General features: G+C 45.2%; 2 protein-coding genes and 1 pseudogene across 4 annotated transcripts; 1 reads left to right on the plus strand and 2 right to left on the minus strand.

The window, feature by feature from the left end:
* The first annotated feature begins 38,485 nt into the window (after window positions 1-38,485).
* COG2 (component of oligomeric golgi complex 2) lies at window positions 38,486-88,710 on the plus strand. Of its 3 annotated transcripts, none has more exons than XM_035008435.1 (18): window positions 38,486-38,695; window positions 55,752-55,913; window positions 57,045-57,110; window positions 59,330-59,410; window positions 61,129-61,232; window positions 63,899-64,007; window positions 64,600-64,779; window positions 66,435-66,559; window positions 71,030-71,156; window positions 73,270-73,409; window positions 77,949-78,010; window positions 79,681-79,832; window positions 81,499-81,696; window positions 82,550-82,622; window positions 82,908-83,050; window positions 84,879-85,018; window positions 86,309-86,492; window positions 88,030-88,710. In XM_035008435.1, exons 1-18 carry the CDS (start codon window positions 38,624-38,626, stop codon window positions 88,129-88,131), a joined length of 2,220 nt encoding a protein of 739 aa, XP_034864326.1. In that variant the 5' UTR covers window positions 38,486-38,623; the 3' UTR covers window positions 88,132-88,710. The 3 variants fall into 3 exon arrangements, with proteins under 3 accessions (XP_034864326.1, XP_034864327.1, XP_034864328.1); XM_035008436.1 differs by having other exon boundaries at window positions 82,911-83,050; XM_035008437.1 differs by lacking the exons at window positions 38,486-38,695; window positions 55,752-55,913; window positions 57,045-57,110; window positions 59,330-59,410; window positions 61,129-61,232 and adding an exon at window positions 62,546-62,801 and having other exon boundaries at window positions 63,852-64,007.
* LOC118013022 lies at window positions 43,619-44,271 on the minus strand (annotated as a pseudogene).
* Window positions 88,711-97,442: 8,732 nt separating the features above from the next.
* AGT (angiotensinogen) lies at window positions 97,443-109,470 on the minus strand. Its single transcript, XM_035008439.1, has 5 exons — window positions 109,368-109,470; window positions 104,326-105,177; window positions 100,683-100,950; window positions 98,953-99,097; window positions 97,443-98,180 (listed from the first exon to the last, which is right to left on the minus strand). Exons 2-5 carry the CDS (start codon window positions 105,152-105,154, stop codon window positions 98,001-98,003), a joined length of 1,422 nt encoding a protein of 473 aa, XP_034864330.1. The 5' UTR covers window positions 105,155-105,177; window positions 109,368-109,470; the 3' UTR covers window positions 97,443-98,000.
* Window positions 109,471-127,772: the final 18,302 nt, after the last annotated feature.

Below are 127,772 nucleotides of genomic sequence, written 5' to 3' on the forward strand. Positions count from 1 at the left end.
TTATCAAAATATCTCTTGACTCATAATCTCACATTTGGAAGTTTACAGTAAGGAAATCATTTATATATTTGCAAAGATTTAGTTATTAGCATGTTGATCACAGGGTTGCTTTTGATAGTGGGAAGTCTGAACAAATTAAATGTCATTAAATTGTGATTAATTAATAAAGAAGGTACATTCCTGCAAGTGTAGCTGCTTTAATACAATGGGAAACATATAGTTAATTCTACAAAATGTTGTTCGGGATCTACTACTTAATGGGAAGAAAGAAGTTTATAGAATAGTATGTATAGTATAACCTAGCCTTTGTAAAAAGAGCTAAATTTATATAGCTGGATTTACATGTTAGTTGTGAAAGATAATGGATGGTAGGCAAGTAATTAGAATCGTACATAAGTAGGTAGGTAGAAAGCCAAAAGTGTGGCAGGAGACACGCCAAAACACTGATATATATATAACTGGATAATTTCCAGGGGCGCCTGGGTGGCTCAGTCGTTAAGCGTCTGCCTTCAGCTCAGGTCATGATTCCGGGGTCCTGGGATCAAGCCCCGCATCGGGCTCTCTGCTCCGTGAGAGGCCTGCCTCTCCTTCTCCCACTCCCCTGCTTGTGTTCCCTCTCTCACTGTGTCTCTCTCTGTCAGATAAATAAATAAAATCTTAAAAAAAAAAAAAGTATAACTGGATGATTTTCATTTTCTACTCTTATCTTATTTCCTAATTTCTTCTCTGATGTGTGTATTTTGTTTAACTGAAAGTGACTAACATGAGCAACGCCACCAACAAAAGAGTATAAATAGCTTCATGTCAGGTCAAGTATTGTTGCCAAATGAGCTTTTCAGAGCTTTGTGGATCTTGCAGTTTCTGCTAAAGGATCCCTGACTGTAACATATTTGCATTAGAACTTTATTACCAGTTTCCTCTACCTGATCAGGTGGCCGTAGAACACGCCCACTGGGATAATGCTTTTGTAATTTCTTTTCTCCAATCCTTACCCCTACGCTCCACCAAGATCCTACTTCCAGGTCTGGATTTCTAGACGTAGAAATCCACGTTGTTGTTCAATTGCTTCTGCCTACAACAAGCTCCCACATCCCTGGGTTCCATTTAAACAGTATCTTCCAAGTCTCTGTGATAGTCACATTTACCACTCGGTGTTATAACTCAATTCACTTTATTTACTCTGCATAGTCTATGTAATAATCATCTGAGGTCATAAGTCTTACCTCTAGCTCCTTTCCTTACTATTTTCTCATGTGAATCACCGGATACTCATTCCCTTGCCATAACTGCTGTTTTCCATAATAATTCTATCCATGTCAGTGTTTCTCCTCTCTTACTCATATTCAGTTTAAATCAATCTGATTAACTAGCCTTTAGGCAAATAATAATACAAGACCTATTAAAATGGATATCATATGTTTACATCACACCGTGTTTTTTATTTTTATTTTTATACTTAAATTTATTTTTAAAAACCTAACAATTTTTTAAAGTTTATTTATTTAAGTCATCTCTACACCTAACGTGGGGCTCAAACTCATGACCTGGAGATCAAGAGTTGCACGCTCCTCTGACTGAGCCAGTTAGGTACCCTGCACCAGGTGTTTTTTTTTTTTTTCTTTTTTTTTTTCTAAAATTTATTTATTTGACAGAGAGAGAGAGAGAGAGAGAGAGATAGCGAGAGCAGGAACACAAGCAGGGGGAGTGGGAGAGGGAGAAGCAGGCTTCCCGCCGAGCAGGAAGCCTGATGAGGGGCTCGATCCCAGGACCCTGGGATCATGACCTGAGCGGAAGGCAGCGGCTTAACCAACTGAGCCACCCAGACGCCCCACCGCACCATGTGTTTTTAATATAAGAACTCCTTAATTACTCTCAAGGACTATAATTATTAATACAATTGGAAACTAGGATCATTTGGTTTTAAAACATCTGTTTAAATATAGGGAGAATGTTATCACTATTCCCGAATGTTAACATTGGTGCAGGGATGATGGTATCCACATCAAGGCAACACGGGTGGGGTGCCGAAAAGGAGGCTGGCAGACTCAGACCCCAACAATGTGTTGCTGCATTAGAACCTTCCCCAGACACAGTTCTGCATCATGGTACTTTTTGTTACAAAGCCACCCACCTGTATCTTTTAAACCTTGTGCAAATGATACAATTTGCCTATGTAATCATGTTATTTATGGCATGCCTTTCACCGACGAATATGCAAGAGCTTTAAAAACCCCAGTTACACAGAATTACAGATGCTTCAGATTTGACCCTGAGATCATGAAGCCTGTAAATGAAAGGACGTGAGAGTACTTCATATCTTCATATGAACCATCACAAACTCTTTCTTGAGATCACACATCTGATTCTTTAAATACGGCTTAACCCACTTCTGATCTGGGTGATGCTGGCAGCTTTGGAAACAATGCCTGAATGGCATTTCCAGTGATTTTGTGTGAGGACATTTCTGTGAACAGAAGATGTGTAGGTTAGAGAGAAAGCTAAGAGAGATTTGGGCGCATTCCTAATATTTAGTTTTAACTCATAAATCTCTCGAAGAAATTAACAACTTTTAGGCATGTTTGGTAGCCCTTACTGCCTTCATATTTTCTCAAATGCAGCCTCATGATCTTCAAAAGACCTGTGTTTTGAAGATATTAGTTCTGCATGTTATGGTTTGGAGGAAGAAGATGGGTGGGGGTGAGGGACTGGAGTGGACAGAGCAGAAGTGCCTTGCCCAGGGTTACCCAGCTGGTCAGTGGCTCCCAGGGCTTCCAACATTACAATCCCATGTAGACTGTCCTGCCTTAGAATGCAGAGGGCCGAGAATGGGAGGTAAATGTACAAATAAGCAGCATAGCGAATACATCAATATTAAATATACTGAACTAAGGAGTTTTAAAGATAACATTTACAGGTCAAGTTAAGAATTCAAGAGAATGACCAAGAATTCTCCACCATAATCATCATGATCCTACTTTTCATCCTCTAATCCTTCCTGGTGGGCTTCAGTTTTCTAGTGCTTTCCAACACTCATTCCAGAGATTTGCAGGAAGTCAGAATCGAAAGGGGATGGAAGCCAGCTATGTTGTCCCTCCAAGCTTCCCCAGGCTGACCCTAACCTTATGCTACAGCCAGGCGTTCTGAGAAGGGATGCCCTTCCCCTCTTGGAACAACAGCTGACCATCTGGTGCCAATTAGCTCAATGTCTTGGCAATAAATTAGCCCAACTCAGGGTCTGCGTTTGGCCTCCATGTTGATGGGCCTATCACAGTTCTGCTCAAGTGGAAGCATCTAAGAATCCCACCATCTGTTCCTGGAGAGGCCTGTCCCAGGACTGGCAGAGAACCCAAAGCCTGGGGAAAATGACGCTGATGCAACATTGGGCCCTCGCTACATTAATGTTAGATACTAATGACTGGGTGTGTACCCTCCTTCCTGCTTTGAACCTGCAGACAAAGCTACAGTAGGCCCAGGTAGAAAGGTTTATTACTTCTTGCTCCTCTGAAGGAGATCACTGGAAAGAACCAGGCCCCCGGTCTCAACCTGCCCAGTCCCCTGCCTCTCAGCATGGTCTTGGACATGAGGCAGCTTGGACATACATCTCCCTTGCACTTGTCAGCTAATGATCTAACTCAACCGTACCTTAGTTCCCTCATCAGTGAAAGGAAATAGTATTAGGAACTCTCTCATACAGACATTCAGAAGATTGAACGAGATGATAGATGTGAAAGGGCAGTGTGTTCTCTCATTAACGTTGGCCATTATTATTGGCTGTGTGACCACGGGGCAAGGTCAGGGTACGTGCCTTCCTTGGTAGATAGACCAACAGAGAGACCTCCTTAGTGGGTGCACAGCCAATATTCAGTAGGATTTCCCTCTCTCTCGGCACCAGGATGATAGTACTGCTCAGTACTTGAGAACATAGGCACTGGAATCAAGATGGAATTCTGGCTTCTCTGCTTCGGGAAGTTGGGCAAAAGACTTGTCATTTTGGAGCCTTATTTTTCTTGCCTGTGAAATGAGGATAACAATACCTGTGCCTCATAGGTTTGGGCCCTAAGTTGGTGCATGGACAAATTGTATGTGTTCCCTAAACTGTAGCTATTCCTACCGTCATATTATTTTTCTAATTATCATTTTCTTTAGTTCTAGTATAGTAGGTCAGGAAGATAAATTAGGATTATGGAACAGACTTTTGTCAGGTGTGAATCCTTTCTGATAAAAAGAGGGAGAAAAATCTAGAGAAGATGCCCTAGGAAAAGAGGTAAACAGAAACAGGGAAATACAGTTTTTTGGTGTCTGGTCTGTCTCCCTTTCCTTCCTTCCTTCCTTTTTCTTTCTTTCTTTCTTTCTTTTTTTTTTTTAAAGATTTTATTTATTTATTTGAGAGAGAGAGAATGAGAGAGAGCACATGAGAGGGGGGAGGGTCAGAGGGAGAAGCAGACTCCCTGCCGAGCAGGGAGCCTGATGCGGGACTCGATCCCGGGACTCCAGGATCATGACCTGAGCCAAAGGCAGTCGCTCAACCAACTGAGCCACCCAGGCGCCCCTCTTTCTTTCTTTCTTAAATACATTAGGCTTTCAATGGAAACAATTTGAGTGAAGGAATTTAGTTGAACAGTATTACATTTCAAAGCATTTTGGTTTTTTGTTTCTTATAAAAAGAAATCTGTCAAATATTTGCAAGTCGTATGTCTGATAAGGGATTAATATCCAGCATATATAAGGAACTCCTTCAGCTCGGTAAGAACAGTAACACAAACAACCCAATTTAAAAATGGGCAAAGGACTTGAATAGACATTTTCCCAAAGATATAAAAATGGTCAATTATATATATATATATGCATATATTTTCCATACACTAATCATTTGTTGACCACATGTGTACCAGATATGTTCTCAAAGGTTGTCTATCTTTTTAGTCTGAGCCTTTGATCTGAAAACATTTTAGTTTTAAAACTGTAGTTGAATTTGTTAATCTTTAAGTTATGGTTCCTGCTTTTTCTTTAATAAACTCTTATTTTTCCTCAAGTCATAAAGATATTTTTCTATATTGTTTTTGAAACATTTCCTAGATTTTGCCTTTCACAGTTAGGACTTGAATCGTCTTGGAGCTATGGGGTGTTTCTTGGGTGTGAGTTTGGTCTTTTTTCTTATAGACACCAGTTTTTCTCATGCTCTGTTTTGAAATGCCAGTTCTGTTCCCAATGACCTAACATGTCAGTAGCATCATCTGTGAAGTACATCTATGTGTGGGTTTCTATCACATTCCAGTGGCCTATCTACATCTCTACACCTGAATCAATGCCATGCTATCCTAAGTATTAGAGCCTTATCATAAGCTCCTTCACCTTTTTAAAGAGTGTCTTGGCTGTTACCAACTCTTTGTACTTCTTTTTTTTTTTTTAAAGATTTTATTTCTTTATTTGAGAGAGAGAATGAGAGACAGAGAGCACGAGAGGGAAGAGGGTCAGAGGGAGAAGCAGACTCCCCACCGAGCAGGGAGCCCGATGCGGGACTCGATGCTGGGACTCCAGGATCATGACCTGAGCCGAAGGCAGTCGCTTAACCAACTGAGCCACCCAGGCGCCTGTACTTTTTTAAAAAAAGATTTTATTTATTTGTTTATTTAGAGAGAGCACATCACTAGCATTGGCGGGGAGGGCAGAGGGAGTGGGTGAGAGAGAATCTCAAGCAGACTCTGCTGAGCATGGAGCCCATGTGAGGTGTGGAGCCCTAAGTGGGGTGCAGAGTCGTACATAGTGCTCATCTCATGACCCCGAGATCACGACCTGCGCCGAAATCAAGAGTCAGCCACTTAAGCCACCTAGGTGCCCAGGCTCTTTGTACTTCTATTTATATTTTTGAATCAAAGCATCAAGAATCTCCACCCTAACAACCATGTCGTTAAATCATTTTTAACTTCCATCTGATGATATTTGTCTTTTATTTTAAGATTTATTTACTTAATTGAGAGAGAGAGTGCGAGTGCATGTGAGTGGGGGGAGGGGCAGTGGGAAAGGGAGAAAGAGAATCTCAAGCAGACTCCCCTCTGAGCATGGAGGCCAACATGGGGTTGGATCCCAGGACCCTGAAATCATGATCTGAGCCAAAATCAAGAGTGAGACGCTTAACCAACTGAGCCACCCTGGCGCCCCGATCTTTGTCTTCTAATTTATTGTGATTACTTTTATATTTGGACTTTGTCATTGCATTTACAGCCACTGTCTTATTCCATACTTCCCCCCTCCCCACCCAGTTTCACTCTTTTCTATTTCTTTTCTGTCCCTTTTTCTTTTTGGGGGGCTAACTTTTTAAAGATCTCATTTTTAAGTGATCTCTACACCCAACATGGGACTCAGACTCACAACCCCAAGATCAAGAGTCACACGCTCTACTGACTGAGGCAGCCAGGTTCCCCTTTGTTTTTCTAATATTTTTTTCTCTAAGTTTTCCTTTGACTGTAGAAGTAATATATTCTTTTTATTCTTTTGTTGTTTTATTAATGCTTATTTAATTTATCAAAGCCTAGAGTTAATAAATATTTTTATATCCTTCCAATCATTTGAAGGATTTAAGAATAAACTCCACTTGTCACAAACTGAATTTTATGCTGTTTTTATGTATTTTATTTCTATGTCATATTTAGACCTACAGAACATCACTGCTATTGTTTTATATAGCCATTTAAAAATACATTTTCCTGGGCGCCTGGGTGGCTCAGTTGGTTAAGGGTCTGCCTTTGGCTCAGGTCATGGTTCCAGGGTCCTGGGATCGAAACCCACATCAGGCTCCCTGCTCAGGAGGAAGCCTGCTTCTCCCTTTCCCTCTACCTGCCACTTCCCCCTGCTTCTGCTCTCTCTGTCTCTGTCAAATAAATAAATAAAATCTTACAAAAAAATAAAATAAATAAAATAGGAAAAATACATTTTCCCATATAATTACCACTTTCTTTGCTTTTTATTCCTTGCATTTAGTATCACCTTCCTTCTACTTAAAGAATATCCTTTAAAATTTCCCTGAACTCTCCAATGTCTGGGGCACCTGGGTGGTTCAGTTGGTTAAGTGTCTGACTTTTGGTTTCGGCTCAGGTCATGATCTCAGGGTGGTGGGATCAAGCTCCGTGTCGGGCTCCATGCTCAGTGTGGAGTCTGCTCGAGACTCTCTCCCTCTGCCCACCCCCACTCGCATGCTCTCTTTCTCTCTCTCAAATAAATAAATCTTAAAAAAACCAAAAACTCCCCAATGTCTGCTGGTTTTTAATAAAAAGCTGAGTTTTTATTAGCCTAAAAATGGCTTTTTTTAGCCTTTGCCTTTGAAATACACTTTGGCTGGAGGTGTGGGTCTGTACATGGCCACAGTTCTCTTCCCTCAGCACACTGAAAATATTCTGTTTTTGTCTGACTTCTACAGTTGCTATTGAGATTTATTGAGCTAATGGCTGCTTCTTTGAAGGTACCCTCTCTCTTCTCTCTGATTCTTTTTAAGATCTCCTCCCTGTCAGGTTTTCTGCAATTCCAGTATGTGAGCTATTTGTTGGACCTTTGTGTGTGGATTTGTGTCTTTTGAAAGTTCTTGAAAACTTGTAGCCATTACACCATTAAATATTGTTTCTGCCTCATCTCTTCTGTCTTATCTTTTTTATTTCCTTCTGAACATCTTGTTATACCCATGTTAGACTTTCTCTCTTTACATTTGTGGCTTCATAACTTCACTTTCAAATGCCCCATCTCTTCCTCTTTCTATGGGACATTTAGTAAGGTCTTAAGATCCATATTCTATTCTTAAGATCCAATTCTCTCTTTAGTCATGTCTAATGTGTTAAACTCATCCATTCAGATATTTATTTTACTTACTAAATTTCTTTCTAGACATTCTACTTCATTCTTTTTCAGATCTCCTTGGCCATTGAGGTTTCTTTCTTTTTTAACATAGAAAACATGGTTATTTTAATTCTGTGTCTGATAATTCCAGTATCTGAGCTCTTTGCAAGTCTATCTCTATCGCTTGTTGTTTGCAATGGTTCTCACTCATGCTACCTTGTTTCCTTAAATATTTATGCTATTTTTCTGTGAGCTGCTTGTTTTCCTTGGAAATGTATTTGAGAAAGTTCTTTGAGGCTAAAGAATTCCTAATTCTAGAGAGAGGGGTTAAGGTGGCAGAGCAGTAGGAGGACCCTGAACTTGTTTTGTCCCTGGAACACAGCTAGTTATCAAATTATTCTGAACACCCAAGAAGTCAGTCGGAGGTCTGAGAGAACAAAAACTGCAAGTCTACAAGTAGAAATGCAACCACCTTTTGGAAGGTAGGAGGTGTGGAAGTTCACTTGTGGGACACATAGCTGTGGATGCAGCAGTGGGGAGGGGGCCTGCTTACAGGGGCGCCCACAACATATTAGAGGCAGAGCACAAAATCTGAACTTTCCAGTTCGCTACTGTGGGGGTTGTGGCTGGATTAAAGGTGCTCAGGTGGCGAAGAGGGGCAGAATCCCAGGAGTGACGGGATGGTCTAAGCATCCTCTGGGTCACAGGAAGAATGGGTGGTGCCAAGGTGCTACACGGTTTCCAAGCATAGGAGCTGGGAAGCCAGCAGAGAGCAGTGGGTCTTGGTGCCGGCTTTCTGCTATAAACTGCGAGCTGCCACTTGGGCGTGGGACTGCTTTCCTGGGATGGGCCCCAAAGCGAGTCCAGACCCTCCCCTGGAGGAACAGTGCTGGATCACACCGTGGGTGTCCCGGAATTGGGGAGTTTTAAAACTCGGTTCCGCGCCTTAGATAAGAAGGCTCAGACGTGGGCAGGATGAATACAGGGTACAGACTGAAACCACGGAAACAAATAGGGTGATTGCTTTTCTACGAGGGCTCACTGAAGAGTAGGGGGTGCAAACTTTCAGCTAAAGGATACAGAGCAGGGCGCAGCCGTATTCATCCCGCCCATCAGTGCGCCTTCAGAGAGCAAAACAGCGCCGCCTAGTGGAGACATATATACCTAGCCCTGCCCCCCTGCGCCCTGGAGGCACATTACCACTGAAACAAGTCGGCCTGAGAGTCAGCACAGTAGGCCCCTCCCCCAGAAGACAAGCACGAACAACTCACTCACCCCAAGTTTACTGATCATAGAGCGCTGCAAAGCTTCAGATCTAGGGGAAAGAAGATGGAGCTTCCTTTTTACTTTTAATCTTTATTTCTTTTATTCTTATTTTTTCATTTATTTTCTTATATTTTCAATTCCTTTTTACATTTTTTATTATTAATTTTTAAAATTTATATATATACTTTTCATTTTTTAATTTTTTTTACTTTTATTTTATTTTTATTTCTTATTTTGGGATCTAGATTCTTTTAACAAGCAGACCAAAACACACCTAGGATCTAGTTGGTATTTTTTAAAGACTTTATTTATTTATTTGAGAGAGAGAGAGAGCACAAGCAGGGGGGAAGGGGGCAGAGGGAGAAGGACAAGCAGACTCCCTGCTGAGCAGGGAGCCCAACTCTGGGCTTGATCCCAGGACCCCAAGATCATGACCTGAGCTGAAGGCAGACAATTAACTGACTGACTGACCCAGGCGCCCCAGATCTAGTTTTTTGGGGGGTGTCTTGTTTTGTGTTTTTGTTTTTCTTATTGTTTTCTCTTTCTTTGTTTTTGTTTTTTGTTTGTTTTTGTTGTTCTTTTTTCTCTCTCTTCTTTTCTTTTCTGGACAAAATGACAAGATGGAGAAATGCACTCCAGAAGAAATACCATGAGGTAGAACTCACAGCTAGGAATTTAATCAATACAGATGTAAGATATATGAACTAGAATTTATAGTGATTATGAGGATACTAGCTGGGCTTGAAAAAAGCATAGAAGACCCTAGAGAATCCTTTACTACAGAGATAAAAAATAAAATCTAGTCATGCCAAATTAAAAATGCTATACCCGAGATGCAAACTCAAATGGATGCCATATCAATGAGGATGGATGAATCAGAGGAGAGAATCAGTGATGTAGAAGATAGAATTATGGAAAATATTGAAGCTGAAAAGAAGGGGGAAAGAAAGGTAATGGACCACAAAGGTAGATTTAGAGAACTTGGCAACTTAGTAAAACATAATGACATTCATATCATAGGGAGTCCCAGAAGATGAAGAGAGAAATAAAGGGGCAGAAGGCTTATTTGAACCAATTATAGCTGAAAAATCTCCCTAATCTGGAGAAGGACACAGACATCAAAATCCAAGAAGCACAGAGACTCTCATTAAATTCAACAAAAGCCAGCCATTGCCAAGGCCTGTCAGGGTCACATTCACAAAATACACAGGCAAGGAAAGAATCCTGAAAGCAGCAAGGGGAAAAAAAATCCTTAACCTACAAGGGAATACTGATCAAGTTCACAGCAGATCTGTCCACAGAGACCTGGCAGGCCAGAAAACAGTGGCAGGAAGTATTCAGTGTGCTGAATGGGAAAAATCTGCAGCCAATAATACTTTAGGCTGTCATTCAGGATGGAAGGAGAGATAAAGAGTTTCCCAAACAAAAAGGAAAGGAGTTCATGACCACTAAACCAGCCCTGCAAGAAATATTAAGGGGAAATCTTTGAGTGAAGAAAAAAAGAGACTAAAAGCAACAAAGACTAGAAAGGAACCGAGAACATCACCAGAAACACCACCTCTACAGGTAACACAATGGCACTAAATTCATATCTCTCAATAATCACTCTGAATGTAAATGGACTAAATGCTCCAATCAAAAGGCATAGTGTATCAGAATGGATTGAAAAAAAAAAAAAAACAAGATCCATCTATATGCTGCCTACAGGAGACTCATTTTACACCTAAAAACCTCTGCAGATTGAAAGTGAGGTGATGGAGAACCATCTGTTGTGCTTAATGGATGTCAAAATAAAACCAGGGTAGCTATACTTAGACAAATTAGATTTCAAACCAGAGACTGTAACAAGAGATGAAGAAGGGCATTTTATCATAATTAAGTGGTCTATCCATCAAGAAGATCTAACAATTAGGGGTGCCTGGGTGGTTCAGGTGCTTAAGTCTCTTCCTTCAGCTCAGGTCATGACCCCAGGACCCTGAGATCAAGCCCTGCTTTGGGCTCTCTGCTCAATGGGGAGTCTGATTCTCTCTCTCCCTCCCCCTCTGTCCCTCCCCCTGCCCCTCTTCCCACCCCTCCTCCTTCTTGTGCTCCTCTCTCTCTCTCTCTCAAGTAAATAAATAAAATCTTTAAAAAAAAAATAAAAGAAAAAAAGAGAAGATCTAACAATTGTAAATATATATGCCCCCAACTTGGGAGCACCCAATAATACAAATCAGTTAATAATAAACATACAGAAACTCACTGATAATAATACAATAATAGTAGGGGACTTTAACACCCCATTTACAGCAATGGACAGATCATCTAAGCAGAAAATCAACAAGGAAACAATGGCTTTGAATGACACACTGGACCAGATGGACTTAACAAATCTATTCAGAACATCATCCTAAAGCAGCAGAATACCCATTCTTCTCAAGTGCATGTGGGACATTCTCCAGAATAGATCACAAATCAGCCCTCAACAAGTACAAAAAGATCCAGATCATAACATGCATATTTTCAGACCACAACACTATGAAACTGGAAGGCAACCACAAGAAAAAATTTGGAAAGACCTCAAATACATAGAGGTTAAAGAACATCCTACTAAAGAATGAATGGGTTAACCAGGAAATTAAAGAAGAATTTTAGTTGAAAATAGGGCTACCCTATGACCCAGCAATTGCACTACTGGGTATTTACCCCAAAGATACAAATATAGCGATCCGAAGGGGCACGTGCACCCCAATGTTTATAGCAACAATGTCCACAATAGCCAAACTATGGAAAGAGCCAAGATGTCCATCAACAGATGAATGGATAAAGAAGATGTGGTATATATATACAATAGAATATTAAGCAGCCATCAAAAAAAATGAAATCTTGCCATTTGTAATGATGTGGATGGAACTAGAGGGTATTATGCTAAGCAAAATAAGTCAATCAGAGAAAGACAATTATCCTATGATCTCAGTGATATGAGGAATTTAAGAAACATGAAGGGGATCATAGGTGAAGGGAGGGAAAAATGAAACAAGACGAAACCAGAGAGGGAGGCAAACCATAAGAGACTCTTAATCTCAGGAAACAAACTGAGGGTTATTGGAGTGGAGGGGGGTAGGAGGGATGGGGTGGCTGGGTGATGGACACTAGGGAGGGTATGTGCTATGGTGAGCACTGTGAATTGTGTAAGACTGATGAATCACAGACCTGTACCCCTGAAACAAACAATACATTATATGTTAATAAAAAATAAAAAAAAATAAAGAAGAATTTAAAAAATACACGGAAGCAAATGAAAATGAAAGCACAACAGCCCAAAACCTTTGGGATGCAGCAAAGGCAATCCTAAAAGGGAAGTACACTGCAATACAGGCCTACCTCAAGAAGCCAGAAAGTTCTCAAATACACAATCTAACCTTACACCTGAAGAAGCTAGAAAAGGAACAGCAAATAAAGCCTAAAGCCAGCAGAAGAAGGGAAATAATAAAGATTAGAGCAGAAATAAATTATATAGAGACAAACAACAAGAAAACCAGTAGAACGGATTAACAAAACTAAGAGCTGGTTCTTCAAAAAAATTAATAAAATTGATAAATCTCTAGTCAGACTTATCAAAAAGAAAAGAGAAAGGACCCAAATAGGTAAAACCACACATAATAGAGGAGAGATCACAACAAATACCACAGAAATACAAACAATTATAAGAGAATACTATGAAAAAATATATGCCAACAAATTGGGCAACCTGGAAGAAATGGACAAATTCCTAGAAACTTACAAACTACCAAAACTAAAACAGGAAGAAATAGAAAATTTGAACAGACCTATAACTAGCAAAGAAATTGATTCAGAAATAAAAAATCTCCCAACAAACAAAAGTCCTGGACCAAATGACATCCCAGGGGAATTCTACCAGCTGTTTAAAGAAGAGTTAAAGCCTATTCTTCTCAAACTGATCCAAAAAATAGAAATGGAAGGAAATCTTCCAAACTCATTCTACAAAGCCAGCATTACCTTGATTCCAAAACCAGATAAAGACCCCACTAAAAAGGAGAATTACAGGCCAATATCCCTGATGAACATGGATGCAAAAAAATTCTCAACAAAATACTAGCAAATCGAATTCAATAGTACATTAAAAGAATTATTCACCATGATCAAGAGGGATTTATTCCTGGGCTGCAGGGGCACGTCAATATTCACAAATCAATCAACTTGATACACTATATTAATAAAATAAAGGATAAGAACCATATGATCCTGTCAATAGATGCAGAAAAATCATCTGACAAAATACAGCATCCTTTCCTGATAAAAATGCTCAACAGTGTAGGGATAGATGGAACATACCTCAACATCATGAAGGCCATATACGAAAGACCTGCAGCTAAATCGTTCTCAATGGGGAAAAACTGAGGGCCTTTCCCCTACAATCAGGAACAAGACAAGAATGTCCACTTTTACCATTACTATTTAACATAGTACTGGAAGTCTTAGCCTCAGCAATCAGACAACAAAAGAAATAAAAAGCATCCAAACTGGCAAGGAAGAAGTCAAACTTGCACTATTTGCAGATACCATGATACTCTATATAGAAAACCTGAAAGACTCCACCAAAAAATTCCTAGAACTCATACAAGAATTTAGCAAAGTTGCAGGATATAAAATCAATGTGCAGAAGTCTTGCATTTCTATACACCAATAATGAAGCAACAGAAAGAGAAATCAAGGAATGGATCCCATTTCCAATTGCACCAAAAACAATAGGATACCTAATCATAAATCTAACTAAAGAGGTAAAAGATCTATACTCTATTGAACACTTATGAAAGAAATTGAAGAAGGCACAAAGAGGTGGAAAAGCATTCTATGCTTATGGATTGGAAGAACAAACATTGTTAAAATGTCTGTAACTACCAAAAGCAATCTACACATTTATTAATGCATCTTAATACCACCAGTATTTTTCACAGAGCTAGAATAAATAATCCTAAAATTTGTATGGAACCACAAAAGACCCCGAATAGCCAAAGCAATTCTGAAAAAGAAAAACAAAATTGGAGGCATCACAATTCTGTATTTCAAACTATATTACAAAGTTGTAGTCATCAAGGCAATATGGTACTGGGTGCTTGGGTGACTCAGTAGGTTTAGTGTCTGACTCTTGATTTTGGCTCTGGTCATGATCTCAGAGTCTTGGGATTGAGCCCCATGTCAAGCTATCTGCTCAGTGGGGAGTCTGCTTGGACTCTCTCTCTCCCTCTGCCCTCTGCCAAATAAAGAAATAAATCTAAGACAGTATGGTACTAGCACAAAAACAGAAACATAGAGAAATGGAACAGAATAGAGAACCCAGAAATGGAACCACAACTATATGGTCAACGGATCTTCGACAAAGCAGGAAGAATATCTAATGGAAAAAAGACAGTCTCTTCAACCAATGGTGTTGGGAAAACTGGACAGCAGCATGCAGAAGAATGAAACTGGACCACTTTCTTACCATACACAAAAATAAATTCAAAATGGATGAAAAAACTTAATGTGAGACAAGAAATCATCAAAATCCTAGAGGAGAACAAAGGCAGAAACCTCTTTGACCTCAGCCATAGCAACTTCTTACTAGACAGGTCACCACAGGCAAGGGAAACAAAAGCAAAAATGAACTATTGGGATTTCATCAAGATAAAAAACTTCTGAATAGAAAAGAAAACAATCAATAAAACTAAAAGGCAGTCTGTAGAATTGAGAAGACATTTACAAATAACATATCTGATAAAGGGTTAGTACCCCAAGTCTACAAAGAACTTATCAAACTCAACATCCAAAAAACAAATAACCCAGTTAAGAAATGGGCAGAAGACATGAATAGACACTTTTCCAAAAAGACATCCAGATGGCCAACAGACACATGAAAAGATGCTCAACATCAGTCATCCTCAGGGAAATACAAATCAAAACCACAATGAGATACTATCTCACACTTGTCAGAATGACTAAAATCAACAACACAAGAAACAATAGGTATTGGCAAGGATGCGGAGAAAGGGGAACCCTCTTGCACTGTTGGTGGGAATGCAAACTGGAGAAGAGTATGGAGGTTCCTCAAAATGTTAACTGTAGAATCACCCTACTACTCAGCAATTGCACTACTAGGTATTTACACAAAGGATACAAAAATACAGATTTGAAGGGATACACACACCCCAATGTTTATAGCAGCATTATCAACAATAGCTAAACTATGGAGAGAGCCCAAAAGTCCATTGAATGATGAATGGATAAAGAAGATGTGGCATATATCTACAATGGACTATTACTCAGCCATCAAAAAGAATGAAGTCTTGCCATTTGCAATGATGCGGATGGAGCTGGAGTACATTATGCTAAGTGAAATAAGTCAGTCAGAGAAAGACAAATACCATATGATCTCACTCACAGGTGGAATTTAAGAAAGAAAACAGATGAACGAGTGTGAAGGGGAAAAAGAAGAAGCATAGAGGTACACGAGTCCTAAGAGATTCTTAATGATAAGAACAAACTGAGGCTTGATGGAGGGAAGTGGGTGGGGGATGGGCTAGATAGGGGATGGACATTAAGGAGGGCACTCGTTTTTTTTTTTTTTAAGATTTTATTTATTTATTTGTCAGAGAGAAAGAGCAGGAGAGCCCAAGCAGTGGGAACAGCAAGCAGAGGGAGAAGCAGGCTCCCCGCTGAGCAGACAGCCCGATGCGGGGCTCGATCTCAGGACCCCGGGATCATGACCTGAGCCGAAGGCAGACACTTAATTACTGAGCCACCCAGGTGCCCTAAGGAGGGCACTCATTGTGATGAGCACTGAGTGTTGTATGTAAGTGATAAATCACTGAATTCTATTTCAGAAACCAGTATCACATTCTATGTTAACCACCTAAAATTTAAATTTAAAAAAAAATCCTAATTCTTCTGGAATTAAAGCAGAGCTCCCTGTAGAGGAGTTGCAGTTATTTTACCAGATACCCTGGGAGACCATTAGCACAGTGTCCCTCCGAGCTACATTTCACCTTGAGTGTTGTTGTTTTACCCAGGCAGTGTGAGTCTGCGCTGCGAATGTGCGTGTATGACCTCCCATGGTTGTGGTTTGCCTCTGCTGTACACCAAGGAGCTGGGTGATTTTGCTTGTAGGGCTGTGGTGTGGTGAGGGGAGAGTTGGGTATAATTCCAGATCAAGCTGCCCCTGCAGGTGTGCACACGTTCTGTGGGGTCCCAGATTTGGGGGAAGAGGGTCTTCTAGGATGTGCCACTTTGGCCATCCCCTGCCGTGTCTCTGTCTCCCAGGCTCCACGAAGCAGTGAGAACTGGAGCTCAGGGTCACCGAGGTTGGCAAATGCCCCAGGCTGAGAGCTGACTTTGCTACTTTCCTCTGTTTCCATGTTCCCTTGGATTATGCCCTGTGTTATGTCTTGATTTCTTGCCAGCTCATCAGCGCTTTGAAGAAGGCTTTGATTTTCAACCTTTTTAGTTATTTTCAGCAAGAGGGATGATTTGGGTAATTAGGTTGCCATATTGCTAGAAAGAGAACCCTGCAGGGCTTGTTTGTCTGAAACATAAAGAGAAGAAAATGATGCCTAATAAAATGCACAGGTTGGTAAATAAAACTCTGCTATTAATTTTGTAGACATATTTCAATCCTATTGGGTGACTAACATACATCTGTCCTGGGCGGTATGAAGTGCTACAAGTCAACTGGGTAACTTTCTTAGGAAAAGATAAAAGACATGTGAAAAAGGAAAAAGGATGACAAAATCGAGTGATCGATTTAATCTTCCTAAAGACCGTTACTATCACCCTGCTCTCATGCCCCAAATTACTGAAGCTGCCTTCGGCTTGCACGATAATGTCAAAATACGTTAGCCTGGCTGTCAGGGTCCTCTAGGATCTATCACTGGCTTACAACATTCTGAAATTCTAAAATTCTAGCATCCTAGAAATGCCTGGATCCACACCCACCCTTGAGTTTCTTACCGTACACATATGGTATATGGCATTCATTGGTTCCGAGTGTAGAATCACTCCTCCATGGCTGTGTAATAAATTACCCCCAAACTTAGCAGCCCGAAGCAATACATATTCAAGCAGTTATGATCTCACACGGTTTCTGAGGGTCAGGCATCTGGAAGCAGCCTAGCTGGGTGTTTCTGCCTTGAGGTGTCTCACGAGGTTGCCATCAAACTCTCAGCAAGCTGCAGCTGTCTGAAGGACAAGTCCACTCACTTGGTGATTGGCAGACCTCAATTCGATGCGGGTGACAGACTGTGGAGGGCTTCATTTCCCTGCCACTTGGGTATCTACAGGGCTGCCTGAGGTCCGCAAGAGCTAATGGTGAAGCGGGGAGGAGGGAAAGAGAGAGAGAGAGAGAACAAAACAGAAGCCTCAGTGTTTTTTATAACCTAATTCTGGAATTGATTTACCCCCATTTCTGCTATATCCTGTTAGTCACACTGAATGTGGGGGTACAACACAGTGTGCAGATACCAGGATGTGGAAATCTTTGTGGTCCTCCCGGAGGCTGGCTACCATATTGACTTAAACGCTTTTACCCCCACGCATTCTAACATCTTTGAAGTTGGGATACATCTTACCATCAAAGGTGTAGCATGGTTTAAAAGGCAAAATTCCGTTTTAGCAGCATTTAAATCATCATATGCCTTATCACCGTGATTTGAGGATATGCTATCCTGGGAAATATGGTATATGGACATTCAGGCTTTAAGGAGGCTTCCTGGCTCCTGGCTGCTTGCCTTGACCACAGTCTCTCACGGCTCCACCGGACAGTCCAGTTGGCACCAGCCAGATGTGCTCGGCTCCTCTTCCACACCACCCCTTCTGACGTGCCCTCTTCATGACTAAATGATCACATCAGGTACTGAATCCTCCAGAAGCTTTCCCTGACCACCTGAAAGCATCACCGTCTTTTCTCTCCTCAATATTCCTATAGCTACTGTTGCCATCCATTCATCAGTGCTTATGCTTCTGTGCTTTGTAGACTTGCTGGGTTTTCAGGGTAGATATTTCAGTGTGCAATAAATTTTTCTGTGTGCATTTAGAGGCCTGTTTTTTTTTTTTTTTAATAGCAGAATTTCTGGGCTCTTCATAACACAACTACAACAAACCTCTGCTCCTCAGGTGAAACTATACAATCTGGTACACATCAATAATGGATAGCTGGGGCTCCTGGGTGGCTCAGTTGGTTAAGCGACTGCCTTCAGCTCAGGTCATGATCCTGGAGTCCCTGGATCGAGTCCCGCATCGGGCTCCCTGCTCGGCGGGGAGTCTGCTTCTCCCTCTGATCCTCTTCCCTCTCGTGCTCTCTGTCTCTCATTCTCTCTCTCTCAAATAAATAAATAAAATCTTTAAAAAAAAAATAATAGATAGCTGTCCAAGAATGCACAAGCCCACTGTTATAAACCAAAGCTGGAAAGATCCCCATTTCCAACAGCTCAGCAAACTGATGATTGTTCTGTTCCCTACAACATCTAAATTCTAAGATTTGCTTGGACAAGTCTTCGATGCACACCATTGCATAGGAAGGGAAAGGGGTGCCTGCTCTATTTCTACTCACAAAAATAGGGGTTTTGTCCAGCCATGGGGTTAAGAATAAAAAATTGGTACTTAATGACACTCTCATAAGTGGTTTAATTTGTCGTCTTGTCATTTATTTTCAGGTTTCCAGGTGAATCGATGTGATCTGCAGAAAGCAGGTTGAAAAGAGGGAGCGGATAAAACACGTGAACCGCAATTGAAACTGATTAGAAACCCAGTAAAGAAGACTGTTAAATTTGAGGATTTTCTTTCAGTTACTTGACTGCTCAGAAGGAAAGCTGTGCTGGACCATTGCCAGGAATACACTGGGAAAGACCCAGGCTCGTTCTTCTCGGGGATGGGCTGGAAAGCATTTCTATCATTGCATGTATGTATGGGAAAACAAATCATCACTCTTACTTCACACCATATCAAAAAATTAACTAGAAATAGATCATAGACTTAAACATAAAGGCTAAAACCATAAAACTTCCAAAAGAAAATGCAGGGCAAAATCTTCATATCCTTGGGGTAAGCAAGGGTGGATTGGGCCAGGTAGAATATTCCCTGGGCACTACTTTTCAATTCAGGGCGCAGGAAGTAAGGAGTCCTATTTTGGTCTTGAATCTAAGCCAGGTTGATTCATCTAGCCCTAAATACCTATTGCATTGGATTGAACTCAGTTTGTATCTATTGTCAGTCTAAGTTAGAATCCAGAAGGATGATTCATTGGCACCTTCCCTCATCTCTAAGAGCACATGGGTCTAATGTTCTTCAGTTTTCCCAGATGTGGGAATAGCTGTCTTGTGGAGGCATTGCAAAAAGGTGGATGAGAGGATGTCTATAAAACACTCAGATCTCTAGAAGAAAGGCACCTAAGATTCACAAAGGACTCCTAGCGTAACTATTCTTCCCAAGAATATGTTCTGACTTGTTGCCAAGGACCTGTCTTTGATCGGTCTTGGGATGTCTGTGTTTAAATGCACACATTTAATGACTGGGTTGGTGGTAGGGGTGAGGGGATGGTCATTGAACACAAGGTACCCCACCTATTCTCTGTCCTCTGTCCTCCCCCCTCTTCTCCAGCTCCCCTATATAGCATGTGACAAGCAGAATTAGCTCACATAAAGCTATCAAAGAAGTCTCTTGTTAACCTAGACCCCAGGTGTCAGAAGAAACAGCCTAAGTCCCTGAAACATTAAATGAAGATGTGTCCCCAGCTTAACGATGTAACTCCCCAGCCCTCACACCCTGCACACTGTGGGAAGCTCTAATTACATCCATTAGGGACCCAGTTGCAGAGCACATATCAAAGGAACAGGGCAGGAGGGAGGAAAGACAATTGTGTTTAACAAATGAATTAAAACAATTATACAACCACCCACTGAGTACAGAGCTTTGAGCTCTGCTTCAAATAGGATATGGAAAGAATCAACCGAGAAACTGTATTGCAATCAAAGCTGGCCATCTCTTTCAGAGAACTTTTTCTCAGGATCAGAATGCAGACATTATTGGTTAGAGAAACCTAAAAGGTGCTCTCTTATCAGATATCTTGTCAATCTACAGTAAATGATTCTCTGTAACCATCAAAAACCCAATAATAACGATTTCAAGACATTAAAACACCACTTCTGGTGGTCAGTGATATTTAGTCATGTTTGTCATAATGTGCAATTGCCAGCATCCTTTGGACTCTTTTCCTACCTTTGAGGAATTTCCCCATTTTACCTTTCTACCCCAAAAGAGAAGCCAGAAAAGTACTTCTCATTCTACCTTGCAAATGATACAAGGATGTGACCTAAGGCCTGCTGATCAGACGCACCCACATGAGGCTTTGATGGGAGAAGAAGCAGCAAGCACCAAGTAGGTAGGATCTGTTTCTAAGGACGGAGGCAAAGGACTGGAGTTCTCTGAACAGCCGTGGCCATGGTTCCATCCAGGGCTCCCTGTTGGGGCATCGCTGCAGTATCTCCCCTGGGCAGTCCTGTGGTAGTACAGCCCCTGAACCTGGCATTGGCCCTCCAGGGGTCCTTCAAGGCCTCTGATAATGTTCAATAAAGTCCTTTTCTTCTCAAACTAGTTAGATCGTTGACTGATACGCATTGCTTTGCAGAAGCTAAATAATAGGAAGAACTCATAAGTGCTTCAAAAACTGTAAAAGGCTCTACCAATCTGTGGTAGCAATTACAGTACTTGGCTTTTAAAGGCAAGAAGCATCAACCCAAGTTTGCAAATAAATAGACCACTCACCTGCTTGCTGAATGTTTGGCATTCTACAAAGTAAAACATGGGTCACGGGATGAATGTTCTAGATGTTCCTTTATAGCCACATGGCAGGGAGTCTTACCAGGATGACGAGTTGGGTTTTCAGAAGTTTCCAAAGCTACTCTTAGTGTAGGAACTAACTGAGGCTCTTCCTGCCCCCATGCTCTGACACTGGACACTTGTCCTTTGGGAGGGCAGACAGCAGGAAACCCCAAGCTGCTGGGGCCATGCAAGGTTTCAGTGTAGCCCTGGCTGAGGTCTCAGCATGAACCACTAGGCACGTCACCCCATGCTCTTTTCTTTGTAAGGCTGAATAATCTTCCATTGTATGGATTTACCACATTTTGTGTGTCTGTTCATCTGGTGATGGACACTTAGGCTGCTCTTTCTGACATGTACCTTTCCATTCATTTTGCACAGCCCTTCCCTGGGACACAGCCCGCCTGGATGGCAGAGCTGTTCTGCAATTGCCCCATGATCCAGAACCAAATCTGCTTCCTTATTTCCAAGGTGATTTTTTGCTCACAGCCTCATTGCCCTACTCTGGTTTGGGGACTTGATGATTAGAGTTATCATCATTACTCTGGCACATTTTTGTATTTGCCCCCACTTGGTGGAGGAACAGAGTGCATGCTACCTACCATCAATGGGAAAAAGAAAATATGGCTTCTTTATTGTCTTATCCATTATTGCTCATGGAGCTCTGCCCTGTAGGAAGAGTGAGTGGGGGAACTTCCAGTATCTCAGCATCTTCTCGGTTAAGTAGAGTGCATTTAAAATCCAGCTCCCTCACTAGGTGGGGTTAAACATTCAATTGCACCACGAAGTCTTTTTCAGGCAAAGACGCTCTCTCTCCATTCACCTTCCTCCCTACTATGGGTCTGGATGTAGGGTGAGTTGGGACTGGAGGCTGTGGGACACAAAGCCCTTGGATTTGTGCTGCATCCTGTGGCACTGGAGGTCTTTGTTGCAGGATGCTGGCTTGTGGATGGCCCTGGGCAGGTCTCATGGGCTCCTACTGCTGTGGGCTAGCTCCTATCATGAAGTCTCTGCATACTGTGGCCCACTCATCCCAGCCCCATTCCTCTTGGTCTTCTCTCTGCTCCCCAGCAGGAGTTGGGTGGGGGGAACTTTGTGTCATCTGCACACCACACAGACTGTGTGGAGCCAGAAGCTCGCCTCAGCCTCTTTTGTCTGCACCCCCATATCTTCCTCCACCCAAACACTAAGCTTCTTGACTCAACTTTAATGATGGGAAGAGTGTTCTTGACACACCAGGAAAGAAGCATTCCTGTGGAGTCCCTCAGGCCTGGCTCCTAGAAGGTTGAAAGGAAAAAGCTTTTTCTAGCTGGAGACTCAAAAAAAAACTCAACTTTGAGACTCAGATGATGAATGACCTCTTTGATTTCAGTGGTACCTGCAGTCCTTCCTGAGACTTCTGGAAGTCCACATGGGAATATAGTTTTGGACCCAACTGAGATTATATTGACTTCATTTTTGAAAAAGATAATCTTCATTACTTGATTTCAGTCTTAGAACAAGCAGAGTTGTTGTTCTCTTCCCTTTTGGAGACCCTGTTCTGCTTCTGCCAACTTCCCCACACAATCCCAGCAAACCTCAGTGATCACAGGGAAAGGTGGACATGGGTCCATTTGCCAAAGCAGGTGGGGTGGGGGCTCTACTTAGATGAAAAATCTGGTTATACTCTCACCGTCTAAGGATGGGTGGATATTTGCTTAACTTTTTGGTTCATTTTTAAGGAATTAAAATGGAAATTGATGTTTCCATCTTCAGAAACCAAAACTTGTCAGAATCTCCCAAACGGCTCATCCCAGATACGTACAACCAACTCCGCCTCCCCCACCTCTGCCACACTGACAATGTCTGCACCTCTGAGCCTGCACCCTGAATCACAGATGAAGTCCAACATCCTCTCACGCACCCCTGTAATTGACCCAGTTCATTCCCAGTCTCAGCTTTTTGAAAGTCCAGGAGGCACAGTAATATGCAGAACCAGAGCCCTTGAATGGACACAGAAATTCCTTCCAAACATCCACAAATATCCTCAGTGTCTCCCCTTTTTACCTGCTTCCTCTCAAGTACCCAATCTCCCAATAAATTTCTGTAAGTACCTGTCGTTCCATTTAATTTTATTTTGTGTATATACTAGAATTAATCTTTATATTTTTATTATTTTGAGTCAAATGTACAGTGTTTAAAATAAATGACAGATTAGGAATGTTTATAGGAGGGGCTTACAAGCAAGTCAGTTATTTTAACCTACCAATTCACAAAATAGCTTTCTTTAATATCATAGGAAAAAATATATAATGTCAGAAGGGCAGGGAGAACTTCCTCTTTGTTACTGCTTATCTCTTGTGTCTTGTAGAGTACCTGCCCATTTATTTATTTATTACATTTATTTATTGATATAATAATATAATATTATGATTATATTTCATACATTATATTTAATATATCATATTTTAGATTAATATGTATGTTATTTTATAATCCTGCATTATATCATATATTATACATATATTAATATTTTGTTATATAATAATTGGCATTCATATCGAATATTAAATATTTATTGAAGCAGACTCCAATAACTATTGGTTGAATAAGTAAACAGAAACAATATCTTTAGACTCACATATCAGTATGCCAATGTCAATTTTAAGTCAAGGAAATACTTTGTAAAAAGTTTTTATTAAAGTAATAGAAGTCCTAAGCCTGCTTGAGTCTCTGTCACCTTGAAATCTATTGAGCAGAATTCTCAATGGCTAAAGGATTGTGCAAAGGGAAAGCCATAGATTAATTTAGGGATGAATCCTGGCATTCATGATTGTGTCTCATCATCTTGTAAGAAAGAAGAGTAAAGAAAATGTTTAATAGAAGAGAATAGAAGAAAGAATCATCACATGGTATTTAGGGACACAAGTCCTAGCCCTGGTTTTACCATATTCTCTGTATGTCTTTTGTGAACACTTAACTTCTAATGAAACTTTATCAGTAAAATAATGAGATTTGCCTATACTTGGAAAAAACAAAACAGAACTTTTCAACTTTTAAATCAATGGCATCCCTTTTCTTTTTTTTTTTTTGAACAAAAATACCAGCTAATCAAGAGAATGGGAAGATAAGTCACAGACTGGGTGAAAGTATTTGCAAAACACATATCTGATAAAGAATTGGTATCTGAAATATACAAAGAACTCTTAAAACTCAACAATAAGAAAGCAAATAACCCGATTAGAAAATGAGCAAAAGACCTGAACAGACAGTTTATTACCTAAGATCTACAGATAGAAAATAGCAAATGAGAAGATGCTCAATATCATTTGTCATTAGGGAAGTGCAAATTAACAACAATGCCACTGCACTCCTATCAGAATGGCAAAACTTCAAAACACTGACAACCCCAAATTCTGGCGAGGATGTGGAGCAACAGGGACCCTCATTCATTGCTGGTGGGAATGCAAAATGGTACAGCCACTTAGCAAGGCGATTTTGCAATTTCTTACAAGACTAAACATATTCTTATCATAAGATCCAGCAATCATGCTTCTTAGTATTTGCCCAAATGAGCTGAAAACGTATGTCCACACAAGAACCTACACAAAAATATTTATTTTTTTAAAATATTTTATTTATTTGAGAGAGAGAGACACAAGCAGGGAGAGCGGGAGAGGGAGAAGCAGGCTCCCCACTGAGCAGGGAGCCCAATGCGGGGCTCAATCCCAGGACCCTGGGATCATGACCTGAGCCAAAGGCAGACGCTTAACCAACTGAGCCACCCAGGCGCCCCCACAAAAATATTGATAGCAGCTTTATTCATAATTGCTAAAACTTGGAAAATGCAAGATGTCTTTCAGTAGGTAAATGGATAAATGAACTATGGTACAACCATACAATGGAATATAATTCAGCACTAATGTTGGAGATCAGAGAAAGAGGAATTTAGCTCTCTCCTGTCTCTTCCCACAAGGGCACTAATCCCATTATTAGGGCCCCACCCTCATGACCTAATAACCTCCCAAAGGCCTATCTGTAAGTGTCATTACACTGGGGATCAGGGTTCTAACATATGAATTTGAGGGGGGACAAACAGTCTATAGCAGAACCTAAATAAATTCTTTTTTAAAAAATAGGGAAAAATTAACTAAAATCCATTAATGTAAAAAACAATGAAAGTATATTTTATTACTATAGATTTATTTTATAACTGCAAATGTATAGTATCTACTTAATATAGTCAATCACCTGGGGGGATAAAAAAATGTTTAATCAGCAGGTATGATTGACAATTTGAGTCAGCATCCAAACCATATCTGTGTTTTATTTTGTGTTTACTTATATTTCTTCAGAAAATTTTGATTATAAAGGTAAGCAATTGTAGATAAATGCTGACTCATGACAATTTGCCTTAAAATCTCAGGGCACTCCTTAATTTAACCCAAAGGTTTGAAGAAGAGATGATAAAAATCTTTGCTTCAAAGTTGAATCACTAAGAACATCAAATACGTGGGCGCCTGGGTGGCTCAGTTGGTTAAGCGACTGCCTTCGGCTCAGGTCATGATCCTGGAGTCCCGGGATTGAGTCCCATTTCGGGCTCCTTGCTCAGCAGGGGGTCTGCTTCTCCCTCTGACCCTCCCCCCTCTCATGTGCTCTCTCTTTCTCATTCTCTCTCTCTCAAATAAATAAATAAAATCTTAAAAAAAAAAAAAAAGAACATCAAATACGTGTTCACATTCCCAAACAGAAACATGAACATTTTATTAAAGCAGCTGAAATTTACACTGTGATGTGTTAGTCCCTCACTTGCTATTGTATAATGGCTATCATGTCCCATACATAGACAGCATGAATATCCCAGGGAAGAATAGGAATCGAAACACACCCATTGGAGCAACATAGCGCACATTTAGCATCTTTGCCTAAGGTTTTAAGGGTTATCAGAAAGAGACACTTTAGGCTAAAAACCTATGCTTTGCTCCCCAAGCAGTCTGCACAGCACAGAGCTGCATCCGCCCAAAGGAAGGAGCTTCTTTTCCTAATCCACATACAGGCATCATATAAAGATAATAAGGCACCATATAGCCAGCAGTGTGAGGGTTAATTAATTATATATTCACGCATATAGTTTCGATTTTATATGCACGGATATTCACAGGCCTGAATTTTTTAAAAGAGTGATTCAGAGTTTAAATTTTCCTAATTAATTGTGTATTTGGAAGGTCCAATATAGGCACAATAATGCAGAGGAAAAAATGTATTCAGTAGTCTGCATGAGGGTAAATGAATAATGGCTGCATAAGTAAATGTGGTGGTGGAAATTCAGAAGATAGCACACCTCGAGTGTTGTTGTCATCATTTTAATAAAAAATGTGAATAAAAATATTTTTAAGACACATGAGTGAAGACTAAATGTGTGGGCTTACAGACTATCCGCATAAAATGAGGTCCCATATCCATTACATCAAAATTAAAATGACTTAAAGTTCTCACCTCCTTCCCTAGAAGGAATTTGAAGGTCAAAGTTTGCTGGAGCTGTTTGGGATACCGTTGTTGGTGCTGTCCCCTTGCAATGACAGAAATATGCACAAATTATTATGGGATCATAGAGAAGAGACACAGAAACCTGATTTAGGGGAAGAGGGTGAAAAAAATATCAGGGAAGAATAACTGAACTCTGTATTAGAAACTATTAATATACTATATGTTAACTAATTGAATTTAAATAAAATAAGTTTAAAAAGAAAAAAAATATCAGGGAAGACAAGTAACCATGTCTTTTATTTTCTGTGTTCTGATGCTTTGACAATCAAGAGTTCTTGCTGATGCTGGAAGGACTGCCCCTCCCAGGGTTGGTCAATTCCTCCAGAGAGTTACCAACTCTCCTGGGAGTGTGCTTTTTAAATGCAAAGCAATGAATCCAGAGTCTGAATCCCTGACCATCTCCTCTGTGGAGCTCATACTCAGGGTCCTAATCACCCCAAGGCCAGGTATCAGACAACCAGGGACAGCCCCTATACCCCAGCTCCTGCTGAAAGTGTTCAAGTCAGCCAGTCCTAACCTGCTCTCCCTGCTTCCCCCATTCCTTCCTACAGAAACCACAATAAAGGCTCTTACCCTCAGTCCCATCCTGACAGACCCTGGTGCTTCCCTGTGTCCTCCCCCACCCCTCCCTGGTGGCTTGGCGTGCCCCCTCCTTCTGGGATCTGTGAGCAACCAACTATCTTTTCAATGGCAATGGTCTCCTGGTCTGTTGGCCTTACTATCCCTAAATAATAATAAAACCCAGAAGTCCAAACAAAGACTTCCAGGAGGAGGTGATGTACGAGGTGTACGATGTGTGAAGAACGTTTGGAAGTATTATCTTTGTATCACAAGCCAGCAAATAGTGTTTTAGGCACAGAGCACAGTAAGTGTGGCCAGCTGCAGGTAAGAGAAAGCCAAAGCCATCCAAGAATTTACAGTGGGTCACTGCGGCTCAAGCACAGAACAGGAGGAAGGAGCGGATAAAAGTGGAATTGAAGAGATCACGTAAATGGTGGAAACTATTGGCTATGTGTCGTCCCTGACCACTGTGCCTTCTCATCTTCCTCTTTCTGGGGACTGAATGCTGTTCCCTCTGGGTAATTTCTCCCATGCTTTATGTAGTCTGGGGGGAGGGGCACACATATAAACACACACAGTGATTGGTCCACCTGACAGCAATAGAACCAATCAGAGTCTCCCTGGTTGATATGTAAATGACGGGAAGGAGAGGTTCTCTTTTTAGCGTAGTTGCGGGCCTTGCTGGATGGGATTCAGGAGTGGACAATGCCATCTTCCCCGACACTTGAAGAAACTCTGATCAGAGAAGAAAGCAGCCACATGGAGACAAGTAAACATGAGACATGGACAGAGAGAAAAGTGTTTTTGCTGGTTTTCAGTCCCTAGTTCTTGATTCTGAAATTTTAGTTCTGCAGCTCTTCTTTTGATTTTATGAACTACCAGGGTATCCTTCCCTACATGAACCTGAACATTCCTTTGTTTTGTTTTGTTTGTTGGCTTTTCCCCTTTTGTTCAATCCAGTTTTCTTTAGATTGCTGTCACTTGCTACCAAAGGTTCTTGCAAAAATCCCACACCAAGGAAATTTGCACATCCTTAGGAGATACTAATTTTCTGTAGGAGAAGGACATAATGAGATGTGCATTTTATAGTGAACATCTTGGAATAAGTTTAGAGGATGACTTGGTGTGGGGAGGGGAGGTAGAGAGGCATATGGCTGGAGATGAGACAACAAATTGGAAGGCTATTATAGTAATTCCGGCAGAGTATGGTGAGTGCCTGAAACAGAAGAGAAAAAGGGGCAGTGGAAAGATTAAACATACACAAGGTGAGAAGATTATGAGATTTTGTGAAATCTGAATTTGTGAAACCCAAAATTAGTAGGCTTTTAATACACTTACTTTGGGATCTAATATTTAAAAATTTTAAAATGATCTCTGGTGGTGACGACACCATAATCTTTTCGGTGATTGAGAACTCTGAAATCTTAATCTGGCCTGGTCTGTAGATTGTCAACTGGGGCTTGAGCACAATGAAAAGCCATTGAAGGGTTTTACACTGGTAGGTGGAGGGTGGTCATGGGATTCCTTTTGCATTTTTAAAAGGTCACTTTGGCTGCTGTGTAGAGAATGGATAGAATGAAGGCAAAAATAGAAACAAATCATTCTTCAATATTTATGGAACACCTACTACTGTTCTAGACCCTAAAGATAAAATAGTTAACAAGAGACTAAATAAATTTGCTGCCCTCATGGAGCTTCCATTTTAGTTGTTGAGTGAGAAAATAAGCAAATAAATATACATATATATCAGGTGTTGACTCAGTAAAGCTGAGTAAGGGGACATAGAGGGTGGAGGTACAAGGGAGCAGGTTGGTATTTTCTATAGGATTGTGTCAGGGAAGTCCCCCTCATTTGAGCAAAGACCTGGAGGAAATTAAGGAATGAACAGTTGTGCTATTGGGAGAAGAGCATTCCAAACAAAGCCAACAGCAAGCTCAAGGTGGGAGCACATCTGGTGTGTTTAAGGAATGACATGGTGACCAATAATGCTGGACAAAAAATGAGCAAGAGGGCAAGTGGTAAGAGATAGGTAAGGAAGGTAGTGGGGTCAGATCACATAAGGCCTCAAAGGCCATTTTAAGCTTTGCCTTTAACTTAGTGCCAGAAGAGAAGCCCTTGGATGGTTTTGAAGAGGCTTGACTTGACTCAGATTAGAAAAGAATCACTCAGGCTACTGTGTGCAGAACAGACTTGTGGGATGGGGAGCAAGGGTGGAGGCAGGAGACAAGTTAGGAGGCTATTTACATTAATGTAGATTGAGATTTCATGACTTCTGTACCGTTGACATTTTGGGCCACATAAATTTTTGCCGTGGGGGACTGTCCTGTGCACTGCATGGTGTTTAGCAGGGCTCCTGGCCTCTGACCACTAGATAGCACCCTTTCCACCAGTGTGACAACCAAAAGCGTCTCCAGACCCTGTCAAAGTCCCCTGGGGGGCAGGTGCACAAAACTCTCCTGGTTGAGGACCACCAATCTGGGTGAGAGGGGGTATTGGCCCAGACCAGAGTGGTAGATGCAGGTGTGGGGAGAAGTGGTGAGATTCTGGGTGTATTGTGAAGGCAAAACACACAGGACTTGTAGATATATTAAGTGCAGAGCATGTGGAAAAGATGAGTTGGGATGGTTTTACGATTTGGGGGGCCCGAGGCACTGGAACAATGAAGTTGCCATTTGCTAAGATGGGAAAGACTACAGGAGAAGCCAGTTTGATGGGAAACAGGTGTTTGGTTTGGGAGATGTTACACTGGAGAGGGCGGTTGAATCCACATGGGGAGGCCAAGCAGGCAGTTGAATACATGAGTTCGGAGTGCAGGGATGAGGTCCAGGCTGGAGACATAAATATGAGCATCATTAGGATATAGGTGATATTTCCAGCCCTGAGAAGGGATGGACTGACCTACGCAGTGAGTATGGACAGAGGTGTGCTCGGCAGCATGCTCAGGCAGCTTCGTGAATATCTGTCCCCTGGTGTTTGTCTTGTGAGTGTGGACGGGAGTGTGGACAGGACCTAGGATTTGCTTTTAACCAGTAGAATTTGGCAAGGTAAGGGGATGTCACTATTATGATCGTATTATATTAAATCAGACCGTTTTTACTGACTGGAGTGAGAGGCTATCCTGCTGGCCTTTGAGAAGCAAAGAGCCATATTTTGAGCCACGTGTGGAGAGAGTCATATGGCAGGAAACAGCAGGTGGCCTCTGGGAGCTGAGGATAGTCTCTAGTTAACAGCCAGGAGAATCTCCCCCCAACTGCCCACTAAACCATGCAGGTGCAAGGAAATGAGTTCTGCCAACAACCTGAGTGAGTTTGGAAGCAGTCTTCCCCAGTGGAGCCTGCAGGTGAAAACATGGCCTGGTTGACACCTTCTCTTCGCCTTTGAGTGAGACCCCGAGCAGAGGACCCCAATTAAGCTGTGCCTGGCCTCCTGACAGACAGAAATGGTAAGATAATAAACTGAGTTGTTTAAAGCTACTAAACTTGCTATTATTTGTTATGCAGTAACTATTACAAACAAGACAACGGGCCCAAAATGGAGTTGTTTATGCTAAGGCCCACGTCACCCAACCAAGACTTAATTATGATTTCAGCTCTCCCAGAAATGGAATCTGAAACCAGTCAATCAGGCCCCACCTGATCCTCACTTGTTATGTCATCTGCCTGACAGACCCCGCCATCCCCTGAAGCAAAGTCACCTTGCCATTACCAACCTGCTTTTTTGCCTAATGTGACTTCCTTGCTCCTCCTCCCTTCTGCCTATAAAAGTCTTTCATTTTGTACAGCTCCTTGGAGGTCCTTTCAATCTGCTAGATCAGATACTCCCCATTTCATGAATCATTGAATAAAGCCAATAGGTTCTTTAAAATTTACTCAGTTGAATTTTGTTTTTTCACACAACAGAAAATTCAGACTGAAGGTCTGAGTCCCAGAGCACAGGACTGATGTTTAAAGGTCAGGAAGCTCAAGAGAACCCAGCAAAGAAAGGAGCCATCACTGACAATTGTGGAAGAAGAAGGGAGAGCCAAAATCTCGATGAATGAAATAGAATATTTCGAGAGAAGTGAAGGGACTTCTGTGTCATTTAGGACTGATGGGTTGAATCATTTGAGATCTGAGAATTAATCATTGGATTGGGCAATGTGGTGGTGATTAGCGTCTTGTAAAATGTCTGTGTAGGTGTAGTTGTGGGACCAAAGCCTGTTAGCAGTATTTGAAGTGCAAAAAAATTTCAGGGTTTGGATTCAAATGGGAGCGGTGGATATGAAGAGCAGTGATCAAGTCTGACTTCTGTTTTGGAGGTAAAATCAATTGGCTTTGCTGATGGATTAGATAGGAGATAAGGGAAAGAGGGAACTCACCCCAGGGGCTGAGGCTTTAGCCAGTAGGTAAGTGGGGATGCCATTTACTAAGTTGGGGAGGCTGGGAAAAGAGAAGGTTAGAAATCATGGTGAAAATAAGACTCCTGTTACATATTCATGGAGAAATGCTGCAGGCAGCTGGACACTGGGACTGGGAGGCAGGGGGTTTTGCTCCCAGGGTAGATTGAACAATATCCAGAGACATTTTTGGTGGTCACAACTGGGTTGGTGCTACCGGCATCTAGTGGCTAGAGACCAGAGATGCTGCTAACCATCAAGCAGTGCGCAGGACAGCCCCACAGCAGAGAATAATCCACCAAAGTGTCAAGAGTGCCAGGTTGTGAAACCCTGATCGAGCATGGCTACAGAAGACCCAGAATCAAGCTCTTCAAAGGTGCAGAGATGAGTTAGAGAAGCAGTTTGAGAATATAGGTCCAGGATGGTAGGAAGAGAAACCACGTGACTAAGAGGGCACTAAGGAAGCTGGAACCTAGAGACACAGAGTGTATGTCCATGTTTGCTAGAAGTAGGCGCATATGGTGCACAGACCCCCTACGAGAATTCATGCACCTTGCACATTTTTAAGTGGACATCTGAAATTTTTAGTCATAAACTTTTCATTGCGGTTTATGTATATTTTATTAACTAGGCATTGAAAATGTTAAGCATTTAAAAAAAATGAAGTAAGAAAGGATTGACTTCATTGGAATAACATTTTCCTGCTACAATTTGATATTTTTAAAAGCAGGACAACCTAGTTTTCTGTTATTTTATTTACCAAACTACACTGGAATGGAAAGAAACCATTAAAATGCTTACTTTTGTTTTTTCCTATTATGTCCCTAAAAATATATAGTTTAATGTAAATATAAAGGAATCAGTGTCACTAACCCAAGCTGATTGTTTTTCTGATTTCAGAGCACTTAAACATCTGCCCAAATACCCTCTTTCCAATGCTAACCTTCACCCTTATTAAGGAGAGGAAGCCCCAAAGGTGGAGCCCCAGGATTACCCACAGAAGGACGTTATTTGAAACAAAACTGGTATTTCAACTTTGGTATATCAGCCCATGATACCTATGCTGTAATAAGATTTGGGAGGATTGTGCTGTTCTTGCAGGAAGCGAGAGGAGTATCGTGATATCAGACCCATCCTTGGGCATATCAGCTATACTACAGAGCATACATGGAGTTTGGATTTGGAAATAGACTCCCTTAAAATGATCTTCACACAAGGATTCTTTAGAGATTTTTCAAGTATCCTTGGGGACATGGTATGCTAATAGGGTACCCACAGCTGTAGACAAATATTTTACAAGTTATGCTGGGAATGAGATGGGGAAAGAAATACAGAGGTTGTTGTAGGAAGATATAAGGTCAAAGGAAGTCTTTGGGTTTTTTTCTTTTTCTTTTATTTTTAAGACAAAGGTCATTTGTATGCTGACTGGAAGGATCCATTAGAAAAGACCTCGATGTTAACCCTGGGAGTGGAGTCCTGGTGAGGGCTGGAGGGAGTGAATCCTAAGCACAAGGAAGGGGACCCAGGTGGGTGGGTTAGAGCAGGGGCCCATATTCCCCTAGGATATTCTCTCCCTGCTCTTCTCAATAACCCTGCTCTATCTTCAGCTCTTTCTGTGTTTCTTGTACATTTCTCCAATTACCATGTAAATTCCATGACGCCAGGGACTTTTCTGTGTTGTTCACCACAGATTTACAAACACTCAGGGCAGTATGTAGTACATAGTAGGTACTTACTAAATATTTATTGAGTAAATGTTTAAAACCAAATAAAAATGGATACAAATGCAGGTATAGATTTGATTTGATGGCGGTAAGATAAGGGAATTCCTGCCCAAGTGGCTTTTATTTTCTTGAAGTGTGACCGTAGGACAGGAACTGAGAGTGAAGGGGCATTGTTCAGAAGAGGTGGGGGTGGAGGGTGTTGAGGCACGTCTTGAAGGTGTGAAATGGTCATCCATTAGAGGGAAAGCAAACCCACTGGAGAGACAAGGGAGTTTGAAGTCAGTGTTGAGTACCCACTGGAGGTTTGTGGTCAAGTGTTTTAAAGTACAGCAGGTTGGCTCAGTTGTATGATTGATTCCTGGGTTTCTAGTCCATGCCTCTGGCATTGGTGGAGCCATTTCCAAAGAAACAAAATGAAGGAGGATAAGCCAGTCTTTCAGAAAAGACAGTGAATCAAGTTTAGAACATGCTGAGTTTTGAGGCACGGGTGGAACATCACAGTGAAATAGCACAAGTAGGTGGTCGGTTACATGGGTCTGGTGGGGAGGAAAGAAACAGATGGTGGTGAATCGATGGGAGAAGTGTTGGCTAGGGAATGGGAGCTGAAACCAAGGGCCCAGTTGATATCACTGCAGGGGAGAGTAGCATGGAAGAGAAAGGTTAACTGAACCCCGAGAAACACCGATGGGAAAGTCGTATACATTTGTCAGGCATGCCAATGTCAACACAGATGGTTGTAACTGCTCAGGAGCAGATGCCAGGTCTTTGAGCTTCATGCATTCTCCCCCTCTGGCATAGCCTGGCCACACAGAAGGTAATTCTAAAATCCGCTCTGATTTGATTTCTCTGCACTTTGCATTTACCAGAATCCTACCACAATTTATTATTTGACATGCTGCTAATGTATCATTGTCTTGAAAAGATTAAATAATGACCTTTTACAAATATAAGATGAACACTTGTAGAGATTTTATTTAATTCATTAACAAGGGAACCACTAAGATGTTACCACCACTTCAAGAGAGAATCTGAAGAGCAGACACATATTCAATCAGTAATACTTAAATGAATTTGCTTTGACAGATGCAAATAGGTATGCAAATAGAATGCAAATGGATGCAAAATTGACTTCTACCAAAGGAAAGGGGGTCAACTGGACTTCCAGTGGACAAAATTCATTTGCATATTTCTAGACAAGATCATCTGCATCCATATCAATTATGTATGATCTATGGAGTTGCAAAATAGCTCAAAGACAAGAAAGGCACAGAATATCCCACAGAATCAGTTAGCCGAGAAGGGTACATGAGACAACACCTGTTTTCCCTTGGAAGACACTATAATCTTTTAGGTTCATTTCAAAGTCTTTCATGATTTTTCCCTATAATGCTTAAAAAAAAAAGTTATCCCGGGGCGCCTGGGTGGCTCAGTCGTTAAGCGTCTGCCTTTGGCTCAGGTCATGATCCCAGGGTCCTGGGATCGAGCCCCACATCGGGCTTCCCGCTCGGCGGGAAGACTGCTTCTCCCTCTCCCACTCCCCCTGCTTGTGTTCCTTCTCTCGCTGTATCTCTCTCTGTCAAATAAATAAATAAAGTCTTAAAAAAAAAAAGTTATCCCGATCATTCTTATTAGTTTGAAAAAAAAAAAACTAATAAAATGTTAGTCTGTTATAAAATAGACATGGAAGGATGTTTCAGCACCATCATACCCGATTTAGTGTACTAATTGATTAGGGAGTTGAGGCAGGATTGGGAGCCCCTAGGATGACTCTGTTTTCTAGTTGGAATGGGAAATATTTAAGAATCAAACCAAATGGGGGCGCCTGGGTGGCTCAGTTGGTTAAGCGACTGCCTTCGGCTCAGGTCATGATCCTGGAGTCCCGGGATCGAGTCCCACATCAGGCTCCCTGCTCAGCAGGGGGTCTGCTTCCCCCTCTGCCCTCTTCCCTCTGGTGCTCTCTGTCTCTCATTCTCTCTCTCAGATAAATAAATAAAATCTTTAAAACAAAACAAAACAAAACAAAACAAAAAAACCAAATGACCTCAAATCCACTCTGGAATGAAACCGGGTATAACGAAAATACAGAAGATGTTGAAATGGTCCTGTTGGCTCATTGTGAGCTTTCCTGGTCGAATGGAGGCCGCTACCATGATGCTTATCCTCTGTGTCTCTCCCGCCCCACACCTGCTATCCTGGCACCCAAGGACCACCAGACTATAGGCTCAGCCTGCAGGTCAAAATGGAAACCCTCCATTCCCACAGTAGTGAACAAGGATGACTCTGGTTGCTGCTAGAAGAGTTGGCTGTCCAACAGTTCAAGAGAGGATCAGAAGAACATAAGGATGATATTGGAGAAAATGCTCGTGTGAATTTCCGGAGCACAATATTTCTCTTTGCAATTTTTGAGTGTTCTGTAGCAAACCTGCCAAAAATGTGAAAACTATAAATAGAGAAGAGTGGGAAGGAGAAATGGGGATCTGTCATGATGCCAGCGAAAATAGGGAACTGAGAATTTTCCAGAGAGTCAAAGTCAAAGGGGGTTAATATTTACTTAGAAATGAAGTCGTGGGCACAAGCTTTAGGATGAAATGAAGGCAAGAGAGACAAGTTAGGGAATAGAGAGAGAGCCTTGAAGATAAAAAATGTCAACTTAAAGTGTCATTCCTCATTAAGGAAAGTATAGGTCAGAGAAGAGGGGAGAGATTAGGATATACTGACAGCTGATTATGTCTGGCACTGATGAAGAGCTTTTTATCTACTTTTTAATTTAATCTTCCAGCTCCTGTTTCCTATGAAACAGGTGTCATCACCAAAGATGAGAGTCAGACATTTAACAGTAGACAAATCTTTAACAGCACAGACAACTAACCAACCGAAAGCTGGCCAGAGGACCCCTGCCGAGCCACGTGTTAGCCTTCCAATGGCTGGATCCCAAGGCCAGGGTAGGGATCTTGGGAAGGGCTCAGGGCAGGGGACACACAGCAGGCTCTGGCCAGAGGCTAGTCGCCAAACTTTGCGTGGCTGAAATGGTGTGTACCAACTGAATATCAGCTCCGAGTGGAAGCTGAGGGCAAAGTCCTTCGGGCAGGTTTCAGCTTACTCTCCACCTTGCCTTTGTCCTCCCCAGAGTGTTCCATTAGCAACCGGGGTCTTTCCTGTTGCTCCTGGCTTTGGTGGGCCGCACCACTGCCACAGTCTGTGGCCCCAAGTGGCAGCCCACTGTTTGGGGTCTTGGCTGTTCCCTACTGACCCTTGGCTGTTCCCTACCGACTTCTGGGAGGAGAGCAGGCAGCAGAGATTTTCATTCTTTGTTAGTGCCTATTCCCTTCAGCATCCCCAGGATTAGCACTCCAGGCTGCACAAGTTCAGGCTCATGTCTTTACCAAAGGCCCGGCAATAATTTCAGAAGGGAATTACAGTTAAGGTAAGAAACAGTTCAACTACTAGCTCAGCTAGACTTTAGGGCAGGCAGGGGGTCCCAGACATCTTTGTTTGGTCTGCCCCGCATCCTCGCCCCCTCTCTTGGTGCCTTGGTGAGGAGTGTGGGCGTTGCAGTTTGCGCTGCCTGAGTTTGCACTTGTCACTTATTAACGGTGTGGCCCTGGGCTAAAAGTCATGCCTCTCAGAGTCGATCGGAATAGCTTATTAGACCTGTTGATTTTGGCATTGTGGGCCTGTACAGAAATCTTTTCTTCTTCATCCCTCCTCCTTCTCCTTCCCCTCCTCCTCTTCCTCCTTCTTCTTCTTTGATGTGTAAACCAAGGTATTTGGGGAGCAGGGAATGATGTGATGTTTGGGATTTACTTTAAAATATATTCCAGACCTCCTCCCTCCAAAAAAAAAAAAAAAAACAAAAATAACAAAACACGGTGGCCCTGCAGGGGCAGTGGTAGGAGGAGGGCATATGAAACAGAGGATTGGGGAAGCCGAGTGATAAGTACATGGAAGGGCCGGGATCCTTGTGCTCTCCACACTTTTGTGTATGTTTGAAAATTTTCATAATAAGTGTAAACAAAGACCAAATAATGAGGCTTTCATTCCCTATATCCAAACGAACATAACAGGGCATAGAGTGTACTTTTCATAATTGTTCCTCTGGCAATTTATTCTGCTTCTCCAGATAAGATTCCAGCTCTCATCCTCTCTTTCGTATTTCTGGGTGTTGGCTGGGAGTATTTTCTTCAACAAGGCTTGCCAGGCCCACTGCTAAGGAATATATTGTTTCAGATTCTATACCTACGTCTTTAAAAAGTGACCTGTTTCCAGTTTGGAGTGACTTGAATACAAGACTCTCATTATAAGATATTGTCTCCCACTGTTCCATCTCTTTATAAGGACGATTAGGGTAATGTTATCTCTAGGAGAACACAGCATTGGGAGGAGCAGCCTAGGCCTGGTTTATTACAGCAAGGCTGCGGGTGAAGAGTGAGAAGTGAGATTTGTGGTTTGAGTTGTCAGATTCTCAAGGAGAAAAAAAAAAAAGGGAAATGAATCATCATCATTTGACCATGGCATTCACACTAAGGGGAGGACAATGGGAGAGCAAGGGAAGAAGAAAGCAAATCTCAAAATAAATGTGGGATGGATGGGGGGAGGAGGAGGGAGTCTCAGAAATTGGAGGGAGATGTGGCGAATGCACCAATGCTGGACACAAACACAATTTCGCCTATTCCTGGCTTAGATTAGAAATTAACATGCACGCACATCTATTTGTCGGCTGTGTTTTGTCAGCCGGTAGCGAGGCGATCCTTTAAGAGCCTTGAGGACCCAAACTTGTGCTCAGAGGCTGGCCACCCTGGAGCTGAGCCCGAAGTGGAGCAGGGAGCTGCCCAGCTGCCCGCCGTCCTCCCTACAGATCGCTGGAACCGAGCCCAGGGGAGGAGAAGCTACGGTCGCCCGTGGGGGCCGGGGCTAAGGGCGGAGGCCAGGCTCCCACGGAGGCCTCAGCGCCCGGGCGGCAGCGGCGGCCGCGCGCGGGGACCGGAGGACTGACACGGTGATGTGCCCAACTCTGGAAGACCGGCCTCAGAACCAAAGGGCCAGCGTCCCGCCACGGCTGTGCTTCCCGCGGAACAATCTCGGGGAGAAGACACTGGCAGAGCCTCGCAGGCCGATTTTCCGATGGAAATGGTGGGGTTGGGAGGCAGTGCCCCTGGCCCTCCCCGCCCGTCCCCTCCCGGGCTCGCCCGGCCTCGCCAGCAGCTGGGCGGCCCGGCAGCAACGTGCGCGAGGCCGTAGTGCCGCCCTCCGCCGCACGGGGGCAGCACCAGCTGCTGGCTCAGCGGCGGCGGTCCGCGCGCCTCTCTTGGCGACGGCAGGCGGAGGCGGGCCCGCGGCGTCCTCGCTCATTGGCCGCGGCGCGGGCGCTGCCATGTTGGCGGAAGCGGTGCCTTCTGTGCCGTGGAGACTGGCAGTGGCTGCGGTAGCAGCGTCGGGGAGCGCCGCCTCTTACTTTTCTTCCTCGCTCGAGTCTCGGCGCTGAGAGGCGGCGGCCGGCGGGATGGAGAAAAGTAGGATGAACCTGCCCAAGGGGCCGGACACGCTCTGCTTCGACAAGGACGAGTTCATGAAGGTGCGCGCCAGGGCTCCTCTCCCCGGAGCCGGGCCGTGGGTGGCCTGCCCTCCTTTGCCCTCCGGGGTCTCTCCTCCGGCTTCTCCTGCGGGCTTCCTGGGCTCTGCCCGCCCGGGACGGGCCCTCGGCGGGGACCTCGCTGCACTTCGCAGTGAGTCTCTTGACCTCAGGTTTGGTAGGTGCAGCCTGGAGAAAGCACTTCGGTGAAATCGTGCACATTGAGTGAAAAGGCCTGAAAGTTCAGGGCAAGTGGTTTTGAGCTAAACGTAAGAGCCCCTGTTAGGACCCGATTCTGTTACCGTGCGGAACAGTCAGACCGCCGGTCCCCTGGCCTGACAGACGCCTCCCAGTGCCTTGCACCTCAGAGCTCAGCGAGTGTGTGTTGAGCACATTTCTGAACGCATGTACTTACCGAGAAATCGGGTCGGGTGAAAAAGGCAATTAACCTAAGGTTTTTGCCTAACTTTCGTCTAAAGCTCCTGGAATGACAAATTTGAAAGACTGTACTATCCTTACTGATTCTGTTGCAGTACTACAAAGCAAACCAAGCTCCTTTTCTAAAGTTGCCCTACTTCTCTTCATAAATCAACTCGAAGCTGGTCTGCAGATAACTGTAGCACATAAACTTACAGAATAGAAATTTAAACTGAAAACATTTTATTGACAATAAAGGTTCGTCAGGCATAGCCTTGAAAATGTCCAAGATTTGAAACAGAGCTCGGAGGAACTTTATCTATTTTGTGTATCCCTCTGGGTCTGTACTTAAACTATCAAAAAATATATGTTTAATTTCTAAGGATTGGGATTTAGTAGCTGGTTTCAGTGTTAAAAAGTTAAAACGTTTTGGCTGTGTAGGCACCTAAAATTTTGAAAGAGGGAGTTTAAATTTCTTATTTTTTGATGACTTCAAGTCATACTGTGTTTCTTTTTTGGGTTAACCAGCTAGTCCCTTTTTGATATTTGCTTTCAGGTCACATCTCCCAAACTCTGGCTTTTAAGAAGTGTTTATACCGGGATCCTCCATAGTGCAGCCGTATCATTTCTAATGTGTAGGACTGTCTAGACAGGAATATTATGCTCTTGTTCTTGTGCAGAGATGTTTCTACTAAACCACTGTAATAAAAGGTGTAACTTGAATGGAATGTCTGAAAGAGAGTACAGAGTGAATTCACTGATCCAGAAACCTTTTGTTAACTAAGGATACATGATGAGGAGAGGTCAAAGGAAGAAGAAAAGGCACACACAGAGACTTAATCTCAAAGCACAGAAATCTCTGTGGCTTGTCCATCTTTGGACTTCTTCAGGCTTCCTTTGGGCCTAACACCAGCATTTTCTCAGACTTACTAGCCCCATTTTCTCACTGTGAGCTGACAGAATGCCTTTGGTCAAAGCAGCTTCAGAAAATAGAAATCTCAAAACAGAAGTTGTAAAGTAGGACTTAGAGGTAGGGAGAGAGCAAACTGGGAAAGTGGCTAGAATGCTAGCAACTCCATGTTCTTTCATGGCTCTTAAACTTCTGAATGTAGCAGACAATTTGTAGTGCTCCTGAACCTGACCACTTCATACAGAGAAGAAATATGCATAGAACGGCTGTTCTGTGTAAAATGTTATTGATTTTCTGGGTGGGACCTGGAGATAAAGGTTATTTGCACTTTGTGTTTCCTTCAGAGAGATATTTTATAAGTTACAGTTTCATGGCAGCAATGATGAGTGGAGAGCTTGCTGTCAGGGTTATAGTTCTACCTATATGTCTCATTCAGCACGTTTTGGAATGAGACTGGGAAGGTAGAAAGGTAGGTGGGGTGGGGCTTCCAGTTGTACCTTGGATGCTCCAGTGAGGGGGGTCTACGTTGATGCAGTCAGTATTCATTGCAGAGTTACAGTCAGGTTGAAAGCAGGAAGTTTCATGGTCATATCTGTTGCATTGGAGCTGACTGGTGGCAGGAGACTACTTAAAAAGTCATGTTAATGGTTTTTATGAGATCTAATGAGATATACAGAGGAGGGGAAAGGTATGTGAAAGATGGAGGTGATCAAGATGCAGGAGTGGCAGATGGGGAGGAGTCACCTGGGGCAGAGGCGGTGGCAACATCAGACTTTGTCAGCTTGGAAATACAAAAATCCTTAGGGTTGACAGCCATCTAAGATGAATAGGACATAAGGTATTGGTAATAGGGGAGAGAAAGTGGCATAACAGAGATAAAGTAGACCCATTTACGTGGGTGTGCTGTTGACATCCTACCTAGCCTTCCTCTTCCATCTCAACATACAATTTCATCTCCAGTTGTACGGAAAAAATAGCAACCGTCATACAGGAGCTCCTTCATTCTGCCGATCACAGTCCCATTCTTGTATTTGTACCCTTCTCCTCCTCGCCTGGTATGTGGAGGGGCTCTCCTTCCTCCTCAGGTTAAGTCTCCACCCTCGCTCGGGAGTCCATGCCCTCCTGCCTTTCCAGGACCCTGTGAGGATCCTCTCCCCTGCACTCCTTCCCATCTGCTTGCACACACGCTCCTATTTTAGCCTCTTCCACTTGACCCTCCCGCCTCTAGATATTGCCCTGTCATTCTTGCACATTGTAGCCAGTGCTCAAGGGTTGACTTTACTTTCTCACCTTCCACTTTTAAGCCCCCACCGTTCCACTAAAAAGTTCTTACCAAAGTTAACTAGGTGTAAGTCAGTCCAGCAGACCTTTTTCTGTCTCCTTACTTGACCTCTCAGTAGACGAAACGCTCTGCATTGCTTTCTGATTTTCTTCATACCTCTCTGGTGTGTCTTCTATGCATAATCATGCTCCTCCTGGTAGCCATTTAATGGCTGGGTATGGGCTCAGCCATGTGCTCTCTCCTTTCCCTAGATGACCCTTCATGCAGCTTCATGACCACCTATAGGCAGGTGAGGCAGATTCCTATCTCTGGCCCAAATGCCTCCTGAGCACCAATCCTATATATTGAACTTGCTGACATTTCTTCTTGGATATGTCTGTGGCCTCTCAAACTCATCATGTTCAAGACTGAATTCATGAGCACCTCCTCCCCTGAAAACCAGCTTTCTTGTTCTATTGCCTATCTCAGTAAACACTTTCACCATCCATCTAGTTGGGAGTTGGGAGTTGGGAAACTGGAAGTCAACTCCTCTCTGTCACATTTCCAAAATCTAGTCTGTTACCAAGTCCTGTAGATTTCACTTCCTAAATACCTCTTGAATCCATCTACTTCTCTCCATCTCTTCTGGTACCTTCACAGTGCTCTCTCACCATCCTACCATAGAGGCTTCTTACCCAGTCTCCTTGCACCTTCCTTGTCTTTTTCTGGCTCGTGATGTACACTGCAGGCAGGGCACTCTTGTAGGTAACAAGTGACTAGTCAGTCCACTGGCTCTTGAAAAAATATTTTCCGACACATTTGAACATATTTCAAAGAGACTCAGTCCCCTGTGGGGTCGTTTTATTAGTAGACAGTTTGTTTCTGTGCTGAGCCAGAGTCTGCCTCCTTTGAACGTCTCTGCATCAGCTCCTCTCCTGAACCCCCAGCTTCATTGGCACCCTGGGTAGGCACGCAATACCTTTTTCATGAGAAGTGAAATCGGGAGTCCTCCTTATGGTGACTGTATGCATGTACCATAGGTTAAAGAACCGGTGGGGAGTAAGTCATCGAGGCTCCTCCCTTTTCTAATTGGGTGAATTGGGAATTTTGAAACAGGAAGCGTGTCCGGCATGTCCTTGTTCTCAAGGAGCATGCATTCTAATAACGGACAAAATGGAAAAGGGAAAAAATGACCAGCTGCTCAGATCTCTTTGTATTGTGCGGGTGATTAGCTGTGACCTGTGGATGTGGGTCCTGCCTGCAGCTCTGCGTCCGCTTGTGTGTGACTTGGGGCAAGTCACTCGCCTCCGGGCTTCTGTTTGCTTGTTAGTGTAATGAGATGGTGCTTATCTACATGATCTTTGTGGGCTCTTCTGTGAAAAAAAGACGGTAGTCCATTTTTCTGGTTTGTAGATAAGGAAACTGAGGTCTGAGGTGTCATGACTTCCTCTAAAGTCGCACAGCTAGTTGGCGCAAATCACAGGCCTGATCTCCTGACCCCCGTGCATCAGTCATTGGGAATCATACTGTAGCATGTTCCTTTCCAGAGGCTGCAGGTGGGAACTTGGGGAAGCGGGATAATCAGAATCTTAAGAACAGCCCACAAGATGGCACAACGTCCGTATGCCTTCGTGCCTACATTTCACCAACAGGGCGCCTCCTACCGTAGAAGAAATTCCGACAGAGCTGGTGATCTGGACTCTCGGCCTGTGGCTTAGCTACAGTAAACGGGACCAGAGGGGAAAGGTGGCTGTTTGAGGTGGACCTTGTTGATGGCAGCCAGAGATGGTGGCTGACAGGAGGAAGAGGGAAGAGTGACAATAGCAGATGGCAGCAGGCAGGCAGGTCAGCCGCTGTTGCCCAGGGTCCCCCACCCCCGGAGCCCCCTTTGTGTCACAGGAGCTGAGTGCTTACCCTGTAGGTGCTTAGTTTGATGCCACGTATTGATGACAAGATCCCATTCTCTTCCACATGGGTTTGAGACAGACATCATAATAAAATTCAAATTAGCCAAACATGGAATGTAAGGCTACATCTCATTTTATAGAGAAATTTTCTTATGTGAAATACTTTCCTTGTTGATAGAGGAAATGTAACATCAGACAAAGGTTATCTGATTGGCACTTGGTAAGAAGAGGTTCCGGCAAAAAGAAGTGTTTTTTTGTTGTCCATGCTTTTGATTTTCCTTTCTTTTTTTTTTTTTTTTTATGTGAGCGATCATCTGATTTATAGAAAGATGCAACAAAATTTAAAGTGATACAAAATATCAGTTTCAAAACATCAAAAAGTGAGTGTATTTAACCATAGCTCCTAACAGGAGATGGTTAAGTAGAATAATTCATGCGATAGCATATTGCTTGTATGAACTGGCAACAGAAAAAGTCGGTAAAGGAAGGCTGAGGAACTCTATTAAGAATTGGAACCGAGGGGCTCCATCATCATCAGGCATTCACTCAGTGTTGTATCTATAGTTAGAAATGTCCATGATGGGAACTCCAGGGATCTTCTGGATCTGGGTCAACTGATGCCACAATGTAACTGAATTACTCTGAATTACTTCTGTACTAAGCAGTCATCTGCGTAGGTTCCCTTCTGTGTACGTGGTAATTGAATCTTGGATCCTTGGCAATCCTTAGAGCCAGTGGATACTTTTATCCAGTTTCTCAGTTTCAACCATTACACAGGCAGTTACACAACGGATACACTTGGCATACAGACCCGTCCATCATTGACGGTACCAGGTCAAGTTTGGCTTTAATGGAAAAGTTGATAAAGTCGGTATTAACCAGGATGTGGTAAGGTGACCCAGCTGTGTGTTTATATTGGAGGAAGAAACAGGAAGGGTGTTGGGGGACTTCTCTTTCCTTGAGTGAGCTGGGATCTTTTCTTTCTTTTTAGGTTTTAATCTGACCTTCTCTTTAAGCTTCTGATCTCGGAGCTAAGCATTTGCTTCATGGTCACATACTTTCTTGTTTTCTTTTGCTTCCCCATGTTCATGCCACACTCGCTTCTCCTTGCTTTTGATTTCTTAATTCACTCTTTGTAATATTATAAAACTTATCATCTGAATAAAATGTTGGCTTACTGAGTTACTGATTATTAGTAATTTCTTTGTTCAAAATTTGAGAGCAGGAAGCATTATGTAAATATATCTTTTTGTTATTTAACTAGTCTTATAGCATTTAGCATCAAATTTCTTGAAACATTTAAACAAACTAATCACAAACCAGGGCTTGGCTTTTTCTTTTTTTTTTAAGATTTTATTTTTAAGTAATCTCTACACACAACGTGGGACTTGAACTCACAACCTCGAGATCAAGAGCTGCACACTCCACTGACTGAACCAGCCAAGTGCCCCTTGGGCTTTTTGTTTTAAAGTTCCTCGGGTGATTCTAATGTGCAACCAGTGTTGAGAACTCTGGAACTAGATAATTCCACTTAATAGCTCGAGAAATTAAATTGGGAAAGCAAACTAAAAGCCTGTGTAGATTATGATTGGTGTTAAATTGAGGGGAAAAGGAGAGATAAAGAGAAGAAATCAGCTGGAACAGAGTGTAATTAGGTGCTCAAATATTTGTTAGATGGATGAATAAATTTACAGAATATAGGTTTTCTTTGTCTCTTCATAAGTATGTCAAAAGGTATATAAATTCAGCAAAGGAGTTAGATACAAAATTGATTAAAATGTTAGAAGTACCTTAGAATTTCAGTGTTAACTATTTCATGATACTTTTAAGATGATCTCTCTGTAGATGGTGGGAAGAACTCATTAGCATATGTTTTTTAATTTCTCAAGCTTGAATAATTTAGTCGCCAAATAAAGATTTAGAATGAATTTTGGGAGACACAAGTCCTAGATTATGTCACCACCTACCTGGGTGAGAGATTTGAGGGCAGGGGCGGGAGGGAAGAGCTCCAGGGACATTTTTGCACACATGCTGATCCCTCAGGCAGGAGCACTCTTCCCCATACTTCCCACGGCTAGCTCCTTTGTGTCATTTGAATCTCAACTCAGATATCATTGTTCTATAAGTGTCTTTCCTGGTCATCCAAGTTGAAGTACATCCCTTTTGTCACTCACCTTTATGGTGTCCTGTTTTCTTTTTAGCTTTGATCACTATTCATTAATATCATGTTTATTTGCTTACGTGTTTATTTTCTCATTTCTGCATTAGGAATATATGCTCCTTAAGAGCAGAGACCTTGTCTTTCCTTTTCATGACTGTGTCCCCACGTCTTAAAGAGGAGCTGGAGTTGCATGATAAATACTTATGTAATATTTAAGGGATATACAGGGGCATTTACTCATCTCTTTTGTCCATTGGTCTTCAAGAATGGTTGGAAACACACACACACACACACACACACACGAGCTCACACTAACTTTTTATGTCTTTCAACCCCTATGTAGTGTGCAGGTTAATGCTTAACTATTTTGTTTTTTTGTCTCAATGAAATGGGACATGTTTTAGGGCAGAGATCATAAATTTCATGTGCCCTCTTAGTATTTTGCATAATTACAGATACAGCGTGATGGTGCCAGGGGGATTCTGGTTCTGTTGTGGAGATAGTATGCAGTGATTTTATAAGTCCATGTATTTGGGGGGGAGTGTTTTACTTCTTGGCGGCTTAGAGAACTTTGATCTTTCCAAAATTCTATGTAATTTTCGTGGTGTTAAAAATACTAATATTTGGATTTTTGTTAAGTTTTAAATGATTAATTCCCAAATTATTTTGAATTCATCTTTGTTTGCCGTCCCTGAATGCAACTAGTTAGTAAAGTAGCTAAACTTTTAAACTCTATTTGGTTTTAATTTTGAGTGATGTCACTGCTTCTCTGATAGTTAATGGTACTTAAATTGCCTGCAACTTGTCTGGTTTGCTGATTTCTTTTCCTGTATTCCAACACCTCTTGTGATCTCACAACTTCTGGCCTTTTGGGGGATTTGTACTTTACCTGGGTTCAAATAGGAAATAACCCTGAGTACAAAGAGAAGCTATTTTTCTTCTAATTTCAGTATCTCCTATTATTAATGTCTTACATTGTTGTGGTACATTTGTTACAACTGATGAACCAGTATTGATACAATATTAACTAAAGTCCATGGTTTACTCTTCTGTCTATAGTTCTGTGGGTTTTGACAAATGTGTAGTGTTATTTACCTACTTTCAGTATCTTACAACCTAGTTTCACTGCCTTGAAAACCCCTGTACCTCACCTATTCATTTCTTATCCTCTGTTTGCACCCGCCTCCCTCACCCCTGTAACCCCGGATCTTTTTACTGTCTAATTTTTCCCTTTCAGGGGTACCTGGCTGGCTCAGTCACTAGGGCATCTGACTCTTGATCTCGGGGTTGTGAGTTCCAGCCCCCCCCGCCATTGGGTGTAGAGGTGACTTAAAAATATAAATAAAAAATAAAAATGCTGGTTAATTTTTACCTTTTCCAGAATGCCATATAGTTGGAATCATATAGTATTTAGCCTTTCAGACTGGTCTTTCACTTAGCAATATGCATTTAAGGTTCTTCTAGGTCTTGTGGCTTAATAATTCATCTTTTTTAATTGCTGAATAATCCATTTTGTGGATGTGGCACAGAGTATCTATTCACCTACTGAAGGAAATTTGGATTGCTTCCAAGTTTTGGCACTTAGAGAATAAAGCTGCTGTAAACATCTGTGTGCAGGTTTTTATGTGGACATAAGTTTTAAGCTCTTTTGGGTAAATACCAAGGAGCACAATTATTGGATCTTATGGTGAGAGTGTGTTCAGTTATGTGAGAAACTGCCAAGCTGTCTTACAAAATGTCCACCATTTTGCCTTCTGACCAACAGTGAATGAGAGTTCCTGTTGCCCCACATCCTTGCTAGCATTTGGTACTGTTACTGTTTTGGATTTTTGACATTCTAACTGGTATGTAATAGTATCTCATTTAAATTTGCATTTTCCTAATGACATACAATGTTGAGCATCTTTTCAGACCTTTTTCTTTAAAAAAAAAAAAGTAGTTATTTGACAGAGAGGGCGAGCACAAGCAGGGGTAGCGGCAGGCAGAGGGGGAGAGGAAGAAACAGGCTCCCCGCTGAGCAGGGAGCCCTATGCGGGGCTCGATCCCAGGACCCTGGGATCATGACCTGAGCCAAAGGCAGACGCGTGACTGAGCCACCCAGGCGCCCCCCCATTCAAACTGTAGAATCAACTTGTTGATATCCACAGAAGAACTTCCTGGCATTTTGATTGGGATTGCACTGCACTGTAGAGCAATTTGGGAAGAACCGACCTCTTAACAGTATTGAGTGTTCTTATCCAAGTTTATGGACTGTCTTTCCATTTTAGATCTTACCTTCCTTGCTATCTTTCATCAGAATTTTGTACTTTTTCTCATATAGGTCTTTTGCATATTTTGTTAGATTTGTACCTAAGTATTTAAATTTTTTTTGTCTGCTAATATAAATGGTCTTGTGTTTTTAATTTCAAGTTCCACTTGTACATTGCTGGTATATACGAAAGCATTTGACTTTTAAAAATTTTTTTATTTAAATTCAATTTAGTTACCATATAGTGTAGTATTAGTTTCAGGGGTAGAATTTAGTGATTCATCGGTTGCATACAACACCCAGTGCTCATCCCAACAAGTGCCCTTCTTAATACCCATCACCCAGTTACTCCCTCCTTCCCCTCTCCTCCAGCAACCTTCAGTTTGTTTCCTGTAGTTAAGGGTCTCTTGTGATTTGCCTCCCCGTGTGTTTTTGTTTTTCCTTCCCTTCCCCTATATTCCTCTGTTGTTTCTTTTTTTTTTTTTTTAAAGATTTTATTTATTTATTTGACAGAGAGAGAGATAGCGAGAGCAGGAACACAAGCAGGGGGAGTGGGAGAGGGAGAAGCAGGCTTCCCGCTGAGCAGGGAGCCCGATGTGGGACTCGATCCCAGAACCCTGGGATCATGACCTGAGCCGAAGGCAGACGCTTAACGACTGAGCCACCCAGGTGCCCTCCTCTGTTGTTTCTTAAATTCCACATGTGACTGAAATCATATGGTATTTGTCTTTCTCCCTCTAGTTTCCATTTCATTACAAATGGCAAGATTTCATTCTTTTTGATGGCTGAGTAGTATTCGTGTATGTGTGTGTGTGTGTGTGTGTCTTTTTTATCCATTCATCTGTTGATGGACATCTGGACTCTTTCCATAGTTTGAGTATTGCGGACATTGCTGCTATAAACATTGGGGTGCATGTGCCCCTTCAAATCACTGTGTTTGTATCCTTTGGGTAAACACCTAGTAGTGCAATTGCTGGGTCATAGGGTCATTCTATTTTTAACTTTTTGAGGAACATCCATACTGTTTTCCAGAGTGGCTACACCAGCTTGCATTCCCACCAACAGTGTAAGAGGGTTCCCCTTTCTCTATGTACTCGCCAACATCTGTTATTACTGAGTTGTTAATTTTAGCCATTCTGACTAATGTGAGGTGGTATTTCGTTGTGGTTTTGATTGTATTTCCCTGATGCCGAGTGATGTTAAGCATTTTTTCATGTGTCTGTTGGCCATTTGGATGTCTTCTTTGGTCTATTCATGTCTTCTGCCCATTTCTTGATTGGATTTTTTGTTTTTTTGGATGTTGAGTTTGATAAGTTCTTTATAAATTTTGGATACTAGCCCTTTATCTGATATGTCATTGGAAAGCAGTTGACTTTTATATATTAACTGTGTATCCTGCAACTTGCTATAATCACTTGACTAGTTTCAGGAGGGTATGTGTGTGAAGTCTTTGTATTTTCTGTAGACAGTCATGTCATCTGTGAACAGTTTTATTCTTTCCCAAGTTGTGTGCCTTTTATTTCCTTTTCTTACCTTATTTCATGAGTTTGGATTTCCAGTACAGTGTTGAATAGTAGTAGTAGTAAGAGGGACATCCTTGCCTTGTTCCCCATCTTCTATTTTCTCAGTATTAATATGATGTTAGCTGTGGGTTTTTTGCAGAAGTTCTTTATCAAGTTGAGGAAGTCCTCTTTCTTTTCCTAGTTTCCTGAGGGTTTATAATGAAGGGGTGTGATTTTTGTTAAATGTTTTTTTCTCTCTCCATTGATACGATCATGTGATTTTTCTGTTGATGTGATGGATCACATTGATTTTCTAATGTTGACACAGACTTGCATATCTGGAATAAATCCTACATGATCTTGGTGTATAATTTTTTAATATACTGTTTGTTTTTATTTGCTAATTTTTGTTGAAGATTTTTGTATCTGTGTTCATGAGAGATACTAGTTTGTAGTTTCTTTTCGTGCAGTATTGGTTTTGGTATTAGGGTAATGGTGGTTTCCTAGAATGAGGTAGGAAGTATTCCTTCTAGTTTTACTTTCTGGAAGAAATTGTAGAGAGTTGTATGTATTTCTTCCGTAAATGTTTGGTTGAATTTACCAGTGATTGGTATTGGTAGTGGTAGCCCTTCTTTCATCTGATACTAGTAACTTATGTCTTCTACTTTTTTTTCTTTGTTCACCTGGCTAAGGGTTTGTCTGTTTTATTGATATTTTCAAAGAACCAGACTTTGGGTTTATTGATTTTTTAAAAATTTCCTGGTTTTATTTACATTGATTTCTGCTCTAATTTTTTTTTCTACTTACTTTAGATTTAAATTTTTTTTTTTGTTGTTGCCTAAAATGGAAGCTTAGATTATTGACTTTCAGTCTTTTTTCTTTTCTAATTTTTGCATTCAAAACTATATTTTCCCTTTAAGCAGCATCCCACACATTTTGCTATGTTGTTTTTTTTCACTTAGTTCAAAATACCTCCTTATTTTGCTTGAGACTTGTCTCATGTGTTATTTAGAAGTGTGTCATTTAACCTCCATGTATTTTGGACTTTTTCAGCTGTCTTTCTGTTACTGATTTTTAATTTCATTGTGGTCTGAGAACATACTTTGTATAATTTTTATTTTTAAAAATTTGTTGTGTTTTGTGGCCCAGAATTATTCTGTCTTGGTGAATGTTCCATATGAGCTTGAGAAGAATGTGTATTCCACTGTTACTGGATTAAGTTGTCTGTGGATGTCCGTTGTATGTTGTGTTGAGTGAGCTATGTCTTGATAACTGATGGTAGTGTTGAGTGAGCTATGTCTTGACTAAATATCTGGATCTGTCAGATCCTTATTGCCCTACTGCTAGATCTGCCCATTACTGATGGAGAAGTGTTGAAGTCATCAGCCATGATGATGGATTTGTTTATTTCTCCCTGCAATTCTGTTTGGTTTTGTCTAACCTTCGTTGATTAGACATATATGCATTAAGGATTATTGTGTCTTCTTGGTCAGTTGATTTCTTTATCATTATGTAATGCTCCTTTTTATGCCTGATAATTTTCCTTGCTCTGAAATGTGCTTTGTCTGAAATTCATATAGCTCCTCCAGTGTTCTTGTGATTAGTGTTACTTTAGATTTTTTAATGTATCGGAACATTTAACTTGTTGATATTTAAGTTGTTTCATTTTTCATTGAGATAAAACTCAAAAGCATAACATTTACCATTTTAAAGTGTATTCTTCACTGGTTTTTAGTATATTTACTATGTATGTGATGCATATGTCACCACTGTCTAATTCCAGAACACTTCCATCACAACCTGTTAGTTCCAGTTCTCCCCTCCCCTTATTCTCTGGCAGTCATGAATCTACTTTCTGTTTTTATGGATTTGCCTATTCTGGAACATACCATGTAAATGGAATCATATAATACATGACCTTTTGCTTCTGGCTTCCTTTAATCTTAGAGTAGAATGTTTTCAGAGTTCACTCATGTTGTAGCATGTAACAGTACTTTATTCCTTTTTATGGCTGTGTAAGAGGCTCTTCCACATTTTAAGTATCCATCAGTTGATGGACGTTGGGTTTATACTTTTTGGCTGTTATGAACAATGCTGCTGTGAATATTCATGTACAGGTCATGGTGTGAACATCTGTTGTTAGTTCTATCAGGTATACCGCTAGATGTAGAATTGCTGGGTAATTGTATGTGGAACTTTTTGAGGAGCGGCCGAACTGTGTTCCGCATTAGCTGCACCATTTTACATTCTCACCGGCAGTATAGGAGGGTTCCAGCTTCTCTGCCTTCTTGCCAGCACTTATCATCTTTTTTTTTTTTCTTTTTCTTATTTTACTGTAGCCATCCTAGTGGGTGTGAAGTGGTATCTCAGTGTGGTTTTGATTTCGCATTTCGCTAGTGACTAATGATGTTGAACATCTTTACATGTGCCGTTGACCATCTGTGTATCTTCTTTGGAGAAATATCTCTTCAAAAGTCTTTTGCTTGTTTTTGAATTAGGTTATTTGTCTTTTTATTGTTGAGTTGTAAGAGTTCTTTGCATTTTCTGGTTATTTGATCCTTGTCAAATAGACTATCTGCAGACACTTTCTCCCATTCTGTGAGTTGTCTTTTCATTTTCTCAGTACTGACCTTTGACACACACAAGTTTTTATTTTGATCAAGTTCAGTTTATCTATTATTTCTTAATGCTTTTTGTATCATATCTAAGAAAGCTTTGCCCAACCCAAAGTCACACAGACTTTCACCCGTTTTCTCTAAGAGTGTTACAGTTTTTACTCTCATATTTAAATCTTTGATCCATTTTGAGTTAGATTTTTGTGTGTGTGTGTGTGTCTGAAGTTGGTGTTCCAAATTCATTCTTTTGCATATAGATATTCACTTGTCCCAGTAGGAGGCACTTGAAAAGACTGGGGTTTTTTTGCCCCCATTAAATGGTCTTGGCATCCTTGTGAAAAATCAATTGACCATAAATGTATGGGTTGTAAATACTTTCTTTTTAATTACTTGGTAAATGTACACTATGGTAAAACCATACCTGGTAAGTGAGATGTGTCTGTATTATGGCACTGTGAATTTGGGCTTGCTTGTTGTCATAGCAAAAGCTGCCTTAACCCAGTATTCACAGATGTTCCGAGTTATTTAGTCTTGTGTTATGCAGCATTTGTTTATCTGAGAACAAATACATAAATGGGAAGTTGAATATATATTACCTAATAGCATTTGTTCAGTAGGGCTGAGTCACACAATTTAGAATGCCATCATGAAGTTCAGAACTTCAAGGCATATATAACTGAGGCTGGCAGAGTGATCAACCTAAAGGCATACAGCTGGTGAGTAGCACGGCCAGGATTATGAGCTGAGTCCTGCTCCCATGTTCTTTCTCTAATGTGCTACATAACTATGATGTAAGGTGTTGTCTGAGATGGTCTCAGGAGACAAAAGTCCAGGCTAATTCTGGCCCCAGTTTAAGAGCAGGTGGTTTTCAGTAGATGACTGTGAAATTATGGTTTAGTATGAAGTCCTCTTCTCTGACACTATCAGGGTCGGTGTTTGGTTGATTAACTAAGAAAGTCAGTTTAAACAAGTATTCTTTAAGGAATGGTGCATATAGTTCTTAGCATTTTATTTGAAAAAAAAGTGTATGTATATATATATATATATATACACACACACACGTATGTTTATTTTCCGTTGAAGTAGTGCCAGGCTCTATTCTCGGACAGCTGATCTGCTGATTAGATTTCTAAGTTGTTGGGGCGCCTGGATGGCTCAGTCGGTTAAGCAGCTGCGTTCAGCTCAGGTCATGATCTCAGGGTTCAGGGATCAAGTCCCACATCAGGCTCCCTGCTCAGCAGGGTCTGCTTCTCCCTCTCCTTCTGCCCCTGCTCTTGCTCTCTCTCGCTGTCTCAAATAAATAAATACAGACTTTAAGAAAAAGATTTCTATGTTGTCTTTTTTGCATTCAGTTTCAGTTTCTTTAACTGAATTGAATGAGAATCCTGTGATCACCCCCTCCCTACCTGGTACATGATCATCTCACCCATACCTAATTTAGCACAAATTTTCTTATTGATTTCTTTGTATCAGGTCTTTCCAAAGTACCTGCCTTAGTTTTCATAAGAACAGTGATCTTTTTGCACTCATATTTTGTTGGTTTACATAGTGTTTAATAAAATTATATAATTATGAAGTAAGTGTAAGGTGGCCTTAATTAGTTTGGGAATCATCACGTCTGATTCTTGCCGACTAAACAGCTCAATGAGTAGCAAAGTCACGGGTGAAGTAGATAGTAATTTGCTGCCTCTAAGCATATTAGCCTACCAGGGGCATCACAGTGTTACAGAGGTGAAACAGAGCATAGCTAATCCTGTGAGACCAATACTTGGAAATTGATTATGCAAGATTTGGAACATCTGCTGAATGGAACACTCAACATCCACATAAAATACTAATAGAAATGTGTTTTATGAAAAGACATTGAAGTTGTATTTTTAGATGGAAAATAGCAGTTTAGAAGAGCATGAGTATTAAGCTTCTGTGTGTGTGTGTGTGTGTGTGTACTTACGTGTGTGTACACACATAGAGAAGGTCTGGGGTTTCTGTTCAAGATGGTGGCGTAGGAGGATCTTGAACTCATCTCTTCCAACGGATACACTGAATCTATAGCTCCATATGGAAAAATTTCCTCTGGAAAAAAACCCTCAAACTAGCTGAGTGAGTCCTATACATTAGGTGAATAGGAAAAAAACCTGCATTGAAGTGAGATTCAATCTTGCCATAAACCCCACCCCTGGCACAGCGACCCACGATTGGGAGGGTACTCACAACCCCAAGCTTCTCCCTGAGGAGCAAAGGGTTTGAACCCCACATCTGATGCCCCAACTTTTAAGACCTGCATCTGAGAGACAAGACCCCACAACATCTAGCTTTGACAGCCATCAGGGCTTGCATGCATGAGACCCACAAGGCTATAGCGAACCGAGAAACAGTTCTTAAAGCAGTTGCGTGAGTGGACTCAACCACCTCAGAACTCAGCACAGAAGCAGGGTTCAGCCTTTCTGTAAAAGAGGCTCATTTGCTTATCTCAAAGCCCTGAGGGACAGGCATCTAATTTAACATGCATCTGGGGGCCTAGTAAGGTATTCTCCAAAGATGGAGCCGGCAGGTGCCGTCTTTGCACTGTCCCTCTCCCTTGCTCCTGCTCGCTGGTATCTCCTGGAAAGGAGCTTGTATGCTCATATGATGCCCCAAGTTTTGCATTTGCTACCTAGGGAGTACTTCTAGATCACTTGGCTCCAGTGGCCAGCAAGAGTTATATTCAGAGTAGTGAGTATTGCAGTATTTACAACAGCCAAGACTTGGAAATAACTTAAGTGTCCACCGATGGGTCGATGGATAAAGAAAATGTCATGTGTGTATACAGTGGAGTATTATTCAACCATAAAAAGGAAGTCTTGCCATTTATAACAACATGGATGAACCTTGAGGATATTATATAGCTAAGTGAAATAAATCAGACAGAGAAAGACAAATACTGTATGATCTCCCTTCTATGTGGAATCTGTAAAACAAAACAAAATGAAGTCATGGAGAACAGATTGGTGGTTGCTAGAGGCGGTGGGGGTGTGGAGGGAATGGATGAAGGGGTCAAATGGTATAAACTTCCAGTTAATAAGATAAGTTCTGGGGATGTAATGTACATCATGGTGACTGTAGCAAATAACACTGTATATTATTGTATATTTGAAAGTTGCTAAAACTTATAAAGAGTTCTTAGCACAAGAACAAAAATGTGTGTGGTGATGGATGTTAACTAGTCTTATGGTGATGATTTCACAATAGATAAAAATATGGAATTGTTATGTTGTACACCTGAAACTAACATGTGTCCATTGTATCTCAATTTTTTAAAAAGTAATTTATATTTTAAAGAGAAAGACCAGGGCACCTGGGTGGCCCAGTCGGTTAAATGTCTGTCTTCGGTTAAGGTCATGATTTCAGGGTCCTGGGATCAAGCCCTGTATTGGGCTCTGGACTCAGCGGGGAATCTGCTTCTCCCTCTGCCCCTTCTCCCACTTGTTCTCTCAATCTCTTGTCTCTCTCCCCCCACCCTCCCTCTCAAAAAAATAAAATCTTTAAAAAATAAAAATAAAAAATAAAGAGAAAAACCAAAACAAAGTCTGGAAGGATGTGAATCACAATGTTAAATAGTGGGAAAAAAACATTAATAGTGCTTAACTGTAGACCATCAGAGAGTGGGTGATTTTTTTTTTACTCTCTTTTATATAATTAATTCTTTGTTGGTTGAAAGTTTGACACTGAACATTTGTTACTTTTAAAATTAAGAAAAAGCTGTTTCTGTTTTGAGAAGAGCCTGTTTGAAATGTATAATTAAGAAAAAATAAAACGCCTTGTAGAATTTAGGCAACAGGAGAGAAGGCTTTTGGTTAGGGGTCCCATTTCCTGCACCCTTATGAAGTGAGCAGACCCCCTGATGTCCCTGTGTGTACTCAGAGGTACTTTTCCCCTGCAGTAATACAGCTTCTTAAATGAATAGAATGGCGTTTCTCTCTTATTCTTTCTCTGATTTTATTTTTATATGGGAAATGTGATATCAGTGCAGTCATTTTTTTTTTCTGGTTTGATTTTCAGGAAGATTTCGATGTCGATCATTTTGTGTCTGACTGTAGGAAGCGTGTCCAGCTGGAGGAACTGAGAGGAGATCTGGAACTCTACTATAAACTTCTTAAAACAGCCATGGTCGAGCTCATCAACAAGGATTATGCAGATTTTGTCAACCTTTCCACAAACTTGGTAAACCTGAAATTCACAAGTCCTACACACACAAGACACACTTTCTCATTCATACTTATTTAAAGTGCAGAGTGTTTTTAGAAACCTTTCAGTTGATCCCCCCCGCCGCCAGAAACTTGAAGAGATTGCCAATCTCATTAATAAAATAACTAAACTTTTTAGAATACATTTTTTTGGTTTTAGTTTTTATTCATTTAAGGCTGCTTTAGCTTAATTATGTTTTGAATTCTTAAGTCAGTAGTGAGAAGTAAAGGATAATAATAAGTGAGTGGTTGTTTTGTTAGTTGCTAAGTGATTACCCTGAAGTCTACCTTGGTTTAGACTAATTTGCAGGAGCAAATATCAACTACTCTTAAAGAAATGTTTAATTTACTCCCAGGTATATGTATTAGCCAGAGTTAGGTTGAGGGAACATTGGCCAATATTGGTATTTAGAAGGTTTGGTTTTATAAAAACGTAAGAATGATTTGTAATGAGCATATCAGTTGTTTATAAAAACCGTTTAGAAATGTTGAGTTTTACTACCTGGCAGAAAAGTCTCCTTGTTGATGTTTCATTTTGTTTTAAATCTGTCCAGAGAAGCACAGAAAGTAGCAGCTCCATGGGAATTTCAAGAAGCATTAAAATTAATGAGGTATAGTTGCTTTGGGGAAATATACCACTAAGATAAAAGTTCCAGTAGGATTAGAAACCTAGAAAATTTTATTTCTGTTCTATTTAATTTGAATTTTTCTCAAGGGTTATAATAATGTTTAGGAGAGACATAGCCCATCAGACTTTCACATCAGCTGCCTGAGTACCATAAATTACAGACAGAGAGCTGTTCACTTTCCGTGAAAATTTTTCACATTCATTTAAAATGTCATCTAAAGGCAAATTGTTCCTAAGGAGGCTTTCATTTATCATGACTTCCCTTATTTTTATAGTTTCATGTATATCAACCGATTTTTTTCATATTCTGTGAGCAACATTAATGGCAAAATAACATTTCTGTTGTTTAGCTAGTTACTTAGCAAAATATGGTTGTACCAAAAAAATAACTTAAGCCTGGTACTGCTTTGATCATTAAACAGATACGTCACTATTACTCCTGATTGTGATGTGTTTGTGCCAACCTGATTTTGCCTTTAGGTCGGCATGGACAAAGCCCTCAATCAGCTTTCTGTGCCTTTGGGACAGTTACGGGAAGAAGTTCTGGTAAGTCCCCAAATGATATAAAACAATCTACTGTGAAACATGTTGGCCTTGTTGGCTTTTCTCCAAGAATTCCTTTCATCTGTTAGGTTGGTGGTGGTGGTGGTTGTTTTTTAATGGTTCATGATTATAGTACTCACCTTCAGAAAAGTTGTAAATGATTTTCTATTTTTGCATATGCTATTACAACCTGAAAAATATGTTCGATTTGAAGAAGAGAGATTCTCAGAGTAGACAGCCTTAAAATGTCAGGGGAGAGGAAGCGTATTTCCAAATTCAGCTTATTATGCCACTTTGCTCATATGTAAGTGGTTTCCAACTTATGAATGACTTGTATTTTAACAATTTTTAATCTTGTAAGTATTCCCCTCCCACTCCCTCCCCCCCCCCCCCCGGTAATTTACTTGCGGTTAGGTTCCTAGACTGGTATACGAAAGCTATGTAATGCCTAATGTAGCTGAAGGATAATATAAATATAATGTAATACCTAATAAATATTACATTTTAATGTTTTGCTCAGAAAGTCTCTGCTGTGGGAATGAGACTCCCCACCTCTAAGCCATTGGGAATAGGAACTCCGCCTGGCTGAGCAGTGGAGGGGGAGTTTTGGCATCACTTCCAACAGAAAACTGTGCTGCCCTGTCCTCCCCACCTCCCCCCATCCGTGTCTGGTGCCCTGACTTTCAGCCGCCGTCCGTTCTGATGCACTGTCGTAAACTTGGTGCACAACACCATCCTTCCTTGTGTGTCTCCTCTAGCTTGAGTGGCCTTGTGCATCTAGCCCCTAAGACAGTGCCTGCAACCTAAGGAGAGAATATAAGTGGAAGATAATTTAAGGGAAGACACCGTGCATGGTTAGAGCCGAGAAAATGCAGAGTAACAGAAATGTCAGTGCTGAGAAGCCCATGGGAGGGGTGGGCAGGAAAGAATTTGTGAAAGAGGTAAATCTTGAGCTGTGCCTTGAGCCAGCCAATACTTGCCATTGTTTATGTCTTGTTTGAATTTTACAAAATCTTGTTAAGGTACTTGTCCTTGGGACAGAAGGGTGATTTTTGTGGTCCGCTGTTGGATTCCACACCAGCCGCTGTGTGGCTCTCCTGCCTCCTTCTTGGTGTGCCTCTTCCTCCCTCAGCCTTGTGGCGGTGCTGTTTCCTGAGCCCAGCCTTCCTTTGGCCTCTTGAAACCCCCTTCCTAGAGGCAGATTTGCTCTGCTGACTGCTGCGCGGCTCGCACAGGCTCCCCTCCAGCCTCGCCCCCTGCCAGCACCGTATCCCTTCCCTTTTCCACGGCCTGTCTTTATAGCCACAGGCCTGACCTGCCTTTCTGGTCCCAACTCATGAAGCTACTCTGTGAGATTCTAAGACCACTGAGGGATACGACTGTTTCTCTCTTCTTCATTGTATCCCCATGGGCTCTCACAATACTGACGTCCAGGAGGTATTTCATAATGTTGATGGAATGAATTAATTCACCTTCCTGTAGAATTTTTGTGATATGTCCACTTTATTCTAGTTGTTTCCATTAACTTTTGTTTTGGCCCTAAGTCCTAATTATTTGTACTTGCCTTCATTCATTAGCTTCTGGACATGTTTCTCCACCTATGCGCTTTCTCCCTTTTTCTGGCCTTCTGTTCTTATTTTTTGATTCCTAATATTTCCAAAACAACATTTTGTCATGATGCATCAGTGCTTCAACATTCTTTAGTTCTCCAAAATGTGCAGAATCTAAAGACCTCATCTGAGTGAAGTCCTCCTAAGTTGATCCTCCCTTCCTATTTGTACTTCTCTCCAGAAGGAAGCCTGCAGTGCACATGGCTGTGTGCCCGTCCGAGCCTGACCCTGAGTTGTGTGTGCACTTACATCTTCTCAACTTCCCCTCCTGACCTTGGCAGCAAACAGGCTTTCAGAGTCCGCTTCGAGCCCCATCCCATTTCGAGACTCTCCTGTACCTTGCTTCAGATTATCCATTCTCCGCCCTGACCCCTCTATGACTTTCACTCTATATGTATTCTTCTTCTTCTGCCCGTGCGACCCTGACTTTGTGTCATTTTGCCCCCAAATCATGAGTACCCTCAATAGCAATTGTCTGGTATTTCGTATTTTTGTCAATATGTGCATGGTACTGGTGTGCAGGTATTAAGTTCTGTGGAATTGAATGAGATTTATAAACTTGATAATGTGACAAAACAATTACTACAATTCATTTGCTTTATTCTTTTAAAGAGTCTCAGGTCGTCTGTCAGTGAAGGAATTCGGGCAGTAGATGAACGAATGTGTAAACAAGAGGACATAAGGAAGAAAAAGGTATCCTCCAGTAGATTTCTTACGCTGCATGCCTCTTGTCTCCTCATACTTGTCAACACTATTCAACTTTTTTTCAAAGCTCTTGTGCATGTGCGTTGTACGCATTATAATGTCACATTATCTACTTGAAATAATAAGAATTTTAGAGTTACCCACGTGGTCTCAAGATCACTCACTTTTTCCAGAACAAGAAACAGTAATAACTGTTGTTGGTGAAGCATTTGACAATTTAACCACCATATAAATTTTCAGCGCCCCTGTAAAGAAAATATGCCTGTTTTAGAGAGTAGGATAGAAGTGGGCTTTCTAAAGTAAACTCAGTATTCTGCAGGTTTGTTGTTTTAGAAAAAGCAGTATGTTGCTCTCTCATTCTGCCATGTTTGTTTCTTCTTTTGTTTCCCTCCTTTACATATACCTCTGCATGCATTGCCTTTATTGTTTAGTGGTCCTGGGTTTTAATTTTATTTTTTGATTTTGTTTTCTTTATGTTCTGGTGTTAACTTTTTTATTTTTTTTAATTCCTTAGTTGTGTTAGTTTCAGGTGTGTTAGTTTGTGCTGTGTTAGTTTCAGGTGTGCAAGACAGGCACAGCTCCGTACATCCATGGTGCTCACCCCCAGGAGCACGCTCCTTAGTGCCCGTCGCCTATTTAACATGTCCCCGATTTTATTCATGATCATAATGATGTAAGGGCACAGTGGGCATTGGGATCCCAGACTTCTAACTCTAGCCTGCTGCTCTATACAGTGTTTTCTATGTGTATTTATTAGCATATTTGTTAAAATCTCAAGGGGGAGAAGCCTATTTGAGAGACCTTCTGTTTAATTCTCCTTTAGACTCCTCTCAGCTTTTGTCCAAAGAACTCATGTAGTGCTTTTCCAGACAAAATGATAAGCTTCATGAGAGCAGGGCATTTTTCTTATTTTATTCACTTATGTCCCCACTGTCAGGAAGAATGTCCAGCTCCCGGGGGGTGTTCAGTAACTATTTGTTGAATGGATGACTTCGTCTGTTTTTGTTCTTTTAAGGATGAGAGTTTTCATAATGTCCCTCAACCTCTTTGGTAATATTTGTAGTGTAAAAGGTCTTTAATGAATTGATGCTTGCATATAGGTATATGCACATGTAAACTGAGAGGGTAAATATGATCAGAAGCTAAAATTAAAACATGAATAAAGGGCTATATGAAAATAAATGGAGGGGTGCCTGGGTGGCTCAGTTGGTTAAATGTCCAACTCTTGATTTCGGCTCAGGTCATGATCTCAGGGTCGTGAGATCGAGCCCCACACTGGGCTCTGTGCCCAGCAGGATGTCTGCTTGAGATTCTCTCTCTCTGTCTGCCCCTCGCCCCGCACGTGCACACACACTCTCTCTCTCAAATAAAAAAAATAGAAAAGAAATGGAGTGCTCATAGAGAGATTCAGGATGGGAAAAAGAAGAAATAAGAGTACAGAATATGAGAAAGCAAAAGTCTAGGGTTTTTTTTTTTTTTCTATGAACTTGCAGTAGAATATTGAAATAGGCTGTTCTAGAAAGCCAGAATTAAGATTTGCATTCTTGAGAATTCCGTGTTTTGTAGAAATATCCAAAATGTAGGATGCTCTATATATTCAGAGTTGACTTTTGGTTTTATATTTTCCTGCATTTAGCATGGGAAATAAAGATAATTAAGGTTAAAGATGGTAACTTTTTTTGTTTGCTTAATTTTTATTTTTATAGATGTGTGTGTTGAGGCTTATACAAGTTATTCGATCAGTTGAAAAAATTGAAAAAATCTTAAATTCTCAAAGTTCTAAAGAAACCTCTGCACTAGAAGCAAGCAGGTAAGCATTTTTTTTACTAAGTAGCATATAAATTAATACTTGACATCCAGTCTAATTTGGGGTTTTTTTTTTTTTAGTTAGAATTCATTTCTGAACAAGAAGAAAATCCAGGTCTGTGCCTTAGTGTTTTTGAATGTAGCTCCAGGAGAGTGGAGCGCATAAAATGGTAAAGTTTATAATACGTCCCTATAAACCCTTTGGTTATAGGCCACAGTTCCCAACACGTCACCTTTCAGGGGATCAGAGGCAGTGTGCTTCCAGTGGAAAATTTTTATATTTGGAATCACCTTCCCTGAGGACTAGCAAAATCCTGTTCATCTTCAAGGTGTCCCATTCATCTTTCTTAGATTTTCTTTTGTAGACATGCCCAGAGTATTACAACATTATCAACATTATATCATTATGAAACAGTATAGGACACATTTAGTTGAAATTTATAAACAGGAAAGAAAAAGCGTATGAAATAAGACAAAGATAATGGCTCTCTTTGTTATACTGTGACTGTCTTATTCCCCTCCTGGTGTGAATTTCCGATCAGCCAGGTAGATGAGTGACTCAGAAAATGAGTTATTAGATCGTGTTAAGGCCAGTGGGATGCAGTGTGGTGCAGTGGGGAGAACACAGGCTTGTACTGCATGTAGCAGCTGGGCCACGCGAGTCAAGGTCGCCTGGTGCCCTGTGTCCTCTATAATGTAAAACTAACAGTCACTCCACCTGCAGGCTTGTCTCGACCACTGAGATACGCTCAGCCGTACCTGGCATACATAGGCCCTCATACGGGTCAAATTTCGGTCTAACAGGAGCTTTTTTTTTAAATCACATTGATAGCTGTAATATTTTTCCATGAATAATATTGGATAAACTGCTGCAAAACCAACCAACCAAATCCAAATCGAATGGGCCCATAGTTCAAAGGCTTGGTCATCCTTTAAAGGCATGTTACATTTCTTAATTTTAGGAATTAAGGTTTTCGATTTGGAAGGGACTTTAGAGACCATAGGCTCCACACCTCTGATGATGTAGATTAAGAACGGAGACATCCCAAAGGAAGCGATTCTCGGGTCTGAGGTCTCTGCCTCCTTTCATACCAAGGCTTGTAACTAAGTGGTCAGTCCCTGCCGTGTTTGTGTCTTCAGCCCGTTGCACTAGTGCTTCTGCCCCCGGTCCCGCACACTTGGCAGAGACTCGGTGAGCATCTGTTCTGAGCAGTCCGGGGGGGCCTGTGTGTGTTTCCAGCTGCCCCGCTTTGCTACGGCCCTTGGCAGTGCTCATGACCCCTCCAGCCGTGTCTTCGTTCGGCCCCTGGGAAGCCTGCCTTCCAGTGTTCTTCCCATGTTTGCCATTCCTGCTGGGCTCCTCTGGTAGAAACACCTCAGTGATCTCTGTTCCCATAACCGTGTCCCCTTGCAGTGCTGTCTTTGATAGACGTTCTGCTGGCTCTTGCTCAGAATTACCTTTGAGGATTTTTTTTCTTGAGAAGAGCAGCTCTGAGCCCTAGAGTAAGGAAAAGCCGGAGCGGCCTCAGTGCGTAGTAAATACATCATGCTTGCCAGGCCAAGAAACATTGAGGTAAGGATCAATACGAAATGCACACGAGGTTAGTCAGTAGAGTTAGGGATTAGGCTTCGGGCTCGGTCGTGCCAGGCGCTTGCTTTCCCTACACACTAGTTTGGATGCTTCAGGACTGGATGCACCGCCGCTGGGCTCCATACATTCTGTGTTTCCTTATGATGCAGGTCTTCCCCTCACTACTTCACTGCTCATCATCAGATGTAGGGTGCCTCAGAAAAGCCCAGAGGTGCTTCGGAGGCTTTATAGTTTTTTTTTTCTTTCACTATTCAGCTTCCTTTTTTTTTTTTTATTATGTTATGTTAATCCCCATACAGTACATCATTAGTTTTTGATGTAGTGTTCCATGATTCATTGTTTGTGTATAACACCCAGTGCTCCATGCAGTATGTGCCCTCTTTAGCTTCCTTTTGAGCAGTGTTGACACTTTATAATAATGTGTTTGTGGGGCGGAGGGAAGTGCATTCATTACACTTGGTGGCATATTCACAATGAGTGTTTTCTCACTAGCACCCAGAGAATAGAGCTTGCTCTTTCTGCTGTTCGGTAAATGTAAACTTAAAGTCAGCTATTCTGAAGTATTTCATTTATTGCTGCTAGAGGGCCAGTTTTATTTGATTGAGGAGAAAACAGTGGTTGGTACTTTAGAAGAATTAGAGGTGTTTTAGAGGGAGGGAGAATGAGGCAGGCGGAGAAGAAGAGGATTCATGTATGAATGATAGGATAGGGCCAGAGAGAGAGAAGGGGGTTAGAGATGAAGAAGGTCACAAATTGGAGAGCCTGAGGAACGTGGTGGAAACACACGGACCCACAGACCTAGAACAGCTCCTGTGGCTGGGGCCGGGCAGCGTCCGTGCTTCTACGGAACGACCCCCACCCCACCCCTGCACCTGGAACCTGCTGCACATATAGCTTGTCCTGAAAATTGATGGCCCGCGGGTGCAGGTGCATTAGCTCCTTAAGGGGGGCCCTGGAAAAACACTGAAGAAAGTCACAGCACAGGGGGCGCTAAAGTCTCACCGTTGCTAACTGGGTGATGTGGTCTCTCAGAAATTAAACAACTTCGGGAACTACATTTCTACAATTGTCTCTACTAGCCCACTTTGGACTGGACAGATTTTGGAGAGAATTGCCACAGAATTTAACCAGCTACAGTTTCATGCTGTTCAGAGCAAAGGCATGCCTCTTCTGGACAAAGTAAGACCGGTAAGTGTTGATTTAGATTTTCAGTTTGCTGTTTGCGAATTTCCTGGATGATTTTGGTTTAACCCAGCATTGCCCCTGATAATTGCTGCTCTACAAGATTTTGAAGCTAGCTTTGAATTTTTTCTTTCAGTTTCTGTTGCTTGGGACCCTGCTTCCAATGTGTCACGCTGTGTAGATTTTGTGTAAAGACACAAGCTTATTCTCCAAACTATAGGAGTAAAATTAACTGTGAATTCCATGGAACTTGACACATTATATGATGTAGTCAGAGTTCATTTATCCAAAGCCCTTGACTGGGTTTAAATGCACCCTTGTCCGATTTACTCTGTGGCTTAAGAGGAAAATAACTTTTTGTCCTTCGGTAATTCTGTCTAAACTTTCCTTTGATGAAGCAAAGATTTACTTACAAAGAAATCGTGGGGAGAAGAGATTCGTTGCTACGCTCCAGGAAATGTTACTATTTTAATCTTACATATATTCTGGTAGAATAAGAGGTTCGCTTTATATATATATATATCATATATATATATATTTGAATTTTTAGAAACTGTTCTCCCTGGAGCTTTCTTGACTTGGCTCTTTGTTCTTGCAGCGTATAGCTGGCATTACGGCCATGTTACAGCAGAGCCTGGAAGGCCTGCTGTTAGAAGGTCTTCAGACTTCCAATGTTGATATAGTACGGCACTGCTTACGGACCTACGCCACGATTGACAAGACGCGGGACGCAGAGGCATTAGTTGGTCAAGTACTGGTGAAACCATACATGGATGAGGTGTGTACACCTCATGTTCTTCGTGCAGCAGACACTCACAGATCGTCTGTTCTGACTTCCATTCTTCCCTGGGTGTGAGAGAGATAGATCAGGGATCTGTCTGTGAAGATTCTCCTGGGTACTGCACTTCCGGTTGGAAGAAAGGGTTGGTCCCTGTTGGTTATCGTCAGCATGGCAGGAATCAGGCATGCACTCTGGTATCTTCTAGTGATGCCAGAGCTCGGGGATCGTCTTAATTTCGTAGGGGTGGGGGTCTTGCCTAGGAAGAAGGTATGGATCAGAACATTTTCAGGTCAGTTTTAAGTTCTGTAAATTATATGTCAATGAAATTGCTGAAAAGCACGTTTGCACTGCTGGGGTCGAATAGAACAGTTAGGCAGATGACCCCACTGCGGCACACGTGCCTGCTGGAGGACCTGGAAGACATCCCTGTGAGCATGGAAAGTCTGTGAGGGGAGATGTCTTCACAGAATAGATTTGGCCTAAGTCTTGAAAACTATGGAGGAGTTTGCCAGGCCAGGAGGGTGGGAGGGAGGGAATATTCAAAGATAAAGGGCTTTCATGGGCAAGTTAGCAGGGTAGTACCTTAAGCACAGAACTTGGTTTTACCCATTGTCCTTGACCTATGAGGATATAGGTAAATACAGGGAGTAAGGATATCCTGCCCCTGAGCAGCCAGAGTATAGGTTGCTCCGTATGGAGTTGCCAGCACTCCACAATTTCCGACTTAGAGAGTGTCAGTTTCATCTGGTTCAAGCTGATAGAAGTCATGAAGCCAGTCCTCAGTGTTTGAGGACTTTCTTCCAGTCACTTGCCAGTGGGAGTGTTCTTTCCGTCCAGTGAGTACAAAGCTACCCACCATGACTTCAGGATGAAAGGCTTCCAGTTTTAAAACGGGACAGTGAATCCCATTGATGAAAGTGAAATTGAAGGATTAATTTCAGTAATCCTCTCAGCTTCATTAGGATTACTAAAAATAAATGATCTGTCAATTCTTTGTGTGTATCCTATTATATTTCATAGCCATCTCTAGGGGGGTGAAAAAGATTATGTTGTTATTCTTTATCACTAAGTGAAAATATTTTAGTTACTAACTTATGCCTTTTTCATTGAACTGAATCGAATGTGCTAAATTAGGGAAGTACTTTAAGTTTCAGTGGCATGTTAAATGAACCATGGCCACGTTTGTATTTTAAGTATGCTTGTCATTCACCTCCTGAAACTCAACCTTACCACAAAAAATAAAACACTAAAGCAAAATAAACTGTGTTTTCTTCCATCACTCTCTGTCTCAACCCTTTCCCTAATCTGGAGATGGTAGATGACAAGGCCAAGGTGAAGACGATACAGAGCTGTTGTCTGGGGACACAGTGTTTTGCTTTCAAGCTCAGAAGGGAAGCAGATTGTGTGTGATATTTCAGCTTCAGGCCAGTCTCTGTCACCCAGCCTTTGTGTCCCCCAGGGTCAGAACTGTGTCCTCTGCTCCCAGGACCTAGATTTTAGTGCAGCTGTTACCCCCTGTATAGAAAGCATGTCAGGTGGGGAGGAGGAATGAGGACGCGTATTTGTAAGGTTTTCTTTATTCTTTTTTCTGTAGTGTACAGTTCATACTTCTCTTTTAGGTGCTTTAAAAAAAATGCTCTTCCTTCCAATAGGTGATCGTAGAGCAGATTGTCGAGTCTCATCCGAACGGCCTTCAGATCATGTATGATAAGCTCCTGGGGTTTGTTCCTCACCACTGCCGCCTTCTTCGAGAAGTCACAGGAGGAACCATCTCAAGGTGATGGAAACTGCTGTGCTTGTACCTCAGCTCCGTTTAGTAACCGCCCGTTAGCTCCTAGTGGGCTGCTGATCATTGGCTATCTTGTCTGAACTGGGAACGTGGGCACTTTCCTGTTTGTTACCAGTGCCGTGAGGCGGGTATCACTAGCCTGGGTTTACAGGGAAGGAAACTAACAGTGGGATGAATCTTGAAGGTTACATTTCTCGGACTCCAGAGCCTCTACTTTTCCCTTCTCTACACTTTCTCCTTCATCAGGTTCGAAATCAAGATTCGTTTCCTTCCATTATTCTGATGTCATCATCTGTCTAGAAATACCAATTCAGTTTAATTCAACAAGTTTTATACTGATTGTGATTAAAGTCATGTTTGGTTTTCCCTCCCTCTCTTATTTCATTTCCATGGCTTTCCAGTTCTGTTTCCTGAATACTCCATTACCTTCAACCATCACCAGTCCAGACTTTTGTCGTCGTCTTTTGTCCAGGATAGCAGGCTCTCCCCACCTGGTCTCCCCAGCTCCACCTGTCCTTCATTGCAACCCTTGGCTGTCCCATCTGCCCAGAACTCTGCTGCTTTCCTAAGTCTTTCGTGGCTTCTCATCGCTCATAGAGGAACATCCAGTCTTCCTTGCGCAGCCTGTGAGGCCCTTGATGCTCTGGTCCTCGGTGGTTCTCCACTGTAAAACTTTCTACTGTGAAACTTTCCCCCATACCACTGTGGTTCCCGGCCAGACAGTAGCACTTGATCTTCCCTAACACACCTTGTACAGAAGATCCCTGGCTTCACATTGGTTCCACTTACGGTTTTTTTACTTTTTACAATGGTGTAAAAGTGATATGCATTCAGTAAAAACCGTACTTCAAATTTTGACTGTGGATCTTTTCCCGGGCTAGTGATCTGCAGTAGGATCCTCTCTCGTGATGCTGGGCAGAGGCAGCGAGCGCAGCTCCCAGGCAGCCACGCAGTCACGAGGATCAACAACCAACACACTTAAACCATCCTGTTTCTTGCTTTCAGTGCAGTGTTTAGTAAATTACATGAGATATCAGATACTTTATTGTGAAATAGGTTTTGTGTTAGATGATTTTGCCCAACTGTATAATACTGTAAGTGTTCTGAGCACATTTAAGGTAGGCTGGGCTGAGCTCTGATGTTCGGTAGGTTAGGGGTATTAAATGCATTTTCAGCTTATGAGATTTACAAATTAACAGTGGGTTTATTGGGTGCGCCTGGGTGGCTCAGTTGGTTAGGCAACTGTGTTTGGCTTGAGTCATGGTCCCGGAGTCCCGGGATCGAGTCCCGCATCGGGCTCTCTGCTCAGTGTGGAGTCTGCTTCTCCCTCTGACCCTACCCCTTCTTGTGCTCTCTCTCTCTCAAATAAATAAATAAAATAAAATCTTTAAAAAAAAAAAAACAATGGATTTATTAGGAGCTAACTGTCATAAGTCGAGGAACATCTGTATTGTGTGCTTCTGTGTTTTCCCTCATTGTCTCCTGCCCTTCCCATTCTCTTTGTCTTTCTGTTGACCTGTCACTCCACATGAAGCTCCAGCTCAGATACCACTCCTTTTTTTTTTTTTAGATTATTTATTTATTTATTACAGCGAAAACATAGGCAGAGGGAGGGGCAGAGGGAAAAGCAGGGTCCTCACTGAGCAGGGAGCCCAATATGGGGCTCAGTCCCAGGACCCAGGGATCATGACCTGAACCGAAGGCAGATGCTTAACCTACTGAGCCACCCAGGCATGCCTGAGATACCACTTCTTTCAAGAGACCATCTTTTATCCTGATGTTCAGCATTAAGCACATCCTCTGGATTCCAGGGCACATTGGCTTTTACCTCTGTTGAGGACTGATGTCCATAGGCTTAGCTCGTGCTCCCCTTCTGCACTGCCCACACCTGGCGCAGCATCTTCAAGATAGCAACTACCCAGTGTCTGCAAAATGGAAGAATTAATCTATTTTCAGCATTAGAAAGGCTACTGAGGTCCCTAATCTTTATGAAGTAAGCAAGCAATATATTTGGTCTTGAATTTTTGTTCTTTGAAAAGAAAAATCTGAGGTAATAAATATGCCACCTGACCATTGAAGTACCCTATTTCTACTACATGATTTTAGAGAAAGCCTGGTTTTGCCACTTGCATTTAGTAATCATGAAGATTTTGTGGATTTGGATTTCACATAAGAATTTAGAAGTCATGATGTAGGAACACCTGGGTGGTTGTTGGTGGAGCATCTGCCTTCTGCTCAGGTCGGGATCTCAGGGTCCTGGGATCAAGCCCTGTGTCATGCTCCATGCTCAGCGGGGAGTCTGCTGCTCCCTCTGTCCTCTGCCCCGACCCCTGGCTTGTGCTCTCTTGCTCTCAAATAAAATCTTAAAAAAAAAAAGTCATGATGTAAAATTAAAGAAGCCACAGTTAGGAAACAACCAGTCATTAGATTTGACAGGGCTAGTCTTGGTCCTGAAATGTCAAGTTTCAAAGCTTTGCAAGTTCTTCCACAGTTTTCAGTGAGGCAGAATTCACGTAGAAGCCTCAGAAATTTGGGGAATCTATTTTTTTTATTTAAAGATTTTATTTATTTATGTGAGAGGGAGGGGAGAGAGAGAGAGAGAACGAGAACATGAGCAGAGGGAGAGGGAGAAGCAGACTCCCCGCTGAGCAGGGAGCCCAATGCAGGGCTCGATCCCAGGACCCCGATATCATGACTTGAACCAAAGTCAGATGCTTAACTGATGGAGCCACCCAGGCGCCCCATTGAGAAATCTAAATTGTACCTTGGTAGGTCGTCATTTGCCTTAAGCACCCTGATTATGCCGTCCCCGATCACCCCTTGCTTTAGCTCCTGCCTTCAGGTTTCCACACACTCGGCTCGGTGCTTCCCTTGTCCATTCTTTTCTTTTTCCCTGTGTCGCATCTGTATGTGCCCTTTATAATCTGGCACCAGCAGCATGCAGAATTTATCTTCCGAAGAATAAGGATTCACTTTTCTCATTTGCCATCTGTTTCAACTGTTAATCTTGAGGATGTAAATTTTCTCTTTGGGGCTTTAAGTAGATATTTAACTTGGGGGATGAGGAGATCTTGTCATTTAATATTGCTTATACTCTGTGCATCTGTAGTTTTAAAATCCTTAATGTTATTTTTTCCTTCTCTAGATACCTTAATAGAGCTAGTTCTTAGTATGAGGGAAAGTATATATACTACCGTGAAGTGTGGCATTGGGTATGTGGGAAGTAGGCATCTTCTTTGCCCTCCCCAGCCCTCCAGCCCACCGGTGATTTCTTATCAATACTGAACTATAGTAAGATTATTTGATATCCCTTTCTGGAAGTGAAGTATAGCTTCCTTGATAGTTTGTCTTTCCTGATAATTTTTGCTAAGCAGGAAAATTATGAAAGCATTTTTCTGTTTATTTTTAATACCAGCAATTTGCTATCGCAACTTAGCTACAAAACTCCCAGTTTTTCTAAAATAAGAACATATACTGAATTGCTGACCATTGTTAAAGAAAATTATCTTAAAATAGAGCATATTAAGCAATATACAACAATCAGAGTGGGTAGTCATCGAGGTGGTATTTGCTTCGAAGATATTTATGTGTCTTTAAGTTCAGTAGAAACTTAAGGAATCTGCCTTATTTACTTATGTATGTAAGCATTACTAACATAGCACTTACTGTATGCTGGGCCCCAGCCTAAATGCTTTATAGATATTAACCCATATGATGATCCTATGATACGTATCCTATCATCTCCATCTAAAGATGAAGACAACAAAACATAGAGGTTAGAGGGCACACGATTTGAACCCAGGCACTCTGGCTCCCAAGTGGATGCTTCATCTCAGCGTTGCTTCTCATCGAAGTCTGTGACTGAAATCCAGAGTCCAGCCTTTTGCTAAAAAATGCAAAATAAAGCATGGACACACAAAAAAACATTAATGTGACAAGTTATTTGTGTCAGGATTTGTGATCAAGATTTTACATGGAACAGTCCTAGAATTTTAGAACTGAAGGTGATCTTGGAGATAGCTTCATCTTCACAAAGCTGTTAGTAATTGGTAAATTAGCATAATTTACAGCGCTTTAGGGCTTAGCAGTATTAAGATTGAACACAAAGATTGCTTTTCTTGTGTTATTAGACTACTTCTTTTCCAAGATAGAGTGTAAATATGGTGGCCTAATTAGGGGAGGAATCGTGCCAAAGCAATTTGACACCAGCTTGTTCTCCTGTATGATAAATAGAAGAGTTAGGATACAGAGGACATACTGGCTTCAAGGTGAGACTGGGATCAAGGAGTAAAATAGAAGTGTGGGGCTATAAACCAGCTAATTGACAAAGAGTTTTTTGTAAAGGTTGAAGTACGTTTTAGGCTGAGGAACTTTTAGTAAAACACCACAATAGAATTTCGCCCTTTGTAAATCGAAGAGCACAGTGTATCTGACTGAGATTTTGCTCTTGTCCTACAGTGAAAAAGGCAATACTGTTCCTGGATATGATTTTTTGGTGAACTCTGTCTGGCCAGAGATAGTACGAGGATTAGAAGAAAAGTTGCCTTCTCTTTTTAATCCTGGGAATCCTGATGCATTTCACGAGGTACCTTTTCCTCCATCATCTTGATTCTTGAAGATATTAACCAGAGGCTTGAGACTAATCATGTTTTCTGCATAGTCTTGGTTCTGTGGTTTTTTAAAAAATAAAAATTTGAGTTCGTGAGTGAGCATTTACTTAAAAATTAACTTCCTCCAAGTAATAGTCTCTGTTACTTTTGGAAATAAATATTTTAATTTGAGAATGTGTAGTAAAATACAGTCTAAACACCGTTGTGACTAGATACATATGTTATTCTCTCACTTTAAAAAAAAGATCCTAAAGATCATTAAAAACCAGTCTCCTTGCAGTTGTTTTCCATGAAAAGTTAGGTTTGCAGATCTGTACTATATAATGTTTAAGGAAAACAAAAGGTATTGATTGGATTGCAAAATCCTTATTAATGTTTAAAGTGTAGAGAGGCAGACAGTAAGTGTGGTGAACCTGGGGCCTGGTCGACTTCAAAAACAGGTAAGACAACAACTTTGGAGCTTTATTATTCCAGAAATACCACTTCTTCTCTTGACTCATTGTGTGATGTTAACAGTGTTGAACAATATGATCACTTGGTGTCACTTTCAGTAAGTTGTGCGACAGTGATCTTTATGATTTTAAAAAATAGGGCTTTTAAAAATAGGTACTGTAAGCAGACTGAAATAGCGGTCTTAGGCATGAACCATTTAAGACCCTTTACGTTTTGCTGTACTCGAGAGAATTGTACTGATCACATTAGGCTCAGGAGATGTTTCAGCTCAGAAATGACATTTTCTCATAGCACTTTGATTTTAGAATTCTAAACCAGTACTTAATGTTGGTGGGTTTATTTCGAGCAAGCATAGCATCTGTCAGTTTCTTTCAAAAAATGCTTTCAGCTTTCAGCATTGCTGTGACATGCTTCTTGTGAAGAGAGAAACATTTTTGTATTTGATTCTTTAAGTCTGTGACTAGAAATCCAGAGTCCAGCCTTTTGCTAAAAAATGCAAAATAAAGCGTGGACACACAAAAAACCATTAATGTGACAAGTTTTTTGTGTCAGGATTTGTGATCAAGATTTTACATGGAACAGTCCTAGAACTTTAGAACTGAAGGTGATCAGTGTATGCTAAAGGATTTAGCATCCCATCATGTGCAGAGGTAGAATACGTTTTATCCCAAAAGGGTGAATAATACTTTTGTCTCAACTCCACACGCCTAGACCACACTCAGGGGATTCCGTAAGTGTTGCTCAGACCAATTGAAAGAAATTAAAAACGTGTAGTATTGAGTGCACTACAATTCTGGCCTACACACAGACTTCAGCATATTTAGGTGAATGGTTTGGTGAGCCAGAATTGAGCCCCTCTTAATTAAGAAGTATATGGAAGGTCCACACAGGTTCTCCTTAGAGCCTGGGCCCTCAAGGCCTAGAGTACCCACGAGGGAATGCGCATTTCACAGTATCTGCGGTTTTGCTCTACTCACTGACCACGGTTCTGTGTCCTCTATTAGCTTTGTCTTTGGGTAAGTTCTCTCTGAGCCTAAACGGAAGAGGAAACGTCATCCTTAAAATACTAGCAGTAGTTACCTGGTAGGGTAGTTTTGTGGGTGAAATTAAATAGTACAGTTTTAAGCACAGCACACAGGTGGTGAATGCTGAGTAAGTTTCAGCCTCTGCTCTTCATGGTGGTGTGAGCCCCCCCGTCAGCTTTCGTGCAGTTCCGTCTGTAGAAATGACGTGATTGCTCACCTGGTTTGATTCTTTCCTTTTAAAAATGTTCTACTTCTCCTCCTCCTGGAGCAGCAGTGAAAATGATACCACTTTAATCTACAGTCTCTTCCAGTTCCAAGGAACTAGGTTAGGGATTCCCTAGACTATGAGAGAGCTGTCGTTTACAGAGCACGGGGTTTCCAGGTGGGCTTGTCACGTAAGACCTTGGGCAGGTCACCGAACCACTTTGGGCATGACCTGATCTTCAAGTCAGGACCTGGGAAGGACGATCTCTTCAGGTCCCTATCAGCTCTGGAAATGGAGTACAAGTGTTCACCTTCTTTATCTTGATTACAGCTTTCCCTGTATGTTGTTCCCTTCCCTGGTTAGTTTGCTTACAGTGAAAATTTCACCTGTTTGTTCTTTCTTTAGAAATACACCATAAGTATGGATTTTGTGAGAGCATTTGAACAGCAATGTGGATCACAGGCCAGTGTGAGAAGATTAAGAGCACATCCTGCCTATCACAGCTTCAATAATAAGTGGAATTTACCTGTTTATTTTCAAATAAGGTCAGTGATTTATTTCCTCCCCCCACCTCCAGTCTTCTGAAGTGGCATTTGAATACCAATTCAGGGTGTTGCTCCACTTAACAGCCCTTTCTTTGAGATCATTGTACCACTCCTTGAGAAGCAGAATCTAAAATGGAAACATGCAAGAAGTGTCTTGATTGCCAAAGTTCTGGCTTGCACGACAGAAAAATAATTTCGTAATTAGAGGGCTGAGAACACCAGCCTCGGACTGAGGTGGACATCAGGCCCAGCTCCATGCCCCCCAGCTCCACGCACACGACTAGTATGTCCTCATCCATCACACAGAGGCAGACAGGAGGGTCTCTGGGGCAGCACACTCCTTCCCTTTTCCCCTTCTCACCACCTGCCTCTGTCAAACAGCGGACCGGCCCACATCTGTTGTTGGCTTCTCTGGACAGTTCCTTCCCCCAGAGAGAGTAGGGAGAAGCGCAGCCTTAAGTATGCTTTATATCTGGTTCCATCAGTCAGTTTATGAGAATCCTAGTTATTATTTTGGCTTTTCTTTATAATCTTTGATATTTGTTCTCTCTGTTCTGGAAAATGGTGACGCTTCTAACAGATGTCATGATGATAGCACTTACGTAAATAAGGCTTCTGTAAACTATTTGGGGAAATTTGGGATAAACTCTTAGCAACGTATGTTCTGCTAGAAAAATAGATGAGATCAGGCATTTTAGCAGAGTTTCTTGAGTGAGGTCATGGTAGGTTCCTTCACAGAATGACATTGACTAGAGTGTTTTAGATAGAATGGTCTGTAAAGAGTCGTAGGCTTTTTATTTAAATCGCTGAGTGCTTTCATTATGATGCAGTCCTTTTCCCTGAGGTTCTGAGGGAAAATCACAGGGAAATATATTAAGGATTCGGTACCTTGATTATAATTGCTTGCCGTGATTGAGAATGTATATAATCATCTTCTGATAATGAAATCACAGTTATCAGAACGTTAGGGAGATGCCCTTTCTCATCTACACTGTGTTTTATGCTTAATTTGCCAAGGTCACATCACTGCGTAGCTTGTCTCTGAGTAGGAAATAAAGGATTTGTTCATCTAAGGTATTCATGGACCACACTGGAAGTAGTTGTTACAGGATAATCAAGATCAAGCCAGGGCAAGAAGCCCTTTTGATTCAGGGGCAGAATTTAAAATAGTGAAGCATTATGTCACAGTATAAGACTGCAGTAGAGAAGAGATGTCCACGTTTTACCATTTCTTCTGTAGTCCGTGTTTTAAGTTAGATTGCTTTAGACGCCCAGTACATCACATCACATCGTCCTGGCTACTGCCTCCAAACTCTCTTTCTAGTTGTTCCCCCAGAGCCCGTGACCCCACACGTGTCGATCTGGCACTGTCACCCCACCTCCTGGACCCGCCCTCCTGGAGATCCAGGGGCTGTTTCAGCCAAGCTCGGGGCCGATCCAGGCTGGGCCCCACAGCAACAGCACAGCCTGCCTTCTCTTGGTTCTCACGGGGCTGGCAACTGAGCTGAAACTATGTTGAAAGTCAGCCAGTTCCCTAAAAGATTTTGTACCTTCACCAGATTTTAACATTAAGCATTCAAAGGGATTGGTTAACTTTTCTTTGTAAACTGTCTCACTTAAAATTTGTGAAATTTTTAAAAATGACGTTTGAGTTACAAAGTGTGGAGCTTGTATTCGATATGTTTGTTTTTCCATTTTAAAAATAAATTCAAGTAATACTTCGTAGGACTGTTCTGTTGATTTTTTGCCAGGTATCGAATTGTTTACTCTGAGGGATGACAGAGAGTTCCACAAACATGACTAGGGTCAGAGTTGTATTGTTATCTGATTCCCTTCAGGGTCACTTAAAGGAAGCTAAAAGCCAGTGGGGTGGTATGCTTTGACATGTTTATAGGGAGAAATATTCATATTGCACCACTCTTGGGGACAGGTTTATGCTCCTGGTCTGACCATAGGCCTGCATCCCCATCATCTTAGGAAAAAAGGTAGCACTCCCAGCCAGCACCTTCTGGGAGCACACTTGTACCCCCGTACTGTTCCTGATACCCTGCTGGGGCTGCCTTTCACTCGTTCTTAAAGGTGTATTGCAAAGTAGCTTTAGGACTTAGTTTCGCATAGGAAGAAAATAAATGAAAATACGACCCAAATCGTGTCAAATTGTCATAAGCCAGTGGCTACCTAGAAACTGGTGTTAGCCCCTTAAATGCCAGAGGCGAAGTTGTAGATCCTTTTTAATTGAAATCTTTCTAGAACCTTACATACTCCCAGAACGTTCATGGTATATACTGTATTTGGTACAGGCTGAACATAGTATATCTCCTCCTTAATGATGTGGAGTCTCTACGGCATTGACGCACTTTCCCTTTACCCTCAAGTGTGCGTGGACACAAAGTAGAGATGTGTAGAGATGCGGCCTGCGACGTTTCTGATCCTGCCGAGCAGAGGGGGTGTCTCATTTCCGCATCGGTTTTACATAAGCGCTTTTTGGATGCTTGCAGACCTGTAGCGTGCATGGAGGAATGTGTCCAGAGACCCTCCCTGAGCCCAAATTTAAGAATTTAGAAACGTTTTATTTGGGGTTTGCCCTCATTACAAATATTCTGGTAAGAGCAGAATGGCATCACATGTCCACGTGCAAACTACAGCACGGCTTCTCAAGTTCCACCAAAGTCACCTCTCACTTTTTGCTGTTTTGCAAAAAGAACTGTAACCTGTCCCTTCAATCCTGGAAGTTAGCTGCCCAGCAAAGCTGCGCGAGGGGCTGGTGCTGGGCTCCTGGCTGGGGAGGCACAGCTCTGTCAAGTGACCTGGGCAGTTGTACTTTCACGGGTCTTCCCACTTGGTCGCACAGGCAAAGGGCTGTGTGAAGGCGGCGAGATGCCAGGGGTCCTGCTGTGTTTGGTTCTGGTACCTTCTCACACCTTCTCTGGTGCGTTCTCGTTGTTAGCATAAATGTACACATCATTTTGTGTCCTCTGTCTTTCCTTACTACTAAATTATATTTGCTCTTACTGCTGTGTAGCTTCAAGCCGACCTCTTTCCATACCACGTTCTAGAATGAATGTGCCACACGTTATGTAACCATTGCCTTACTCGGGACCGTGGAGCTGGCTTCTGGGTTTTCCCAGCTGTGCACAGTGCCGGGTTAGCTCTCAGGCCTTTTCCCCGTCAGAGCTTACTCTGTATTTTGTATAGATTTTGGAAAAAGTGATTTGAGGGGCCTGAGGCTGAGACCTGGGGCCGGTGTGCTCTCCCCGCTGCAGAGCACCCCTTCCGCCTTCACTGGGCGCAGGGTCACACTGCCCCCTTTAGCTGCCATTCTTGGGCTCGCCTCCTGGGCTCCCTTCTCTTGCCCCACCTTTCTGCCTGTCACATGTTTCCCCCTCCGTGCCCGTCATTGGCAGCTCCGTCTGACGTGCTGTTCTTTTCACCCTTCAGGCATTTTCCTTCAGCTCCGTCTCTGAACTGCTTTTAAAAAGCACACATGTACTATAAACAAACCAAACTGCTCAATTAGGTGAATTAATCCTGAGCGTGTGTCAGAGTCGATTGCCATAGGGAACTGGCAGGTGACAGGAGCATACTGGGAAAGGTACGACAGGGGGAGTTAACACTGCCAGGAACCAGAATGCTCCCTGAGCAGCTAGTTTAAAAAATACACACTTTCGGGGCACCTGGGTGGCTCAGTCGTTAAGCGTCTGCCTTCGGCTCAGGTCATGATCCCAGGGTCCTGGGATCGAGCCCCGCATCCGGCTCCCTGCTCGGCGGGAGGCCTGCTTCTCCCTCTCCCACTTCCCCTGCTTGTGTTCCCTCTCTCGCTATGTCTCTCTCTGTCAGATAAATAAATAAAATCTTTAAAAAAAAAAAATACACACTTTCCTGTCACAAAGTCCTAAACATGTGCCCGCATCAGTTATTAAAACAGGAGTCGGGGACAGGAGGTCGCGATGGCCAGCAGGCCAGCTGAGACACAGGAGAACTGACCAGAAGCAGGGCGGGCGCCGCAGAGCACGAGCGGCCAGCCGTTGTGCTAACTGGCTACCCTCAGTGGCTTTTCTCAAGCTTGCAAACAAAGATACAGAATACAGCCTCCCTGTTCCTTAGTTTGGGGACATTTACTCTGCTGTGATAGCGTGAATGGAGATGGAGTGGAGATACCCATAGTCTCGTGGCCGCAAGGGGACGGCACGAGGCCAGGCAGGTGGGACTTGCCGGGCGTGGCTTCTTGATGGCAGCTTAATGGGCAGTTTGTTTAGTTTGAAAAACATGGGGTTAGTCGTGATTGCAGTCAGCTGCAAATAACAGAGAAACCCTCCATAATAGCGCCTGAATCAAGAGAAATGTATTCCTTGTTCAGTTAAAAAAAAAAACGTTCGGGAGAATAGGCATTCTAGGGCTGGTTGGGCATCGCTAAGAGCGTCAGACTGAGGGACAAGCCGGTGGAGGAAGTCCCTGGTCCTCAGGAAGGAGGGAGAACAGGTAGAGAAGGGCATCTAGCAGCTGCATAAACCCTAACCTGTGCTCTTGTTTTTATCTCAGATTCAGAGAAATCGCAGGATCCTTAGAAGCAGCACTTACAGATGTACTGGAGGACGCTCCAGGTAACTTCCTGAAAGTGATCAATGGCAGGATGTCACTGAGTGAGTGACTGAAGCTCAGCCAGTCACCTAGACCGTCCCATTCTGAGGGTACTTGCACCTTGTCCTGTCATATAGTAGGTTAGACCTTAAAGACCTAACTCAACCTCTCTTTTTTTTTTTTAAAGAGGCTAAAAGAAATCAGATTTTTATAGAGCTTCATTCTTTGTAGATGTGGTAAAAATAATCGGATGTTGCTGCAGCAGTAAAAAAGAAGGAAATCTTGCCATTTGCAAGGACCTGGATGGACCGAGAGAGTATTATGCTAAGTGAATTAAGTCAGTCAGAGAAAGATACCATATGATTTCATTCATGTGGAATTTAAGAAACAAAACAAGCGAGCAAAGGGAACAAAAGAGACAAACCAAGAAACAGACTCTTAACCGTAGACAACAAACTGATGGTCACAGAGGGGAGGGGGGAAGAGGGAAATAGGTGATGAGGATTAAGAGGACACTTACATGATGAGCACTGAGTAATGTACAGAGTTGTTGAATTACTATTGTACGCCTGAAACCAATACAACACTGTATGTTAACTACACTGGAATTAAAATTAAAAAAAATTTTTTTTTAATATTTTATTTATTTGTCAGAGAGAGGGACAGAGTGAGCACAAGCAGGGGGAGAGGCAGAGGGAGAGGGAGAAGAAGGCTCCCTGCTGAGCAAGGAGCCCAACTTAGGACTCAATCCCAGGACCCCAGGATCATGACCTGAGCTGAAGGCAGATTCTTAACCGACTGAGCCACCCAGGCGTCCCTAAAATAAAATTAAAACAAAAAACAAAACAACAACAACAAAATGCTTTAAGAATATAGGAAACAGACCTTATTTTTGTTTCTGAATAGAACATGGCAGGGGGATTAGCCCCTGGTGATCAGCTCTTTGTATAGCAAACTGGCTTCCATCTGCTTTCATCCCAGGCAGAGGTAAAACATCAGGATGGCCCTTCCCTCCTGGGGGATGATTCACAGCTGGGCTTCCTGCCCCAGGCCTCCAGAGCCCTTGGCCTCCATCCTGGGATAGTGAGCAGGTGACAGTGGTTGGTGGGTTCCAGACATGCTTGCTTTCCTCAACAGCCTCATTAATCTCGTGTCATGTAGTCATTCCCGGTGGCCACTCACATACTGTATGGCTGTTTCTGTAGCCACACAGATCTCTAGGCTGCCCCGGGAGACTTCTGCTCGTTTCTGGGTGGCTAAGTCGGCGTGGACTGTGCGGTTTTAGCCTCAGAGTTGGTGTTCACCTGTCTTTGCCAAACATGGTCCTATGTAATTGACTTCCTGTATATGAGTAGTGTGTTCAGGTAGAGGAACAGAAGAGCAGACAAATGAAACAGGACAAATTCAAAACCAAAGTCGAAACCCTCGCAAGTGACCGCCACTCCCTGCTTACATTTATTGATGTGGTATAAAATACCTATTAACTGATGATTTCTGAATGCTGTCTGTGTTGAATAATTATCAAACACCTGGGAGGGGGAATTGTGTAAAATGAGAAAACGCATTGCCACAGAAGCTGTGGTAGCGTGGCTGGATTATGGCCGCTTTCTTCACTCCTGAATTACACGTTGAAAATACTCGAATTGAGCCCTGAGTTGCCTGCGATTCTTTCCGTGTCTGTTTCCTGTTGCAGCTGGCAGTTCGTTTTGCCTCTTGGCTTCGCACAGGACGTGGGGCAGCCTGCAGAGGTGCTGGTCAGACGAGATGTTCTTGCCGGTTCTGGTGCCTCGTCTGTGGAGGCTCACGCTGCAGGTCCTGGCTCGGTACTCCGTGTTCGTCAGTGAGGTGAGGGCTGGCCGCGCCGTTCCTCCGGAGCCGAGCTGTCAGGAGTGCCCGACACCCGGCGCTGAACGTGCTCAAATTTTACAAGGCCCTGTTGTCATGAGAGGTTAACCTGGAGGACGACAGTAGGCACATTTCTCCAGTTCGTAGCCAGTGGTTGTTTCCTTTTCCCTTTGCCTTTACGGCTGTTTACAATCCCATACTCAGCGCTTTGTCTTGTGGGAAAGCGAGCTCGTTTTCCCTCCTCAAAGCCAGAATCTTTGAGGTGCCTCCAAATTAAAACAAAGATGCTCATTTTAATGAAAAGGCATAGAAATAAAAATACACGCATTTTAATCGTATTTGGAAGTTTAAAAAAATCATACGATTGTCGAGATTAAAAAGTAGGAAAATTAATGAACCTTTCTTTCATTTCAAAATATCCTACTTTCTTCCTTGTCAGGTATTTGAATATATTGAATATCTACATGCCTATGAAGATTTATTAGGTATTGTGCATAAAGTGTTCGTACAGCTCAGTGCTGAGCACGCAGGCAGGCCCCACACCAGCATCTCGGTCTCAGAAAGGCCCTGCCTCCTGGACAGTCTCAGGTGACAGACAGACATGCAGCTGGTTCATTGTGTATGATGAGTATGAAAAGAGGCGTAGGCATGTGTTGGCTCTCAGAAGGACAGCACAAAGAAGCCTCATGTATGGGAAGGAATACAGTCCTAGCTGGAGTAGAAGATGAGCATGTCGTCGTGTTGCTGAGTGTTCCAATGGAAGGAGCACAGGCTTTAGTCAGAATCCAACTGAGGTGCTGCCACTTTTATATTTTGTGACCTTGGGAAAATTAGCCCTAGGAGTCCCAAATTCTTCATCTGTAAAATGGGAAAACAGCTTCTATATGTGGTTGTGAGGAATAAAGAGATATTTGTTGACCAACCAATTGTTGACAAAAATGTCTGGCAGATCCTGAGAGCTCAGTGGAAGCTAGTTTTCTTTTTCGCTTTTGCCTTCCTCTGCTCAGAAGGGTCTTAGCAGACCACCCTGCCCATCAGGCTGTTTCTGAAGACCACTGTGCAGTCGGTTCTGGCAGCACAGAGGGGTTGGTGAGATTCTTCAGTTAGGTCTGAGTCGGCTGCCTGTTGCATTCTTACCAGCCAGTAATTCCTACGTCTCTAATAAATTATTTTGCCTTGAACATTCATTATTCCGTTTTTTTCTTGATGCCAGGGTACTTCTCTCTGGTTTTTCCCTTGTAACAATACATGATACAAGTAACACTTTTCATTTGTATTATTTGAAGCATAATGAGGCTTAGATTTTGTTTTTTTTATTCTTACTAATTATAATGATAAAGTTCCCAAGCACACTTGGTAAATGATTTACCTAATAGAGTTAATGAATTTTTTTTTAATTGTGATGTTCCAGAAATTAATTTTCGTTCAGTTCAGGGACCTATTTTATTTTTGCCAGTTACTTTTTATCACCAGAAGTTAGACACAGGCTTAAGGAGGATAAGTACATGTGGGACTGTAGCTTGACCTCGTTTCTCCTTGTTGTACTTCCATTGGTAGTAGTGAATACTTTGTAGATAGCTATCACTTTAGGTGAGTTGTTGACCCACAAAAACAAAAGCTCAGAGATACTGCTAGTGGAAAATTAATCATTGAAATGGTTTTTCAGCTTTTACTCAGGCCCATCTCTAATGAAAGTGCCAAGGATATTAAAAAGCTTTTGGTAACTGGTAGCAAAGACCCTTCAGTTACCCAAGGAAATGGTGAAGACCAAGGAAGTGCCCCTTCGGAAACAAAGCCCGTGGTCTCCATTTCCAGTACGCAACTTGTGTATGTGGTCGCAGACCTGGACAAGCTTCAGGAGCAGGTAGGCCTGTGTCCCGGAAGAATCCCAGGTGCTCGCTTCAGTGTTGCCACAGAAAGCAGTGCGTGCAAAGATCTGGTGCCATTTGGCCTCGTGGGGCTTAGAATCGTGGGGCCCGAGGGTACCTCAAGAGAACGTGTTCGTCTGCCCTCCGAGGTGTCTCTCTAGCGTCCCCCCCCACCGAGGTGGGCTCTCTTCCTCCTTGCTTACCAGTCGTGTCGCGAACTGTGTGAACCTGGGGCCTCTGCCTCCTTTCTGGTGGCGCTGTCACGAGCCCCGAGCGAGCCATGCTCCACAGTTCGCTAGCTCTGCGTACTCCGTGCACCATGATCGCTAACGGGTTGGAGCTTAATTGTCTCCACCCCACTTGACCACATACTTCGTCAGCTGTACTTTGAAAGTGCTCAACTGTTAAAACTTATCCCTCTGTTTTCCCTGGATAGGGGTCCATGTTTGGGGCCTTTATCATTAATTAAGAGGGCTTTTTGGGCCGAATTTGTGTTTGAATGCTCTGGTACTTAATTCTGCTTTCCTCCCGTTTAAATATTTTGTGGTGCTTGAACAAATACGTGTTTTGAGCAAAAACATGGTCTTCATTGTAAGCTTGTTTTGGTAATGGTTTTCATATTCCCTGGGCCTGTTAATAGCTGTGCCCTGGCTGTTTCCCATGTTGTTGGCTTCTGTTATTGTGAAAGCGTTAGGAGTTTTACTTTCTTCTGATGAAAATGACAGAAAGTTCTGAGTTTAGTTTCATCATTCATTAACAATATTTTAGAGTTTATAGATGCAAATAGAATTGCCTCTTCCTTTGATTTATAAAAAGTAACTGAATATATAAAGTGCATATTTATTTCAGCTTCCAGAACTCTTGGAAACAATCAAGCCAAAACTTGAAATGATTGGCTTTAAGAATTTTTCTTCTATCTCAGGTAAAAATCAATCTTTAGACTCAGCAAATCTTTGGGTAAGAAATAATTTAAAATAAAACTTTAGAGACTGTAGGATATATTTAGCCATTTCTTCTTTAGTTGTAAATCCTTGGTTGTTTCTATATTCTGTTCTGAGATTTTAACTTCTCTGAGATACTTTGTTTAATTCTAATGATTTGATTTGATTTATTATCGTACACTCTGTAAATACTATGACACTGTCTAAATTAAGATTCACATCTGGGCCTGAGTAAGTGGTTACATTCAATCTTTATGTCTCAACAGCAGCCCTGGAGGACTCCCAGACGTCTCTGGCAGCCTGTGTTCCTGCTTTGAGTAACAGGATCATCCAAGACTTAAGTGAGTCTTGCTTCAGTTACCTGAAAAGTGCCCTGGAGGTCCCTAGGCTTTACCGAAGAACCAATAAGGTCAGCACCACTCACTGAAAAGAATTTTGAGGTGGGGAAATATATAGCAGGAAAGCCACTGAGGGAGGGAGTGGTTGAGCAAGACCCAGAGAGAGGTTCCCAGGGATAGCCTGAGGCCGACCTAATCGGCCTCATCCAAAGAATCTCTGTTTGTGAGAAGGGGATCCCACGGGTGGATGGTTATGGTCAGCTGCTTTGGGAATTGGACTCAGACAGTACAGACTTGTCTGGATTCCTTTGGCCTTAAGGAAAGATAGTTGTTTCAAAAGAAAGCATTTTAATAAAATATCTTTAACTCCTATACTCTTGGTCTTTGTATCTTATATTTGAAAAAAATTGAATTTACCTTTGTTCCCTTCATATTGTCCTAGCAAGTACCTGCCTTCTCCCGTTCTTTAACTTGATAAAAAGCTGCGTCCTAGGAAGTACCTGCCTTCTCCCGTTCTTTAACTTGATAAAAAGCTGCATTAAGAATATGGAAAGCATTGGGGCGCCTGGGTGGCTCAGTCGTTAAGCGTATGCCTTCAGCTCAGGTCATGATCCCAGGGTCCTGGGATCGAGCCCCGCTTCGGGCTCCCTGCTCCGCGGGAAGCCTGCTTTTCCTTCTCCCACTCCCCCTGCTTGTGTTCCTTCTCTTGCTGTGTCTCTCTGTCAAATAAGTAAATAAAATCTTTAAAAAAAAAAAAAAAAAAGAATATGGAAAGCGTTTATGAGATGGAAAAGCATGCACACACACTGGTGTTCAAAGTCGAATTCTCCTGTTGTCACACTTTAGAGAATGGCAATTTGGGGACTTCATTTTGACCAGTGGTTTAGTTTCCCCTCCTGAACTCTTATTTTCAGGCATTTATATGCTTGTTTCCTTCTTGCTACATGTCACTTAATTTTCCTTCGAATTTTCTTTTTTCACAATTGTAGAGTTGGATGTTAGGCAGTTTACTACTAAAATTATTTTCAAGAGCTATGAAAATTTCCTAAGATGTTGTGCTGTTTTGGAATGTCCCTGGAGCTCCTGCCACACGTCCCTGGTTTAGGGCAGCCTCTGTGTGTGCGAAGCATGGGCGTTTTGTGTTGCCCTTCCCATCTGACTCGGCGTTCTGGAGGCAGTGAGGGCTGAACTGAGCTGGAGCAAATCTCCTTTGTGGTTATTCTTCTCCTTTTAAAATCTGGGGTGTGCGATAGGATTGCTGCTTCCAGCAAGAGTACTTTGTCTCTTGACTTTCTCTTTCTGGTCTGACTTGAAACTCCCACTTCAAAGTGGGAGAGAGAGACCTATTTTATATTCCCAAATACATTAATTTTCTTTTAGTAACCTACCAACTTTCCCTGTCGGTTCAGTACAATGTTAATATATTTACCAGGTGCTTGTCGGTCAGATACTCTCATTTGTTCTTCTATAAAGTGAATGCCAGTGTCCTTGTTTGCAGATGAAGAAACTAAAACTAAGGAAAGCCAAATTACTCACCCTAGATCCTTGCTTCTCGGTCTGTCGACCTGCAGCATTAGCATCACCTGGTGGGAGTTCGTTAGAAATGCACAGTCTAGAACACAGCTCTCCCCCAACCCCCGTCCGCCCTGGTGCATACTTCAGTGCTTGTTCTCTTTCTCTCTCTGTCTCTGGCTCTAAACATGATTATCCCTTGCTTTACTCCATTTGACCCCATCTGTTCTCCAGGTATCTTTCTGTAGACGACATTAGTGCTTTTGGGGAGGGAGGGAGTTTGTACGTGTCTTAAAACCAGTACGTCAGTAGCATCTCTTTGAAGTTTGAGTAACTTACTCTGTTCTTTTCTGTTTATTCTTTTAACCCCTACCGTCATTATTCCAGGAGGTGCCAACAACAGCCTCCTCTTATGTGGACAGTGCTCTGAAGCCATTTGACCAGCTTCAGAGTGGGCACAAGGATAAGCTCAAACGGGCAATAATTCAGCAGTGGCTAGAAGGCGCACTTTCTGAAAGCACTCATAAGTAAGTACCTGAGAAGTAGGTTATTCCAGGCGTTCTTAGACAAGCCCTGAGTCAGAGACCACTGAGGCCACCGGAGGGTTGCATGTGGACAAGGTGGTGAGCCCATCAAATAAGTGTGTCGCCAGACGAGTCGGGCATAGGCACTCAGTCCTTCCTGTGTTGATGGTGGAGCTGTGCTCGCTCCACTCGCCCTGCACCCAGAGCACGTCGGGCCGCCTGCCTCCACCTAGACCGCCTCCCGGCTTCCCCGGGGCTCACACTGGTCCTGTACCTCTCTGGGCACGCCCGGGCTTTGCTGTCCGTGATGTGCCTCCTGCAGGCCTCTTTCTGCAAGTCCAGGCTTACTTTTTCTTTGAAGATCCTTTCTCTCCTCAGCTGTGACCAAAATGGCTCTGATCACGCCACGTAATCAAAGGCTCGTACCGGTGAGACCACCGCGGTCTAGAAGAGAAAACATACATTCAGAAGTAGCATTACAGTGGATAAGTGTTCCATGTCTAAAACCCTGCAGCCCTTGAAAGTATAAGGAGGTCTTCAGCATCCCTGTGGTTCAGTGTCTCCTCGTTTCTCATTTAATCAACTCTTCCCCAAATGCCAGCATTGAGTTATGTCAAAAGTATATTATTCAATTTTATTATTGAATTTTGTTTATTTTGCAATAGTATTTGATTTATTTCAGTTGCTTCTGAATTAAGTGACATTTGTGGGTTAATTTAGAGCATAACAATGGGTTACAGTATTGCTTTTGTGGGCAAATACATTCCAGGGGCCAAGTAACCAGCTTGTAAACAAAGTTTTGAAATGCAACTCATTTATAATTTGCAAATTTTATTGAGAATATTGTGAAGGTAATTAGTTTTATTTAAAAATCTAAATGCTTCCATTCTTTAAAAGATGAACTGTTTCTAGAACTGACCATAAATAAATCTGTTACTTGCACTTGGGGAATGAGCTCCAGATGTTCACCCTTCAAGTAAGAAAGACCATTTGGGGGCGCCTGGGTGGCTCAGTTGGTTAAGCGACTGCCTTCGGCTCAGGTCATGATCCTGGAGTCCCGGGATCGAGTCCCGCATCGGGCTCCCTGCTCGGCGGGGAGCCTGCTTCTCCCTCTGACCCTCCTCCCTCTCCTGCTCTCTGTCTCTCATTCTCTCTCTCTCAAATAAATAAATAAAATCTTAAAAACAAAAACAAAAACAAAAACCTCTTGTTTTGGTCCACAAAGCCAGTTCATCTGTTTGGGGATACACACAAACACCTCGGTCTCACCAGTGAGTGTGTCTCATGCCCCAGGTATTATGAAACTGTGTCAGACGTTCTGAGCTCAGTGAGGAAAATGGAGGAGAGCCTGAAAAGGCTGAAGCAAGCCAGGAAAAGCAGTCCCGCCAACCCCGTCGGTCCCAGTGGCGGCGGCATGAGCGATGATGACAAAATCAGGCTGCAGTTGGCCTTGGATGTGGAGTACTTGGGAGAGCAGGTAAGCCCCAAGCCATCATCAGCCCGGTGCATCTGACGAGAGTTCTGCGGGCCCAGCGGTCTCTTGGCGGCTCACCTGAACCCACACGTGTTGCCGAGGGGGCGGGGGGTATCCACTCCTGGGGCTGGAAGAGTGGGTCAGGGCCCCAGAATACCCGAAGGAAAAGGATGTGCATAACCAAATACTAAAAATTGACAGTTGAGGTCTGACAACCTCTGCTTGGCTCAGGGGCACTCGTGTTCATGAGGCCCACTCGAGTGTGGGCTCACAGACGGAGATGGTGTCCTATTTGTCCACCTCCTGGAAAGTGCCCAAGACGTGATTGGGTGGTTAGAATAACTAGAAAAGCATTAGCCCATGGATTTCTCATTGTGGCGCTCGAGAAATCGTCTGAGCCTAACTTCTTGGCTTCCCTGGCTGAGTTTTCTGTTTTCCATCAAACACAGGTTTTAGAGTCAGAGCGGATGGATGAGTATTACTGTACATAATGTCACTTAGGAGGCAGATACGGGTTCTGTGCCAGGCCTCTGTTCACACTGAGGTGACTTGCTCAAGGATCGTGAAACTCCTTGCCCTTGAGAAGCTGGCTTTCTAAACTGTTTAGGTTCGCTGTATAGCGCAGGTCCTCCAGGAAGGTCTTTTGCTAGAGGAAAAGAAGGGAGATCCTGAAATCTCCATCAGGAGATGCTCGGCTTTCTAGCTCAGTGAGGATTCTTGCACATCAGGGTCATCGCTGGAGATCCCCATTTTGCTGCTTTGAGGCGAATTTAGAGATTCATTCTGGCAGAAGTCCATTGCCCTGTTTCTTTATTTCACAAGAGAAACTTAGAGTCTTTTTATAAGCAAGACAATTTGTTAGAGCAAAATGAAGAACAAAGAAGCCAAAGAAAGAAGGGGAGGGGTGGGGGGTAGCAGCAGGGGGACGAATAGAAATGGCACTGTCCCCAGGATGAGTGGCAACGTGCCAACAGATGCTATATACTTGGTGTGGATTTGTCCAGGTTTCCCTGTGCGTGTGTGTATGGTGTTTGTTGCTGCTGTTAACAAAAGCGGGGACACGGTATGCCACGACTCGGTTACCACAGTAATCCACGGTGCTCGCTCTGCCACAGCGTCTGTAGCTCATCAGGTTCTGAGAAAAGGTTGTTGGTGGCGTGTGAAGAAATGAAGAGCTCAGGCCAATGCTTTTTTGAAAACTCGCCACTTAACAGTCCACTTTATTCTTCTTTTTGTGTGAATTTTCTTTTGCAGTGCACAAAAGAGGCTCTTATGCCTGATAAGAGCCTGGTGTGACGGACTGAGATAAATGAACATTCTGGCCCCTTAGAATGCTAAGTGTTAATCCCAAAAAGTGAAGCTTGACCATGAGTCAGTCCTTTGCTGTGAAGGGAAAAATTCTCTACCAGTGTTTGGGGAGCGCCCTTTTTCTGGGTTCGTAGAGGCTGGGGGTGGATATTCTGAGTGTCCTATATAAGGGTCTTTTGTTTGCATTCAGCTGAAACCGAGGGGCCTTTATTCGCTCTCATGGCCTTTGCAGATACAAAAGATGGGCCTGGCAACAAAGGACATAAAGAGTTTCCCCGCCCTCGCAGAGCTGGTCGCCGCCGCCAAGGACCAGGCAACGGCAGAACAGCCCTGAGCATCTTGGAAGAGCCCGCGGGGAGAGGAGAGTTGGACGTCGAGCCCGAGGGGAAGAAAGTGGCTCTGTCCTCTTTCCAAGTCTCCGTGTTCCAGAAGTGCTTCCGCCGTGTCTCCAGCAACACGCCAATGCAGCTTCTCTCTGCCCACTTGGGTCCCCTGTCACCCAGAACAGAACACAGAAGCCTTTTTCCGTTGTACGGAAGATTGTTTTTAAGACACTTCAAACTTTCTACTATAGTTTAGAGAGCAAATTATTTTATTTTTATTGTAAATCTTAGCGTGGAAGAGCCGATTTCTACAATATGATTAGAGTAAATAGAGGCTACGGAAAGTAGGCCCCCTGGCCCTCAGTGGGAGGCGTGCACCTGCAGGGGTGATCACGCTGGAGGGCTTGCCCTCCCCTACCGGGGCCGTGACCGTGCGCAGGGGACGCTCTGAGAGAGGCGGGGCAGGGGGGTGCTCCTCCGTTCTCCCACTGGGTGTTCAGTGAGAGTGCTTCCGGTCACGGCATTGCTCCCGGCGGAGCTGGAACCAGGAGGCAAGGCGTATTCCTGAATAAAAGACGTGTCTGCCAAAAGCGCGTGCGGTTTTTATTTGTGGATCGAGCGCAGGTTAAGTTGGTGCTCCTCCCCGGTGCCCTGTGGGGCGTGTGTCCTCAAGGGCACCTGCCTCCCCAGCGCTCAGCCGTGGGGCCTGCCCGTGGAGACCTCCTGCAGGGGTGGGAGGTGACAAGGCCACGGGGCCCCATGTGTCGGGAAGGAGAGGCTGCAGGGGTGTCCGGAAGCAGGACCACCCCGCGAAGGCGGGCGTACTTCTCCCTCTAGCTCGAGATCCGTTGCATCTCAGCATCTCCTTTGTTCAAAGGTCGGCCCCGGGGAGAGAAAGAGGGTAAGAGGCAATTAATTAAGAAAGCAGGTCTGTGAGCTAGCAGGAACTTTTTTGTCTTTAGTGCAGTGATGAGGCAGAGCTCGAGAAGTAGGGGGCATGAGAGGAACCCCAGTAAAAGCGGCAAGACCAGCAGCGAGGGCAGCCGGAGCTCCGGGCTGCACGTCCCCCAGCCCTTGCAGCCGTGTGGCTCCCCCTGTGTGCAGGGCCTGCGTCTGCGCATGCTGGCCTTAGCCGCGAGCGCCCACCCTGCCCTGGCTGGCGCGGGCTCCGAGCAGACGGGATAGGGAGTGCGGTCGGACACAGCCCGGTGGGTGAGAGAGCAGAGGGGACTCAGCATCAGGGTGGGACCTCGCACGGCCGCGGGAGCTGGCTCAGCCGTCTACACGGGCCGTTGCCTCTCTGCGCCGTGCTGGGCCCGCAGGCCACAGGGGGCGGTCGGGAAGGCAAGCTGGACGGGAAGTGAGAGAGAGCAAGGCTGACCAGTGGAGATAAACCGGCACCCACGTTTGTCTCTTGCTGCCTCCAGACCCCAAGTTCCGTGAGGGGGGCCTGCGGAAGTTGTGCTTTCTCGAAGCTGCCCACGCCGCCGGGAGCCGAAGGAGATCCAGCGGGGGGCCTACCACCCCTATGCCTGCAGCGAGCCTGCAGCTTCACGGGACCTGTGTGAGCCGCCACGGTGGCCGGCCCTGCACTCGCCTCTGCGTGTAAACTTACGCCCTTGTGGGTAACGCCAACCTCCCACTACGGCCAGCCTCCCATCCCTGCCAGGCTGACAAGATCTGCCTGCCTGCCAACGATCTGCTCAGTGGCCCAGCGCTTGTCAACACCAGCCTCAGTGTGTCCCCTCTGCCTGGCTGCTTTGCCTTTCTCATCTGTTTCAAAACGTGGCTGACAGGGATACAACGTATTTAGCCCTTCCAACTCCACATTATCCCCATAATGCAGACGAGGAAACAGAAATTAAGGAGTTAAAGGGCGCCTGGGTGGCTCAGTTGGTTAAGCGACTGCCTTCGGCTCAGGTCATGATCCTGGAGTCCCAGGATCGAGTCCCGCATCGGGCTCCCTGCTTGGCAGGGAGTCTGCTTCTCCCTCTGACCCGCCCCCCTCTCCTGCTCTCTCTCTCTCAAATAAATAAATAAAATCTTAAAAAAAAAGAAATTAAGGAGTTAAGATAACTAATAAGCAGAATTTAAATCCAGGCAAGATAGTTCCAGAGTCCACCGCTGGGGTAATTGTCCCTCCCTAATATGAGCATCGGAACAGAGAAGCTGATATTCCAGGATTGGGGCCCCAGGCTCGGCCTGGGTTCAGTAACCCATGTTCTGGGCTCACAGCTACACACTTGGGGTCCCTGATACCGATTTCTAGGCTGAAGAAACAATCTAGTAAAAAGCAGAAAGTTCCAGAACACTTATCCCTGGCTTCCCCAGAATGTCTCCGTCATTTACTGTGTGTTGTTAGTTAGCTTTGCCTTGAAGACTCATAACTGAACAAAGTTTAAGGACGAAGCAATACCTTTTTACACTAAAACTAGAATTATTTTTTACTTTAGAATGTTAGAGTCAAAAAGCCGTCTCAGCACAAGACGTCTCTTTGGCCAATGGGACATATGCCAGGGAGGCCTTGCACGAGTCCGGCGGGGGTTCCCTGTCGTTCGGGGACCCCGGCTGCCTGCCAGTTGCCACCTCCATCCTGTGGCTTCCACATTCTCCAAGGGTGACTTCCTGTGTTGGTTCCCTGTGCCAATTATCTCAAATGTGGTGGCTTAAAACGACAGAATTCTGTTATAGTTCTGAAGGCAGAAGTCCAAACACAGGTGTCGGCGGGGTCCCACCTCTGAGAGCTCTACGGACACAGTCCTCCTTACCTTTCCCACCTCGGCTCACTTTAGCACAACTCAGTCTCTGCCTCCGTCTTCCCATGGCCTTCTGCTCTTCCCTTTCAAGAACCCTGTCCTTGGATTTAGGATCCACCTGCTTAATCCGGGAAGATCTCATCATGAGATCCCAAACTTCATTGTGTTCGCGAAGGTCCCTTTGCCACGTAAGGTCACTGGGCACCAGGCACAGGTTCCGGGGCTTCGGATGTGGGCAGACCTTCTGGGGGCCACCATTCGGTCTCCCGCTGTGCTGCAGCCAACTGGGAAGGGAAAAGCACATGAAGGGCCACGCCAGGGGGTGGTGGCCCCGCGTGGGAGAGCACACCACACTTCCACACACTCCCGTGTCTGGAACTCAGCCCCAGAGGGGCTGGGAATTGGTCTGGCTGTGTGTCCAGGAGAACGAGAAGGACGTAGATCTTGGAGCTGCTTTAGTTGCGCACCTCGATCTCCTGCTGGGAGTCTTGATCAGGAATTCTTTTTTTTTTTTTTTTTTAAAGATTTTATTTATTTGACAGAGAGAGAGAGCGAGAGCAGGAACACAAGCAGGGGGAGTGGGAGAGGGAGAAGCAGGCTTCCTGCTGAGCGGGGAGGCCGACGTGGGGCTCGATCCCAGGACCCTGGGATCATGACCTGAGCCGAAGGTAGACGCCCAATGACTGAGCCACCCAGGCGCCCCCTTGACCAGGAATTCTTTGCAGCTCCCTGGAACTACTACATGGAGTTGCCCTCTGAGAGCCGCTCAGCCACATAAGTGCGTGTGGAAAGGGCAGCCCCCGGGTCCTCAGGCCTCCCCTGGTGGGCAGCTCGGGGCCGCAGGACGTCGGGTGCTCGGCCTTGCCCTACCTTAAGGCCAGCAGCAGCCCTGGCGGCGCAGTAACGGGCAGACGTGACCCTGCCACGGGTTTGCGGAGACCTTCCCGCTCAAGTTCATGTTCCAGGGCTCAAGACGGTGACGGACTGCAGATGTTGAGCGAGTGGTAGATTCTTAAGCCAGGTTTTCGGGGGGGTTCTTCTCTGAAGGCACCGTTGATTTTCTCAGTGCCTGGCATCCTTATACGCGAGAGGCCCCCTCCTCCTCAGCCGCCAGACAGCCCAGACAGAAGCTCCCCGCTGTGGGACAAAGCCAGCCTTTGCCTGCCCGTGTCCTCCTCCTGCCGCAGGGTCAGCAGCTCCGAAGGAGACACACTGTCCCTGCCCTGTGCGGACGTCCCGGCCCCGCCCGCCTCCCTTGACTGGCCGCTGGGCGCCGCGCTGGACGGCCGCCGAGACTGGTCCGGGGCTCCCCGCCTGCGGCTTCCGGAGGGCCTCCGCGCTCCGCTCAGCCCCGTTCTCACTTTCACACGGGGTCTCAGATCATCCGCGATTCCCACCTTGTCTCAGTCTCACTGATGTGGAACGGAAATGTATTCTTAATCTTTGAGGTGGGTTTTGATTGTTAAGGAACCCAGCTTGGTGCAGTAACCACCACCTGAATTACTCTCCCACCTTGAACAACTGAACCAGGCCAGGGTCGGAAACGGCGCACGTGGACCCTGGACAACAGCAGTGTTGGATCCCAGAGAGAGGGGAGCCGGAGCCCTGTGTGGACAGTGGCCAGGCCCCCAGCACAGGAGGACCCAGAGCCTGGCGCTCAGGTTCGGGAGAGTTTGGAGTTGGGGGTGCCAGGGAGGCCAGAACTCGGGGGGCAGTGTGTAGAGGAGGGCGGCCGTCGTTGCGTAGCTGGGTGCTGATTAGCCACTGGTGTGGGCAGGAGGCCATGAAAGTGAGGAAAGGTCCCCAGAAAGGAGCGGGTAGAACAATCCTCCGACCTCAAGGGGCCCGGGAATGGTGTGTGTTCCCGCCGGCCAGAAGGGCGCTGACGGGCCACCAGTAGGGTCCTCGGCAGGGTGTGGCCTCAGGCGTGGCACCACATTAGCCGAAACCAAAGGCTGGTCCCAACCCACTCAACAAAGCTTAAAAGCAAGCCTCAGGGGATAATTTTTCGGTAGACTCAACAGAAGTGCCAAGTAACTTGCATGCAGGGAGGTGGGCTGCGGGACCCCTGCTCCCTTGAAGTGATGGAGTCACTGACATTCAAAACACATGGTGTTTTAGAGTGTCTCAGACGCACCCTGAACATCTGCTCATTCTGCAGCTTTAAAAATCACAGGGTGGGGGCGCCTGGGTGGCTCAGTTGTTAAATGTCTGCCTTCGGCTCAGGTCATGATATCAGGGTCCTGGGATGGAGCCCCGCCTCAGACTCCCTGCTCAGCGCAGGGTCTGTTTGTCCCTCTCCCTCCACCCCTACCCCTACTGGTGCTCTCTCTGTGTCTCTCTCAAATAAATAAAGAAATAAAATCTTAAAATCACACGGCGAACCTGTGTCCACACAAAAACCCGCACACGGATGTTTATAGCAGCTTTTATTCATAATTGCCAAAAAACGTTGGGAAGCAACCAAGTTGTCCTTCAGTATGGGGATGGATAAATCAAATGTTGGTCCATCCAGACAATGGAATATCGTTGGGTGCTAAAAAGAAATGAGCTGTCAAGCCATGAAAAGATACAGAGCAATCTTAAATGCATATTGCTAAGAGAAAGAAGCTGATCTGAAAAGACTACATACTGTAGGATTCTAGCTATACGAACTTCTGGAAAAGAATGTCTCTCTATGGAGACAGTAAAAGGATCAGTGGTGTCAGGAGTTGTGGTAGATGAATAGGTAGAGCACAGAGGATTTTTAGGACATCAAAAATCTCACCTACTAGCATATGAGAACTCTGTACTTTCTGTTCAATTTTGCTTTGAGCCCAAAACGGCTCTAAAAAAATAAATCCTGGGGCACCTGGGTGGCTCAGTTGGTTGGGCGACTGCCTTCGGCTCAGGTCATGATCCTGGAGTCCCGGGATCGAGTCCCGCATCGGGCTCCCTGCTCATCGAGGATCCTGCTTCTCCCTCTGGCTCTCTCTCTCTCTCTCCCTCATTCTCACTCTCTCAAATAAATAAATCTTTAAAAAATAAATAAATAAATAAATAAATAAATAAATAAAATAAATCCTATTAGAAAAAAAAATCACATGGGATGATACTCAAATCCAAAATCTGTCCAAAGCCTAAAGCCTTCAGTACATGTTTCAGCGATCCGAACTTTTCAGATTTTAGAAAGGTAATGTGGTTTCCATCCTGGGTACCATGGGGCCACATGGAACAGCGCCTGCTAATCAAACACAGGTATCTTTCTGCGGCAAACTGAGGACTCTTCACACTTCCATAAACTTCCGTAACGTAAGGATCTTAAGCAGCCTCATGTCTGTTCAGGTTGGGGTTTGCTGCCAAATGAATAACAAACAAATATTGTTTAGTTTCCTAAACTCAGTAAAGATTTGGGCTCTGATGAGCTTCCTGGGTGGGCGGGGAAGCACCCCGGGCCACCGTCCCTGCAGGCCCCACAAGTGCTCAGGCTGGAGGGGGTCAGAGCTGCTGAATCATTCCCTTGTCTACGGGAGGAGCACTTGGCAACCCCAGGAAGACTTAGAATTTAGTGAAGAATGGTTGATGAGAAACAGACCCCCGGAATTGACATATTTGTGTTAAGCAATCTGGGAAATGTTGGTATTTTGTATCCTGGTAACATCCTGACCCACTTCCCATTTAAAAACGAGCCGGAGGACAAAGAACAGGAGGGGGTTGGTTGGCAACATGGTGCTCCTAACAACCGCCCAAACCCCAGCAGCCCCCCACAGCTCCCCACAGCCCCCCAGCAGCCTGCTCAGTGGGAGGCATGCTGCTAGCTGCTTTTTTAAAATAAGGCAAAGAACACCAATGTTGTCTTCCTCTCGTTGCGGCGTGACCGTGCTGTCCCGTGTCGCCGTGAGCAACTTCAAGAGCACGGTTCACGAGTCAGGATGACGTCAGCATGGTGCCTCAGGCTCCCTGCCGCCCCCATGCGGGGAGGGACGTGCTGGGGGTCGGGGGGAAGGCCCTGAACCCTTAGCGTGCACACATACATAGACCGCTTCTCGTGTGCGGTTGTTTTAGGGACGACAGGAGAAGTTGTCACGGTTAGAGTTCTGGTTGAAGATGCATCATCCGCCCGAGAACAGGAATCCAAGAGCTGGTGCTCCCGGCCCTTCTAGAAGTCTATGCTGGTAGGGGGATTCGGGGCTGGCCCTAACCCCAGCCCTAAAGTCCAGTGTGCAGCCTCGGGCCCCCTGGGCAGATGCGGACGCTGACTCCGGGGCCCGAGCTCGGCCTGAGGCTCTGCGTCTCTGACTCGTTCCTCGGGCCAGGCTCAGCCATGAGACTCCCAAGCGCGCCTGCTTCTGGAATGTCCGGTTCTCCCCAGAGCCCTGGCATCTAGTAGCCGTTCCAGAAAGGCCAAACCAGAGAGGCGTTGGGCGGCAGCTTCTGCTCCACACCGGGCCTCGGAGGGAAGAGGGGAAGAGGGGACGAGGGACCCAGGGAGCGCAGAGTGTGGTGGAAGATAGACCCAAATGAAGCCAGGGCCGGGCCAGCGGGGCCAGGGCTGTGGGGGGGAACAGAGTCTCTAATAGCTGCGGCAAGGGGGGCCCTGATCAGCACCCACAGTTCATTAACACGTGGCGGGCTCGGGACTCAGGACGTCTGGATTGCTGCCTCTTCAAAGTGACCATGCAAAACACAGGTGCTGTCGTATTTATCCCTCCGGGGTCCACATCGCTCAGGCTGACGTTGTGGGAGGTCTGGGGGCCTGGGGGTTTGTGGGGAATGTGCACCCCTTGCCCAGGCTCCTTCACGTTCTGGAAGGAGGCAGCCGGCCACAGGCATTGGAACTTCCAAGCATCCATCCGTATCTGTGTGACGTGTCCGGGGCCTCCTTGTGCGGCCAGAAAGCAGAGGCCGATTTGAGGAAAGGGGAGCGGGGGGAGGTGGCCAGGAACTGAAACAATCCCCAGCAGAAAGCTTCACCTGCAGCTTTAAAGACAGGGATGGGTGCTGCCTGCGCCCCGAAACGCTTACGAACTTGAAGCCCTTCCCAGAAGCTTCCCCTGGGACGTTTCACCTTCTCCGCTCCCCAGGTGCCAGCCCTGTCCCTGTATGGTCGGTGGTCCTCTGTAATGGATGGGGGGAACACTAGCCCTGGAAGACGATCCCAAAGGGGAGGCTCTTGAAGGGCCTGGAACGTGGGCCTTGAGGGTCCCCCCACGGTGCTGCTAGGAGACAGGCTTGAGTGTGTGCGCCAGGCTGTTGCATGTTTCCTTTGTTGCTGTAACACATTTCCACAAACGCAGTGGCTTACAACAACCCGAACTGATTCTCTCACGGTTCCGAGGCCAGAAGGCATAGACGGATCTCACTGACCCAAATCAAGGCACTGGCCAGGCGGTGCTCCCTCTGGAGGCCCGAGGGCAGGATCCTTGTCCTGCTGCAGGTTTATGGAATGGGACTTCCAGACAGGGGAGAGGTCATGACGTTTTTATGGACTGATGGCCCCTGACATGTTGGTGGTTATTTCTCATTTATCCGTTCAAGGATTTCCCACAGTGGCACAGAAGGGCAGGGAGGCCCAGAGAGGGGAAGTCACCCGCTCTGGGTCACAGTAAGTGTTGGACGTGGGCTTCCAGCTCAGCCGGTCCATCTCTGGAACGCATGCTCCTAGGCACCCACCATGCCCCCTCTCATGTGTGGCCCAGCTGTCCCCTGGGCCTCGGAACAGGGAGGTGTATGCCGGACCAGCCGGGTGCTTGGTTACGTGAGGGGGACACTGAGGTTCGGAGGGCATCGCGGGCCTGCCTCTCGTCCGCACAGCACGCTCGATCCCCTCTGGACTGTGGGCAGCATAGTTGTCGTTAAGCGGAACACGGACGCTTCTGCTCACACCACTGACATCGCATACGGGAAAGACCTGGCTCAACCTGGAAACCGTCATCCCCACTCCCACCCCCGGACGCTTGCCCGGCTGCCGCGCGCCCCTGGGCCCCCGTCGATGAGCACCGTAGTCCGTAGCCTGCCTAGTAATTTCAGCGTCTGCAAAGGGAGCCAGAGAAGGTGCTTTCTGTATGTCAGGGAACATCTTCACTGTCATCAGCAACAGTGATCTGACCCTGTGTCCCCGGAAAGGAAGAAGTGACTGTCGGCCCCCTTCCTTCCCGGCTGCATGTAGGGGCATGGGGCCTCCCCCACGCACCCACCTGCCGCTTAGGGATGGAAGCGTCCAGAAGCAAACTTCTCCAAATGATGGCTAAGTACCAGCCCACACCTTCCCTGGAAATTCCACCCAAAATACAGCTCAAAGCCCTAGAAAGGACTTGGTGTGTATGGTCCGTCAGCTAAATGGCAGGTTTTTGTTTTGCTGCTAAGTGAAAGAATTTTTCTTTTCAAGATTTTATTTATTTGTTTGTTTGTTTGTTTGTTTTATTTATTGACAGAGTGCACACAAGAGAGAACAGGAGTGGGGGGAGGGGCTGAGCAGGGAACCTGACTCAGGGCTTGATCCCAGGACCCTGTGATCATGACCTGAGCCAAAGGCAGATGCTCAACCAACTGAGCCACCCAGGCGCCCCAAGAATTTTTCTTTTTTGTTTATTGTTGCAAGACATTTATTAATAACACAAGGGATAATCAGCCATGGTATTACATTCTAACATAAATTCAGATGCTTGTGTTTTTCAAAGATCACAGGATCCTGGGAAAGAAGACCGGGAAACCAACAAAGGCTAAGGCATCGTGGGGATGGCAGCTCGTCCGCTCACATTCCCTAGCCAAACGCGCACCCAGGGCAGTGAAAACTGTGTAATTGTAAAACCCAATTTCTATTCTCTGATAAAAAGGAAACACTTTTTGGTTTCACGGACCAGTTGGTCTGTTCAGACTTTTTCCTGAACAGTTGTCCTGTGCTAAACTCCGGTTTTTGGCCCCCCCTCCCCCACATGGCCCAAGATAAACCTAAGAACCCAGGAGGCCTTCTGCCCGCAGGTTCTGCTGCTTGTTAGATGGGAGGACAACGGCTTCTTTCCAGCTCCAAGCTGACTCACTGGAAGGCAGAGTGGAAGACGGGTGACAAATCGGCACTGCTGTGGGCTCCTGCCTGCTCACGGTGACAAGTGCGTCTCGGTGGCAGGCCAGGCCTCACACCGCGCTCAGGGGTTGGCCACACGGCCCAGGAAGTGGAGGGCCGTGGAGTCTTGCTCGTAAATGGCAAACAGGAACGGGCGGTTCAGGGTCACCTCCAAGGCCTCGGGCCCATCCGGCTGTGGGGCAGACTCTGTGGGTTGCTCTCCCTCGTCTGCTTTTAGTTCCAAAAGGATGCTATTTAGCACCTGCAAAGCAGCAAGCATTGGGGCGGCTCCCGAAGGCCCTCGGGGCCCAGGGAGACGGTGCAGGACAGCGGTTTCTCCAGCCTGCCCGCACCATGCATGCCCCTCAGTGTAGACGACTCCCACTTGGCCCAACTCACATGATAGCTCCTCCCAAAGAGTCCCTCCAACCCACCCATCTCCACTTCCCACCTTGCCGTCCAGGGAAGCACCCTGGGCCCCTCGGCTGTGCTCCACCAGTGCTTGGTTCATCCTACTAATTTAGCAAGAGGGCTCACGCCCCGCAGCAGTGATCTCCGAGGTCAGAACTGTGAAGGGCCCCCCTCTGCCCAGTACCCAGCACAGTGCCCAGTGCATCCAGGCCCCCCGGCTGCAGGGATGCCTCATTCCACGTGGCAGAGGGACCATCTGCCTACTGCTGAGTGTTCCCTGAAGCAGGCAACTCTCTGGCACCGGGCACTTGCTCTGCTCTCACGGCCTGAGTCCTGACCCTGCTGTGGGATCTGGGAAGGACCCCGAGGCTAGGCCAGGCTGGGCAGAGCTAAGGACACATGGTGAGGAAGGGTTTGCAGCTCTCCACCTGTCCCCGGAAAGCTCCAGAAAGTTCTGGTCACTTCTTTCCCACCCCGGGTGCACACTCACCTAGCCATGCTCTCCTCCCCTCCTCCACTGCCTGCCTCCCAGAAGCTCCCTCCGTGTCCCTCCGGTCTACACCTCCCACCCTGTGAACACACGGGCTCTACTCGGGCCCAGACAGACACCGCCAGCACGGTACCTTTCCGAGTCTGAGACTGTCATCACTGATTGTGCCCAGGTTCGCCTCGGCACCCAGCAGGGTGGGCAGCTTGGCCTGAGCAAGCAGGTCCTGCAGGTCATAGGAGGCTCGCAGTGTCAGCTGGGGCATGGTCAGGCGGATGGCTCTGCGGGGATGACGCACACTTAGGAGGGCCTGGGTGGCTCCCCCTCTGAGGCCCTGGGGCCCCCTCACCCAGCTAGGCTGTCTCGGGAAAAGTTCGTCAGCAACGAAATACAACAAAAACTTTCATGTCCTTGGAAGTACTGTGAGAAGGATGTACCTTTAAAGCAGCGCTTTCTGGGGGTTTGACAATGAATTGTTGCCTGTTCTTCATTCTACTCTGGTTTTCAGTTGGCTGCATTGAAGCTGTATTACCTGGATAATTGTAAACTACTCTTCTCTGAAATAATGCATCGTGTCTTACTAGCCACCTTTCAATGGTGTTCTTGACATAGAAACCCCCATGGAGGGGAGAGCGATGGGAGGAATGTCCTGTCACTCTCCGTGCCGGCCATGTTGCTTACACCAACTCAGTTGACCTTCCTGTAGGACCTCTGCCTTCCTTTGGCTTCCTGAGAGCCCGTGGATGTTTCCAGTGACATGCCAAACCTTCACGAGAGTTACAGTACACCCACGTCCATAGCAGCATTATTCACAATAGCCAAAAGGTGGAAGTGACCCAAGTGTCCATTGATGGATGACTGGATAAACAGAACATGTCTGTCCACACAATGGAATATTAGCCTTAAGAGGAAGGAAATCCCGACCCATGCTGCTGCATGGATGAACCCTGAGGACGTCATGCTAAGCGAAGTAAGCCCATCACAGTTCAGTCATCTGAGGTCCTAGAACAGACGGGTTCACAGAGCCCGGAGGTGGAACGGCCGCGGCCAGGGGCTGGGGGAGGGGGAACTGGGGTTCGTGTTTCCATTTGGGAAGATGAAAATGATCTGGAGACGGATGGTGGCGAGGGACGCACACAGTGTGGGTATGCTCCATGCCACTGAACTGTGCGCTTACAGATGGTTCGTGTGGTAAACTTGATGTTAGGTGTTTACCGTCAGCGCAACAAAAACTGATTTAAAAAGGAGCGTTGCCCTCAGGAGGCCAGTGGGCCCCTGAGTGCTGGTCTCGGAGCAGGTTTCCGGACCCCACTGCTCTGGGCCGCGGATGCGGGTCAGGTGTAGCGCCCCAGTGGAGGGGAACGGCTTTCTTCCCGCCAGAGTTGGAAAGCCCCTCCCCCAGGCGTCTCAAGGGGGTGCAAACCCTTCCGGAAAGCCACTCCCCAACAAACTCTTGGAATGCAGCTGATCGTGGGGGGGGAGGACGGGAGTGGGGGGGGTGGCATCAAAAAGTCCCCCACCCCCATGGCAGATTGAAATGCAGTCCCCCAAAACCAGTGGGTAAGCCCAAGCGCAAGGCAAGCACGCTCCCCACTCCTTTGCCTCTCCTGGGCCCAGAAAGAGACCATACCTGCAGAGCTAGGTCAGCGGATGGTTGGAGGGATGATGCATGAACTCACTGGCCTTCTGCTCAGGAACAGCAGGGCCACCCGGCCCCTCCCCGTCCTGTGCCTGGGGCTCAGCCAACACCGGCCCATCTGCCCACCCCATGTGCCCTTCCGCCCTGGGCAGAAGGATGGGCCCAGCCCCCCCACATCCCAGGGGGAGCAGCCCCAGAGGTGCCAGGTGGTGTCCCGGGAGCCGTACCGGGGAGACAGGTTCTTCACCCACGTCAGGAAGTTGTGCTGGAAGGTGAGCGCCTCCACCTTCTGCAGGCCCGAGGCGTCGTGGGGCTGGACCAGCAGCAGGTAGACATTCTTGCTGAGGGCCACACGGGTCATGGAGAGGTTGTTCTGGGCGTCGCTCCAGTGTTGGAAGGTGCCCATGCCTGAGAGCATGGGGACCGACACCGAGGTGGCGTTGTCCACCCAGAAGTCCTGCAGCCCCGCCAGCAGGGAGAATCCCTTCAGCTTTCCTGGAGACCCACAGAGGAGAGCAGGAGGGATGGGTCAGCCGAGGCAGGGGCAGGCGGGTGGGCTGTGGGCTGGGGACACCACGGACAGAGCTGAAGCCCAGCCTGTGCCCCGGCCTCCTCTCGGCACACCCCAGGCCGCTGGGCCAGCGCTCTGCCAGCCCGACCCACGACCCCAAGGGCCGGCCAAGTCTTCCTCCTGCAGCATCCAACCGTTTGAGTTCACGACGGCGACACCAGCTATTGAAGACATTTTCCACACCACCTGTCACTGTAAGGCCCACAGAAGAAACCAGGGCCTTAGGGAACTTAGGCCACTACGAACTGACCGGGTAAACTCACCCCAGATCTGTCCTGGCCCAAAGCCTGCGGTCCGCCACGCTCACTGGCTTCTTTTTAAATAACTTAATTTTTTTTTTTTTTAGAGAAGTCAGGCTCACAGTGAACTTTAGAGGAAGGCATAGGGTTTTCCCGTTTACCCCCCCCCCCCCCCCCCACGCACAGCCCCCCGCACGTCGACACCCCCACCGGAGTGGAACACCTGTTAACACTGATGACCCTATGTGGACACATCATTGTCCCCCAGAGTCCAGGGTTGACATTAGGGCCCACTCTCGGGGCCGTACGATCCATGGGGCTGGACAGACATGCGGTGACGTGTGTCCACCATCACAGTGTCACCCAGAGCAGCCTCATGGCCCTACGCAGCCTCGGGGCGTACCCACTTCTCAACTGTGAGCAGGGCCAGCTGCAAGGGCCGTCTCCCCTTCTCGTGTCGGGACGCAGGGCTGAGCACGCATGTCCTGCAATGCGGCCTCCACGTCTCAGGCCTCTGTGCTGCCCGGGACAGACATATGACCTGGTGTGACCGGCCGCTCCGTGCGAGCTTGCCCTGGGCCCTGCGGGGAGGGGAGCCCTGTCTGGTGCCCTCCCTCCTGGGGCTGCGCAGGGGCTGGCTCTGCCGTCACGGGAGGAGGGGCGGACGCCTGCTCGAGGCCCTGTCCCTGGGGGCCTCTCCCTGACTGTAGCCCCTGGCACAGCCCCCACCCACCCCGCACTGTGCTCTTCTCAGTCACCTTGAGATCTCAGTCACCCATGTTGGGGCTATTTCTGGGAGGATGAGGTGAAGGGCCGTCTGTCACAGAGTAGCCCCCGGGTGCCGGCTGGCTGGGGGCCTGAGTAGAGGCCCGTTAAAGAGCCGGGGCTCCCTTTTCCTGGAGCAGAAGTCTCTAAGGTGGCGGGGCGGGGGCTGGAGGGACAGGTGCCGGGGAGGGGGCTGGACAGGCTGCTTTCCCCGGGCCTGGGTCTGAGAAGGGACTGGTGGACCCAGCATCCTCTTGCTCTTTGACACTCAGAGACCGTGGGGAGACAGGAGTAAGAAGCCTCAGGGTCCTTCCTGCCCGGCTCCCCGGGGGGCCCTCAGTGCTGGCCCATCAGGCCTGGCCGGGGACTTGTTCATTTAGGGGAAGAAAGGTCTGCATCTCTTCCTACCAGAACAGAAAGACGTGAGAATCTGAAAGAGGTGTCTGTCCTGTCCTATCTGCTCAGCTGAAAAGCACAGCATACCATCCTCACCCGGAGGCTAAGTAAATCTCTCAAGGTTAAGTCAACTGGTGTTGTGGAATCTGCCAGAGCCAGCGCCAGCTCGGGATGACTGCACCGCCTGGGCAAAGGGCGCCCCACTGCTCAGGGGCTCCCAGTGCCCGAGTCTCTGCCAGCCAGGAACATCCAGCTGTGCACTGAGGTCGTGGTAATAGAACATCACTACCAAAGGGGAACTTAGAGCTCCCCAGACAGCCTGCGGCTTCATAAGCGGGCACGCGGTGGAGGGCAGGGAGGGGCGGTGCATCTCTGTTTGATGGAAACTGAGGCACAGAAAGGTCAGGGAGCAAGATCAGAGGGTGAGGCATGGTGGGGCTGGCCGAGCGTCCAGGCCCCTGTGACTCTCTAGCTTTCCTTTTTGGGGGGCAGGACTTTCTCAGTGAGCTCTCCTCCTGGGGCTCCTCTTAGGAACGGCGGGCTGAGCCCACGAGTCCCCTCTGTCCTCCACAGGGGGCGGCCACCCTCCTCTGGAGGGCACCTGTGCTGGACTCTGTTCTTGGGTCTCGCATCTTCCTCCTGCACCCAAAACAGGCAGGAGGTCCTCCACCGTGGCAGTTCACAGACTTCCAGGATATTTTCAGAGTAAGAAAGTAGTCATTGTCTATTAAACCTCCCTGTCTCTGGTTTCATCTCTGGGCTGTGGGCTCACTTGGTTCGCAAACGCACCCTCCCCAGCCCACCCATCGGTTTGCAGAGCCTCTACCTTAGTATGTGTTCCCAGGACAGCGTGCCTGTTGCGTCACCTTCCGGGGACCCTCCCTGCCTCCAAGGCACACAGTCCCGGCCGCCTGGATGCCCTCTGACCAGAACACTTTGCCTGCTCCGCCGCCCACCGCCCTTCCAAAATCTGGCCCGACCCATCTTTCGGGCTCTGCCTTCCACGGGCCACATCCACTCCGAGCTCTGGCCAGACAGAGCTGCCCTTGCTCTGGTTTCTGGCCCTCAACTCACCAGGCTTTGCTCACACGTTTGTTCTTCCGCAGCCCCGCTCCCCTCGCCTGCCCCCAGGCCTCTGTCCTCTCCCCAGTGACCCTCTCTCCTCCCAGTGCTTGGCACCACCAGAGTGCCTTCCCAGGGCGATTTTACCTAGAGCTCTGTAGCTGGGGGCATTTGCCTGTGGGATCTATCTATCTCCCGTCTTGAACTTGAATAGGCAACCTGGGGTCGGGACCTGTGCATCCCTCCTCCCCGGCCCCTCTGGGACGCCCAGCTCAGGGGCATGCACATAATAAATGGTCAGCGATTAGTTGTTGAATGAGCGAACTATCTTTGCAGGGATTTGGGGGTGGGTAGGGGTAATGACCCTCCCAACATGAAAGTGGTGTAAGCAAACAAACTGGTTATTTCTGCTGGGACATTGAGCTTCTCCAGAGAAAAGAACCCTCCCTCCTGAGCGTGGAGCTGGGCCACAGGGCCGGGAGGTGTGGGTTTGGATCCCAAGACCCCGACTTGTGGCTGTGCCATCGTGAGGAAGTCACTGTGTTTTTTTCTAGAGGCAGGAGCACCAATTTACCACATCACAAGGGCATCAATGATCAGAGTACAAGGATGTCCTATAGGAGCTACACATAGTAGAGCAGGAGGGGGGTAGGCGGATACTCATCCAAGGAGCCCATTGGGCAGCTACTTCCGGCTCCTTGAGAGCGGCTCCCAGGTACTTCCTCATGTTCGCCAAGGCCCGGCCCTGCTGAGCTGAGTGCTGGACATTAAGTCCACAGGCACAGAGAATGTCACCCTCTGGCACCAGCCCAGCGGCACCCCCGGAGTTTGCCTTACCTTGGAAGTGGACGTAGGTGTTGAAAAGTAGGGTGCTGTCTGGGCTGACTCCTGACAGGGGTCTGTCCATTTTCCACCCTGTCACTGCCTGCGTGAACCTGTTGATCTTCTCTGCAGCAAGATCCGGGTCCGTGGACAAGTCCAGAGAGCGCGGGAGGGTGACCGGGGCAAAGAGAGCCAGGCCCTGCACAAAGGGCTGCTTCAGGCGCAGGCCCGGGGCTGTGAACAGGCCCAGCACCGTGGAGAGGAGCAGTGTGGACTGGCCGTCAGCGCCCCCCTGGGCGACCAGAAGGCCCTGGATGGTCTGCAGGGCGGAGAGGACCTTGTGGCCATCGAGCCGGGAGGTGCAGCCCTGGTCCTCCCCCGGGACGCCCAGGAACACCTGCAGTCTGCTGGCCGTGGGGTCCAGCGCGCCCAAGTAGAGAGAGGCCAGCGTGCCAAAGAGAGTCGTTGGGGACAGGACGGTCCCGCCGGCCGTGCTCCAGGACTCGCTCAGCACCCTGTACATGTGGAAGCCCAAGAAGTTGAGCATCATCCCCACTTTCGCTGCCCGCATCCTGTCTTCCTCCTCCTGCTTCTCAGTGGCCAGCACCAGACGCTCTCTAAGGGCCTGCTCGTCCACAGGGGACGTCTTGGCCTGAATCGGGACCGGCGTGAAGGTCGGGTCTTTGGGCATCTCCGTGTTGGATTTCTCCAGGTGCTCACAGCTGCTCTTGCTGTAGACGAGGAGGTGGAAGGGGTGTATGTACACCCGGTCCCCGGCGGCCAGGCAGGCCCAGGCCAGGACACAGAGGACGGTGGCCCCCAGGCTCACCCCGGCAGGAGCCATCTCTGACAGGGGCGCTCACTTCCCTGAAACATCAGGTCACGAAGGGCGACAGATTACCAAGTGAGTAAGTGCCCTCCAGCCAGACTTCCAGCTGTCCCAATATTCCCCGCGGTCATTTAATCCAGGAGAAATCTATCCGAGTCTACACATTTCGAAGAGAAGCAATAGAGTCAAAGCTCTGAGGAAAATATCTCTGTGATCCACACACAGCACACTGTTGCGGGCTGAGCTGGGCCTTTTGGGGGCTTATTTTGGGGTTGGTTTTGTTTTGTCTGATTTTTATAATGGGGGGATGTCTTGATATGAAGACATTGGTAGATTTTAAACAGAAATACGAAATTGTCCATTACGTCAGGTAAAAATGTACACAAATGTTTTCACAAAATATTGTAAGCGCTTCTCTTCAAGAATATGTGAATGGCTGATACTATTTTTTACCTTGTGCTAATCAGTGATATATGCTTTAGTCAATAATTATGCTCGGGTCATGATCTCAGGGTCCTGGGATCGAGCCTTGGGTCTGGCTCCCGGCTCGGCGGGGAGCCTGTTTCTCCCTCTCCACACACCTCCCACCCTGCTCGTGCTTGCTCTCTCTCTCTCAAATAAATAAATAAAACCTTTTTTTTTTTTTAAGAGTAATATGGAAACATTTAATCTTATTTTAAAGGAACTTTAATTTTAAAACTTAAAAAAAAATTTCCCTTGTTGCCTTAAAGTTTTTAACTTCATATGCCCTAAATCCCACTACTTCAAAAGGTGCTATATTGGGAGACAGAGTCTTTAAAGAGGTAATTTAGGTTAAACGAGGTCATTGGGATGGGCTCTCGTCCAGTCTGACTGGTGTCCCTTTTAAAAGAGGAGATTAGGACACAGACACACACAGACGGAAGACCCTGGGAAGACAGAAGATGGCCATCTACAAGCCAAGGAGAGAGACCTCAGAAGAAGTCAAACCTGCTAACACCTTGATCTCAGACTTGCAGCCTATGTGTGACATGCAGGTTATCCCAGTACTTGTCACCTCCCGAATCATGAGAGGACAGATTTCTGTCGTTGGAGTAACCCAGTCTGTGGGACTTTGATAAGGCAGCCTGAGCAAACTTATGCAATCACATACCCCTGGCTGCGAGTTTTCCCCTAGAAAACCAGCCGTGGACCAGACCGCCAGTCTCCAGGAGGCCTCCTGGCCCCAGGGTAGGTGGGAAACCAGTTTGGAATACAAGACTAACACACACAGAGGTTTTTCCTATGTTATAAATTGGCCTGGCAAGAAAGATGGAACGTGTATATCAACCAGGAAATATACGTCTCATTTCCCAGACAAGGTGCCTAATTTAAGAATAGAGATATTATAACTGGGTAGTATGTGAGAGTTCCCAGAAGCCCCTGCCCATAGATTACCCAATCTAGTCCTTGCGCTGTTCAGGCAAGGAAGGAAGTGTTTCACCTCTTTGCAGACACAGGAGGGGGCGGTTCTGAGGCCTGAAGAAAAGTTCCCGAGCTCACACAGCAAGCATGTAACAGATGCAATTCAGACCTGCGTTTACTCTCACCGGTCAGTCCCAGCCCCGGTTCCCATTGGTCTCACCTGGGAAGCCTTAGAGACTGTGGAAGTCTGTCTCACCCCCAGAGATGTCAGTTAAAATGGCCCTGAGACGTGGCCTGGGAACGGATTTTTCAGCCTCCCCATGGTCTTACCAGACAGCTAGCTTTGAGCACCAGAGGCTCAGCCTAAAGCCCTGGTGTTTCCACCTGTCCCAATGCCCCAAACCAGCCAGCAACTATGTCTTACATGGTGGAGCCCCCATGGAGCTCAACACCAGCCCCACCAACACCTCTCACCAATAGCCAATGGCGTTGGTCTGTGCTGGGGCTGGGTATCGATTTTTTTTAAAGCTTCCCAGGTGAGTCTGATGCCAGCCATGGAGTAGACCAATCCTCTGCCCTTGACATGGGTCTCTAGGGTTGGCAGGAGGATCTCCAGCACCCTTCTCTAGAGCCCTGTGATTTTGCTCCAGACATGAGGCACACAGAGTAGCCTGCGGTCCTGGAAGACAAGGTTCTTGGGCTGGCTCTGCTAACTTATTCCACTGTCTAACTCTTTGCACTTGAGGGGGATCCATGTTCATTGTATGGGTTCATTTGGTTCCAATCATCTCCATGATATCTCCCTCATTTCTGGTGAAGACGTGGACCAACTTAGTTCTTCGTGCTCCCATCCTAATCCTCAGGCATCCCTGGAACTGAGGTATGTCTCCACTAACTCAAGGTCACCTTGACACCACTGTCTTTCCAGCACACGTTCGCATACCCAGTTATCCCCTTCTGCTGACACCTTGCACTCCTGTCCCGGGTCTGGTAACCTGCACCTGCTTTCAACTTAAAAGCATTGTGTGTTTAGTTCTGCTCTGGTCATCAAATACCAAAGGAACTTTGACTTCTGACCTCGGCCACCGCTTCGCCCTCCTCCCCGTGCATTTGACTCAAGCACTGTTCTCATGAGAAGCCACACGACATACAAAAATGGAACAGAAAGTTCTCCTTCCTGTCCAGACAGGCCTCTGTTGCCTGCTCATGCCAAAGCACACTGAGTTATCAAGGGAAACTTGCAGAAGCTGAGGGCTGGAGAAATCTTACAGTAACGGCACCCAGGCCCGGGCTGGGGCCATGCAGGTGAGGACAGCCCCCTCCCTGCTTTGCCAGTCCCGCGTGGCGGGGGCACCATCTGGGGTGAAGCAATTCCACGGTCACTGTCGGGGCAGAGACTGCTGTTGTTCTCAGCTGAGATCAGTGGCCGCTGGGCTGGCTGGTCCTAAGTCAGCACACAGCCAGGGCCCGAGAATAAATGGGGGCTCCAGGCACCTGTGGATCTGCCCTCCTCCACCAGCCCTGCTCAGTCTCTCTCTCCACCTCCCTGCTTCTCGGTGTTCCTACTCCTTGTGGTTCCATAGCTTCCCGAAATGGTAGATCGGCAGCCGACACTGTTCTAATGCCTGTATGGCCAGGTAGTGTTCCCGTGCTTTCCATAGACCGACTCGTCTCATCCTGCTAAGGCTTCCATGACACCCCATTTCACACTGCAACTGTCCCCACCACGCCTGCCACCCTGAACTCACTCACCCCGCTTTACTTCCTTTCACGACGGCACTGACCACCTTATGACCTTATAAATAATTAATTCTAACAGATTTATTTACGTTTAGTGTTCATTGCTGGTCTCTTCCCCCATGAAGGCAAACCTTGCGAGAGTGGGGTCCTTGCTCTGTTTTGTTCGCTGATATATATATCACATTTCCAGAAATGTTCCTGGGACATGGTAGGTACTTGATAAATAATTGTTAAGTGGATTAATTAATGCTGTTTTGCAGAGGAACAGAGGGGTTCCGTGACTTGCTCAAGGTCACGCAGCTAAGTGAGAGGCAGCACTAGGATTCAAACCCAGACCCCCTGATGCCATAGTCCACGCTTCAGCACCCATCTGTAGTGCCTCTTGAACAAATTAATAAGAATCTGTCTTTTTAGTTTCTCCTAAAGTTTAGAAAGCACTTTCACATTCTATTAGCTCTCTTAATTTACACCACAGTTGAGGAGCAAGGGAGGCCAGGCATTGCTATTTGTCCCATTTTATAGATGAGCAAACCAAGGCTCAGGGATACAAAGTGATGAGTTGAGGGCACCCAAACCTTGAACCCAGGACCGGAGGCAGCACTGCCTCAGGAGAGGTGCAGGAGACAGACGCAGGCCACCCTCACCTGAGCCTCTGTGGATGCAGCCCCGGGCTAACTGAGTCTGCTCCCCGACCCCCCTCCCGGCTCCGGCACCTGCACAACAAGCCTGACACTTCCTTCTGACCGGAAGAGACCCGTGGACTCTAGGCCACCGTGGCTCTGCTCCCGTACCGGCCCCTGAGGACCCAGCCCTGCTCAGAGGCAGCGGGAGGACCGGGCCACCCTGCCCTACTGCTGGGGAGGGGCAGTTCCTCCGCTAAGACCTGGGGTGGGCTGAGGGGGAGGACAGCCCATGAGAGGACATCCAGTGTGACAGGAGGGGAGAGACGTCTTCTGCGTCGTCTTCAGTACTGATTCCCCTGCAGTGCATGTCACCACTGACCCCTGGCTTCTGGCTCCCAGCAGATAACTCAGCTGCCCCGAGAGAGATGGGGAGGGGGCAGCGGCGGGGCAGGGGTGTGGATGGAGAGGGGCTCCCCACTTACCCTCTGTTCGAGTCCCCAAAACAAGAGCAGCCTCTTCCCCTGGCTGGGCCACCGAGGCCCTATTTATATCAGAGGGGTGGGGATGGAGCTGTTCCCAGACCGCTCTGTGCCCAAGCTGGGGAGGAGGGAAGTGACATCACTTGGCCCCGCCAGGGGGGTGGGGGCCTCAGGCAGCCAGGCCTGACCAAGGGACAGGCGCCAGAGCAACTCTCAGGCTGGGACTCCTTCCAGGAAGTCAGGGTGATCAATACACACTTTCAGTGCCGAACAGAATGAGCCGGTACGTGTCGAGTTACACATTTACCGGAGCTCACCTCACTGGGGCCGTGGTGACGGACACGGGGGCATCCCACGTAGGTGTGTGTAGGTGTGTGATGGGTCTCTGCCCTGAGGTGTGACAGCCACCCAGACCTTCTGACAGAGCCCTCTTGAGGTGTGCTTCTGAGAGTCCCCAAGAACATGCTTGAGTCCCCAGTGGGCAGGGGAAGGAGCAGTGGAGGGTGGCCCGGGGGGCGACTTCTGACCCCGCAGCCTTGACCGGCTCAATGGTTGTCCAAACAACCTTTAGGCACCTGCTCCATGAGAGGCCCTCTGACGGGCATGGGGAGAGACACACAACCAAGCAGAAGCACCTTCTAGAGACTCGTGATTTAGCTGGGGAGACTGCTAGACGCCAACAATGATACAGACAGACGGAAGGGCACCGACAAGATGCTTTCAGATCCTGGGAAGGAACAATTGTTAAAACTGGGGAAGGTCTCAGGAAGAAATGTCATTTCAGTCAAAGCTGGAAGGATAAATAAGTTGGGCTTGGATGCTGAAGAAGGGATCTTTACAGGCTTATAGGATAGTAACAGAGGGGTGGGAAAGCGTGGAGCTTGTTTAGGGGACACCAGCCCTCTTAAAGATGCTACGAGGGAGAGCAGGGATCACAGCAAATGGCCACTGCTCCCTGTGCCTGCCCCCATGGCCGAGGAGGGCGCCCTGTCTTCCCTGAGTGTCCCCTGGACACAGGGCTTCAGGCCAAACTCTCCAGGATCCGAGCCGACGCATGAGACAAAACCTGCTTGCCACCGCAGATCTGGGGCATGGGACCGAGTGACGTGGAAAGAAAGGATGCTGGTTAGAGTCTGAACACCAGCTCAGAGGTCAAAGTCGATGCCACGGGAGGGAGGGATGGAAGATGTCTGGGTGGGGGAATGCCATGAAGCCTGATTTCTGCTTTTACGAATCTCCTCTAATTGTGACGGGCATCAGACATCCAGGCTCCAGCCCGGAGAGGATGTTGAAACCAATAACCAAGAGTGGGACCATGGAAGCACAAGAACTCTGGGGAAGCAATGGGAAGAGTTTGATCTTGGATGGGTTTCTTTCGAGCATCTATTGGACCCCAGTGGGGAATACTCGGGTAGACAATCACCGCCCTCAGGACAGAGATCTGGGCTGGAGACACAGACATGGGGCGCTAATGCATCACGGGGGATTTCAAGCCTGTGGGTGGAGATGTCCCCCAGCCCACCCTGAGAAGAGTTAGAAATGAGGAGAGGGGAGAAGAGGACAACCTAGGGAGCTGGGAGATGGGAAGGGAGTCAGCGCAGAAAGGGGGTGGGGTATGGGTGGGTTGCAAGACACAGGGGGTGGTGTTCCAGAAGCCAAGAGGAGAGTTCTGAGAGGTGAGGAGTGAGGGCCCAAAGGAGGCCCTTTGGGCAGCATGTCGGAATGGCTTCAAGTCATTGGTGTGGAGCTGTCTCCACCCAGAGCATTCTTGATGGATCATTTACCAACTCTTTATTGCTCATCAAAGACCATGAAGAGGAGGGTAAGAGTCCCGAGGGAGCTGGAGAGCAGCCTCGGGGAAGGACGAGGGAGGGGCCTGGCTGAGATGGTTTGCGAAGCCAATGGAAGATTGAACTGTGGACTCCTCTTTAAAGATTGTTATAATGAAGGGGTGCAGGGACTGGAAAACTCTGTATTCTCAACTCCCAGGTAGAAGGAAGAAAGAATTCATATTTATTGAGCAGCTTGTTAAAAATCAAAATTCTACCAAGCAAATGTGAAGATGTGATGGGCTTTATTAAATGATTCATGAATCGGGCAGCATCCCATCTAGCAAGTAGAGGGGAGCTCCACTGAGCAAAACAAAAGACAGGTTTTTAAAGGCAAAGAGAGGGCATGCAAACAACAAATAGAGGAATTTATTAGCAAGAGCAAAGAGTGCATTGTTTAGGCAATGTTGGCCTCCTAAAGGGAGTGGAAGGGGTCTCTCAGTAAATTTCCTGGTATCGCCCAGAAAATTCCATGTTGTCTAGTGAAAGGTCACATTCCTGGGGGGATCGAAACTGCAGTTCGGTTGGGTGTTAAGTCTTGGTTTGCTGAGGTAGCCTAAGTGACACCATTTTGGGCCTGTGGTTTTCTTTCTAACATGCGGCTCCATGCCCAGTGCGTAAATCTTAGATGTCTGCAGTGCACATTTTAGCGCGTACCCGCCGTCATCCAGGGAGAGAAAACTGAGGCCCCAAGATGTTCAGCGATTTGCTAAACGTCACCCAGAAAGAACGTGGTGAAGCCAGGTCTGTCTGACACCCACACCTGTTCTTTTCCTAGCACATTCAGGCATTTGTCTGACAACTATTTATCGAAAGCCTACTATGGACCAAGAATTGAAGCTCAATGTCTGATCATGAGTCTTAGCCCAGCTGTCCAAAGAATAGCAAATATTTCACAGAAATGACAGTATTAAGGGGCAGGAGGACATCTGCTGTCTAGACAAACCATACCGCACACATATTTCTTAAACTAGTGAAGTTTGGGGGAGGGGTCCTGAACCCCAATAATGTACAAAACTAGATTTTACCGTATTATCTCAAAATAGCCCAACACACTGGGTAAACAAACCAAGGCATGAAGAGTTGAATCATGGGACCATAGAACTGGAAGGAGCCTCCCAATGGTACCATGCTTAGATCCTGCAAACTATGCGCTAGAGCACCTTCTTTTCAATGTTTTAAGTTCCCTGGTGTCTGGGACTGGTAGGGTGACAGGATCAAGACCTGTGTGGTCCCCAGTTCCTGTTTCTCCCCATTAAGACACTCCCTCACCTTCTACACATTCCCCGCGTTGCATCGGGGGGTGACCAGATGTCTGAGTAGCTCTAGGACTCTTGCCTGTGGAGCATCCTAGTTTTGGGAGGGCAGTCTGCTCACCAGATCACTCTTTTTGGCTGGCACAATGTTTCACTGATAATAAAGAGCAGGGTCACGTAAGATTGGGCTGTCAGGATGGTACTGATGTGCTCCTTTTGAGACTTCAGAGCTCTGAGCTACCATGAGCCTTGCTTGGGCTTGGGCCATCTGTGGGCCTATGCATCTGTCTCATCCACCTGTGTGCCATGTATCTTTTCTGCTCTATAGTGCCTCAGGGTGTGGATGGCAGCAGGCATCCTTCTTCCTGTGGACCCCCTGCCTCTGGCCCTCAGAATGCTCACCCCACACCTTCCACAGGCTCTGTGTCAGCTAGTCCTCCAGGGGTGGTTGTCCTCTCCCTTCCAAGGCCTTTCAATATCAATGCCCATTCACTAACTGGTCCCTCTGATAGATGCCCTCTCTTGTCTCAAATCAATGCAGTGACATCGTGCTCTGTGGGGTGGGCTTCTGCTGTGGCAGACGAGAGACGGACACCCCTTGGGACAATGAGACACCCCCCCCTTTTCCCTCACTGCCCTATAGGTAAGCCTTGCATGTGTGGTCGTCATCAACAAAGGACAGGGCAACCTTGCTGAGTCATCGGAAGCCAGTATTCCCAGTGGGCACGACGGAGGACACAGCTTCGGGAGTGTCAGGTAAGGGAGGCCTGGACTGTCTCGACACTAACAGGCTGGAGGAGCCACAGTACATACAGATAGGAAATTATCCAGGAATGGCACATTTGACAATAAAGAACAGAAAGAATCTTGACATTCACTGATTAGACAGTAGGGACTTAAGTACCTCTTCTCTAACCACTATTCTAAATCTTCATTTAAAAAAATCACTGTATCTCACATGGGCCTATGACTTCTGTCACATAATTTTACAATTATTTTGCTCATATAGACAAGTTCCCCTCAAAGGTTACTTGTCTGTGGCCCCACACAGCTTAGTGGTGGCCTGGCCTCAAGGAAACATCCGATGTGTCCCTCCTCTGAGTGCCCCCGCCTCCCAATTCCCTAGACCCAGGCCGCCTCTGCCCAGTCCATGAGCTTCTGCAAACCATGCTCGTGAATGCCCTTGAGCGATTTCCTCCCCCTTCTTTCAAGTTTTTCAGCCCGGAGAGTCCCTGTCACACAATTACAGCTTTTAGTATATTTGAAATCAGCTTCTCAGGGATTACAACACATGTCAAAGTTCATTTCAAACTAGTTACAAGTAGAGAGAGGCCTCTAAGCAGACATTTCTCTCTTGGTAATGACATGTTATTGAGGAAAAAATAAGGAAGCAATCATCGTTAAGCGAGACACAGTAAAGGATGTCGGCTTCGACTTCTTGCAAGACTGGTTCAAGGCCATTAATCAGTTCCCAAGACTGACTATGAGCTGGATGGATTTTCGATGCCGGGCTTTTAAGCTCATTAAAATAAATCAGAAAATTGCTAGAGCATTTGATCAAGACTGTAAATTATTCCCAGAAGCAACAGCCACTCAAACAGGCCGACATTTGACCTGGTACAGATTTGGGACAATTTTCTTTCTAATAGATACCATTTCTTGTGTCCACTCCGTAAATGGAAGTTAGGGACGGTCTATCTGCGGCTAAATGAAGACTGTGGAATGAACGGCACATACTGGCTGTGGAAACTGAGTAAGCCATCCTGCAAAATGGGGTCCATGAACGCAGTCATGGCTAGGAGGCAGCGCTAGGCCACAGTGATGCATTGGCGAGGGGGTGCTCCTCAGGCTGACGCTACTGGAGGTCAAGTCCACCCTGTGGTTACGGAGATGAGGCTCCCGCTTTCCCATCTCTTGACCAATCAGCCAGCCACGGGACAAACACACGCAAACTCATACTCTAAAGCAAAACAAAGCCAAACTGGGGAACTAGGCGATGCTTTATTGATGTACGTGATGCAATCGGACTTTGAGGCTGGTAGAATGAAGTAGAGAACGAGGCATAAGCACAGGAACTGGGTCTCTATTTTTGCTTCTAGGACAAAACTCGTTATTTCACGGGGGACTTGCTTCTGCCTGGATCAGAGCTGTTGTCCCCCGAACATGTGTAGTCCGGGACACATGAGTACAGAACACATCATTTTCTGGAACCGGGCAGCAGGGAGGAGCTCCCTGTCCTGCAGCCAAGCTTTTCTTTTTACGACAAGGACACGTTCCCCCACTTGTGAGTCCTCATCCCTGCTCATCTGGGCCAAAGGAACTGGAACAGCTCTGGGGGCTCTCTCAGTTGGTAAAATGGACTCATTAGGGAGAAGTCCATCTCCTTCCAATAAAGAGTACTCAAGTACAAAGACAATATTCTCAGCTCTCAAGGGCTTTAGACTCCTGGTAAATAAAACAAAGCAGTGTCAGCACCCCCAACTCAGCAGGAGGCATCTGCTCCCCCGGGAGCCCTGTGGGACATCACACGTTGCCCTGGGCCATGCCCTGCAGACCTCTGCAAGCAGCCTTTGCCTGGTGGGGGTGTGGCTGCCAATCTAGATGCAGCAGACCGTGGGCTGGAGGGAATGGGGATTCGAGATGACACAGTTGTGGGAAATTCTGTGATTGGAGCCTATTTCAGAAGTTAGAGCCAAACAGATGGCTTTTCTTGGTCACCATTTACAGTAGCATAAATAAGAAGTGGATTATTTGTTTCTAACAATTTCGATATTAGGGGATACAATTAGTGAATCCCGTTCCAGGTGATTGGAAAAAGTAGTAATAAACTTTATGCCAAAATGCTATTGGATGCTGACCTCTCCTCTCCCCCTGCACCTTTCTCCTTTGTTCACATCCACGTAGAAATTGAGAAGAGCATTCACATTCCTAGCCTCCCCTGTAACCATTAATGGTCAAGTAAGATGGTTCTGGCCAGTGAGATATAAGCAGAAATTTGAGAGCCTCTGGGAGTCTTTTTGCTTCCCTCGTAGTACCCGGACTCTGCTACCCCTTCTTCCTCCCTCAGACGTTACGTGATGCCTGGAGACAGATCAGCCATCTTGCAACCAGGAGACAACAAACAGAAGGACCAAAGGCTAACACAGTAGGAAGACAGAGAAAACCTGCGCTTTGACTGGCACATGGAGCTGCCCAGCCAGGATCGACAGCTGCCTGTCTCTGGGCCTCTGCTTGTTTGAGCACAATTAGTAGCCTTTGTGGACAGTTATGCGCAGCGGAGAACATCCCCAATAACATAACCTTTATTCCCACTGAGAGGCCAAAAGCGCGTTCTTCAAAAATTCAATTCCGAGGCACCTGGGTGGTGCAGTCAGTTAAGCATCCGACTCTTGGTTTCGGCTCAGGGTCGTGTCAGGCTCTGCACTTAGTGAGGACTCAGCTTAGGACTCTTTCTCCCTTTGCACCCCCCCAAAAAATAAATAAATAAAATCTTTAAATAAATTCAAATCCTTTGAGTACGCTAAATTTCCTGTCAAATTTTAGTCTCTTTGTAATGAGGTTCCCTTTTACATTTGTTTTAGTTGGATTTTTGGTTTTTCCTTTTTTTTTTTAATTTAAGTACAGTTAATTAAGTACAGTTGACATTCTTTCAGGTACACAACACAGTGATTAGACAATCCTGTATCTAATGCTACACTCAGAAGTGTCATTGTTTTTGTATTTAAGGGAGTAATCTAAGTATAAAGTGTAATAATTTCCCAGTTAAATTCAGAACTTAATCTGCTATGCCCAGAGAGGTTCATATAAACTCTAAACCTTGAATGAATAAGAATGTTAGTGTCATGCCTTGCTTTGCAGTTAGGTTTTATTTTATCACATAATATGCTCCATCCATAATTAACCCTGTGAGGAAGGTCGGGAGGATCTTTTTGCCTCTGTTTTCAATAAGATGGGAATAGGCTTGCCTTCCCTTTATCCCTCCCCAGGACGTTTATGGTTCTTGATTTAAGTCTGCAGGGTGATAAGCTTCTCTAAGAAATCTGGGTACGACCCTGCTGACAGACGCTTGGCTGGTGTACAGGATCTTTAATAACAGCTGTGATCCTGAGTATTTTCGCTGGGTGAAGAGAAATCATTTCTAATGTGCGTTCCAGGAGCTCTCTACCCAGAGGCATCTATGGTCAACCCGGGCAAGTAAACAAATACTAGAATAACATTCCTCTATTCTAGGGATTGGTGAGCTATGGCACACAGGTCAAGTCTGGACCACAACTCTATAAATAAACTTTTTTTTTTAAAGATTTTATTTATTTGACAGAGAGAGACACAGTGAGAGAAGGAACACAAGCAGGGGGAGTGGGAGAGGGAGAAGCAGGCTTCCCGTGGAGCAGGGAGCCCGATGCGGGGCTCGATCCCAGGACCCCGGGATCATGACCTGAGCCAAAGGCAGATGCTTAACCGACTGAGCCACCCAGGAGCCCTATAAATAAAGTTTTATTGGAGAGCAATGAGGTATCACCTCATGCCAGTCAGAATGGTTAGAACCAAAAAGACAATAACACGTGTTGGCCAGGATGTGGAGAAAAGAGAAGCCTCATGCACTGTTGGTGGGAATGTCAATTCGTGCAGCCACTGTGGAAAATAGTATGGACATTCCGCAGTGAGTCCATTAGTGTGTATTTACCCAAAGAGAAGGAAAACACTCCTTTGAAAAGATATATACCCCCCTATATTACTGCAACATTATTTCCAATAGCCAAGATATGGAAGCAATTCAAGGGTTCATTGAAAGATGAATGGATATAGCAGATGTGGTATACATACACATGGTGGAATATTACTCAGCCCTAAACAAGAAGGAGATCGTGCCTCTTGAGCCAACATGGATGGACCTAGAGGGTATTATGCTAAGTGAAATAAGTCAGTCAGAGAAAGACAAATACCATATGATTTCACTCATATGTGGGATGTAAAAAACAAAACAAACAAAAAGCAGGCTCTCAAATACAGAGAACAAACTGGTGGTTGCCAGAGGGGAAGGAGTGGGGAAATGGGAGAATTAGATAAAGGAGACTAAAAGGTACAATCTTCCAGTTATAAATTAAATAAGTCATGGAGATGAAAAGTACAGCATAGGGAATACCATCAATAATATCATTATAACACTGTATGGTGACAGATGGTGGCTGCACTTATATGGGGAGCACTGAGTAGTGTACAGAATTGTTAAATCAGTATGTTGTATGCCCGAAATGAACATAACATTATATCTTAATTATACTTCAATAAAATCTATATATATTTATCTATATACAGTATATACATACATATATTTATCTATATACAATACAGTTTTTTGGGTTTTTTTTTAAAGATTTTATTTATTTATTTGACAGAGAGAGACACAGCAAGAGAGGGAACACAAGCAGGGGAAGTGGGAGAGGGAGAAGCAGGCTTCCCACGGAGCAGGAAGCCCGATGCGGGGCTCCATCCCAGGACCGTGGGATCGTGACCTAAGCCAAAGGCAGACGCTTAACGACTGAGCCACCCAGGCACCCTATACAATACAGTTTTAATTGAACACAATCATGCTCATTAGCTTCCATATTGTCTATGGCTGCTTTCAGGCTCCAACAGCAGAGTTGAGTGGTTGCAACAGAGAAGATATGATCCTAAAATATTTATTACCTGGCCCTTTGCACAAAAGCCTTGCTGAACCCTAATCTATTAATTCAGATTGCCAGGGACAAAAGTAACAGATCTATACTTATATAGCATCCTTCTATCTAAAATTGAGCTTTGGAGGGCGCCTGGGTGGCTCAGTCAGTTAACTGGCTAACTTTTGATTTTTGGCTCAAGTCATGATCTCAGGAGATCGAGCCCTGCATTGGGGTCCACGCTCAGCGGGGAATCTGCTTGAGATTCTCTCTCTCTCCCCCCGCTCCTTCCTCCTATGCACATGTGTGCATGCTCTCTCTCTCACACTCTCTCAAATAAATAAATAAATCCTCTCAATAGATGCAGAAAAAGCATTTGGCAAAGTACAGCATCCTTTCTTGATCAAAACTCTTCAGAGTATAGGGATAGAAGGCACATACCTCAATATCATAAAAGCCATCTATGAAAAACCTACAGCAAATATCATTCTCAATGGGGAAAAACTGAGAGCTTTCCCCCTAAGGTCAGGAACGTGGCAGGGATGTCCACTATCACCACTGCTATTCAACATAGTATTGGAAGTCCTAGCCACAGCAATCAGACAACAAAAAGAAATAAAAGGCATCCAAATCGGCAAAGAAGAAGTCAAACTCTCACTCTTTGCAGATGATATGATACTTTATGTGGAAAACCCCAAAGACTCCACCCCAAAACTGCTAGAACTCATCCAGGAATTCAGTAAAGTGGCAGGATATAAAATCATAGCACAGAAATCAGTGGCATTCCTATACACCAACAGCAAGACAGAAGAAAGAGAAATTAAGGAGTCGATCCCATTTACAATTGCACCCAAAACCATAAGATACCTAGGAATAAATCTAACCAAAGAGGCAAAGCATCTGTACTCAGAAAACTATAAAATACTCATGAAAGAAATTGAGGAAGACACAAAGAAATGGAAAAACGTTCCATGCTCATGGATTGGAGGAACAAATATTGTGAAGATGTCAATGCTACCTAGAGCAATCTACACATTCAATGCAATCCCCATCAAAATACCATCCACTTTTTTCAAAGAAATGGAACAAATAATCCTAAAATTTGCATGGAACCAGAAAAGACCCCGAATAGCCAGAGGAATGTTGAAAAAGAAAAGCAAAGCTGGCGGCATCACAATTCCGGACTTCCGGCTCTATTACAAAGCTGTCATCATCAAGACTGTATGGTACTGGCACAAAGACAGACACATAGATCAGTGGAACAGAATGGAGAGCCCAGAAATGGACCCTCAACTCTATGGTCAACTAATCTTCGACAAAGCAGGAAAGAATGTCCAATGGAAAAAAGACAGTCTCTTCAACAAATGGTGTTGGGAAAATTGGACAGCCACATGCAGAAGAATGAAACTGGACCATTTCCTTACACCACACACAAAAATAGACTCCAAATGGTTGAAAGACCTCAATGTGAGACAGGAGTCCATCAAAATCCTAAAGGAGAACACAGGCAGCAACCTCTTCGACCTCAGCTGCAGCAACTTCTTCCTAGAAACATTGCCAAAGGCAAGGGAAGCAAGGGCAAAAATGAACTATTGGGACTTCATCAAGATAAAAAGCTTTTGCACAGTAAAGGAAACAGTCAACAAAACCAAAAGACAACCGACAGAATGGGAGAAGATATTTGCAAATGATGTATCAGATAAAGGGCTAGTATCCAAAATCTATAAAGAACTTATCAAACTCAACACCCAAAGAACAAAGAATCCAATCAAGAAATGGGCAGAAGACATGAACAGACATTTTTCCAAAGAAGACATCCAAATGGCCAACAGACACATGAAAAAGTGCTCAACATCGCTTGGCATCAGGGAAATCTAAATCAAAACCTCAATGAGATACAACCTCACACCAGTCAGAATGGCTAAAACTAACAAGTCAGGAAACGACAGATGTTGGCAGGGATGCGGAGAAAAGGGAACCCTCGTACACTGTTGGTGGGAATGCAAGCTGGTGCAGCCATTCTGGAAAACAGTATGGAGGTTCCTCAAAAAGTTGAAAATAGAGCTGCCATACAATCCAGCAAATGCACTACTGGGTATTTACCCCAAAGATACAAATGTAGGGATCCAAAGGGGTACGTGCACCCTGATGTTTAATGCAGCAATGTCCACAATAGCCAAACTGTGGAAAGAGCCAAGATGTCCATCGACAGATGAATGGATAAAGAAGAAGTGGTCTATATATACAACGGAATATTATGCAGCCATCAAAAGGAATGAAATCTTGCCATTTGCAACGATGTGGATGGAACTGGAGGGTGTTATGCTGAGCGAAATAAGTCAATCAGAGGAAGACGTGTATCATATGACCTCACTGATATGAGGAATTCTTAATCTCAGGAAACAAACTGAGGGTTGCTGGAGTGGGGGTGGGGTGGGAGGGATGGGGTGGCTGGGTGATGGACATTGGGGAGGGTATGTGCTATGGTGAGTGCTGTGAATGGTGCAAGACTGTTGAATCACAGATCTGTACCTCTGAAACAAATAATGCAATATACGTTAAGAAAAAAAAAAGAAGAAGAAGATAGCAGGAGGGGAAGAATGAAGGGGGGAAATCAGAAGGGGAGACTAACCATGAGAGACTATGGACTCTGAGAAACAAACTGAGGGTTCTAGAGGGGAGGGGGGCGGGAGGATGGATTAGCCTGGTGATGGGCATTAAAGAGGGTACGTTCTGCACGGAGCACTGGGTGTTATGCACAAACAATGAATCATGGAACACTACATCAAAAACTAATGATGTAATGTATGGTGATTAACATAATATAATAAAATAAAATTTAAAAAAATAAATCTTTAAAACATAAAACATAAATAAAACTTTAAAACGTATTTAAATATTAGCTTTGGAAACATCTACTCTATTTACAGCACCTATTTCATGTATAATTTTACTATTTTATTGCTGCATGAAGAGATGACTATCCAGAAAATTCTGAACAAAGTGACACACAAAAAAGCTAGAGAACTTATTCTATCCCCTTCATAATGAAAAGGACAGGTAGAAATAACTTACAGATGACGGCTAGAATTGCACATTACAAACTTTATCACTAACAGAAACTTGATTTTAAAAACTCTACTGTTGGCAAAATTCAGATCTGCAAACCTTAAGCCTGAGACATTGGACTTGACCAAAGGGGGCGGGGGAGAAAAACAAAAGGAAACTTTGGGTCTGGCCATAAAAGAAAACTCTGAGCGGCAGATGCTACAATCAAGAAAATTTGATGAAGACAAAAGCTAATTGATTCATTAGCTCTTCACGATAAATTTTAAATGGAAAAGAATTTATCCCGGTGAAAATCACTTTTGAGAAATAAGAATGGAAAATGTTTCATTAACTTTAGAAAAACAAAAATGATTTAACTACTCTATATAATAGAAATTGATTAGTGAATTAAATTGGCTGAATGGGTTTTATCCCAGAAAATACATTTTTATCCCAGAAAATACATTTTCAATGAGAATTCATCAGGAGTCACACAAATTTGAATTCAGCATTCTTGTTTAAGATGGCACATTCTCAGGGGCTCTCAATTTGTTTTGTGGGTGCCTCCCTGTTTGGGGGATGGCCCTGGACAGGCCTGGGGTTCCATTTCTGTTTCAGTAGAGGGAGGCAGATACAGATACATGAAAGCAGATACAGAAAGTACTGTTTTCCAGAACTATTTTTTCTACTCAGCCCGTCTTACACCTATATTATTACTACAGCAAGGTGGCTGGACTCCACGTGTTTGCTTTGGCAGCCGTGTGGTTGGGAAAAGTCTACAGGAGACAGCACTGCTCACCATTTAATAAGTTTAGATAAGGAATGGCTGTCCAATGGGAAAATGTTGTCACCCTTTTCCCACTGAAGCTCCACGGGTGATGATAGAAATGCTGTCCTTCTGGGCCCGAGTTGTATCTGTTGTGAAAACCGAGTTCCAGAAGTAGTGTTTACGCAACAATTGGTTCTTCTTCCATGGAAAACACTGCAAAGAAATTTGGGAAGAGAAATCTGAGGAAGTGCCTTCCTGCTGCAAACGGGAGGGAGTGGAGAAAGAAGTCAGGGTGCAGTGGGGAGGCCAGCCACGGTAGGAGAGCCAGCAAAAGCTGCCAGCCAGAGCCAGCCCTACAGTGGAGGCCAGGATTCCTGGGTCACCACTGGGGCCTCCCCCTGGCCGTTGTGGAGAGAGCTGGGTGACACGTCCCGTCTGAACCTCGGTATGAAGAGAAGCGCCCACGACAGTTGCTTTGCCCATCTTACCAACAGAGGGACCGGCTGCCTTATAGATGGTTCTATGGCAAGTGGTCAAGCTGTCTGGACATTGGGGCTTGGCCTAAGATGTCATGCGATGAGCCAAGGTGGAGGAGGGCTCTATGTGGTTTGCACTTACGATATTTAAAAACAAACACAAAAACACTGAGCTGGGTGGACCACTTATATTACTTTATCAACAGTAGGGATTCTGATGGGTGCATGAATCTCTTCTAACATCCTGTCCAAACATCCCTGCTCCATATTTTGGTGAATAATTCAATCTGTATATGTTCTTCAACAGAGCTTTAGTGGGAGAACCCAGCCACTGTGTCTCCCCAGTTCTTTTTTCTCCATCTCATGCCATTCCCTTTAATCTCAAAATGTTTCCATGAAGACACCTTGGCGATCTTAGTAAGGAGTAAAGAATTTGGATAAGGGATCTCGAAGTCCTCCCTTCTCCCTCTCCCCTGGATGGTCATGTCAATGGTGACTTTCTGGAGTCAAGGTTGCACTGTGGATGATGAAGGGTGGGACTTTCTGGCAAGGTCCCATGAAAATGGCACCCCAGTTGGAGAGCCCTAAAATCATACCAGTGGTGCTCAGGTATGACCCTGATGCCCCAAAAGGATGATCTCTCTTCCTAAAGATTCTAGGCAAAGGAAAAATACAATTCTCTTCAGCTACCTGCTCCAGACATTAGTGACCCCCTGTGCCTGGAACTGCTTCTCCTACCTAAACCCGTTAGGGTGATTTCCCAAGCCAGAGCAGAGAGACCATCACATAACACCATGCACTAAAATTATGAATCACAGGGGTCTTCCCTTGGGGAAGAAATACCCAACCGCACTTGCTGGGTTATTCCACGATAATAAATTAAAACTATCAATCAGACTGTCAACAAATATTTACCAAGCACATATAAACAGATTACAGTTACAAAGGAGATTAGGAAATTGAGAGAGAATACTATATACAGTTTTATGCCAGGAAGTATGAAAGCCTACGTGACTGTGACAATTCTCTAGCAAAATTCAAATCATCAATAAAGGCTCAGGAAGCACTAGAAACCTTAAGTAAATAATTGAGGAGCGCACAACAAAGTTCTGCTGAGGTTCTATCCTCCAGAAAGACACCATGCCCGAGGGGGAAAATGGCAAGTTCTATCCACTTCTGAGGGACCAATAATCCTCATCTTTTGTGAATAATTACTGAACATGTCTTCTGTATCAGGTCCTGACCCAGCCCTGGGAGGCACAGCGCAGGAAGTTCTCCAGCCTTCCACGGTCTTATGTCCATCTGGAGAGGTACTATGTCTGCACATGTAGATGTCACCTATGAGATCATAGCAACAATTATAAGACGCCGCCCCTTCCTAAGCACTTTTGATGCGCAGGGCACCCTTCTAAGACCTCACACCTGCTACCTCACTTCCCTTCTCCATCACGGGGCATGTGGTAAAAGGGTAGAACGTACTAAATGCACCATAGCTCTTTGAGCGCAGGTGTTATTCTTGCTCTTGTATCATATACTCTTGAATTAAGGTCAGGAAACAAATCGGGCCCACGGTTATATTCTCTGCAAGCCCCAGGAGAAAAATTCCTACGTCGAGGGTTGTGATGAGTACTTGGCACGCAGTGTGCTGTCACTCATGAAAGGTCTGCATGGCATGTGGTTTTCCGCCAGGTGGTTGGAGAGAGAGCTAACTCTGCTCGGCTGACAGCAAGCAGAAATGCCACGGTAACCTGACCCTCCACCCGACCCAGAGCCGAAGGTCTCTATCCTGTGCACTTTGTCCACCCCTCTCCCTCTCTGGGTTCCCACACTGCCCTTTGGCCTCCACTGGTCATCTCTCCCCGGACTTTCATCCATGGCCAGCAAGAGCCCGATGGCGCCCAACTAGTCTTTGGTACAGCTCCCCGTGCTTCTGGGCAGTGTTTCCGACACCCAGAGGGCCCTGTAAGGACAAATTCAAATGAAATAATAAGAGACCCCATTCTCCCTGTTGAGAGTGGGGAAAGGGATCTCCCCTCCCCCGTCCGTTTTCTCAGAGCACTTACCTTCGAAAACCTGGTGTCGTCAATACAGTTCTCTTCTTTTTAAAATACAAACAGCAAGGACCAGAGTCCCCTACCTCCCAGTCCCTGAGCGCCGTACGTAGGAGCCTAAGCTGAGGGGGTGTCCGGCTCCACGCTGCCAAACTACCTCCTGCCCTAAAGGGGTGAGAAGTGTATTTTTCCTTCAGTTAGCAGATGGTCACTCCAATTACCAGGTAAAGTCAGATGACCTCTGTGTGACCAGCAGTGCCATTGCGTCCTCTTGCTTGAGGACTAGTTGTCGTCTGTCTTGAGAACACGTGTGTAATGGTAATATCTGCTGGTCATCTTTTTGTAGATTCCCTGTGGGATGCCCATCACATGCACTTTAATGCTTATTCACTCAAAGAAGTGTTTTCTTTCTCTACTGTTCTGTGGAGAGAATTGCCGGGTTGGGAGAAGACTCTGTTTTTTAATTAAGTGTCCCCAACAGTGCCCCATAACCGCTTGTCTGATGCATGCATGGCTCCCCCACATGTCCCACAGGCCGCCTTACTAGACTCCCTGCTTCCTGCCTCCGAGGCTCCCTCCCATCTGTTGTTCACATGGCATGCGGTGAGGTCTTGCTTCGGTGGAAATCACATCCCATTCCGTCCAGGAGCAAGACTCTCCAAAGGCGGCCCATTGTAGTTGGTGACAAATCAGAACCCTCACCACGTGGAGCCATTTACACAACCTGACTGCTGCCTTCCTCTGTAAGCCCTAGTACATGCCCCCTTGTCCTTTGGGCTCCGGCCACTCTGACCTCATTCCTGTCCCATGAGCACAGAAACCACCACCCAGCACGGTTTCTTCCCCCATCTGTGAGCCATGGCTCATTCGATTAGTTCTAATCTCACCTTTGGAGGCCTTCGTGAGCACCTCAGAGGAGCACCCTGCCCCACACCTTTTCCCCTGACTCCTCCTTACCTTCCTTATACCAGGGATCATTGCATGAAATTATACGGTTTATATATTGAATTCTGGACGATGAGCTTGCTGAGGGCTGATTTTGTTTGTGGCAATACTTCTACATCCAGAACAGTGTCCGGCCACAGGTAGGTCTCAAAAATCCGTGTGCCCCCCAAGGTGGAGCGGCCCTGGCTTTCTTGGTGAACTGATCCATGAGTGCAGCAAATGAGCGCAAGAAATTTGGAGAGGTACCGAAAACTATCCCAGGCATGAGCGGGCTCAACCAAGTAGCGGGTCTATTGAAATTCAGCCCCTTTTTGTGAGAATTCCTACTGATTGAAATGATAGAATATTTCTATCGACTCCTAAACTCAGCTCTTCACTAGATGTTTCCAAGCACACTTTTACATGTTCACCAGGTTTCAAACAAACAAACAAATAAAAAAATCTATTTTTTTTTTTTTTTTGAGTAGGCTCCATGCCCAGCACAGAGCCCAACACGGGGCTCGGAGAAGGCTCACGACCCTGAGTTCAAGGCCTCAGCTGAGATCAAAAGTTGGACACTTAACCGACTGAGCCACCAGGTACCCCAACAAACAAAACAATCTAAAGGCTAAAGCTTGTGAAAGCAAGTACTTGATGGTATTTTTCAGCCAGCACCTTTGGTCCTAAAGCTGCTTTTCTTACTAGGAGATTTGTTTGCACTTACCTACCCCCAAAAAGCTGTCTCATCTGCTACAATGTAATAAACCCACGCAGGCCAAAATGGCATCTTTGCTATGCTGTGAAAATAGGAAGCATTTGAAGGGTTGACTTTTCCTCTGGAAAACTTGCCAATGCGGTTGAGATGCGGTGAACTCATCTGATCATGTGGATTTCCACAACAGCTCCACCCCAAGCTCTGCCTACTGGTGACATCTGGCTTGATGGGACCACTTGAGAGCAACTGTGATGGGGACTGGAGTCTTCATCTTGGCTGGCCCATCACTGAGCCACCCCCATGCCTTTTCTTCTATCTCTTCTACCAGGAGACCTTGTTCTGCCAATCATTCAGGGACCACCACCCCCATATGCAAGGTGAGGGTTAGGGTTCAGGCAGCAACTTGGGTTTTGCTTTTATGATACCATAAGGAGCGGAGCTCAGGCCTGGTCGAAGCTTCTCATGCACTCTCTTGTGGGTGACACATGCATTTTCTATTTCTCTTGTGTGGACGATCTTCTAACCAGTGCGGTCAGAAACACACACTGGAGTTTGCCTGAGTGTGTTTGCATTTTGTTTGTTTCACTTAAATCCGCTATGCTTTGTTCACAGTAGCCAGAAGGTGGAAGCAATCCAGGTATCCACTGATGGATGAAAGGATCAGCAGACGGGTCTGTACATACAATGGAATATTACTCAGTTTTTAAAAAGGAAGGGAATCCTGACCCAGTCTACAACACGGGTGGGCCTTGAAGACATGATGCTGAGTGAAATAAGTCATTCGCAAACAGACAAATACCATATGATTCCACTTTAGGAGGTCAAATTCATAGTAACAGAAAGTGGATTGGTGGTGGCCAGGGCCTGGGGGAGGGGGATCAGGGAAGCTGTTGTTTAATGGGGGGCAGAGTTTCAGTTTGGGAAGATGAAAAGGTTCTGGAGCTGGATGGGAGTGATGGTCACACAACATTGTGAACGTACTTAAAGCCATTGAACCATACACTTACTTATAATGGTCACTTTTATGTGACACACATATTTTACCACAAAAAGACTCCGGGAAAGAATTTAACTCATAAATTCTATAAATAATTGGCTATGTTTATCGTCTTAACAAAAGACCTGAGCCAGAGGCACACTGGAGGAAAAGGTGGATAATAATCAGATCACTCACTGGCTCAGGGAACCAAGCTCGGGGCTGTGCTTGCTATTTGGGGTCTTCCCACCCTCCTGTGGGAGAGCAGAGCCAACAGCACTGCTGGGCCCCAGGACCACGCACCCCCTGCAAAGACCTTGCTCAAGACTTCCTCCCGCCCTCACCTCCCTGCCTTGTCCCCTGGGAGGTTGATTGACATGAATGGTGCCACAGGGCTCCCTTGGCAGGGCTTTCTGTTGATCCCTGCCAGTGGGGGGGATCATCCTTATGGATCCTGCCCACCACTCCTGCAGCCCCTGCTTCCTATAGGAGTCTCTCTGGGGACCACATCCTCTTCTATCAGCTCCTGCCCGGCTCCCCATCCTGGAACTGCCCCCTACATGCCCCCTCCCAGATGTGGACGTTCTAAATGTGCCCAGCTGCCCCAAGCCCCAGGGAGCTGCTCAAGTTACTGTGAGTTTTCCTGCCTATATCCTGTCAACAGTTCGTTGATGAAAGTCTTCTTGGATGTCCCAGTGGGTGTACCT

This window comes from Mirounga leonina, unplaced genomic scaffold (assembly GCF_011800145.1).
Source record: "Mirounga leonina isolate KUSES-001 unplaced genomic scaffold, KU_Mleo_1.0 Mir_152, whole genome shotgun sequence".
NCBI lineage: Eukaryota > Metazoa > Chordata > Mammalia > Carnivora > Phocidae > Mirounga > Mirounga leonina.

Bases quoted from the DNA above. Each gene is read 5' to 3' on its own strand.
- AGT (XM_035008439.1), bottom strand. From the start codon at position 105,154: ATGGCTCCTGCCGGGGTGAGCCTGGGGGCCACCGTCCTCTGTGTCCTG. The intron at 100,951-104,325 runs GTAAGGCAAACT...GTGGGTCTCCAG, and splicing joins CACCTACGTCCACTTCCAAG to GAAAGCTGAAGGGATTCTCC. The intron at 99,098-100,682 runs GTACGGCTCCCG...TCATCCCCGCAG, and splicing joins GTGAAGAACCTGTCTCCCCG to AGCCATCCGCCTGACCATGC.
- COG2 (XM_035008435.1), top strand. From the start codon at position 38,624: ATGGAGAAAAGTAGGATGAACCTGCCCAAGGGGCCGGACACGCTCTGC. The intron at 61,233-63,898 runs GTAAGCATTTTT...TGTCTCTACTAG, and splicing joins TCTGCACTAGAAGCAAGCAG to CCCACTTTGGACTGGACAGA. The intron at 85,019-86,308 runs GTAAGTACCTGA...CTCATGCCCCAG, and splicing joins CTTTCTGAAAGCACTCATAA to GTATTATGAAACTGTGTCAG.